The sequence below is a fragment of the Chiloscyllium plagiosum genome, unplaced genomic scaffold, assembly GCF_037043375.1.
Source record: "Chiloscyllium plagiosum isolate Xiang-an unplaced genomic scaffold, Cpla_swu_hap1 HiC_scaffold_21, whole genome shotgun sequence".
Classification (NCBI taxonomy): domain Eukaryota; kingdom Metazoa; phylum Chordata; class Chondrichthyes; order Orectolobiformes; family Hemiscylliidae; genus Chiloscyllium; species Chiloscyllium plagiosum.
Window position 1 is genome coordinate 61,268,996 of NW_028270159.1, and position 144,179 is coordinate 61,413,174.

Genomic DNA, 144,179 nt, shown 5'->3' on the forward strand with positions numbered 1-144,179 from the left:
ACCAAGGATGTGCTCATGCTGAAGACACACATCCTCTTACATCTCCAGTTGAACAGTTGCCTCTGAGATGTGTCTTCAGTTCACTCTCCAAAGCTCAACCAGCTGAGCATTGATGTTCCGTCAGGGCCAATTACAATTGTTCAGCTGTTTATTTTCTGCTCCCATAAAACCTTATACATAGGAGCAGAAATTAGGCCATTCAGCCCATTGAGTGTTCCACTATTCAATTATGGCTGATACTCCCGCTATCTCTCATAACCCTTGATCTTCTTGATACTCAAGAACCTATCTATCTCCATCTTAACTAAACTCAATGATTCTGCCTGCACAACCTTCTATGGCTATGGATTACATAGGTTCCCCACTTCCGGCTGAAGAAGTTTCTCCTTATTTCTGTTCGCCTTGGGTCCTAGTCTCACCCACCAATGGAAACATCTTCCCAACATTTACTCTGCCCAGGCCATTCAGTATTCTGTATGTTTCAGTCAGATTCCCCTCATCCTTCTAAACTCCCATCTCAGCGTCCTCAAATGTTCCTCATATGTTAAGCTTTTCAATGCTGGGACCATTCTTGTGAACCTCCTCTGAACATGCTACAAAGGCAGTATATCCTTCATAAGATATGGGGCCTACAACTGCACACAATACTCTAAATATGGTCTGACCATAGCCTTATAGAGCCTCAGATGTACATCCCTGCCTTTATATTCAAATCCTCTCCAAATAAATACCATAATTTCATTTGCTTTCCTAACTACTGACTCAACCTGTAAGTTACCTTGAAAAAATCCTGGACTAGAACTCCCAAGTCCCTTTGCACTGCAGACTTATGAATTTTCTCACCATTTAGAAAATAGTCCGTGCCTCTATTCTTCCTACCAAAGTTAAAAATCACACAACAGTGATTGGTTATAATCCAACAGGTTTATTTGGAAGTACTAGCTTTCAGAGTACTGCTCCTTCATCAGATAGCTGTAGAGCAGGATCATAAGACACAGAATGTATAGCAAAAAATCACAGTGTCCATACAACTGATATAATAATGTTGAAAAAACCTTGATTGCTGCTAAGTCTTTCACCTATAGAATGGGTCTCAAGTTTCATTTCATTAATATGTAAATCCCAGAACTTCTTTCAAATCACATTCTTGAGATAACTTAAGGTTTTATACAAAAAAGGTGACATCTCAGCTCAGATAATGCATGAAAGGTGTGCAGTTAGAGTCAGTATCCCAATCTTGAGTCAGACGAGACAGAGAGATTGTGTGTGAGAGAGAATGTGTGTTTGCGTGCTTGTGCCTCTTGGTGTGTGTGTGTGTGTGTTTAGGTCGCCTGTAGTGTGACATGAACCCAAGATCCCAGTTGAGGCCATCCTCATGGATACCAGACTTGGCTATCAACCTCTGCTTGGCCACTCTGAGTTGTTGCATAATCCCAAAGTTCACCTTGGAGGATGGTCACCCAAAGATCCGAAGCTGAATATCCCTGACCACTGAAGTGATGTGAGCATAAGAGGTACAGTTAGTAAGTTTGCAGGTGACACCAAAATTGGAGGTGTAGTGGATAGCGAAGAGGATTACCTCAGATTACAACAGGATCTGGACCAGATGGGCCAATGGACTGAGAAGTGGCAGATGGAGTTTCAGATAAATGTGAGGTGCTGCATTTTGGGAAATCAAATCTTAGCAGGACTTATACACTTAATGGTAAGGTTCTAGGGAGTGTTGCTGAACAAAGAGACCTTAGAGTGCAGGTTCATAGCTCTTTGAAAGTGGAGTCGCAGGTAGATAGGATAGTGAAGAAGGCGTTTGGTATGCTTTCCTTTGTTGGTCAGAGTATTGAGTACAGGAGTTGGGAGGTCATGTTGCGGCTGTGCAGGCCACTGTTGGAATATTGCATGCAATTGTGGTTTCCTTCCTATCGGAAAGATGTTGTGAAACTTGAAAGGGTTCAGAAAAGATTTACAAGGATGTTGCCAGGGTTGGAGGATCTGAACTATAGAGAGAGACTGAACAGGCTGGGGCTGTTTTCCCTGGAGCGTCGGAGGCTGAAAGGTGACCTTATAGAAGTTTACAAAATTATGAGGGGCATGGATAGGATAAATAGGCAAAGTCTTTTCCCTGGGGTCAGGGAGTCCAGAACTAGAGGGCACAGGTTTAGGGTAAGAGGGAAAAGATATAAAAGAGACCTAAGGGGCAACGTTTTCATGCAAAGGGTGGTAACTGTATGGAATGAGCTGCCAGAGGATGTGGTGGAAGCTGGTACAATTGCAACATTTAAGAGGCATTTGGATGGGTATATGAATAGGAAGGGTTTGGAGGGATATGGGCCGGGTGCTGGCAGGTGGGACTAGATTGGGTTGGGAGATCTGTTCGGCATGGACGGGTTGGACCGAAGGGTCAGTTTCCATGCCGTACGTCTCTATGACTCTAACATCAAACCCTTTCTCTGTAACCTCTTTCACTTCCAACACACCTCCCTATCATTGCAACAACATAGAGTCACCACATACTCCCTATCTTTGTAAACTCCTCTAGTCATTACAACCTTCCCTGTCTCTATAACCACCTCCAGTCTCAACAATCCTCTGTCAGTAATCCTCTACCATTTCTGCTCTATTCTTCTAACCACTTTCAGCACTTCATACTCTCCCTATATCTGCTACATCCTCCAGTCCCCACAGCACCCTATATTTCAAACCCTCTTTAATTCCTACAACCTGCCCTATCCCTGTTGCTTTCTCCTGCTGCACACCACTCCCCTCTTCTGTGACCACCATCAGCCTGACAACACTCCTTGCTCTATAATCCCCTCCAGTCTTTACAACCGTATCTATCACTGTAACCGGTGCTATCTCTGAAACACTCCCCATCTCTGACAGCATCCAGCCCCAACAACACTCATTTTTTTCCTAATTTCCAAACCTATCTTTGCATTCTGCATTACCTCCACCAGCTCTGACATAACTTGCTATTTCCAAGTTGATCGAGTCCCTACAGCCCATTCTACCCTATCATCTCCTCCATCCACTAAAATCCATCCTATCTCTGCAGCCTCCTCCAGCACGGTCAAATTTCCCCATTTGTGTAAACAACTTAAGTGTCTAACATCCTCTCTATCTCCATCAATTTCTTCAGCCATTGCAGCGCTCATTATCAGTGTAACCTCCTATCCCTGGTTCCTCTTCTGCCCTCATAACCCTCCGTATATCCATAAATTGTTTCAGATGCTGGAAACCTCCGTGTGTGTGCAATTTCCTCCAGTAATGACTGTCTTCTGTGTGAATGTAACAATGTCCAGTCCTGGCAATCTCCCTAATACTCCTCTCTTACAACCCACTCTATACCTCTAGTCCCATCCCCATAACACCCACTCATGTTGGGAAGTACTTGTTTCCTTCCTTCTTTACCGCTCTGTGTCTGAAAACACCTCCAGCATTTACAACCATCTGAATCTCTGTAGAAATTGGAGAAAATTACAATCTCCACCCCTAACTATAACCCCGTCAAGCCCTTACAACCCTCTTTATCTCTGTTACGTTCTCCAGATTCTACACCTCTCCTTATCTCTGTAATTTTGCTCAGACCCTTCCACACTCACTGCCTCACTCGCTGCCTCCTCACAAACCTACAATCTTTCCTGTTCCTGTAACCTCCTCCACAACATTCCTCCTATTTCTGTATCTTCTGTCAACCCCTATAGCATTATGTATTTCTGAATCTTCCTCCAGCTCCTGAAATCCTCATTATTTTAATAACTACAAAGAGTAATTTTCAGGATGACAGGCATACTAGTGAGTTAAAGGTTCTGTCCTTAGGCCCCAGCTATTCACAATCCACTTCAATGCTTTAAATGTATGGACCAAATCTAATGTTTCCATGTTGTTGATGACACAAAACTAGATGGGAACATGGTTTCTGTGAAGGATTCAGTGGACTACAGGGGGCTCGGACAGTCTCGGTGAGGTTCTTATTTTATTAACTCAGAGGCTGTGGACATCACTGGGTTGACCTTTATATAAGTGAACTGATAGCCTCGGGGGTATTATTGCCAGACTACTAATCCAGAAACTATTATTCTAAGAACTTGGGTTTGAATCCCGCCATGTCAGATGGTGGAGTTTGAATTTAATATAAAGAAATTGAATTAAGAATCTACTGATAAATAGAAAGTCACCGTTGATTATCAGAAAACTGGCTCACTAAGAAGGAAGGAAATCTGCTATCCTCACCTGGTCTCACCCACATATGACTCCAGATCCACAGCAACATGATTGAATCTCAATTACCCTCTGAAATGGCACAGTAAACCATTCAGTTGTATCAATCACTACGAAGTCTCACCTGGACTGTAGCGGTTCAAGAAAGCAGCTCAGTACCACCTGCTTAAGGACAACGAGGAAAGGGCAATAAATTCTGATCCAGCCAGTGATTCCCAATAATAATAATAATAATAAATAACTTATTTTCCAACTCAAATTGATTGGAGAAGGTGGTATTGAGCTGCCTTCCTGACCCACTGCAATCCTTTGTGGTAGGATGGAGCCACAATGCTGATAGGATGGAGCATGGCTGGGAGGGGACCGTGGAAATGCTACTAGTGCCATACACCTACTGCACTTTTCCTTCCAGGCTGTAGTGTCTGTGGGTTTGTAAAGTGCTGCTGAAAGAGCCTTGTTGAATCACTGCAACTTGTAGATGGTATGCACTACTGTAGTGAAGTGACTGAAAGTTGAAGTTGATGAATGAGGTACCAGCAATGGGGCTGCTTTGTGCTGGATGGTGTCAAGCTTGTTGGAGCTGCATTCATCCAGGCAAATAGAGATTACTTCATCACATTCCTGACCTGTGCAGTGTAAATGGTGGACATGCATTCTCTACTGTGCTGATTTATTTAATCTCCAGTGGACTGTGAGGTCAGTTCTGCATTTGGGAAGATTGATTTTGATCCTATGAATGATGAATAATTATTTGCATATGTGCAGCTGTGTTCTTGTTCCTCTGGATTGTGAGTGTCTAGTTCTATTTGTGCGTGTGTGGTGAGGTGGCTTTTATTTTGTTGGTTGCAGGCAGCTGTTTAAGTGAAAAAAGCTGTTTTTCTTTAATCTTGTGGACTTCAAATGGCCAGTATCTGTGTGGGGAGATGCTTTGTCACTTGTGCTATGAATGTTAGACTTGTTCCCTGTTTGGACCAAGTCTAACATTTTTGTGTTGTGGTTTGTGAACTCCAAATGGGCAGTTTTATGTGCGAGGCTGTTTTTAATCTTGTAAACCATGCATGGAAAGTAGTGTGTAGGTGTCAGTTTGAACTTTGGATGGTTAGATGGATCAGTTGAGCTGGTTCTCAACCTGTGGCCTGAGAATGGTCAATATTGTGTGGAGAGCTTTTGTGCGGAGAGCACAATCCTGTGGACTATAAAGAGGCAGTTTTGTCTGTGGAGCTGATTAATGCTGCAGTTTTGTGCATGGAGCTTTTTTTTTATTCTGTGGGATGTATCATTTCTGCCTGAGGAGCTGGGCTTTACCTTGTGTTTAGTTAGATGCATATAGCTATTTTAATACTGTGGATTTCTCACAGTTATTTCTCTGTGGTGAGCTGCATTTTATCCTTGGATTGTGAATGCTTAGTTCTCTATGTGTGTGTCTTTGATTTCTGAAGAACCTAACACTCTACACAGATGCTGCCTGCTTACTTTCTCCAGCAAGTTATTTTTGTTTCAGATGCATCGCTTTTGTGTTTTATTTCAGAGCTTGAATTTAATTTATTAACTACAAATATGTAATTCTTTGTGGAGTCTTGGTTCATAACCTGTGAATTAGAAATGATCAATGATCTGTGGGAAGCTTTTATTTATCTTGTGGACTTCACATTGTCTGTTGTGTGTAAGGTGGTGATTTCAATCAAATGGATTGTGAACAATCAATTTTGTGTGGAGAGTAAGGTTTTATCTTGTGGAGTTTTGAATAGTAACTTCACACACAGCTGACACAAATGTGGATTTGATCTTTATCCTACATGTTTGTGTGTGTGGCTTTGTGTGCTGTGTGAATGTTCAGTTGTGTGTATACATGTTGGCATCACTTCCTCAAGCACCAGAACCCTCCCTTGTCACTGTATCTTCCACCAGTTCCTACAGCATTGTTAATGTCTGTAACTGCCTATAAGCCCAAACATCCTTCTGATCCTACACTTCCTCCCAATATCGAACCCCTTTATCCCCTACTGCCCTGTTGATGTCTGGCACACCTCAAACACCATTGATATTTTCGATCTCTATAAACTGTTTGGGTCCTACAGCACCCTTTGCACTTGTAATTCTTTCCATGTCCCTTAACTCTCCATATCTCTTGAAACAACTCCAGCGCATATTACCCTCCCTAACTTTGTGAACTCATCTTGCCACAGTAATTTATACTGGCTTTATAACGGCATTCAGGCCCTTATCACACTTCATATGTCAGCCATCACTTCCAACACATTCAATCTTCCTTATCACCTCATTTAAGTCTAAGTATGTTTCAACTTCCTACAACATTCTCTTGCTTGGAGAACCCTTGCTCTCCCTTTAACACCTTCAACATTTTGGTAGCCCTTTGTCAGTTTCTAAAACACTCTGATTTCAGAATTATTAGTTTTTATTGACTGTCTTCAAAGCCTGTTTTAATCTCATGTGATCCTTAAAGAACTGAGCCATTGGTGCTTCTTGCTGAAGTTTTTTGTTTCAGTGGAATTTCTTATTGTTAATTTAAAGCCATACATTTCAACCCAATTATCCTTGGTCAATTCACATCTTATACCCATGTGTCAATTTCAGATTGTTGGTTGTATTTGGAGCGGTCATTATAAAACTTCATAATCCATTTGAATTCCATCTGGTCTCACTCTCCCAGAGGATCTTACTATGACATTACTCATTCTGAGCTTAGTTACATATTGCTCAATCTGAAATAGATACATCCTTAGTCAGTTGCACAAGGTGTTGTTCTAGGAAACACTGACAAAAAGAACATGCCATAAACTACTCTATGAGATCACTATTTCCAGTGTAACTATCCCAGACTATATGAAGATTACTACACCGGCAGTAACAACACCCGGAAGGACACAGAGAGACCGATAGCAGTGGTCTATCCTTAGCCCCTTGGGTATGCACACAAACCACCATCCTGGTATCCTCTGCACGTTTGTAGGGAACCAACAGAGCAAGCAAGGGCATATGCACTAATGCTCAATGCTGCAGTCGAGGATAACCAGCCTTGACCGATCTCTCTCTTCAACTCTAGTTTTGACTGACTCCCTACAGTGGACCAACCAAACATCCTCTTTGACTTCAATGCCAGAGTCTGGAAGAGTGCAGGGAATGATGTAATCGTGAAAGGGGGTATAGGGATCCAAAACTTCAATGGCATCCTTCGCCTGACCAAATGCATGAACACAACCTCATCACTCCCACACTGTTCCAGCAAAGGGGCAAATACAAGACTTCAAATACAATCTTCTGCACCCTGGTGGTATCACTCAGTATCTCTCCAAGTAGTATCCTTCACTTGTGGGTATAATTGCTGCCTATGTCTGTATCTCTTGTTCTTGCAGCTTCCTGTTTCTCTATTCTGAGTCAACAGAAATCTCCAGTCCAGAGGTACGAGGCAGCACAGGCCAGGGATGGAGACTAGAATTTTCTGAATCTCTGTGGGATTCAGTACCATTCAAGATAAGTAATCCTCACTACAGAAGTTTAATTTCTGAGTCTGTCTATTTCCGTTTTCTGTTGATATGCAGGATGTTACTGACTGAGTAGAATTCCTAACCGCTATCGTATCCATCACCTCATTAAAGACAGTTGGTCAGCCAGACAGATGGAGAATGAGATTTGGAGCCTTCAATAAATCCTGCAGTGAGGTAAGATCACTCACAGTAAACAGCACAGGGAGGAGTTAGTAAATTTCTATATTCAGATCCTCAAGACATGACATAAATACAGTGCTGGACAAGGAACAGAACAGAAAGATCCCAAGCTTCATTACCACCATCTCGTAAGGATCCTCTGTGGTACTAGTCCTCACTGAGACAGCATAGGAGATCCCAGTCACCAATGCTGGTACATGCTGTCTTGAAGTTCTCTGTAATTTCCTCCAGTCCCAATAATTCCTCCTCTGTATGTAACCTCCTCTAGTCCATCGAACACTCCCTATCTCTGTCAGCTTCTTCAATCCTGAAAACCATCTTTATCAGTGTAACCTTTTCCAGTAGATTTCTTTTATTCATTTGGGGACTTGGGCATGGCTGGCTGGCCAGCATTGATAGCCCATCCCTATTTGCCCTTGAGAGGTAATGGTGAGCTGCTTTCTTGAATCGTTACTACCTTCCCTGTCTATGTAAACCCCTACAGACCTGCCTGTCCCTGTAAACTCTCCTCCTTGTCAATACAATGCAACCCTCCTTGTCTGTGTATTTGCGTTTGTTCCTATCTGTTCCTATCTGGACGGCACGGTGGCCCAGTGGTTAGCACTGCTGCCTCACAGCGCCAGAGACCCGGGTTCAATTCCCGCCTCAGGCGACTGACTGTGTGGAGTTTGCACGTTCTCCCCGTGTCTGCGTGGGTTTCCTCCAGGTGCTCCGGTTTCCTCCCACAGTCCAAAGATGTGCAGGTCAGGTGAATTGGCCATGCTAAATTGCCCGTAGTGTTAGGTAAGGGGTAAATGTAGGGGTATGGGTGGGTTGCACTTCGGCGGGTCGGTGTGGACTTGTTGGGCCGAAGGGCCTGTTTCCACACTGTAATCTAATCTAATTTGTGAGCGGCACGGTGGCACAGTGGTTAGCACTGCTGCCTCACAGCGCCAGAGACCCGGGTTCAATTCTCGCCTCAGGCGACTGACTGTGTGGAGTTTGCACGTTCTCCCCGTGTCTGCGTGGGTTTCCTCCGGGTGCTCCGGTTTCCTCCCACAGTCCAAAGATGTGCAGGGTCAGGTGAATTGGCCATACTAAATTGCCCGTAGTGTTAGGGGGGAAATAATGTAGGGGTATGGGTGGGTTTCGCTTCGGCGGGTCGGTGTGGACTTGTTGGGCCGAAGGGCCTGTTTCCACACTGTAATCTAATCTAATCTCATCTAATAATCTATCTGTGTAATCTTCTCCAGTCCCAATTGCCTTCCTTATCTATGAAAAACTCTTCATTCCCTTGAACCATCCCAATCTGTGTAAGTCCTTCCAGACCTGAAAAGTCTCCCTGTCTATGTCAAGCTCATTCTCTCCCACTATCTATGTAACCTTCCCCTATCACTACAAAACAAACTCTCAAACTTAGTAACCTCCTCCAGCTATTAGAATTGCCCTTGTCTCTCAACACCATCCAGAGTTATCCTCCTTATCATGTAATTTAGTCGCTACAATCCTAATGATGACAATAAACTCGTCCTGTCTCTAAAACACACTCAATAGCTGTAAACTCTGCCTGTTCCCCCTCCCCTCCCAATGCATACCATCTTCAGTCACGACAAAATTAGATTAGATTAGATTAGATTAGATTAGATTACATTACAGTGTGGAAACAGGCCCTTCGGCCCAACAAATCCACACTGACCCGCCGAAGCGAAACCCACCCATACATTTACCCCTTACCTAACACTACGGGCAATTTAGTCTGGCCAATTCACCTGACCCTGCACATCTTTGGACTGTGGGAGGAAACTGGAGCACCCGGAGGAAACCCACACGGCTTTAAGCTTGCCCAGACACAACAATATTTGTTTTCATAAGATACATGAGCTATCATCCTCCCTACGACTGTAACCACATCCCATTCCTATATACCTCCATTTCGTCAGAAAGTGGTCCCATTCTTAAAGCCCTCCCTCTCTGTGTAAAACCTCCACCAGTCACTACAATATCAGAGTATTGGGCGAAAGTAGGAATAGGGCACTCAGTTGTGATCATATTGGATGGTGGGGCAAGCTCGTGTGGCTAAATAGCAAATAGCCACCCCTCTTTCCTGTGTTTCTGTGTAAACTTCCTGGCAACATAATCTTTCAGTCCCCATAACCTTCTATATCTGTGTAGCCTACTCAAGCTCCTAACAGTGCTCCCTATCACTGTAACCACCTCCTTCAAGGAAACACACTCAATGCACAAGAAAATAAAGCCTTAGAAAGACTTAAAAATACAAAACAGCATTATCCTATCTGCAGACAAAGGATGCATGACTGTCATTCTAAATAAATCAGACTATCTTAAAAAGGCAAATGCTCTGCTTGCTGATAACAACACTTACGAGCAGGTAGCGATAGACCCAGCCTCACAACCAGAAAACAGTCTCATCCTTGCCAATAGACTTCAAAAATCAGGAGAATTAACCAGGACAGACTTCCAAAAAGGGAGGACTGCAGATGCTGGAGATTAAAGTCGAGCAGGAGAATGGGCGGCACGGTGGCACAGTGGTTAGCACTGCTGCCTCACAGCGCCAGAGACCTGGGTTCAATTCCCGCCTCAGGCGACTGACTGTGTGGAGTTTGCACATTCTCCCCGTGTCTGCGTGGGTTTCCTCCGGGTGCTCCGGTTTCCTCCCACAGTCCAAAGATGTGCAGGTTAGGTGAATTGGCCATGCTAAATTGCCCGTAGTGTTAGGTGCAGGGGTATATGTAGGGGAATGGGTCTGGGTGGGTGCACTTTGGTGGGTCGGTGTGGACTTGTTGGGCCGAAGGGCCTGTTTCCACACTGTAAGTAATTTAATCTAATCTAAAAAAGAATCAATGTTTCAGGCAAAGTAATTCCAAAATATGAAACCAGATGGATCCAAAACACCACGCTTCTATGGATCATCAAAAATACACAAACCTGGGGCCCCCCTCAGACTATTAGTCTCTCCACATGGTACACCAACACACAGATTAGTTAAGGAACTCCACCAAAAACTAAAACACCCAATTGAAGATTCATGCCACTCTATTCACTCCACCCAAAGAGTCCTGAACACAAAGGACACCAAGATAGAAGAGGACAAAATAATGGTCTCCTTTGATGTGACAGCAACTTTTCACATTAATTAACATTGATCTGGCCAAAGAAACATGGGTGTCACTATGAGGAAAACCAAGACCACAAACACCAGACAGCACCAATCTCATCAGCAAATACAACATCCTCAAGCTAGTGGACCTGTGCCTCACCACCCACTTCATATTCAATAACAAAACCTATAAACAAATCAATGAAAAACCCATGGATCACCAATATTTAGGGCTCATAGTGGAAGCAGTAGTGCAGAGACTAGAGAACACGCAGCCCTCCCATCTATCCAACCCAAACCTTGGGTCAGCTATGTGGATGGCACCTTTCTCATCATAAAACAGAACCGATTAGAGGAAACATACAACACTATCAACAATATCTGACAGGCATCAAATTCACAAAAGAGTAGGAAGACAATGGACTCCCAATTCCTAGACGTGATAGTTCAACATACAGTTCGTGGAGAACTTCAAACCAGTGTCTACAGGAAAAACAACAAACACAGACTAAATACTTGTCTTCAGACGCAATCATCCCAATACCCACAAATGGAGTTACATGAAGACATTATTTAAATGAGCTACATCACACTGCAACACCCAAGAACTACAAACAGCAGAAGAAAAATACCTATACAACATTTTCAAGAAAAACTTGTGTCCCATAAACACAATCCGCCGATTCCTCAGAAACAACCCAAAAGAAGCAGTTACAATGCAACCAAAAACTATAGCCACATTACCTTACATCAAAGACATGTCAGAAATAACTTCTAGACTACTCAGACCCCTTGGCATCATGGTAGCCCACAAACCTACCAACACACTTAATCAGCGACTAACAAACTTAAAGGATCCATGCAAGCAAAACTAATGTCATTTATGAAAAATCAGAACTGTAAAAAACATTACATCGGACAAACAAGCAGGAAAGTTACCACCAGGATACACCAACTAGCCACTAAAAGACCCACTATCACCAGTTTCCATACATGCAGACAAAGAAGGACACCACTTTGACTGGGACAACACTCACATCCTAGGACAAGCAAAACAAAGACACACATGAGAATTTCTATAGGCCTGGCATTCTAACTGGAACTCGATTTAGACCCCACTACCTTCCATTGAAAAGAAACAACTGGAAATGACATCACCCACCTGAAGAAACCAAGACCTATAATTAGAGAGGTGGGACATACCACCGACGCTTCACTGAAAGCTCACTAAATATGTGACTTAGTCATGGTGACGAAACATCTGACACCAAAGCTTCCAGCTCATTGAGCTAACTTACATCCATATCATCAACCTAAGCTACAAATCTTCTCAAAAATTGCTAACACTTCATGCATGTCAAACCTCCTCCAATACCTCCAACCCTCCTGAAGTTTGGAGCATCCTTTAGTGGTGAAACTCTCCCTATCTCTGTAACATAATATCCTATTGTGTCTAAAGCCCTCCCTATCTTTGTTTGCTCCTCCGATTGCTCCATCCTTACTCTGATACTCAAATTCTCTCACTATGAAAGCCAGCATGCCATTAGCTTTCCTCACTGCCTGCTGCACCTCATGACAATCTTCAGCAACCATTTCACCATGACACCCAAGTCTTGTTTCACTTCATCTTTATCGAAATTGCAACCATTCAAATCATAATCTCACTTCCTGTTTTTGTGACCAATGTGGATAATCTCACATTTATCCATGCTATGTTGCATTTCTCAAGTATTTGCCCACTCAGCCAGTCTGTCCAAGTCACTCTGCAGCCTCTTAGCGTCATTCTCACACCACACACTGCCACCCAGCTCTCCTTGGCTAACCTGGTCCTTACTTGCTCAAAGAATTCTAACAGGTTTGTCAGACATAGCCTCTTCTTGATGAAACCATGCTGACATTGCCCTATTTTACCATACATTTCCAATTATTCATAAATTTCATCCTTTAAAATGGCTTCCAGGATCTTACCCACAACTGAGGTTAGGCTAATTGGTCTTTAATTTTTATACTGTTGCCTTATTCCATTTTGAAACAGGGGTGTCACGTTAACGATTTTCCAGTCATCTGGGACCCCCCCTGATTCGAGCAATTCCTGAACGATCACCACTATCTCTTTAGCTATCTCCCTTACAATTCTGGAGTGTAATCCTTCTGGTTCCAGGTGCTTTACCCACCCTCAGGCAATCCAGTTTTTTTAGCACCTCCCCCTCGGTAATGGCCGCCATACTTCAGCTCTGCCCCCTCACTTTCTCTTGAATTTTTGTGATATTACTCGTGTCTTCCACTGTGAAGACTGACACAAAGTAATTACTCAGTTCCTCAGCCATTTCCTCATTCCCCACTCCTATCTCTCCAGCATTATTCCCAGTGGCCCAATGTCCACTTTTGCCTTTCTTTTGCCCTTTATATATCTAAAGAAACTCTTGGTCATCTTTTATATTATTGGCTAGCTTACGCTCACATGTAATCATCGCCCTCTCTATTTCTTTTTTTGTTGCCTTCTGTTGGTCTTTGTAAGCTTCCCAATCCTCTGGTTTCCCACTGCCCTTCTCCATATTATGTGTTCTCTTTTGTTTTTATGCTATCCCTGACATCCCTTATCAGCCAAGGTTGCCTCATCCTCCTTGTACCATGCTTCATTTCCTTGGGATGAATCTCTGCTGTGTCTCCTGAATTGCTCCCGGAAACTCCTGCCATTGCTGTTCCACTGTCTTTCCGTCTAGGCTCCTCTTCCATTAAATTTTACCCAGCTCCTCCCTTATGCCTCTGTAGTTGTCTTTATTCAGGTGTAATATATTCTATCTTCTCCCTCTCAAATTGCAGAGTAAATTCAATCATGTTATGATCTCTGCCTCCTAAGGGTTTCTTATGTTTGGAGAAACCGTGCACTTGCAGCAACTGATGGGAGAGGAAGTAAATCCAGGGAGGGAAGCATACTCTGGAAATGTTGGTTTCAGGTGTCTCTGTAACTTATTGTCATTACTTGGTCTCTCAACTTCACACGTTTATTTAGGCAGCAGTGGGTACTGCAGATGCTGGAGATTAGAGTCAAGATTATAGTGGTGCTGGAAAAGCACAGCAGGTCAGGCAGCATCCAAGGAGCAGGAAAATCGATGTTTCGGGCATAAGCCCTCCATCAGGAGCCACGAGGGTGGAGAGATAAATGAGAGGGGTTTGGGGCTGGGGAGAAGGTAGCTGAGTGCAATAGGTGGATGGGGGTGGGGGCAAAGGTTATAGGTCAGAGAGGAGGAGGAAACGGATAGGTCGGAAGGATGATGGGCAGCACGGTGGCCCAGTGGTTAGCATTACTGCCTCACAGTGCCAGAGACCCGGGTTCAATTCCCGCCTCAGGCAACTGTCTGCGTGGAGTTTGCACATTCTCCCTGTGTCTGCGTGGGCTTCCTCCGGGTGCTCCGGTTTCTTTCCACAGTCCAAAAACGTGCAGGTTAGGTGAATTGGCTATGCTAAATTGCCAATAGTTTTAGGTGAAGGGGTAAATGTAGGGGAATGGGTTGGGGTCGGTTGCTCTTTGGAGGGTTGGTGTGGACTTGTTGGGCCGAAGGGCCTGTTTCCACACTGCAAGTAATCTAAAAAAAGGTGGACAGGTCATGAGGATGATGCTGAGTTGGAAAGTTGGAACTGGGGTAAGGTGGGGGAGGTGGGGAAATGAGGAAACTGATCAAGTCCACATTGATGCCATGGGGTTGAAGGGTCCCTTGATGGAAGATGAGGTGTTCTTCCTCCAGGTGTCGGGTGGTGAGGGAGTGGTGGTGGAGGCGGCTCAGGACCTTCCTGTCTTCAGCAGAGTGAGAGGGGTAGTTGAAATGTTCGGCCATGGGGCGGTGGGTTTATTTGTGTAGAGGGGACCGTATTGGGAGCAACAGATACAATAAATGACGTGTGGAAGTACAGGTGACGCTCTGATGGATGTGGAAGGCTCCTTTGGGGCCTTGGATGGAGGTGAGGGAGGAGGTGTGGGTGCAGGATTTGTAATTCCAGCGGGGGGGAGGGGAGGGGAGGGTGGAGTGGTGGCGTGGACTCGACTAGGTAGTCATGGTGGAAATGGACTTTGCAGGAAATGGATAAGGGTGGGGAGGGAAATATATCCCTGGTGGTGGGGTCCATTTGGAGGTGGCGGAAATGTTGGCAGATAATGCAATTTATGCGGAGGTTGGTTAGCTGGAAGGTCAGGACCGGGGGAAGTTTCAGTCCTTGTTGCGGTTGGAGGGATGGGGTTCGAGGGCGGAGGTGTGGGACTTGGATGAGATGCGTTGGAGGGAAATTTCAACCACATGGGAGGGGCAGTTGCAGTCTTTAAAGGAGGCAGCCATCTGGTGTGTTCTGTGGTGGAACTGGTCCTACTGGGAGCAGATGTGGCGGAGGCAAGACGAATTGGGAAAACAGGATAGTATTTTTGCAGGAGGTGGTGTAATCCAGATAGCTGTGGCAGTCTGTGAGTTTGTAAAAAAATGTCAGTGTTGAGTCGGTCTGTTCTACGTAGCCGACAAAGAGACATGCATAGCTGGGGCCCAAGCAGGCACCCATGGCTACCCCTTTCGTCTGAAGGAAGTGGGAGGATTTGAAGGAGAAATTGTTGAGGGTGAGGACCAGTTCAGCCAAACAAATAAGATAGTGCAAGGGTACTGGTGAGGATGTAGGAAGAGGAAGAAACACAGGACTTTGAGGCGTTGGTGATTGCGGATGGAGATGTAAAAGGACTGGATGTCCATGGTAAAGATGAGGCATTGGGGGCCAGGGAAATGGAGGTCTTGGAGGAGGTGGAGGCATGGGTGATGTCCCGAACATATGTGGGGAGTTCCTAGACCAGGGGGATAGGACAGTATCGAGGAAGGTGGAGATGAATTTGGTGGGGCAGGAGCAGGCTGAGACGATGGGTTGACCAGGTAGTCAGGCTTGTGGATCTTAGGTAGTTGGTAGAATTGGGCAGTGCAGGGTTCCCAAACAATGAGGTTGGAAGCTGTGGGTGGGAGATCCCCTGAGGAGATGAAATTGTGTGTGGTCTGGGAGATGATGGTTTGGTGATGGTGGGAGGTCATGGTTGAGGGAGCAGTAGGAGGTGTCTTCCAGTTGGTGCCTGGCTTCAGCTGTGTAGAGGTCAGTGTGCCAAACTACCACTGCACCCCCACCTTTGATTTGATGGTGAGGTTGGGATTGGAGCAGAAGGAGTGGAGGGCTGCATATTGTGAGTGAGAGGTTGGAGTGGGGTGGACAGGTTGAGGCGGTCAATGTCTTGGTGGCAGTTGGAAGTAAAGAGATCAAAGTTGGATAATAGACCAGCATGGGTGTCCAGGTCAATGGGATGTGTTGGAGGTGGGCCAAGGGGTCCTCAGAAGGTGGGCGGGAGTCCTGATGAAAAAAGTAAGTTCTGAGGCAGTGTGCGCAGAAATGTTCAACATCACGATGCATATTGAATTCTTTGATGCGTGGATGGAGCGGGATGAAGGTAAGGCCTTTGCTGAAGACTGATCACTCATCCTTAGTGAGGGGGAGATCTAGGGTGGATAGTGAAAACTTGGCTGGGCTGGGAGCTAGGACCGGAGCTGGGAGTGGGGGCAGAGTCTGTAACAGGAGTGGGCGTGGTGGTAGGGAGAATGGGGTGGAGTTATTTGCGGAAGTGGTGCACTCCTCAGGGTTCTCGGGGGGCAGGGATGGTGACAGTAGGATCCGTGGGGAGCGTGTCAGCAGTGTGCAGGTGAGTGGCGCCAGTGCGGGCAGAAGTAGTAGCGATGACGACAGCTGTGGGGGTGGAAGTCGCAGAACGCATGACGTCACTAATGATGCAGGGGGCGGAAGTGACGAAACACATGGAGTGGGTCAAGTCACAGGGCGGAAGTGGCTGTGGCAAAGGTGGGCGGGGGGGGGTGGACGTGTGTTCTCAGATAATCCTAGCATTGATCACAGCAGTGGCGGATCTGGTGGCAGTCACGGCGGCTGTTGGTTCTGGCACGGCCTCATGGCCATGTGGCCGAGCAGTTACGGAGGCCAGGGGAAGCTTCTGGACTGTTCGAGGAACGCTGACTATTGAGGTTGTACTTACAGTTTTTGATGTTGAAAATCGTCTAGAAATATTGTTTGTTGAGAATATAAATTCTTCTGATGATATAATACAGCAGTTCAAACCTTCCAGCTCAGCACCGTCCCCATGACCTGTCCCACCTTCCTTCCCACTTATCTGCTCCACCCTCCTCTCCGACCTATCACCTTTACCCACACCTCCATCCACCCATTGCACTCTCAGCAAACTTCTCCCCAGCCCCACCCTGAGAGGCTCCCAGCCTCATTCCTGATGAAGGGCTTTTGCCCGAAACATTGATTTTCCTGCTCCTCGGATGCTGCCTGACCTGCTGTGCTTTTCCAGCACCACTCTAATCTTGACTCTAATCTCCAGCATCTGCAGTACCCACTTCTGTTGACTTTAACCCTAATGTGAATCATCTTCCAAGGATGCCTACCTTGAAGAAGTTCTCCTCCTCTACAACGATCTCAGTGAGTCTCTCTCTCACTGCAAGCCCCAGGTCATCTCCTCTGCCCTGAAGCTCTTCAACCACGTCCTGAAACAGCAACATCTCTTTCCGCAGTGCCTGCCTCCAGAATCAACTTATCCCACATGGAAACAGAACCACATTCAGACCAACACAGTTTGGATCTGAACACAATAACCAGTAAAGACTACAAATTCAAAACCTCCAGCAATGATTCTCCTCCCAGATTCTCCGCTCCACACTTGCAACCATGCACTACCACCTAACCTCTTGACAGTCAACTATGCCTCAACTGATTTCCACACTCTCTCAGAACTGCAAAGGACCACGAATGTATTATATCCTCAGAAGAATTCATACTTTGAACAAACAACATTTTTACACAATTTCCAACATGAAAAACTGTTAGTACAAACTTTTACATTCCCACCTCAATAGTCAGCGCTCCTCAAACATTCTAGAAGCTTCCCCGGCCTCCGGAACTGCTCAGCCACCATCAGCCACGAGGCCGTGCCAGACACCATCACCACGGCGATCGATTACATCATTTCCGCCCTCGACGACCGACAGTTTGCAGCCACAGCTGCTCATGCTGCCTCCATGACTGCCAGACAATCAACTGCCATTGCGACCGCCACTAGATCCACCAACACTAGGACCAACCGAAAACACACTTCCACTCCCCCCCCACCCACAACCACTTCTGCTCTGACATCACTGATGCCATGCGTTCTGCAACTTCCACCCCCTTCACAGCTACTTCCGTAGCTACTTCCGCCTCCTACTACTTGATACAAACCATGCATTTCATCACTTCCACCCTCTTACATCATCAGTGACATCACACATTCCACAACTTCCACCCCCGCAGCGCCACTGTCGCTACCACTTCCGCCCCACTGCTACTGCCCCACCGAATTCACTTCCACTTAACTCGATACTGTCCTCTCCCCCCAGTCCAGGAACTCTCCATAGATGTTCGAGATACCACCCCTGCCCTCCACCTCTTCCAACACTTCAGTTTCCCCGGCCCCCAACGTGTCATCTTCACCATGGACATCCAATCCCTCTACACCTTTATTTGCCTTCACCAGGACCTCCAAGCCTGCCATTTCTTCCTCTTCCAATGTCCCCACCAGTACCCATTTGCAGATGATACGAAGATAGGTGGAGTTGTGGACAGTGAGGAGGGCTGTTGTCGGCTGCAGAGGGACTTAGATATGATGCAGAGCTGGGCTGAGGAGTGGCAGATGGAGTTCAACCCTGCCAAGTGTGAGGTTGTCCATTTTGGAAGAACAAATAAGAATGCGGAATACAGGGTTAATGGTAGGGTTCTAAGTCAGGTGGAGGAACAGAGGGATCTTGGAGTCTATGTACATAGATCTTTGAAGGTTGCCACTCAGGTGGATAGAGTTTGTAAGAAGGCCTATGGAGTATTATCGTTCATTAGCAGAGGGATTGAATTCAAGAGTCGTGAAGTGATGTTGCAGCTGTACAGGACTTTGGTTAGGCCACAGTTGGAGTACTGTGTGCAGTTCTGGTCGCCTCACTTTAGGAAAGATGTGGAAGCTTTGGAGTGGGTGCAGAGAAGATTTACCAGGATGTTGCCTGGAATGGAGAGGAAGTCGTACGAGGATAGGTTGAGAGTTCTCGGCCTTTTCTCGTTGGAACGGCGAAGGATGAGGGGTGACTTGATAGAGGTTTATAAGATGATCAGAGGAATAGATAGAGTAGACAGTCAGAAACTTTTTCCCCGGGTACAACAGAGTGTTACAAGGGGACATAAATTTAAGGTGAAGGGTGGAAGGTATAGGGGAGATGTCAGGGGTGGGTTCTTTACCCAGAGAGTGGTGGGGGCATGGAATGCGCTGCCCGTGGGAGTGGTAGAGTCGGAATCATTGGCGACCTTTAAGCGGCATTTGGATAGGTACATGGATGGGTACTTAATCTAGGTTAGAAGTTCGGCACAACATCGTGGGCCGAAGGGCCTGTTCTGTGCTGTATTGTTCTATGTTCTATGTTCTATCCTTCCACTGACACTAATTCGTTTGGCTGAACTGGTCCTTACCCTCAACACTTTCTCCTTCGAGTCCTCCCACTTCCTCCAGACAAAAAGGGTAGCCATGGGCACCCGTCTGGGCCCCAGCTATGCCTGTCTCTTCATCGGCTACATAGAACAGTCCATCTTCCGGAGTTATGCTGGCCCCACTCCCCACCTTTTCCTCTGTCACATTGATAACTCCATAGGCGCCACCTCATGCACCCACGAGAAGGTTGAACAATTCACCTACTTCACCAACACATTCCACCCAACCTTAAATTCACCTGGACCCCGTCACCTCCGTCCAAGGCCCCAAAGGAGCCTTCCCCATCCATCAAAGTTTCACCTGCACTTCCACACATCATTTATTCTATCCATTGCTCCCGATGAGGTCTCCTCAATATTGGGGAGACCGGATGCCTTCTCGCTTCAGAGAACATCTCCAGGACGCCCACACCAATCAACCCACCATCATGTGGCTGAACATTTCAACTCCCCTCTCGCTCTGCCGAGGACATGCAGGTCCTGGCCTCCTCCACCGCCACTCCCTCACCACCCAACACCTGGTGGAAGAACGCCTCATCTTCTGCCTCGGGACCCTTCAACCCCAGGGCATCAATGTGGACTTCACCAGTTTCCTTATTTCCCCTCCCCCCAACTTACCTCAGTTCCAACTTTCCAGCTCAGCACCGTCCTCATGACCTGTCCCACCTGTCAATCATCCTTCCCACCTATCCGCTCCACCCTCCTCTCCGACCTATAACCTTTACCCCCACCTCAAACCACCTAGTGCAATCTCAGCCACCTTCTCCCCAGCCCTACCCCGACCCCTTTCTCATTTATCTCTCCACCCCCAAAGCTCCCAGCCTCATTCCTGATGAAGAGCTTTTGCCCGAAACTTCGATTTTTCCTGCACCTCGGATGCTGTCTGACCTGTTGTGCTTTTCCAACACCACTCTAATCTTGACTTCACATGTTTATTTGCCTGGCTAAAAGGGTGGCCTCTTTCCTCATGTTCATGATCATAGGATTTCTATCAGAGGTGAAGGGACAGTAAATTATTTAGCAATTAAAAGTGAGCTTCCAATTTTTTCTTCATAATTTGCAGCACCAGGCATTAGAAGCTAGTTGAGGTCTAACTGTGGCACGAGCAACATCTGACAAAATTGTCTCGCAGCCAAAATCCCCACTGACAATCCAGGACAGTGTCAAGGAATATGCTGGTGGGAAAATGAAAGAGGCTTCCCTCCCTGGCTGATCTACCAACCGCAAACCTTTTGGTTAACAGCCGAATGCAATGACCAGTTATTCTGTCCAAATCTCTCACTTCTCACTGATCCAGATTGAATTCCATTTACCAATGATCAGCCTGTCTGACCAGCATGACTATATCCTCCTGTAAGCTAAGACTATCCTACTATTTACCACCCATTACTTTTGTATCATAAAGAACAAATAAAATTTACAGCCCAGGAAAAGGTCCTCCAAGCCTGAGCTGATCCAAGTCTACTGTCTAAACCTGTCGGTCAATTCCTAAGCATTCCTCTACTCACGCACCTGTCCAGACACACCTTAAATGAATCTACCATGCCTGTCCCGACCACCTCTGCTGGCAACGTGTTCCAGACGCCCACCACCTTTCTGCGTGATGTACTTGCCGCGTGTATTCCCCTTAAACTTTCCACCTCTCACCTTGAAAGCGTGACCTCTTGTCTACACAAAGTCCAACAGCACAAGTAGCTACATTTCCAGCACTACAAGATATATCCCACACTAGATATGCTTTCCCCCCAACTGCTCACATGATTACCTGATCTCTAAGGCACTCAGAATGAATGCAACATAGTTTTAACGAAAAGCTGATTTGTATTATTTTTGATCCCAAATAATTCACTGAACCTGTGGTATTTACAAACATCAGAAATTGGTCCAGAAAATGCAGTTTGGATGTAGACAACATCATCAAAATCTAATACAAACAGATACTAGGGAACTCATTGCTGCTTAAGCAATCCTGATAATCCACAAACCCACTTTACAAACAGTATGAAGGTGGACAGTCTTTACCCAGTGTAAATGTGTTGATGTACAGCGACATTGTGATCATTTTCAAACCTTATCACACAAATGTATTGATATTTTACTGACAGTTTCAGCATCTTTAATACAGCTGGGTTTATTAATATCAATGCAAACTGCCCAATGACCAAGATTCATTTCTTGTTGTGAGTAAAGGCAAAACCATTCACCTGCCATTCTTTGTGAATTTGCTGGATATTTGCAAACAGCAAATCCTTTTACACAAACAGAGCAGGTGAACAGGATCCATCCAGTGTCACTTCACTGGTGTGTTAACAGTTCGGATGACAGCATGAATCCCTTCCCACACTGGATGAAACAACACTCTCCCCAGAGTGAACAAGCTGGTAGTTCAGCAGGTGAGTTGACTGAGTGAACATTTCTTCCCAGTGTGAACTTGTCGGTGTCTCCACAGGTTGGATGATTGGTTAAATCCCTTCCCACAATCAGAGCAGGTGAACGGTCTCTCTCCTGTGTGAACTCGCTGGTGACTGAGCAGGTTGGATGATTGGTTAAACACCTTCCCACAATCAGAGCAGGTGAATGGTCTCTCTCCAGTGTGAACTCGCTGGTGTATCAGCAGGTGGGATGACCGAATGAATCCCTTCCCACATTTGGAGCAGGTGAATGGTTTCTTCCCCGTGTGAACTTGCTGGTGACTCCGCAAATTGGATGATTGGGTAAACCTCTTCCCGCATTCAGAACAGGTGAATGGTTTCTCTCCAGTGTGAACTCGCTGGTGTATCCGCAGGCTGGATGAATGGTTAAATCGCTTTCCACAGTCGGAGCAGGTGAATGGTCTCTCTGTGGTGTGAATTTGCTGGTGTGTCTGCAAGTTGGAAGACTGAGTGAATCCCTTCCCACAGTCAGGGCAGGTGAATGGTCTCTCCCGAGTATGAGCTCGCTGATGTATCAGCAGGTCAGATGACTGAGTGAATCCCTTTCCACACTGGGAGCAAGTGAATGGTTTCTCCCCAGTGTGAACTCGCTGGTGTTTCCGCAGGCTAGATGACTGAGTGAATCCTTTCCCACAATCAGAGCAGGTGAATGGTCTCTCCCCAGTATGAACTCGCTGATGTATCTGCAGGTGGGATGACTGTGTGTATCCTTTCCCACACAGGGAGCAAGTGAATGGTCTCTCCCCAGTGTGAACTCGCTGATGTATCAGCAGGTGGGATGACTGAGGGAATCCCATTCCACAATCAGAGCAAGTAAACGGCTTCTCCCCAGTGTGACTGCGTTGGTGCATTTCCAGACGGGATTGGTAAAGAAATCCCTTCCCACAATCACCACATTTCCATAGTCTCTCCCCAGTGTGATTGCGCTGATGTTTGGACATTTTAGACGAATCTTCTCAGATGCTTCAACATACACTTATTATGTGTTCCTCCCCAGTGTGAACAGTGATTTTTCCTTCAATGTTCAAGATCCAGAGATAATCAGACTATGATAAACAGGATTATTGTCAGGTCTGGATGTCGTTTTGTTTGAAATCTTTCATTGCAGATCAACCTTTCAAACAGAAAATAAATGTATCAGGAGAAACCAGAAAAACACACAAGCTTTGAAACCTGACAGAAATTAATCTGGTCACTTGTGGAGATGACACTTAGGGAAACTGCTGGATTATCATTAATATTTAACTGGTTCATAAATGTCCTTCAGGGAAGGGAACCAGTAAGTATTTGCACCAAACTATAGAAAGAGATAGAGGTGGGAGTGACAGGAACAAAGGAGAAGCATTTTATAGATCTACAAGTCAATCCTTTTCCTATTTTCTCCCATACCCTTCAATCCCTCCGAAGGGCGAAGAACAAATGCATAGTTTTAGGGAGATGGGGTGCTGAAGGTGGTATTTGGCATGCTTGCCTTTATTGGTCAATGTAATGACCAATAAAGGCACCTGGGGTCAATTCCACCCTGAGTGGATTTTACACATTCTCCCCATGTCTGCATGGTTTCCTCCCACAGTACAAAGATATGAAGGTTAAATGGATTAGCCATGGAAAATGCAGGGTTAAAGGAATAGGGCTCTTCAAATGGTTGGTGTCAACTTGTGGGCCAAATAGCCTGCTTCCACACTACGAATTCTGTGATTGAGTATAGGAGTTGGGAGGTCACTGACATTGGTGAGGCCAATCTTAGAATACTGCGTTCAATTCTTGTCTCCCTGATTTCAGAAAGATGTTATCAGGTTAGGACTTATCCACTTAATGGTCAGTTCCTATTGTTACTGAAGAGACCTTGTAGGTTCATGGTTCCTTGAAAGTGGAATTGCAGGTAGACAGGATAATGAAGGAGGTGTTTGGTACATTAGCGGTTATTGGTCAGTGCATTGAGTATAGGAGTTGGGAGGTCATGTTGCATCTGTACAGGACATTGGACAAACCATTTTTCGAATTTGTTCAATTCAGGTTTCCCTGCTATAGGAAAGATGTTGTGAAACTTGAAAGAGTTCAGAAAAATTTACAAAGATGATGTCAGAGTTGAAGAGTGTGATGGCGGTCAGGCAGCATCCAAGGAGCAGGAGAATTGACATTTCGGGCATAAGTCCTTCATCAGGGATTCTCCTCGAAGCATTGAATCTTCCTCTCCTCGGATGTTGCCTGAATGGCTGTGTTTTTCCAGCGACACACTCTACAACACTGAGCTCCGGTATCTGCAGTCCTCACTTTTTCCCGACGTTAGGGATGGAGCGTTTGAACCATAGGTAGAGGCCGAACGGACTGGGGCTATTTTCCCTGGAGTCTCGGAAGCAGAGAAATTATCTTATAGAAGTTTACAAAAGCATGAGGAATCTGGATGAGGTGAATAGTCAAGGTCTATTTCCCAGAGTAGGACAATCCAAAACTATTGGGCATAGGTGTACCATAAGAGGGGAAGGAGTTAAAAGGGACCAAAGTGGCACTTTTTTTTTAAGCAAAGGGTAGTGCATGTAAGGAATGAGCTGGTCAGCATGGATGAGGATCTATTTCCATGCTGTACATCTCTACGAATCTATGTTGTTAAACTTGGAAAGGTTTCAGAAAAGATCTACAAGGTTATTTGCTAGGAGGCTGAATAGGCTAGCGCTTTTTCCCTGCAGTGTTGGAGGCTGAGGGTTATCTTATAGAGGAGCATGGATAGGATTAATAGCTAAGGTCTTTTTTCCCTCAGGTGGGAGACTAGTAGGCATTGGTTAAATGTCAGAGGGAAAAAGGTTAAGTGACCTGAGGGACAAACGTTTCACTCTGAGGTTGGAACAATCTGCCAGAGATGGTGGTAGATGAAGGTACAATTATACTGAAAAGGCATCTGGAGGGGTATATGAATAGGAAGTGTTCAGGAATATGGGCCAAACGCTCACAAATGGAAGTGGATTAGTTTAGGATATCGGGATGAGTTGGCCTGAAGGATCTGTTTCCATATAATTCTGACTGTAAATGCTTTAGCAAAATGGTGGAAATCTGAAAGTAAAAACAAAAAGTGCTGGAGTGACTCAGCAGGTCTGGCAGCATCTGAAATGGTGACAGATGCAGGGACTTTGCAACCTTGAAGACATGTTTAGATAATCATACAAGGCAGTACCATATAGGTTACACGCTGAGTGCTAAAAAAACGGGACTAAATAGGTGCTTGATGACCAGCTTGGATAGAATGGGAACACTGTTCAACAATTTTATATCAGAGACTCTGATCCCATTTTGTTTCTCTTTTCGGGAGCAGGCAGGAGCAATAAGCAGTGAAGAATGCAAATGATATGTTGGCCTTCATAGTGAGAGGTTTCAGGTAGAGGAGCAGGGATACCTTTTGGTCAGGGCCTTTGTGTGCACCTTTTGTTCTCCTTTCCCAAGGAAGGATATTTTGGTTACTGAGAGACTGTAAACAAGGTTCACCAGACTGATTCTTGGGATGCCCCAAGGGATCCTTTCATATCCGCCAAATGCAAAACTTGCGCTCACACCTCCCCCCTTACTTCCCTCCAAGGCCCCAAGGGATCCTTCCATATCCGCCCCAGCATCTGCAGTCCTCACTTTTTCCTCCCTTGATTCTTGGGATGTCAAGACTCAATCCTCATTTAATCCTCCTTTTTTTTTGTCTTCCTGAGCTACTGACTGCATCACTAATATTCTACCTCCAATTTCCTGATCTGAATCCAACCCATCTAAGCCTACATTTTAGTTCCTAGCCCCTGTCATACTAGTTTGAAATGCAACTGACAAAAGCCCCCACGAGGAAATTTGTTCCAGCTCTGCCCAGAGGCAACCGGTCAGGCTTGTAAAGGTACCACGTAATCCAGAAAAAAATTACAAGAATGTTGCTCGGGTTGGAGCATTTGAATTATATGTAGAGGCTGAATAGGCTGGGTCTATTTTCTGTGGAGTTTCAGAATCTGAAGAAATGGCAAGACATCATATAGAAACTGTCCCATTGAGCAGACAGTGTGGGTTCATGAAAGGCAGGTCATATTTAACTAATTCACGGGAATTCTATGAGAATATTACGAGCACAGTGGACAAGGGGGATGTGGTGTATCTAGATTTCCAAAAGGCTGCTGCATAAGATAAAGATGCATGGCTTTAACGAGGAGGGGGGCAATATATCAGCATAGAGAAAGGATTGGTGAATTAACTGGAACCAAAGAGTGGGGATAAATGAATGCTTTTCTGATTGGCAATCAGTTTGTCGTGGTGTGCCTCAAGGATCAGTATTGAGACCACAATTATTTCCAATCTACAAAGATGATTTGGAATTTGCAGATGACACTGAGATGTGTGGCAGAGCAAAGTGTGCAGAGGGATATAGATGATTTAAGTGAGTGGGCAAAGGTCTGGCAGGTGGAGTACAATGTTGATAAATGCGAAGTCATCCATTTTGGTAGAAATAACAGTAAAAAGAACTCCTATTTGAATGGAAAAACAATTGCAGCATGCTGCTGCACAGTGGGACACGAGTGTCCTTGTGCATGAATTACACAAGTCTGGTCTGCAGATAATTAAGGCAAAATGAATTTGGTTCTTCATTGCGAAAGGGGTTGAGTTTAAAAGGTTTTGTTGCAGCTGGAAAGGGTGCTGGTGAGGCCACACCTGGAATACTGTGTGCAGTTTTGGTCTTCTTACTTGAGAAAGGATGCACCGGCACTGGGGGTGCAGAGGAGGTTCACTAGGTTGATTCCGGAGTTAAGGGGGTTGGCTTATGAGAAGAGACTGAGTAGGCTGGGATTATATTCACTGCAGTTTAGAAGAATGAGGGTGGAATGTTATAGAAACATATAAAATTACGAAGGGAATAGATATTTCCACTAGTGGGTGAAACTACATAGAGGCCATAGGCTCAAAATTAGGGGGAGCAGATTTAGGACTGAATTGAGGAGGAACTTCTTCACCCAGAGAGTTGTGAATTTGTGGAATTCTCTGCCCAATGAAGTATTGAATCATAAAGAATTGTAGAATCCCGACAGAGTGGAAACAGGCCCTTCTACACAGCACCAACCCTCTGAACACCGTGGTGGGCGGCACGGTGGCACAGTGGTTAGCACTGCTGCCTCACAGCACCAGAGACCCGGGTTCAATTCCCGCCTGAGGCGACTAACTGTGTGGAGTTTGCACGTTCTCCCCGTGTCTGCATGGGTTTCCTCCGGGTGCTCCGGTTTCCTCCCACAGTCCAAAGATGTGCAGGTCAGGTGAACTGGCCATGCTAAATTGCCCGTAGTGTTAGGTAAGGGTATGGGTGGGTTGTGCTTCGGCAGGGCGGTGTGGACTTGTTGGGCCAAAGGGCCTGTTTCCACACTAAGTAATCTAATCTAATGAACAGTATCCCACCCAGACCCCTTTTACTCTACATTTATCCCTGACTAATGCACCTAATCTCCACATCCCTGAATACAATGGGCAATTTAGCATGGCCAAGTCACCTAATCTGCACATCTTTGGATTGTGGGAGGAAACCCATGCAGACAATCTGATTTCTCTTCACAGATGCTGCCAGACCTGCTGAGCTTTTGCAGCAACTTCTGTTTTTGTTTCTGATTTATTGCATCCACAGTTCTTTAGATTTTAATTTACCGGGCATTTCTAACTCAAGCCCAGCAGCCTATTTATATTTATATAACTGTGTATTTATAAAACCTCCCAGCCCTCTAACTCAAGTTTTCCCTCGATCTCTGTTTTCTCTCCCAATCCCTTCACACTCAGAATCCCCATTCAGAGCAACACTGCACCTACACAGTTCATGGTCATGTGTCATGCTGCTGGTCATGCCCCTCATTCACTCCCATTGACGAGAGGACAATCCAACTCTCCTCCTATTGATCTGAAGCTGCCATCAATAGAAGGGAGTGGCGGGATCCTCTTTCTCTGCCCTGGGATGAGCTTCATCATTCACAATGAACAGGGCAATATCACAGGGCTGGTGTCCATTCAACCCACTGTACTCTCTCCCTCTGGAGATGTGGATCTGTCCCAACTCCCCCGTCATTTGCCCATAGCCCTCTAAATCTTTTGAGAATAATTGCTGAATCTGCATCCAGCTACCGGTAGTTCAGATTGTTCTAGATGCTCAGAACTTACTGAGTAAAATTATCTTCACATTTTCACCCTGCATTTTTTGCCAATTATCTGAAAGTGGTTACTAAAAATTGTGACAATTTTAATAATCTCTCTCTGCAGATTAAATATCCTGGAAACAAATCTGCACCTGGATTTAATCACTGTTTAAACCTTCTGAGCTCCAAGGACAATTATAGCTTCTGCTACCTCTCCATAAAAGAGAAACCCATCCCAATTTTAATTTATTAGTGTCATAGAGACGTTTGGCTCATAGCCCTCTAAATTCTTGCTATTTGGGGCAGCACAGTGGTTAGCACTGCTGCCTCACAGCACGAGGGTCCCAAGTTTGATTCCAGCCTCGGATGACTGTCTGTGTGGAGTTTACACATTCTTCCAATGTCTGCGTGGGTTTCCTCTGGGTACTCCAGTTTCCTTCCAGTCAAAAGATGTGCAGGTCAGGTGAACGGCCAAGCTAAAAGGCCTATAGTGTTAGGTCAATTAGTCAGAGGGAAATGGGTCTGGGAGGGTTACTCTTCGGAAGGTTGATGTGTACTGGTTGGGCCGAAGGGCCTGTTTCCACATTGTGGGGAATCTAATCTAATCATATATCCAACCAGATGCCTTTTTAAATGTAATTGTACCAGCCTCCACCACTTCCTCTGGCAGCTCATTCCACATACGTACCATGCTCAGCTTGAAAATATGCCCCTTACATCCCTTTTAAATCTTATCCCTCTCACCTTAAGTCTACACGCTCTAGTTTTTAACTCACCTAACCTGGGAAAAGGATTCTGACTGTTCACCATATCCATAGTTAAAAATCACACAACACCAGGTTATAGTCCAACAGGTTTAACTGGAAGCACTAGCTTTCAGAGCGTCGCTCCTTCATCAGGTGGTAGTGACACTCTGAAAGCTAGTGTGCTTCCAATTAAACCTGTTGGACTATAACCTGGTGTTGTGTGATTTTTACCTTTGTACACCCCAGTCCAACATCAGCATCTCCAAATTATCACCCTATCCATGTTAATGATTTTATAATCTTCCATAAGGTCACCTCTCAGTTTCTAATACGTGACGACCTGCGCCTACGTGAATACCTGCAGCTAGTCTCTAAAGCTACATAAATAGCTCACCACTAGAATGCAGAAGTAGACAATTAAATCATTATGATCCAGGGAAAATAGCCTCAGCCTATTCAGCCTCTTCCTATAGCTCAAACACTCCAACCTTGGCTACATCTTTGCAAATCTTTTCTGAACCCTTTCAAGTTTCACAACATCCTTCCCGCAGCAGGGCGACAAGAACTGAAAGAATTCCAGAAGTGGCTTAACCAATGTCCTGTACATCCACAACATAATGTCGCAATTTCTATACTCAGTGCACTGACCAATAAAGGCAAGCGTACCAAACACTTTCTTCACTATCTTGCCTACCCGTGACTCCACTTTCAAGGACACTGAACCTACACCCCAAGGTCTCTTTGTTTACCAACACTCTCCAGGACCTTACCATTAAGTGTATAAATCCTGCCCTGATTTGCCTTTCCAAATGCATCCCCTCACATTTCTCTAAACTAAATTGCAACGACCCATTTGATCAAGGTCCCATTGTACTCTGAGGTAATCTTCTTCGCTGTCCACTACACCTCCAATTTTGGTGTCATCTGTAAATTTACTAACTGAACCTTCTATGTTCGCATCCAAATCTTTTATATGAATGACAAAGCAGTGGACCCAGCACTGATCCTTGCAGCACACTACTGATCACAGACTTCCCGTCTGAAAAGCAACCCTTCACCACTACCCTCTGTCTCGACCTTCAAGCCAATTTTGTATCCAAATGGCTAGTACTCTCTGTATTTCATTTGATCTAATCTTGCTAACCACTCTGTTTTGAACCTTGTCGAATGTCTTTCTGAAGTCCAGAGAGACTATGTCCACTGCTCAGCTTTTATCAGTCTTATCACTTTTTCAAAAAATTTAAATCAATTTAGTGAGATATGATTTCCATGCACAAAGCCATGTTGACTATCCCTAATCATTTCCAAATAAATATAAATCCTGTTCCTCCAAATCCCTTCCAACTTGCCTGCCAATAACTTCAGGCTCACCATGAGGATATGGGCATCTGGGAGATAGGACAAAATGGCTGAAGGGGCTGCACAAAATGGCTCCTGCATTGCGAAATGAGATTGCACTAAAACCAGACAGAAACAAGAAACTGCAGACTGATGTAATTCCAACAAAATACAGAAGGTTAATTATAAATTGCAGCTAGAGACAAAATGGTGCTCTGCGCCTACGTGACTACCTGCAGCTAGTCTCTAAAGCTACATAAATAGCTCACCACTAGAATGCAGAAGTAGACAATTAAATCATTATGATCTAAATTATTTACCAGTTACTATCATTGGATCAAGCAACTATCATGTATTGATTGGTTGTTACCATGCAATCATGCTCCATGTCTGACTATGAACAATGTATATTTACCCTATGCAAACTCTGTAAAGTCGCTGTATTCTTTTGATGATTTAGAAGTACTCGTACTTGTGGGCTAATGAAAGTCTACCGACCTGAGCCATATCATAGAATAAACTATTGCTTGTGTGATTGACAAAGAATCGTTTACAGGTGTGTTTATTGACCGAGGGACCCGCCCCTCCCCCTCCACAAGATTTCAGATCTTCAACCGGTCTATTGTTCCCTGGCCTTTCCTTACCACCTTTCCTAAATGGCACACATATTCTGGCACTTGACCTGTGGTAATCGATAATACAAATATCTCAGTAAGGGGCCCAGCAAACACTTCCCTAGCTTTGCACAAAGTTCTAGGATACACCTGATCAGGTCGCAGGTCCCACTTTTATGCGACTTAAGACATCCAGTACCACCTCCTATAATATGGACACTATTCAAATTATTACTATTTATTTCTCCAAATTCTCTTGCTTTCATATCCTTCTCCAGTAAAAATTATACAGTACAGCATCTCTCCCACCTGCTGTGGTTCCGTAGATGGCTTTGTTGATCTTTCAGGGGCCCTATTCTCTGCCTAGTTACTCTTTTATCCTTGATGTATTTGTAGAATCTCTTTGGATTCTCCATAAACCTACTTCATGTCTCCATTTTTGCCCTCCTGATTTCCCTCGAGTACACTTCTACATACCCTGGCTCCACCTTCAAGGACAGTCTCTCCCTAGACTCAGAGATCAACAGACAGATCAGACGAGCAGCCTCAACATCTGTCAGGCTGACAGAGAGTCTGGGAGAACAGAAGGCTGACGACTCACACAGAGGTTGCAGTCTACAGGACCTGAGTCCTCAGCACACTGCTTTATGGCAGCGAGACCTGGAGACTCTACCCCAGACAAGTGCAGCGTCTCAATGCCTTCCACCTTCGCAGCCTGAGATGCATCTTGGACATCAAGTAGACTGACCGAGTTATCAACAATTTGTCTGGGATCGCGCCCAGATACCCAGCTTCTTCACCCTGCTCCAACAACGCCATCTCAGCTGGCTGGTCTACATGTTAGATGGGAGGATTCACAAAGACTTGCTGCACGGAAAACTGGCCCCTGGCAAGAGAACACCATCTTGTTTCAAACATGTCTGCAAGAGAGGCATGAAGTCAATATGAACGTTAAGAGGTGGAAGGACATTATAAGCGAACGCACTCGCTGAAGGCTGGAATTACGCAGAGGTCTAAAAAGGGGAGAAGAGAGGCTGAAACTTATTGTTGAAGAAAAATGCACCCACTGAGAAAATAGCAGCAAGGCAACACCGTAGGACAGGCTGCAACCGAGACTGCCACTCCCACGTGGGCCTCTACAGCCACAACAGACACTGCTCTATCAACCAAGACTGAAGCAAGAGTTCCCAGGAACAGATCTATGGTTTCACAAGACTAACGGATACCCCCAACTTCTACTGCACTTATATTCCTCTTGAAATTTACTCGAACCCAGCCGTCTATACTGACATATGCCTTCTTCATTTTCTTGACCAGAGTCTCGACTTCTCCAGTCATCAAGTATTCCCTTCAGCTAACAGCCTTGTCCTTAACAGAAACATACTGTCTCTGTACACTCATCTCATTTTTGAAGGCCTGGCATACCCTGGCTCCACCTTCAAGGACAGTCTCTCCCTAGACTCAGAGATCAACAGGCAATGGCAGGTGAGGACCTAGAAACAATCACTATCACTATAGAGGTAGTATTGGCAAGCTAACAGGTTAAAGGTAGACAGGTCTCCTGGCCCTGACAGAATGCATCCCAGGGGATCAAAAGGGATGGCAGGGGAAATAGCTAATATAGTAACTCACTAAAATTTGCTGGCCTCTGGAATAGTTCCTGCAGATTGATTAGATTAGATTAGATTAGATTACTTTACAGTGTGGAAACAGGCCCTTCGGCCCAACAAGTCCACACCGACCCGCCGAAGCGCAAACCACCCATACCCCTACATTTACCCCTTACCTAACACTACGGACAATTTAGCACGGCCAATTCACCTGACCCTGCACATCTTTGGACTGTGGGAGGAAACCGGAGCACCCGGAGGAAACCCACGCAGACACGGGGAGAACGTGCAAACTCCACACAGTCAGTCGCCCGAGGCGGGAAATGAACCCGGGTCTCTGGCGCTGTGAGGCAACAGTGCTAACCACTGTGCCACCGTGCCACCCACCGTGGAAAACAAAAAATATGATGCCACTATTTTTAAAAAAGGTGGGACAGAAGGCAACTAACTATAGATCTGTTAGCTTAACTTCTACCGTGGGGTCCATGCTTAATTGGATCAAGAAAGAAATAGCAGGATATATAGGTAGAAATTGTCCCATCGGAAGGATGCAGCATGGAATCATGAAAGGCAGGTCACGTTTAACTAATTTACTGAAATTTTTGAAGATACGGGTGGCATGGTGGCTCAGCGGTTACCACAGCTGCCTCACAGTGCCAGCCTTGATTCCAGCCTTGGGCAACCGTCCCTGGGGAGTTTGCATTTTCTCCTTGTGACTGCATGGGTTTCCTCCCACAGTCTAAAGGCATGCAGGTTAGATGAATTGGCCATGCTAAATTGCCTATAGTGTTCAGGGATTATATAGGTTAGGTGCACTAATTAGGGGAAATGTAGAGTAATAGGGTAGGGGAATGGGTCTGGGTGGGATACTCTGAGGGTTGGTGTGGACTTGTTGGGCCTAATGGCCTGTTTCATAACTGCACGGATTCTAAACTATTACAAGCATGTTGGACAACGGGAAAAGGAGGACGTGATATATCCGGATTTCCAGAAGGCATTTGACAAACTGCCACACAAAAGGCTTCTGCATAACATAAAGGTGCATGTTATAGATAAGGGATTGGTTAACTAACAGACAGTAAAGAGTGAGGATAAGTGGATGTTTAGATTAGTGTTGGACCGTAATTGTTTACAATTTACACAAATGATTTGAAGTTGGGAACCAAGTGCAGTGTGTCACAGTTTGCAGATGACACTAAGAGAAATGGTAGAGCAAAGTGTGCAGAGGACACAATGTCTACAGAGGGATGTAGATTGGTTAAGTGAGTGGCAAGGATTTGGCAGATGGACTACAATGTTGGTAAATGTAAGGTCATTCATTTTGGTCAGGATAACAGCAAAATAATCTATTATGTAAATGATAAAAAATTGCAGCACACTGCTGTGCAGAGACTTGGGTTTCCTTGTGCATGAATCACAAAAATTGGTTTGCAGGTGCAGCAGGTAATTAAGGCAGCAAGTGGAATATTGTCCTTCATTGTTAGATGGATGGCGTTTAAAAATAGGGAGGTTACGCTGCAGCTGTATGGGGTGCTGGTGTACTGTGTACAGTTTTGGTCTCCTCACTTGAGAAAGAATGTACTGGCACTGGAGTGAGTGCAGAGGAGGTTCAATAAGTTGAGTCTGGAATTGAGGGGGTTGGCTTATGAGAAGAGATTGAGTAGACCGGGACTGTATTCATTAGAATTTAGAAGAATGAGGGGGCTCTTGTCAAAAAATGTAAAATTATGAAGGGATTGATAAATTAGAAGCAGGGTGGTGGGTTCCACAGCCAGGTGAAAGTAGAACTAAGTGACACAGCCTTAAAATAAGGGGGAGCAGATTATGACTGAGTTGAGGAGGAATGACTTCAACCAAAGGGTTGTGACTCTGTGGAACGCCCTGCAGAGTGAAGCAGTTGAGGCTACCTTCTTGAATGTTTTTAAAGATTTTAAAAAGATAGATTTTTGAATAGTAAAGGAAGTAAGGGTTATGGTGAGTAGGCAGGAAAATGGAGCTGAGTCCATGATAATATCAGCCATGATCTTATGAAATGGTGGATCAGTCTTGAGGGGCCAGATAACCTACTCCTGCTCCTACTACTTCTGTTTTTTACGTTCTCACTTTCCAGCCATCCCTTTACCTGGGAGTAGCCTCCCCCAGTCAAATTTTGGAAGATCTTGCATTGTACCATCAAAATTGGCCTTTGTCCATTTCAGAACTTTAGCTTTTGGATCTGGTCAATCCTTTCCAATAAATATTTTAAAACTAATGGAATTTTCATAGAATTGCTACAGTGTGGAAACAGGCCATTTGGCCTCTTCAACCCTCCGAAGAGACTCCTACCCTATCCTTGTAACCATGTATTTCCTATTGAGGATCTAAAATTTGAATTTAGACTGCTGTCAGAAGAAACAAATATATGTAGATTTTTATTAACCACAAAATGGCTTTTCAATTTAAAATAACATAACAAAATGGCTTTAGATTTTTCTTTTGACACTGTGAACTTGAACTGATGTTTTGCTGAGTTGGTTGTATTTAGAGATAAAATAATTGAGTTTTCATAATATGAATCATAAGACAGTGATTTGGTATTCAAACTAACCTTGAACTAGCAAGCATGGGATCATTTTGTGCATAAAGCAATCTGTTTCTCAGGAAATACCATTGGATTAGCTTGCTGTCAATCATGTCACCTTATTACATTTGATTGGTCTTTTCTTGTAATTAAGGCTGTGTGTCTCTTAAAAAAATGTAAGTAATGTGTAATTTTCAAATGTAATTGCGCCATTTCTCCACGGCACACAGAAGCTTTTAACCTCTGTTGCTGGACAAATCTGCACCAGGTTGCCTTAATTTATTAAACATGTAACCTTGCTTTAAACAGCCATACTCCTAGTGATTCTTTTGGCCGATCTTGAGAGCAAGGGGTCCCGCCTGGGATTCTGGATCTTCACTATGACGAATCTACCCAGCCTGTACATCCCTACAGGCAATTTAGCATGGCTAATCTACCTAAGCATCTTTGGAAGACGCGAGGAAATCAAAGCAAACCCATGCAGAGAGAATGTACAAACTCCACACAGTCCCCCTCCAGCCTCACAATCCTCCCTATCTCTGTAATGCCCCTCCCTTACTGTTTAATGCCTCCTGAATAGTACAAGCAAATTGCCCCGCCAGTATATTAGTCCCCTTCTAATTCAGGTGCAATTAGGGCAGCACGGTGGCTCAGTGGTTAGCACTGCTGCCTGACAGCACCAGGGGCCCAGGATCAATTCCAGCCTCGGGCAACTGTGTGGAGATTGCACATTCTCCCCATGTCTGCATGGGTTTCCTCTGAGTGCTCCAGTTTCCTCCCACAATCCAAAGATGTGCAGGTCAGGTGAATTGGCCATGATAAAATTGCCCATAGTGTTTGGTGCATTAGTCAGGAGTAAATATAGGGCAGGGGAATGGGTCTGGGTGCTTTACTCTTCGGAGGGTCCGTGTGGACTTATTGGTGGAAGTGCCTGTTTCCACACTGTAGGGAATCTAATCTAATCAATCCATCCTCCTTATGCAGGTCAATTCTATCCTGGAAGAGATTCCAATGATCCAAAAATGTGAATACTTTTCCTCTACACCAGCATTAATCTTCTCTATCCTACTATTCCTGTTCTTTCTAGCATGTGAACTGGGAGTACTCCAGATATTACCAACCTCAAGGACCTACATTTTAACCCCCAGCCTAATTTCCTATTTTTTCTCATCGGGACCTGGTCCTTTTCTCTTCCTATGTCATTGATACCAATGTACAACAACCTCCTACAGGTCATTCTCCCCTTTGAGAATAATCTGCACCCTCTCCAAGACAACTTTGACTTTGGCACCAGGGAGGCAAACACACCATTCTGATGTCTCGCTGTCAGCTGTAGAAACGGCAGTCTGTGCCTCTGACTAGAGACCCCTATCACCACTGATCGATCGGAACCCAATGTAGCCCTCATTATAGTAGAGCCAGTCTCAGTACCAGAAACCTGGCTTTCAGTGCTACATTCCCTGAGAATTTATCAGCCCCTACATTGTCCAAAACAGCATAGTTATTTGAGATGGGGATAGCTACAGGAGACTCCTGCACTACCTGCATACCTCTACTACCTTTCCTACAAGTAACCCATCTACCTGACTATATCCGAGGTTTCTCTATCTTCCAGAAACTGCCATCTATCACATCTCCTGGTTCCTGTAAATTCCTCATTGCCTTTAACTACCAATCCAACTGATCCACATGATCCAATCGGATTTGCAACCACACTTCCTGCAGACATCATCAGGATCATTGAAATTCTCCCTAATCTCTGACATCTGACAGGAAGAATTTATGAATGGCCATTTTTGGACCTTAAACAAACTACAGACCCAGAAAAAGGCACAGTCTTACTGCTTTAAAAAACTACCTTAGAATAAACTGAGTACCTATGTTTTATATTTTTAAAAAAATATTCAACACACCATCAGACCTATGTTGACTATTTACTAAAATAAAACAGAGTAAGATCTATCCCCGTGTCAGCGTGGGTTTCCTCTGGGTGCTCCGGTTTCCTCCCAGTGTCTAAAAATGTGCAGGTTAGGTGAATTGGCCATGCTAAGTTGCCCGTAGTGTTAGTGAAGTGGTAAATGTAGGGGAATGGGTCTGGGTGGGTTGCGCTTCGGCGGGTCGGTCTGGACTTGTTGGGCTGAAGGGCCCGTTTCCACACTGTAAGTAATCTAATCTAATCTAATCTAATCTTTTAAGAGTCATAAAATCACTCAGCTGAACCCCAGCTGTGAATAGTTTTGATAATGATCTCCAAGGTCAGCTGTGAAATGTCACTGTTTGCTCGTTTGTTTTTCTTTTGTCCCAACTCAATTTCCAGAGAGGCTTGTAACTTCACAGCCAATCTGCTGGGAGGGTTCACAGCTTGGCTTCATTCATTTGCTGCCAAGACCAGTATATATTGGCGATCTTTTTTGACTTGGAGAAAGCGGTGATGAACTGCCTTCCTGAAATGCTACAGTCCATGTCCCATAAGTACACAACAGTGCTGCTTGGATAATAATCTCCTTTAGTGTCACAACGCTATCTCTGTAATCCCGCTCAGACCTCATAACCATCCCTATTACCCCCCCCCGCCTCACAACCGTCCTCATCTCTGTAAACCCCCTCTATCCTCACAATCCTTCCTATCTTATAATCTCCTCCAGCTTCACAACCCTCCCTATCTCTGTAATCACCTCCAGCCCCAAAAATTACATTTCTGTGGTTTAAAATTTTTATTTTGATTCATTTTTGGTTCTTTAACATCAAACATGTAAAAGAAAACCGACAAAAACGGTGCAATGATTTGCTTTCAAAGTTCTGTCAACAGACCTTTTGAAGAGGACTAAATATGGACAGATCAGTTTTTTTCCCCTCAAATTATGCACTTAGGAGAGATTATTTTTTAAAAACACTAATGGGGGGGGGGGGGGGGGGGGGGGAGAGAGAATGACTTACCAGGGGGAAGCAGTGGGGGACCTGCTGCTCAGAAGGAAAGGGGGAAGAGGTGCAGAGCAGTAGTCATTGGGGACTCAATAGTTAGGGGGACAGATAGGAGGTTCTGTGGGGACAAGAGAGACTCACGGTTGGTGTGCTGCCTCCCGGGTGCCAGGGTCCGTGATGTATCTGATTGTGTTTTTGGGATCCTTCGGGGGGAGGGAGAGCAGCCCCAAGTCATGGTCCACATTGGCACCAATGACATAGGTCAGAAGAGAGATGGGAACTTGAGGCAGAAATTCAGGGAGCTAGGATGAAAGCTTAGAGCTACGACAAACAGAGTTGTTTTCTCTGGTTTGCTGCCTGTGCCGCGTGGAATAGGGAGAGAAAGGAGTTGAACACGTGGCTACGGGGATGGTGCAACAGGGAGGTCTTCAGGTTTTTGGATAATTGGAGCTCTTTCTGAGGTAGGTGGGACCTCTACAAGCAAGATGGTCTTCATCAAACCCATTCCTCTGGGTGGGAAATTGGCCAAAGCTATTAAGGTGGATTTAAACTAATAAAGCAGGGGGATGGGAACCAAAATTGTAGGCCAGGTACAGAAGAGGATGAGAGTAGGGAGTTCCAAAATCAAGTATCTGACACTGGCAAGCGAGAACCTGTTTGAAGTGTGTGAACTTCAACGCGAGGAGCATCTGAAGTAAAGTGGGTGAACTGGCAGCGTGGGTTGGTACTTGGGACTTCGATGCTGTGGCCATTACAGAGACATGGATAGAGCAGGGACAGGAATGGCTGTTGCAGGTTCCGGGATTCAGATGTTTCAGTAAGAACGGAGAAGATGATAAAAGAGGGGGAGATGTGGCATTGTTGATCTGGGACAATATTACAGTTGTAGAAAGGATGTCTGGGGACTCGTTAACTGAGGTAGTATGGCTGAGGTTAGAAACAGGAAAGAAGTCACCATGCTGGGAGCTTTCTATAGGCCTCCGAATAGTCCCAGAGATGTAGAGGAAAGGATATCAAAGATGATTCTCGATAGGAGTGAGAGAGGCAGGGTAGTTGCCATGGGGGACTTCAACTTTCCAAATATTGACTGGGATAACTACAGTACGAGTACTATAGGTGGGTCAGTTTTTGTCCAGTGTGTGTAGGAGGGCTTCCTGACACAGTATGTAGGCAGGCCTACAAGGGGCGAAGCCACTTTAGATTTAGTACTGGGTAACGAGCCTGGCCAGGTGTTAGATTTGGAAGTAGGTGAGCACTTTGGAGACAGTGATCACAATTCTGTCAGGTTTACTTTAGTGATGGAAAGGGGAGGAGTTACAGCTGGGGGAAGGGAATTTACGATGCAATTAGGAAAGATTTAGGAAGCGTAGAATGGGGAAGGAAAATGCAGGGGATGAGCACATTAAAAATGTGGAGCTTATTCGAGGAAAAGCTCCTGTGTGTCCTAGATAAGTATGTACCTGTCAGGCAGGGAGGAAGATATAGAACGCATGAGCCATGGTTTACTAAGGATGTGGAATCCCTGGTCAAGAAGGAGGGGGAGGCTTATGTAAGGACAAAATGTGAAAATTCAGTTACGTTGCTTAAGGGTTGCAAGGAAGTCAGGAAAGACCTAAAAAGAGAGCTCAGAAGAGCCAGAGGGGACATAAGAAGTTGTTGGCGGATAGGATCAGGGTAAACCTTAAGGCTTTCTATAGGTATGTCAGGAATAAAAGAATGACGAGAGCTAAATTAGGGCCAATCAAGGATAATAGTGGGAAGTTGTGTGTGGAGTCAGAGGAGATATGGGAAGCACGAAATAAATATTTTTTGACAGTGCTCACTATAGAAAATGAAAATGTTGGCAGTGAAGATGCAGAGATACATGCATCTAGACTAGAAGAGATTGAGGCTCACAAGGAAGAGGTATTAGAAATACTGCAGAGTGTGAAAATAGACAAGTCCCCTGGGCCGGATGGGATTTATCCTAGGATCCTCTGGGAAGCAAGGGAAGAGATTGCCGAGCCTTTGGCATTGATCTTCAAATCATCATTGTCTACAGGAATACTGCCTGAGGACTGGAGGATAGCAAATGTGGTTCCCTTGTTCAAAAAGGGTAGTAGAGACAACCCTGGTAATTACAGACCAGTGAGTCTGTAATTACCAGCTGTTGGTAAAGTTTTGGAAAAGGTTATAAGAGATAGGATTTATAACAATCTAGAAAAGAATAATCTGATCAGGGACAGTCAGCACGGTTTTGTGAAGGGTAAGTCGTGCCTAACGAATTTTATTGACTTTTTTGACAAAGCGACCAAACAGGTAGATGAGAATAAGCCGGTTGATGTGGTGTATATGGATTTCAGCAAGGCGTTCGATAAGGTTCCCCACAGTAGGCTATTATACAAAATGTGGAGGAATGGGATTGTGGGAGACATAGCAGTTTGGATCAGTAATTGGCTTGCTGAAAGAAAACAGAGGGTTGTAGTTGATGGAACATGTTCATCTTGGTGTCCAGTTACTAGCGGCGTACTGCAAGGGTCAGTGTTGGGTCCACTGCTGTTCGTCATTTTTATAAATGACCTGGATGAGGGCTTAGAAGGGTGGGTTAGTACATTTGTGGACGACACTAAGGTCGGTGGAGTTGTGGATAGTGACGAAGGATGTAGTAGGTTACAGAGAGACATAGATAGGATGCAGAGCTGGGCTAAGAGGTGGCAAATGGAGTTTAATGTGGACAAGTGTGAGGTGATACACTTTGGCTGGAGTAATCGGAATGCAAAGTACTGGGCTAATGGTAGGATTCTTGGGAGTGCAGATGAGCAGAGAGATCTCGGTGTCCACGTACATCGATCCCTGAAAGTTGCCACCCAGATTGACAGGGTTGTTAAGAAGGCATACAGTGTTTTGGCCTTTATTAATAGAGGGATTGAGTTCCGGAACCAGGAGGTTATACTGCAGCTGTACAAAGCTCTGGTATGGCCACACTTGGAGTACTGTGTACAGTTCTGGTCACCGCATTATAAGAAGGATGTGGAAGCTTTGGAAAGGATGCAGAGGAGATTTATTAGGATGTTGCCTGGTATGGAAGGAGTGTCTTACGAGGAAAGGCTGAGGGCCTTGAGGCTGTTCTCGTTAGAGAGAAGAAGGTTGAGAGGTGACTTAATAGAGACATACAAGATAATCAGAGGGTTAGGATAGGGTGGACAGGGAGAGCCTTTTTCTAAGTATGGGGATGGCAAACACGAGGGGACACAACTTTAAAGTGAGGACAGATAGGTATAAGACAGATGTCAGAGGTAGTTTCTTTACTCAGAGAGTAGTAAGGGTATGGAATGCTTTGCCTGCAACGGTAGTAGATTCGCCAAGTTTAAGTGCATTTAAGTCGTCATTGGACAGGCAAATGGACGTACATGGAATAGTGTAGGTGGGATGGGCTTCAGATTAGTATGACAGGGCGGTGCAACATCGAGGGCCGAAGGGCCTGTACTGCGCTGTAATGTTCTATGTTCTAATAGGGAGGTGATAGCCTAATGGTACTCTTGCTAGACTAGTAATCTGCAGACCCGGGTAATGTTCTGGGAACCTGAGTGTGAGTCCTCCCATGAAAGATTATGGTGTTTGAATTCAATAAAGTCTGGAATTAAAAGTCTACCAATCACCATGAAACCACTGTTGATTGTCATGAAAAGCCCATCTGGTTTACTAACATTCCACGGGAAGGAAATTGCCACCCTTGACTAGTCTGTCCCACTAGTCTGACTCCAAATTCACAGCAGTGTGGTTGACTCTCTGGGCAATAAATGCTGCCCTGCCCAGTGATGCCTACATCCTCTGAATGATTAATAAAATTAAAATCGCAAAGGAGAGTTATTTTTAAACCAAGTTGTGTTCATGGAATTTTTGAAATAAGAAAGGAATGATCACCTTCATGGGATTGTACTAACAGACTCTACAATAATCAGAGGGAAATTGACGAATAAATCTGAAGAGAGATTTCAGATATATTTCAGAATAAGGTTGAGGTAGTAAACAAGAAGATTGACGAGACAGAGCAGTAGACATAGAACAGTGCAGAACAGGCTCTTAGGCCCTCAATGTTGCATCGACCTGTGAACTATTCTCAGTTCGTCCCCCTACACTATCCCATCATCATCCATGTGCTTACCTAAGGAATGTTCAAATCTCCCTAATGTGGCTGAGTTAACTACATTGGCAGGCAGGGCATTCCACGCCCTTACATGCCTCTGACATCTGTCTTAATTTATCACCCCTCAATTTGTAGCTATGCCCCCTCATACAAGCTGACATCATCACCCTAAGAAAAAGACTTCCACTGTCTACCTTATCTAATCCTCTGATCATCTTGTATGTCTCTATCAAATCCCCCCTTAGCCTTCCTCTTTCCAATGAGAACAGACCAAAGTCTCTCAGCCCTTCCTCATAAGACCTTTCCTCCTGACCAGGTAACATCGTGGTAAATCTCCTCTGCACTTTTTCCAATGCTTCCACATCCTTCTTGTAATGGGGAAACAAGAACTGTACACAATTATTCCAAGTGCAGTCACACTAGCATTTTGTACAGTTGCAGCGTGACATTATGCCTCCGGAACTCAATCCCTCCACCAATAAAACCTAATAAACCGTATGCCTTCTTAACAGCACCTGTCCTTGACGAAACCATTTTGACTATCTGTAATCAAACTGTTGCTTGCTCGATGATTATAAATCCTATCTCTTATAATCCTTTCCAAAACTTTTCCTACATCAGGTGGAAGGCTCACTGGTATATAATTACTTTGGTCATCTCTACTGCCCTTCTTGAACAAGGGCACAACATTTGCAATCCTCCAGTCCTCTGGTACTAAACCTGTAGACAATGACGATTCAAATATCAAAGCCAAAAGCTCCAACACCTCCTTCCTAGCTTCCCAGAGAATTCCTCGGATAAATTCCATCCGACCCAGGGGGCTTGTCTACTTTCACTCCTTCTAGTATTGATAACACCTCTTTCTTACTAACTTCAAACCTTTCTAGTCTAATATCTTGTATCTCGTTCTTCTCCTCTACAATATTCTCCTTTTCTGAGTGAAAACCGATGAGAAATATTCATTTAGCACCGCTCCGCTCTCCACAGGGTCCACACAAAACTTCCCACTTCTGTCTTTGACTGGCCCTATTCCCACCCTAGTCATTCTTTTATTCCTCACACCTATAGAAAGCTTTAGGGTTCTCCTTTATTCTATTTGCTAAAGACTGCTCGTGTCCTCTCCTCGCTCTTAACTCTCTCAAAATCCTTCCTAGCTAATTTGTCACTCTCCATCACCTCATCTGAACCATTTCGTCTCATCGTCACATGAGACTCCTTCTTCTGCTTAACAAGAGATGCAATTTCTGTAGTAAACCACGGTTCCCTTACCTTATCACTTCCTCCCTGCCTGACAGGGACATACCTATCAAGGACATGCAATATCTGTTCCTTTCACCAGCTCCACATTTCGATTGTTCCCATCGCCTGCATTTTGATCCCCCACTCTATACATCCTAAGTCTTGCCTATTCACATTATAATTGCCCTTGCCCCATCAATAACTATTGCCCTGTAGCATGTACCTATCCCCTTCTATCGCTAAACTAAATGTAACTGGTCACTCTCTCCAAAGTGCTCACCTACTATTAAATCAAACACTTGGTTCATTACCAAGCACCAGATCCAGTGTGGCCTCCCCTCGTCAGCCTTTCGACATACTGTGTCAGGAAACCTTCCTGAACACATTGGACAAAAACTGATCCATCCAAGGTATTGGAGTTACAGCATTTTCAGTTTATGTTGGGGAAGTTAAAGTCCCCCATATGACTACCCTGATCCTTTGCTGATCCACTCCTCCACACCCTTGGAACTCTGCGGAGGCCTATAACAAACTCCAAGCTGTGTGACCTCTCCTCTCCTGTTTCTAAGCTCAGCCCATTCTACCTCAGTAAACGGGTCCTTGTCAAAAGTTCTTTCAGCCACTGTTATACTGTCCTTGACTAACACCTCTCCCTCTTTTCCCGCCTTCCCGGTTCTTAATGAAAGATCTAAACCCTGGAACCTGCAACATCCATTCCTGACCCTGCTCTATCCATGTCTTCAAAAGGGCAACAACATCAAAGTCCCAGGTACCTATCCATGCTGCATGCTTACCTACCTTATTATTTTGGATACTTCTGACATTGAAGTAGACACACTTCAAACTAGCTTGCTATCTGCCAGCACATTCCTGAGACCATGAAATCCTGTCCATGCCCTCTCTACTCTCATCCTCCTGTGCACAGGAACTACACCTCAGGTTCCACCCCCTGCTGAGCTAGTTTAAACCCACCCAAATAGCACCAGCAAAGTTCCCACCCAGGATATTAGTACCCCTCTGGTTCAAGTGAAGACCGTCCTGTTTGTACAAGTTCCATTTCCCCAGAATGAGCCCCAATTATCCATGTACCTGAAACTCTCCCTCCTGCACTATACTTACAGCTACATGTTCAGCTGATATCCCTCTCTATTCCTTGCCTCGCTATCACGTGGCATGGGTAACAAACCAGAGATAACAACTCTGCTTTGTTTTAGCTCTCAGCTTCCACCCTAGCTCCCTGAAATCCTGCCTTACATCCCTATCCCTCTTTCTACCTAGGCTGTTGGTACTTACTTGGCTCACGACTTGAGGCTGGTCACCCTCTCCCTTCAGGGTGCCAAAGACATGATTCGAGACATCATAGACCCTGGCACCCGAGGCAACACACCAACCGCGAGTCTTGTTCGTTCCCAACAAACCTTCTATCTGACCCTCTAACTATTGTGTCCCCAATGACTAACACTCTCCTCCTTTTCCTCCTTCCCTTCTGCGCAACAAGGACACTCCATTCCAGAGACCTGCACCCCATTGCATACCCTGGGGTAAGTCGCCCCCCCAACAGTATGCAAAACGGTATACTTGTTTTCCTGGGGAACAACCACTGTTTTCTCCCCCTTCTAAATTGACTTTGTTTACTTGGACTTCAGTAAAGTTAGTAGAATTAGTAGTTAGTAAAGTTAGATCACATAGGATTCAGGGTGAGTTGCCAATTGGATACAAAATTAGCTTAACAGTAGGAGACAGGGAGGTTGCAAGGTTATTTTTTGGACTGGTGGCCTGTTACAGTAGTGTTCCACAAGGATTGGAGCTGGGTCCACCTTTGCTTGTCATTTATATAAATGATTGAGATGAGAATATAGATGACCTGGTTAAGTTTGTGGGTGACACAAAAACTGGTGTTAAAGTGAACAGTAAAAAGGGTTATCTAAGATTGCAAAGAGATCTTGATAATTTGGGTCAATGGGCTGAAGAGTGGCAGATGGAGTTTAACTTGGTTAAATGTTACATTTTGGTAAAACAAACAAGGGAAGGATTTATACAATCAAAAGTAAAGCCTTGGGGAGTGTTGTAGAACTGAGACACTTAGGGGTGCAGGTCTTTGAAGTTTGCGTCACATACATATCCGGAGCTAAAATGATGTTTAGCATGCATGCTTTGGGGATAGGAGTTGGGATGTCATTGTGAGGTTGTACAGGGCATTGATGGGGCCTCTTCTGAAGCACTGTGTCCAGTTCTCATCGCCCTGTTATAGAAAGGATATTATTAAGCTGGAGAGGTTTCAGAAGGATGTTACCACAATGAGTGTGCTTGAGTTGTAAGGAGAGGCCTGATAGGCTGGGAGACGTGATTTACAGAGTTTTATAAAATTTGAGGGTGGGGGATCTCAATACTTGGGTGAATTGTTTTCAAGGTGAGAGGGGAAAGATAAAAAAAAATCATTCAGAGAATTTTTTTATACAGAGTGGTTCATGTGTGGAATGAACTTTGAGGAATTGCTGGGTATGGGTACAGTTCAATGTTAAAAAGACATTTGGACAAGGAAGTAAACAGAAAATGTTTGGATGGATATGGTCCAAGACCAGGCATGTGGGACATGTTTAGTTTGGGATTATAGTCAGCATGGACTGATTGGACTGAGGGTCTGTTTCCGTGATGTATGATTCTATGACTCTAACTCTTGTTATCTCTATAAATTCTCCCAGCCAGTCCAATGCTCTCTGGCATCATCATCTCAAACAGCCTCATAGCTCTCTACATCTCTATAAATCTGCTGCAGCCTCACAGACCTCCTGAACTTGGCAGCTTGGAGTATGAAGGCTGTGGATGGGAGATTCCCAGAGGTGGTGCGGTTGTGGACGGTCCGGGAGATGATGGTTTGGTGATGGGAGGTGGGATTGGGGTCGAGGGGCCAGTAAGAGGAGGTGTCTGCAAATTGGTGCCTAGCTTCAGCGGTGCAGAGGTAGGTGTGCCAAACTACGACAGTTCCTTCTTCCCCACCCTTGTCTGTGGGTTTGCGGCTCCCACAGCTACCTGGACTACACTTCCTCCCACCCTGCCTCCTGTAAAAATGCCATCTCTTATTCCCAATTCCTCCGCCGCATCTGTTCCCAGGATGACCAATTCCACCACAAAAAATCCCAGTGGCCTCTTTCTTCAAAGACTGCAATTTCTCTTCTCATATGGTTGACGATGCTCTCCAGTGCATCTCCTCCACTTCCCATACCTTTGCCCTTGAACCCCACCGCTCTCAACACAAAAAGGACAGAACCCCAAGTCCTCACCTTCCACCCCACCAACCTCCATATACATCACATCATCCTTCGCCACTTACAACCAGACCCCACCACTATGTTCCCTTCCCATCCCAGTCAGCATTCTGGAGAGACCATTCCCTCCGCGACTCCCTTGTCAGATCCACAGCCCCGACCAGCCCTCACCCCACTCCTGGCACCTTCCCCCGTCTCCACAGGAAGTGCAAAACCTGCAACCACCACCCCTCTCTCCCCCCCCCCCCCCCCCATTCCAAGCCCCCAAAGGATCCTTCCGCATCTGACAGAAATTTACCTGTACCTCCACCAACGTCATCTACTGTATCCATTGCACCCAATGTGGTCTCCTCTATATTGGGGAGACAGGACACGAACTTGCGGATCGTTTCGGAGAACATCTCTGGGACACCCGCACCGACCAACCCCATCATTGAACACTTTAACTCCCCCTCCCACTCTGCCAAGGACATGCAGGTCCTAGGCCTTCTCCATCATCAAACCCCAACCATCGAACGTCTAGAGGAAGGAACGCCTCATCTTCAGCCTTGGGATCCTGCAACTACGTGAGATTAATGTAGATTTCACCAGTTTCCTCACTTCCCCTGCCCTTTCATTACCCCAGTCCCAAAACTCCAACTCTGCACTATCCTCTTGACCTGTCCATCGCCCTTCCCATCTATGAACTTCACCCTCCTCTCTGACCTATAACCTTCTCCCCCACCTTCATCTAACTATCGCATTCCTAGCTACCCCCCAGTCCCACTCCCCTCCCATTTATCTCTCAGCCACCCGGCCCACAAGCCTTGTTCCCAATGAAGGACTTATGCCCGAAGTGTCAATTCTCCTACTCCTCAGATACTGCCCGACCTACAGTGCTTTTCCAACACCACACTCTCAACTCTCATCTCCACAATCCTCGCTATCTTAGTAGTCTCCTCCAGCCTCATAAACCTCCTTATCTTTGACCTTCAGGGAAAGAGACTGCCATCCTTACCTGGTCTGGCCTACACGTGACTACAGATCCAGAGCAATGTGGCTGACTCTTAACTGCCTTCTGGGTAATTAAGTATGGGCAACAAATACTGCCTAGCCAGCGACATCCTCATCCCATGACTGAATACAAAAAAACCTCCTCCAGCCTCACAAATCTCTGCAATAAGTGCATTCCTCTAATTTCATCCTCATTTCTCCGCTTGATGTTGGCACTTTTCGATTTCTAGGTCCTGAGCTCTGGAATTTCCTCCGAAGTTGGTCCACCTCTCGACCTCACGTTGACCAAAACTGACCAGAGTCATCTATTCTAACATCACCTTCTCTGACATGTTTTCAAATGTGGCTTGTCACATTCCTGTATTCAGTGTCTCAAAGATCAACAATATAGAAAAAGACTTTGTGCCTATCGGGACTGTGCCAAAACGAACTATTCTAATCCCATTTACCAGCACTTAGCCCAAGACTTGTCTACCTTGGCATTGCAAGTGTGCATCCAAATAAGTGTTAAATGTTGTCAAGGTTTCTGCGCCTATCACCCTTACAGACAATGATGGTCAGTATAACTGTCACTGCATGACGACATCACACGTGGGCACAGAACATCTGGGTCTGTGCAAATCAGAGATCACCCACACATTACAAAGGATAGCATTCCTGAGAGGGGCAGAGGAGATTAACCAGAATGGTTCAAAGAAAATGTCCATAATACAGAGGTGGTGGTGCTGGATGTCTTGAAACGCATAGAAGTGAATAAATCCCTAGGCCCTAATCAGGTGTACCCTAGAACTCTATGGAGGCTAGGGAAGTGATTGCTGGGCCCCTTGCTGAGATATTTAGACCATTGATAAGTCACAGGTGAGGTGCCAGAAGACTGGAAGTTGGTTAACATGGTACCACTATTTAAGAAAGATGATAACAAAAAGCCAGGGAACTATAGACTGCTGAGCCTGATATCAGTGGTGGGCAACTTGTTGGAGACAATCCTGAGGCTCAGGATTTACATGTATTTGGAAAGGAAAGGATTGATTAGCGATAGTCAACATGTGCATGGGATATCCTACCTCACTAAGTTGATTGAATGTTTTGAAGAAATAACGAAAAGGATTGATGAGGGAAGAGCAGTGGACATGATCTATATGGACTTTAGTAAGGCACTCAACAAGGTTCCTCATGGTGGAATGGTTAGCAAGGTTAGATCACGTGGAATACAGGGAGAACTAGCCATTTTGGATACAGAACTGGCTCAAAGCCAGAGGCTGGTGCTGGAGGGTTGTTTTTCAGACTGGAGTCCTGTGACCAGTGGTGTGCCTCAAGGATCGGTGCTGGGTCCACTGCCTTTTGTCATTCATATAAATGATTTGGATGTGAATATAGGAGGTAAGTTTGCAGATTACACCAAAATTGGAAGGGTAGTGCACAGCAAAGAAGGTTACCTCAGAGTAAAACAGGATCTTGATCAGATAGGCCAATGGGCCGAGGAGAGGCAGGTGGAGTTTAATTTAGACAGATGTGAGGTGCTGCACTTTGGAAAGGCAAATCAGGATAGGAGTTACACGCTTAATAGTAAGGTCCTGGCAAGTGTTGCTGAACAAAGAGACCATGGAATGCAGGTTCATAGTTTCTTGAAAGTAGAATTGCAGGAAGATAGGACAGTGAAGCGGCATTTGGTATGTATTCCTTTAATGGTTACAGCATTGAGTACAAGAGTTAGGAGGTCATTTTGCAGCTGTACAGGGTACAGGTTACATCACTTTTGGAATAGTGTGTGCAATTCTGGTCTCCCTCCTATAGGAAGGATGTTGTGAAACTTGCAAGAGTTCTGAAAAGACTTATAAGAATGTTGCCAGGGTTGGAGGATTTGACCTATAGGGAGAGGCTGAGTAGGCTGGAGTTGGTTTTCCTGGAACGTCAGAGGCTGAGGGGGTGACGTTATACAGGTTTAAAAAATCATGAGGGACACGCATAAGGTAAACAAAGTATTTTTTCAGGAATGGGGGAGACCTGAACTAGACAGCACAGGTTTAGGATGAGAGGGGAGAGGGAAAAGGGACCTCAGGGACAACATTTTTACGCAAACTGTGGTGAATGTATGGAATGAGCTGCCAGAGGAAGTGGTGGAGGCTGATAACATTTAAAAGGCATCTGGATAGGTATGTGAATTGGAAGAGTTTAGAGCGATATTGGCCAAGTGCTGACAAATGGAACTAGATTAATTCAGGATATCTGGTTGGCATAGACGAGTTGGACCTAAGGATCTATTTTCGTGCTGTACATTACTATGACTCTATGTTGATAGATTTTAGTTCATGGTTAGGGTTTGGTTTTACATTATTCATTCTTGTGACATGGGTGGTTCTGATACACATCGAGAATATCCATCTACAAAAGATGGATTCTCCTTCTCAACCACTCCCCTTGGTGAGGTAACCTCAGGTTAAAATCAACTAGGTAAAAACAAGGACTGCAGATGCTGGAAACCAGAGTCTAGATGAAGGGCTTTTGTCCAAAACGCCGAATTTCCTGCTCCTCGGACGCTGCCTGACTTGCTGTGCTTTTCCAGCACCACTCTAATCTAGCCTCCGGTTAAGCAAACATCAGTCATCTTTTTCTAAAGAGAGAGCAGCCCTTTGGTCTGGTAGGACAATGGTGACTTTACCTTTTAAACAGTGATGCTATTGTGCCTCAGTAGAGGAGAGGGGAAAAGTTGAAACTGGCTATGGTACAATGCTTTGTCATTCAGGAGATTCATTTTTGTTTATGTTATTGGGGGCTGCACTGATGCAGGAAAGTGGAGAATGTTCCAAAACAACCCTGATGTGCACTCATAGACAGCAAACAGACATTGAGGAATCAGATGTTTGGAGAAACAAATTGTTCTCCTTGTAGCAAAGGAAATTGAGGTCAGCTGTGATAAAGGTGTTTACAAAAGATATACATTACTATGATAATACTAATACTCATCAGCTGAACTGGAAAGGATTACAGGACACATATTGTAGATTTTGATATTTGCTGCCGTGAGGTCAGGTTGCAGCTGTACAAAGCTCTGGTGTGGCTGCACCTGGAGTATTGCATACAGTTCTGATCACCACATTATAGGAAGGATTCGAAGCTTCAGAAAGGGTTCAGAGGAGATTTACTAGGATGTTCTCTTGTATGGAGGGAAGGTCTTACGAGGAAAGGTTGAGGGACTTGAGACTGTTTGCGTTACAGAGGAGAAGGTTGACAGGTGACTTAATTGAGACATATAAGATAATCAGAGGGTTAGATAGGGTGGACAGTGAGAGACATTTTCCTCGGATGGAGATAGCTAGCATAAGGCGACATAGCTTTAAATTGAGGGGTGATAGATATAGGACAGATGTCAGAGGTAGTTTTTTTACTCAGAGTAGTAGGGGTGTGGAATAACCTGCCCGCAACTTTAAGGGCATTTAAACAGTCATTAGATAAACATATGGATGAAAATTGAATTGTGTAGGATAGACGGGCTTGGATTGGTTCCACAGGTTCGCACAACAGAGGGCCGAAGGGCTTGGACTGCGCTGTAATGTTCTATGTTCAACCTACTGAAAGAATAAGCTGATTTAAGAGAGAAACTCTATGCAGCAAGTGGAAATGAGCTGAAACACAATACTCACAACACAATGTGAATACCCAGGATCTGATGAATTGAGCAGTTCTGCCAGAGTTTGGCATTACAATTATTGAGATTCCCATCTGCAAGTCCGTTTATAATATCCTGAAACACAAGTTGATAAAATCCATCACAGTCAGTCCAGGATAGAAATTCACATCCTCCCCTCCTCTGACACCTCCCTCCCCTTCCTGGACCTCTCCATCTCCACAAGTGACGACTGACTTGACACTGACATTTTTTACAAACCCACCGACTCCCACAGCTACCTGGATTACACCCCTTCCCACCCTATCTCTTGCAAAAATGCCATCCCGTATTCCCAATTCCTCCGCCTCCGCTGTATCTGCTCCCAGGAGGAGCAGTTCCACCACAGAACACACCAGATGGCCTCCTTCTTTAGAGACCGCAATTTCCCTTCCCACATGGTTAAAGATGCCCTCCAACGCATCTCGTCCACATCCCGCACCTCCGCCCTCAGACTCCACCCCTCCAACCGTAACAAGGACAGAACGCCCCTGGTGCTCACCTTCCACCCTACAAACCTCCACATAAACCAAATCATCCGCCGACATTTCCGCCACCTCCAAAAAGACCCCACCACCAGGGATATATTTCCCTCCCCACCCCTTTCCGCCTTCCTCAAAGACCATTCCCTCCGTGACTACCTGGTCAGATCCACACCCCCCACCAACCCAACCTCCACTCCCGGCACCTTCCCCTGCAACCGCAGGCGGTGCAAGACTTGCGCCCACACCTCCCCCCTCACCTCCCTCCAAGGCCCCAAAGGAAACTTCCATATCCGCCACAGATTCACCTGCACCTCCACACACATTATCTATTGCATCCTCTGCACCCGATGTGGCCTCCTCTATATTGGGGAGACAGGCCGGCTGCTTGCGGAGCGTTTCAGAGAACACCTCTGGGACACCCGGACCAACCAACCCAACCACCCTGTGGCTCAAATTTCAATTCCCCCTCCCACTCCACCAAGGATATGCAGGTCTTTGGACTCCTCCATCGTCAGACCACAACAAAACGACGGTTGGAGGAAGAACGCCTCATCTTCTGCCTAGGAACCCTCCAACCACAAGGGATGAACTCGGATTTCACCAGTTTCCTCATTTCCCCTTCCCCCACCTTGTCTCAGTCAAATCCATCGAATTCAGCACCGCCTTCCTAACCTGCAATCTTCTTCCTGACCTCTCCGCCCCCACCCCAGTCTGACCTATCACCCTCACCTTGACCTCTTTCCACCTATCACATTTCCGACGCCCCTCCCCCAAGTCCCTCCTCCCTACCTTTTATCTTAGCCTGCTGGACAAACTTTCCTCATTCCTGAAGAAGGGCTTATGCCCGAAACGTCGATTCTCCTGTCCCTGGATGCTGCCTGACCTGCTGCGCTTTTCCAGCAACACATTTTCAGCTCTGATCTCCAGCATCTACAGACCTCACTTTCTCCTCACAGAATCAGCATTCTCAACCCTGCAATGTCTTTCTTACTAACATCTGGGGGCTAGTGCCTAATTTTGGAGAACTGTCTTGCAGATTAGTCAAGCAACAGCCTGACATAATCACTCATAGAATCATACCTTGCAGACAATATTGGACACCACCATCACCATCCTTAGATAAGTCCTGTCCCACTGGCAGGACAGACCAGGCAGAGGTGGCGACACAGTGGTATACAGACAAAAAGGATTTGCCCTGGGAGTACTCAGCAATGACTTTGGATGCCAGGAAGTCTCATGGCTTCTGCTGATTACCACATGCCATCCTCTCTTGGCTGATGAATCAGTACTCCTCCATGTTGAACAATACTTGGAATAAACACTGAGGATGTAAGTGGTGCCATATGTCCACTTGGCATAGGATTTCAATGTCCACCATCAACAGTAGATCAGCAGCAGGATTACTGATTGAGCTGGTTCTAAAGGACTGAGTCTGTAGCAGGTGATGAGGGAACCAACAAGAACGAAAAACATACTTGATCTCATTGTTATGAATTTGCCAGCTGCAAATGCATCTGTCTATGACAGTATTAATAAGAGTCCTTTTGGAGACAAAGCCTTGCCTTAAAATTGAGACTACCCTCCATTGTGTTGAGTTGCACTATTGCTGTGCTAAATGAGACAGAATTCGAACAGAAATAGAAACTCAAAACTGGGTATCAATGAGGCAATGTGGGCCATCAAAAACAGCAAAATTGTACTCCAGCACAATCTAAAATCTCATGGCCTGACATATCCTACACTCAACCATTACTATTAAGCTAGGGTTAATCCCCTGATCAACCCTGGTTCAATGGATAATAAAGCAGGGCATGCCAGGTGCAGCACCAGGCATATCTAAAAGAGGTACCAACCTGATGAAGTTACCAAACAGGACTTCCTGCATGCCATACAGCATAAGCAGCAAGAGATGGAGCAAAGCGATCCCACAACCACTGGGTCAGATCTAAGCTCTGCAGTTCTGCCACAGTCAAATGGTGACAATTCAAAAAACTGGCTGGAGGAAGCACATCAAAAATCTCCAACCTTACTGATGGGAGGGGCCCAACACATCCATGCAAAAGACAAGTATTTGTGAGAGATTAGATTAGATTAGATTACAGTGTGGAAACAGGCCCTTCGGCCCAACAAGTCCACACCGACCCGCCGAAGCGAAACCCACCCATACCCCTACATTTACCCCTTACCTAACACTACGGGCAATTTAGTATGGCCAATTCACCTGACCCTGCACATCTTTGGACTGTGGGAGGAAACCGGAGCACCCGGAGGAAACCCACGCAGACACGGGGAGAACGTGCAAACTCCAGCAACTGTCAGCCAGAAGTGCCAAATGAATGATCCATGTCGGCCTTCTCCAGTGGTATCCAACATCACCGATGCCAGCCTTCAGCCAACTCAATTCACTGCAAATAATATCAAGGAATTGACAAATTGTGCAAAGGCTATGAGCACTGCCAACATTCTGACAGTAGTATTGATGAGTTGCGCTCTCTGACTTGCTAACCACCAAGCCAAGTAGAACAGCAGCACTGCATCTACTGACAATGTACAATGTCAGCCAGATATGTTCATCACAAAAACACAGGGTAAATTCAACACAGCCAATTTCCCTTCCATCAGTCTACTCTTGTTAATCAGTAAAGTGATGAAAAGTGTAATCAAGCAATATCTGCTCAGCGACATCCAGTTTGGGTTCTGCCAGGGGCACTCAGTTCCTGATCGTGTTACAGACCTGATTCACAAATTGACAAACAGCTGAATTCCAGAGGTGACAGGTCAGTCCAGCACCAAAACCACCTATTTCCACTTCAGTGACATCACACGACTTCCACCTTAGTCTCATCTCATTCACTGAAATTCTCATCCATTCCTGTGTTACTTCTAGAATTAATTATCCACACTCCGAGCCAACCTTCCACATTCAACCTCCCTGTAATCTCAAGAAAATGTAAATCCCTGCTGCCTAAGTGCTAATTTTACCAAAATTCGTTCATCTATCTAAAGGCTCCTGTTGAAACGCAACATTTTAAAATTCTCACCCTTGATTTAAATTCTTGGCTGTGATCATCCCTACTTCCCTCGTGCCACACAACCTTTGAAATCTCATTTTGTTTCAAACTCCAATAATGCATTTATTCACTGTTTTACCTATGTGGCTGTTTCTACAGTTGCCAAAACAACATGGTCTCAAATTCCCATCCTAAACCTCACAGGTCTGCTTTCCTCTTTGAAGACATTCTTGTAAACCTGCTAGCTTGGCAATGCTTGACCTAATCTGTGGCCTGATGTCAAAGGTTCTCAATAATATTTTTGTGAAATTACAAACAAAATAAAAACATAAACTCTTGCTGATTTTGACATATATCATCAATTCTTCCTGACTGTTGGGTGAATGACATGTAACTCTTTACCCAAACATATTGTGGGAGCACCTTCATCACACAAGCTGCAACTGTACAAGAAAGTTAAAAATCACCTTCTCCACAGGCAACAAAGCTTTGGCAATGATCACTGGTATCTGTGGAAGGAGATTCTGGATTAGTGGTGCTGGAAGAGCACAGCAGTTCAGGCTTTTGCCCGAAACGTCGATTTTACTGCTTCTCGGATGCTGCCTGAACTGCTGTGGTCTTCCAGCATCACTAATCCAGAATCTGGTTTCCAGCATCTGCAGTCATTGTTTTTTACCTGTGGAAGGAGAAATATAGTTGACGTTTCAGGGAGTGCAAAATGAATTACAGGGAATGAAAATGGTGCAGAATTTGGAAGGTATGGAAGGTAAATCACTCTTGCTGGAAAAATAATTATTGCCTGTGAAAGACGTTTGAGAACGTCTTTCCCAAAGTACATGGTCAGGGCTTGGGCAATAGTAGAAAACTTATTTACAAAATGTCTGTGAAAGTAACAGTAAGAAACTAATCAGAGCTAAAACATACCCATTGTGAGAGACTGAGGAAGTTAGATATTGACAGAGTTGATCAGGGAGCACAAAGGTGAATCAGAGCAGTGCTGGCTGTTATGATGCCACAGTCTGGAAAAAAAGAAACAGACATTTCTCTTGGTTTGAATTTGCTCTCTGTAAATCCTGCTCTCCCGCTGAAACTTGCCCCCTACAAAGTTGGCGGTCGTGCATGTATGCGGCGGAACACTGGCCCCAGTAAATATGGAGACTGTCACTCGGGCCGATCACCATCTGAGGCGTTTGTTGTCAGCAAGAACCTGGATGTTTCAAAGTTGTGTTTACAGATGTGCACCAACTTTTTGTAAAACCTCTCAGCTCATTGTTACATCACTTACCTCCCACTTTCCGCTCTTTATTTACCAAGCTAAGTACCTCCTCCTCACTCCCAGACCTAAATCACAGCGAGCCTAGTCAGGTCCACGCCCCCCTACAACCCACCCTCCCATCCTGGCACATTCCCCTGCCACCGCAGGAACTGTAAAACCTGTGCCCACACCTCCTCCCGCACCTCTATCCAAGGCCCTAAAGGAGCCTTCCATATCCATCAAAATTTTACCTGCACATCCACTAATATCATTTATTGTATCCGTTGCTCCCGATGCGGTCTCCTCTACATCGGGGAGACTGAGCGCCTCCTAGCAGAGCGCTTTAGGGAACATCTCCGAGACACCCGCACCAATCAACCAAACCGCCCCGTGGCCCAACATTTCAACTCCCCCTCCCACTCTGCCGAGGATATGAAGGTGCTGGGCCTCCTCCACCACCATTCCCTCACCACCAGACGCCTGGAGTAAGAACGCCTCATCTTCCGCCTTGGAACACTTCAACCCCAGGACATCAATGTGGACTTCAACAGCTTCCTCATTTCCCCTTCCCCCACCTCATCCTAGTTTCAAACCTCCAGCTCAACACTGTCCCCTTGTCTTGTCCGACCTGCCCAGCTCCTTTTCCACCTATCCACTCCACCCTCTCCTCCCTGACCTATCACCTTCATCACCTCCCCCACTGACCTATTGTACTCTATGCTACTCTCTCCCCACCCCCATCCTCCTCTAGCTTATCTCTCCACGCTTCAGGCTCTCTGCCTTTATTCCTGATGAAGGGCTTTTGCCCGAAACATCGATTTTGCTGAAGCTCCTTGGATGCTGCCTGAACTGCTGTGCTCTTCCAGCACCATTGATCCAGAATCTGGTTTCCAGCATCTGCAGTCATTGTTTTTACCTTGTTGATTTTAACCCTACTGCGAATCCTCTTGCAAGGATGCCTGCTTTGAAGAAGTTTTCCTCCTCTCTCTGCAAGAATCTCAGGGAGTCCCTCTCCCACTGCAACTCCCAGGTCATTTCCTCTGCCCTGAAGCTCTTCAACCATGTCGTGAAACGAACGCGCTACCACAGCCACATCTGCTTCCTCAGTGCCTGCCTCAGTAACCAACTCATCCCAAACGGACTCCGGACCACCTTTAAACCGGCAGCGTTCGGACCCGAACAGGACAAACAGTACAGACTACAGATTCAAAAACACCAGCAACAGTTCTCCTTCAAGATCCTCCGCTCCACACTTGCAGCAATGCGCCGGCACCTAACCTCTCTACAGTCTGCCCTGCCTCAGCTGAGGGCCACCCTCTCTCAGAATTGCAAAGGACCCCCTCTGTACTACATCCTCAGGAGAATCCATACTCTCAACAAACAGTATTTCAAGTCCATCTCAAACATCAAAAACTATAAGAACAACAAACTTTTATCCACCCACCTCCATAACCAGCGCTCCTCAAACATTCCAGAAGATTCCCCTGGCCTCGGAAACGCCATGAGCCATGCGGCTGATGCAGCTACTACCCCCATGCTGATTGATGATGTCACTTCCGTCCCCATCATGGCCACTCCCACAGCCACTTCCGGCCCTCACATCATCGCCGATGCCACATGCTCAGTGACTTCCGCCACCCCTACTGCCGTGTCTGCCACCACTTCCGCCCCCACCAGGGCCACTCATCTGCATTCTGCTATCCCCACCCCCCAGAACCCCGAGGGGAGCACTACCCCTGCTCATGCCTCCACCCGCATTCCCCCCACCATCACACCCACTGCAGGTACTGGCTCCGACCCCACTCCCAGCTCCACACCCACACCAGCTCCCAACCCTGCCGAGATTTCACCATCCCCCCGGACCTCCCACTCACTGAGGACGAACGATCAGTCCTCAGCAAAGGACTCACATTCACCCCTCTCCGTCCACGCATCAATGAATTTAATACACGCCGTGACATCGAACACTTCTTCCGTCACCTCTGCCTCCGAGCTTGCTTTCACAATCAGGACCCCTGCCCACCTTCCGAGGACCCCTTCGCCAACCTCCAACACACTGCATCCACCTGGACACCCCGCGCTGACCTATTACCTGCCCTCGACCTCTTCATTTCCAACTGCCGCCGGGACATTAACCGCCTCAAACTGTCAACACCCCTCCCCCACTCCAACCTCTCACCCTCACAACGCGCAGCCCTCCAATCCCTCTGCTCTAATCCCAACCTCACCATCAAGCCAGCGGATAAAGGGGGCGCAGTGGTAGTCTGGCGCACTGACCTCTACACCGCTGAAGCCAAATGCCAACTCGAGGACACCTCTTCCTACTGCCCACTCGACCATGACCCCACCCCCCATCACCAAACCATCATCTCCCAGACCATACAGAACCTCATCACCTCAGGAGATCTCCCACCCACAGCTTCCAACCTCATAGTCCGGGAACTCCGCACTGCCCAGTTCTACCTCCTTCCCAAGATCCACAAGCCTGACCACCCTGGCCAACCCATGGTCTCAGCATGCTCCTGCCCCACTGAACTTATCTCTACCTACCTCGACACTGTCCTATCCCCCCTAGACCAGGAACTCCCCACATACGTTCGAGACACCACCCACGCCCTCCACCTCCTCCAAGACTTCCGTTTCCCCGGCCCCCAACGCCTCATCTTCACCATGGATAGCCAATCCCTCTACACCTCCATCCGCCATGACCAGGGCCACCAAGCCCTCCGTTTTTGCCTCTCCAGACGTCCCCAACAGTACCCTTCCACCGACACTCTCATTCATTTGGCCGAACTGGTCCTCACCCTTAACAATTTCTCCTTTGAATCCTCCCACTTCCTCCAGACCAAAGGGGTAGCCATGGGGACACGTATGGGCCCCAGCTATGCCTGTCTCTTTGTTGGCTACGTAGAGCAGTTGATCTTCCGTAATTACACCGGCACCACTCCCCACCTCTTCCTCCACTACATTGATGACTGCATTGGCGCCACCTCGTGCTCCCGCGAGGAGGTTGAGCAATTCATCAACTTCACCAACACATTCCACCCTGACCTTAAATTTACCTGGACCATCTCTGACACCTCCCTCCCCTTCCTGGACCTCTCCATCTCCATTAGTGACGACTGACTTGACACTGACATTTTTTACAAACCCACCGACTCCCACATCTACCTGGATTACACCTCTTCCCACCCTATCTCTTGCAAAAATACCATCTCGTATTCCCAATTCCTCCGCCTCCGCCGTATCTGCTCCCAGGAGGAGCAGATCCACCACAGAACACATCAGATGGCCTCCTTCTTTAGAGACCGCAATTTCCCTTCCCACGTGGTTAAAGATGCCCTCCAACACATCTCGTCCACATCCCGCACCTCCGCCCTCAGACCCCACCCCTCCAACCGTAACAAGGACAGAACGCCCCTGGTGCTCACCTTCCACCCTAAAAACCAAATCATCCGCCGACATTTCCACCACCTCCAAAAAGACCCCACCACCAGGGATATATTTCCCTCCCCACCCCTTTCCGCCTTCCGCAAAGACCGTTCCCTCCGTGACTACCTGGTCAAGTCCACGTCCCCCTATGACCCACCCTCCCATCCTGGCACTTTCCCCTGCCACCGCAGGAACTGTAAAACCTGTGCCCACACCTCCTCCCGCACCTCTATCCAAGGCCCTAAAGGAGCCTTCCATATCCATCAAAATTTTACCTGCACATCCACTAATATCATTTATTGTATCCGTTGCTCCCGATGCGGTCTTCTCTACATTGGGGAGACTGAGCGCCTCCTAGCAGAGCGCTTTAGGGAACATCTCCGAGACACCCGCACCAATCAACCAAACCGCCCCGTGGCCCAACATTTCAACTCCCCCTCCCACTCTCCCGTGGATATGTAGGTGCTGGGCCTCCTCCACCGCCGCTCCCTCACCACCAGACGCCTGGAGGAAGAACGCCTCATCTTCCGCCTCGGAACACTTCAACCCCAGGGTATCAATGTGGACTTCAACAGCTTCCTCATTTCCCCTTCCCCCACCTCATCCTAGTTTCAAACCTCCAGCTCAACACTGTCCCCTTGTCTTGTCCGGACTTGTCCGACCTGCCCAGCTCCTTTTCCACCTATCCACTCCACCTTCATCTCCTCCCCCACTGACCTATTGTACTCTATGCTACTCTCTCCCCACCCCCACCCTTCTCTAGCTTATCTCTCCACGCTTCAGGCTCTCTGCCTTTATTCCTGATGAAGGGCTTTTGCCCGAAACATCGATTTTGCTGAAACTCCTCGGATGCTGTGGAGTGCTGTGCTCTTCCAGCACCATTGATCCAGAATCTAGTTTCCAGCATCTGCAGTCATTGTTTTTACCTAAGTCACAGCCAGGCCGATCACATGACTTACTCTAGTCCTGCCCCCCTTCACTCCGAGTGTTGGAGCAACAGCCACGTTCTCCAGCCCCGCCCCCTGTCCTCCTATTGGCCCCGCGCTGACATCAATCACCTGGATCCTAACGCGAACTTGGTGCATGCGCAGTTTTTCCAGATTATGCTGCGGTAATCAGCTCCAGGAGTGAGGGTTCAACCTGGGTCAAGTGACGCTTCATCAGTTCCGAGGAATCCTCACCTGTATTTTGGTCTCTGATCTACAGCATTTGTAGTTCCTTTAGGTTTGAAAGTGATATATTTTATGAAGGTATAGGTGTGTACTGAACCTTTATGAGAGACTGGAAGTTGGCATGGACTTAGGGAGGCACAGTGTGTGCTGAAAGAATTTAAAATGTAACATTTGACTGTGAAACACCAACAATGCCAATGAGTTGCCGTGATACAAAAACAAATTCAAATTCGGCCAGTTTAAATTATTGTCCAGATAACAAAATCCAATCAAATTTGAATTTAGTATTTTGACAACATCAAACCAATGAAATGATCTGATGTTTTGGGGTATAAAACTGGACATTTTGAACAGTTAGGGGAGAACAGCAACAAGCAACAACAAACAAACTGCTAGCCAAATAAATTAGATTCCCTACAGTATGGAAACAGGCCCTTCAGCCTAACAAGTCCACACCAACCCTCCAAACAGTAACCCAACCAGACCCATTTCCCTTTGACTAATGCACCAAACACTATGAGCAATTTAGCATGGCCAATTCACCTGACCTGTACATCTTTGGATTGTGGCAGAAAACTAGAGCACCCGGAGGAAACCCATGCAGACACACAGAGATTGTGCAAACTCCATACAGTCACCCAAGGTGGGAATTGAACCTGGGTCCCTGGCGCTGTGTGGCAGCAGTGCTAACCACTGAGCCACCGTACTGCCCAAAAAGGGCTCTCTGAAAGGTATCTGTCGATAAGAAATTGTTGCAGCAGAACATCAAAGTCAACCTAGAGGAATCTACAGAGAAAGCTTGATATCTGAAGACTATAACTGTGTTTGAAATTGAGTTTGTTGTAAATTTAAGAGGGAATTTATCAGACCAGTATTATAGAGTGGGAGGTAAAAGATAGGTTTAAGAGAAATAAGTTGTAAATATTTGTTGTTTTAATATTCTCTGTTGGACTTAAAGAATAAAATTGTTAATTTTTACTTTAAATAGTGACCTCTGGTATAGTTCTTTGCCTCTTGAAATTTAACAGATTATGGCACAAGATGAGGTTCAGTGTGTCAGGCTTAAATTAGCAGTGTTGTAACTTATAGCTCATGTTGGAACTAGGGTCTCAATGTGAACAACGGAATGGCGAATTGTCTGTGATGGATTGGCAAAATACACAAAATGATTTGAAAGTACACAGATATTAGCGAGTATTTGAAGAATTATTGCATGGTTTACAACAAGTATGCATTTGTTGAAGACAGGAATACGCATTAGGGAAAATAAATTTGCTATGGCTGGCAAAAGCACCGAGAGATTACATCAGACCAAAGGAAGTAGTTTATGAGGTTACAAGGAAATGCAATAAACCAGATGATTTGGAAGTAATTTATAATCAAACAAAAGGATGACCCAAAATTAGATGAAAGGGGAAAAGAGATGTATAGATGCTCACAGGAAACAAAGATGGACCATAAAAGTTGCTTAGGTATATGAAATGTGAAATGCAAAAAAATTGCAAAAGCCTACTGGATTGATGCCCCAAGCAACTTCAATATTCAGTCCATCATCGCTGACACAGTTATAGAAGTATAAGCCATCTCCAAGATGCACTGCAGTAACTCACCAGGGCTCCTCCAATAGAACCTTTTGCTGACTTTGAACACTAAGAAGGACACAGACAGTAAATCCATGGGAACAACACTTCGTGTAACTGCTCTCTCAATGCATATTGCATTAATACTTGGAAAATCACCTTTCACCATCACAGGGTCAAAAATGTGACTGTAGGTGCACCAACACGTATGGACTGCAAACATCCAAGAAGTCAGATCCCCACATTTCCTGGGTAGTTATGTCTCAGCAATAAATGCGAGCAGAACCAGGAACACCAACATCCTGTGAATGAATTTTTAAAATGACAGGAGCGAAACTTCACTGAGATTGTGCATTTATAAAGCATATTGCTAGGAAAATGTATTCAAAGCTGTTTATGTTAAGGCCTTTCAAAAATGTCATAAATACAGGGGCTCTTTTTCTCTTTAGTGCAATAAACAGGTTGTTTTAGTGAAAGAACATTGGCAGCCTCATATGTCCAGTAACTAATCATTACCCTAACTAAATTGCAAAAATGAAATGTATGATCCATCAACAATAAGTATACTGTTTTGGATACTGTTGGGGGGGGGATGACTTACAAGGGGAAAGCAGTGGGGCACAGGGCTCTGGCACAGAATCTGTCCCTGCTGCTCAGAAGGGAAGGGGGAAGAGGAGCAGAGCAGTAGTCATTGGGGACTCCATAGTTAAGGGGACAGATAGGAGGTTCTGTGGGGACAAGAGAGACTCACGATTGGTGTGTTGCTCCCAGGTGCCAGGGTTCGTGATGTCTCTGATTGTGTTTTTGGGATCCTTAAGGGGGAGGGGGAGCAGCCCCAAGTCGTGGTCCACATAGGCACCAACGACATAGGTAGGAAGAGAGATGGGGATTTAAGGCAGAAATTCAGGGAGCTAGGAAGGAAGCTTAGAGCTAGGATGAACAGTTGTCTCTGGTTTATTGCCCGTGCCACATGCTAGTGAGGCAAGGAATAGGGAGAGAGAGGAGTTGAACACGTAGCTACAGGGATGGTGCAGGAGGGAGGGTTTTGGATTCATCGATAATTGGGGCTCTTTCTGAGGTAGGTGGGACCTTTACAAGCACGATGGTCTTCATCTGAACCAGAGGGGTACCAATATCCTGGGGGCGGAAATTTGCGAAGGCTATTGGGGTGGGTTTAAACTAATCCAGCAGGGGGTGGGAACCAAAATTATAGTTCGAATATAGAAAAGGTTGAGAGCAGGGAGGTCCAAAATCAAGTTTCAGGGACGCAAGCTGGCACCGGCAAGCAAGAAGTTGGTTTGAAGTGTGTCTACTTCAACGCCAGGAGCATCCGGAATAAGGTGGGTGAATTTGCAGCATGGGTTGCTACCTGGGACTTCGATGTTGTGGCCATTTCGGAGACATGGATAGAGCTGGGAAAGGAATGGTTGTTGCAGGTTCCAGGATTTAGATGTTTTAGTAAGAACAGAGAAAATGGTAAAAGAGGGGGAGGTGTGGCATTGTTGGTCAAGGACAGTATTACAGTTGCAGAAAGGATGTTTGGGGACTCATCAACTGAGGTAGTATGGGCTGAGGTTAGAAACAGGAAAGGAGAGGTCACCCTGTTGGGAGTTTTCTATAGGCCTCTGAATAGTTCCAGAGATGTAGAGGAAAGGATAGCAAAGATGATTCTCGATAGGAGTGAGAGAGACAGGGTAGTTGTCATGGGGGACTTCAACTTTCCAAATATTGACTGGGAACACTATAGTACGAGTACTATAGATGGGTCAGTTTGTCCAGTGTGTGCAGGAGGGCTTCCTGCCACAGTACGTAGACAGGCCAACAAGGGGCGAAGCCACATTAGATTTGGTACTGGGTAATGAGCCCGGTCAGGTGTTAGACTTGGAAATAGGTGAGCACTTTGGTGATAGCAATCACAATTCTGTTATGTTTACTTTAGTGATAGAAAGGGATAGGTGTATACCACTGGGCAAGAGTTACAGCTGGGGGAAAGGCAATTACGGTGCGATTAGGCAAGATTTAGGAAGCATAGGAAACTGCAGGGGATGGGCACGTAGTAGGGTTGTTGTAATGGGTGACTTTAACTTTCCCAATATTGATTGGAACATCCTTCGAGCAGATAGTTTGGAAGGATCTGTTTTTGTAAGATGTGTTCAGGAGTGTTTCCTAACTCAGTACGTTGACAGGCCGATGAGGGGAGAGGCCATTCTAGACTTGGTGCTCGGAAACGAGCCAGGGCAGGTATCAGATCTTGTGGTGGGAGAGCATTTTGGTGATAGTGACCACAACTGCCTCACATTCTACATAGCTATGGTGAAGGAGAGGATTAGGCAAAATGGGAGGATATTTAATTGGGGAAAAATAAACTATGATGTGATTAGACATGAGTTAGGAAGCATGGATTGGGAGCAATTGTTCCATGGTAAAGGCACTATAGACATGTGGAGACTGTTTAAAGAACAGTTGTTGCAAGTGATGAATAAATATGTCCCTCTGAGACAGGCAAGTGGTAAGATGAAGGAACCTTGGATAACGAGAGCGGTGGAGCTTCTTGTCAAAAGGAAAAAGGTAGCTTACATAAGGTGGATGAAGCTAGGGTCAAGCTCAGCTCTAGAGGATTACAGGCAGGTGAGGAAGGAGCTCAAAAATGGTCTGATGAGAGCAGGAGGGGGCACGAGAAAGGCTTGGCAGAACGGAGAACACAAAGGCACTTTACACTTATGTGAGGAATAAGAGAATAGTCAAAGAAAGAGTAGGGCCGATCAAGGATAGCATAGGGAATTTGTGTGTGGAGTCTGAGGAGGTAGGGGAAACCCTAAATGAGTTTTTTGCTTCTGTCTTTACGAAAGAAACAAACTTTGTAGTGAATGAAACCTTTGAAGAGCAGGTGTGCATGCTGGAATGGATAGAGATAGAGGAAGCTGATGTGCTGAAAATTTTGTCAAACATTAAGATTGACAAGTCGACAGGCCCGGACCAGATTTGTCCTTGGCTGCTTTGGGAAACGAGAAATGCAATTGCTTTGCCACTTGTGAAGATCTTTGCATCCTCACTCTCCACTGGAGTCGTACCTGAGGACTGGAGAGAGGCAAATGTAATTCCTCTCTTCAAGAAAGGAAACAGGGAAATCCCCGGCAATTACAGACCAGTAAGCCTCACGTCTGTCATCTGCAAGGTGTTAGAAAGGATTCTGAGGGATAGGATTTATGACCATCTGGAAGAGCATGGCTTGATTAAATGCAGTCAACACGGCTTTGTGAGGGGCAGGTCATGCCTCACAAACCTTATTGAGTTCTTTGAGGATGTGATTCGAAGAGTTGATGAGGGTCGAGCTGTGGATGTGGCATATATGGACTTCACAGCAAGGCATTTGATAAGGTTCCCCATGGTAGGCTCATTCAGGTGGTCAGGAGGAATGGGATACAGGGGAACTTAGCTGTCTGGATAGAGAATTGACTGGCCAACAGAAGACAGCGAGTGGTAGTAGAAGGAAAATATTCTGCCTGGAAGTCAGTGGTGAATGGTATTCCACAGGGCTCTGTCCTTGGGCCTCTACTGTTTATAATTTTTGGATGAGGGGATTGAAGGATGGGTCAGCAGGTTTGCAGATGACACAAAGGTTGGAGGTGTCTTTGACAGTATAGAGGGCTGTTGTAGGCTGCGGCGGGACATTGACAGGATCCAGAGATGGGCTGAGAGGTGGCAGATGGAATTCAACCTGGATAAATGCGAAGTGATGCATTTTGGAAGGTCAAACTTGGAAGTTGAGTACAGGATTAAGGATAGGATTCTTGGCAGTGTGGAGGAACAGAGGGATCTTGGTGTGCAGGTACATAGATCCCTTAAAATGGCCACCCAAGTGGACAGGGTTGTTAAGAAAGCACATGGTGTTTTGGCTTTCATTAACAGGGGGATTGAGTTTAAGAGTCGTGAGATCTTGTTGCAGCTCTATAAAACTTTGGTTAGACCGCACTTGGAATATTGCGTCCAGTTCTGGTCGCCCTATTATAGGAAAGATGTGGATGCTTTGGAGAGGGTTCAGAGGAGGTTTACCAGGATGCTGCCTGGACTGGAGGGCTTATCTTATGGAGAGAGGTTGACTGAGCTTAGACTTTCTTCATTGGAGAAGAGGAGGAGGAGAGGGGACCTAATTGAGGTATACAAGATAATGAGAGGCATAGATACAGTTAATAGCCGGAGACTATTTCCCAGAGCAGAAATGACTAACACGAGGGGTCATAGTTTTAAACTGGTTGGAGGAAAATATAGAGGGGATGTCAGAGGCGGGTTCTTTACACAGAGAGTTGAGAGAGTTTGGAATGCGCTGCTAGCAGCAGTTGTGGAAGCAAGGTCATTGGGGACATTTAAGAGACTATTGGACATGGTCACAGAAATTTGAGGGTACATATATGAGGATCAGTGGTCGGCACAACATCGTGGGCTGAAGGGCCTGTTCTGTGCTGTACTGTTCTATGTTCTAAATGTGGACTTTATTCAAGGAAAAGTTCCTGTGTGTCCTAGATAAGTATGTACCTCATACTTAAGGGAGGTAGCTGTAGAGCGCAGGAGCCGTGGTTTACAAAGGAAGTGGAATCTCTGGTCAAGACGAAGAAGAAGACTTCCGTTAGGATGAAATGTGAAGGCTCAGTTAGGGCGCTTGAGGGTTACAAGGTAGCCAGGAAAAACCTAAAGAGAGAGCTCAGAAGAGCCCTCAGAGGAGACATGAGAAGTTATTGGCGGATAGGATCAGGGTAAACCCTAAGGCTTTCTATAGGTATTTAACGAGTAAAAGAATGACAAGAGTAAGATTAGGGCCAATCAAGGGTAGAAAGTGAGATCTGCAGATGCTGGAGATCAGAGCTGAAAATGTGTTGCTGGAACAGCGCAGCAGGTCAGGCAGCATCCAGGGAACAGGAGAATCGACGTTTTGGGCATAAGCCCTTCCTGAGGAATCATTCCTGAGGAAGGGCTTATGCCCGAAACGTCGATTCTCCTGTTCCCTGGATGCTGCCTGACCTGCTGCGCTGTTCCAGCAACACATTTTCAGCACCAATCAAGGGTAGTAGTGGAAAGTTGTGTATGGAGTCAGAGGAGATAGGGGAAGCACTAAATGAATTCACTCTAGAAAATGACAATGTTGTCGAGGAGAACACTGAGATGCAGGCTAGACTAGGTGTGATTGAGGTTCACAAGGAAGAGGTATTAGAAATCCTACAGAGTGTGAAAATAGATAAGTCCCCTGGGCAGAGTGGGATTTATCCTAGGATCCTCTGGGAAGCCAGGGTGGAGATTGCCGAGCCTTTGGCATTGATCTTTAAATCGTCATTGTCTACAGGAATAGTGCCAGAAGACTGGAGGATAGCAAATGTGGTTCCCCCCTTCAAGAAGGGGAGTAGAGACAACCCAGGTAATTATAGACCAGTGAGCCTTACTTCAGTTGTTGGTAAAGTGTTGGAAAAGGTTATAAGAAATGTGGGTGGCACAGAGGTTAGCACTGCTGCCTCACAGCGCCAGAGACCCGGGTTCAATTCCCGCCTCAGGTAACTGACTGTGTGGAGTTTGCACATTCTCCCAGTGTCTGCGTGGGATTCCTCCGGGTGCTCTGGTTTCCTCCCACAGTCCAAAGATGTGCAGGCCAGGTGAATTGGCCATGCTAAATTGCCCGTAGTGTTAGGTGAAGTGGTATGGATGGGTTGTGCTTCGATCGGTCGGTGTGGACTTGTTGAGCCGAAGGGCCTGTTTCCACACTGTAAGTAATCTAATCAAAAGATAGGATTAATCATCTAGAAAAGAATAATTTGATTAGGGATAGTCAGCACAGTTTTGTGAAGGATAGGTCGTGCCTCACAAACCTTATTGAGTTCTTTTAGAGGGTGACCAAACAAGTAGTTGAGAGTAAACAGGTTGATGTGGTGTATATGGATTTCAGCAAGGCGTTTGATAAGGTTCCCCACAGTCGGCCATTGTACAAAATGCGGAAGAATGGGATTGTGGGAGATATAGCAGTTTGTATCAGTAATTGGCTTGCTGAAAGAAGAGAGGGTGGTGGTTGATAGGAAATGTTCATCCTGGAGTCCTGTTACCATGGTGTACTGCAAGGGTCAGTGTTGGGTCCACTACTGTTCATCATTTTTATAAACGACCTGGATATGGGCGTAGAAGGGTGGGTTAGTAAATTTGCAGACGACACTAAGGTCGGTTACAGAGAGACATAGATAAACTGCCGGGCTGGGCTGAGATGTGGCAAATGGAGTTTAATACGGATAAATGTGAGGTGATTCATTTTGGTCAGATTAATCGGAATGCAAAGTATTAGGCTAATGGTAAGATTCTTGGTAGTGTAGATAAGCAGAGAGCTCTTGGTGTCCAGGTACACAGATCCTTGAAAATTGCCACCCAGGTTGACAGGGTTGTTAAGAAGACATACAGTGTTTTAGCTTTTACTGATAGAGGTATCGAGTTCCGGAACCATGAGGTTATGCTACAGCTGTACAAAACTCTGGTGCGGCCACACTTGGAGTATTGTGTACAGTTCTGGTCACTGCATTATAAGAAGAATGTGGAAGCTTTGGAAAGGGTGCAGAGGAGATTTACTAGGATGTTGCCTGGTACGGAGGGAAGGTCTTACGAGGAAAGGCTGAGGGACTTGAGGTTGTTTTTGTTAGAGAGAAGAAGGTTGAGAGGTGATTTAATAGGTGATATAAGATAATCAGAGGGTTAGATAGGGTGGACAGGGAGAGCCTTTTTCCATGTATGGTGATGGCGAGCACGAGGGGGCATAGCTTTAAATTGATGTCGGCGCAACATCAAGCGCAAAAGGGCCTGTACTGCACTGTAATGTTCTATGTTTCACTCAGATTTAAGTGGTGCAGTATTACCCACAACTAGGACCACATCATTTTGAGAACCACCAGTGATCTCATTGAAACTTCAAAGATTCATATAGTCTGGATTTTGATAGGATTTCTCCATTTGCTGTTGGGTCTAGAACCAGGGGACACATCACCTCAGAATAAGGGGCAGGCCATTCTAAGACCGAGGTGAGGATGAGTTTTTCACTCAGATGGAATTTTGTTTGGAATTCATGACCCAGAGGTTCATAGAGCTCATTCATTGAGGATGTTCAGTCAGAAAGCAATAGATTCCTGAAGGTGAATGACACTGGAAAGTGGGAATACTGCAGGAAAATGATCAGTCATGATTTGATTGAATGGTGGAGCAGGCTCAGAGGCTGAATGGTCTATTCCTGTTCCAAGTTGAAGGGCTTTCCCCATCTCTTCCATCCTCAAGTCCAACAACAAGTGAGGAGCTGATGAACTTTCTCCCTCCTATATTGTCCCTCCTATTTTTCATCACTGGGCAATATCAATCAAAAACAGTCTCAAAGATGAAGCATTAATAGGGAGAGCAGCACATGAAAACCTGTGCGTTGCAGCCACTCGCCTCATCAATGTCAGAGATTGTGGATCCAATCTTCAAGTATTTAATAACGCTAGGGCCCATAACACTGGAGTGAAAGGAAGTCATTCTTGATTCCCAGTGACTACTCAAGAGAAGGCATTCAGAACAAATTATTCGGGATGCTGTGAATATACTATCTTCCATATACTTCCTCATTATCGAAATTTGGAATGCTAATCTATTAACTGTGCTGTTTTTTTTCCAAAAGTCTCCTTTGGTGAAGGTGGTGATTTTCGGGATCAGCTTCACAGTTAAGTAACATAAGAACACAAGGATTCAGAGGAGGCGGCGGCGGCAATTCGGCCCTCTGAGCCTGCTCCAACATTTAATACGACGATGACTGAGCTCATCCCACCTTCATTTTACTGCCCACTTCTATCACCCTGCAACATATTACAAATGAAAAGTACTGTATCTCTTCATTGAATTTGCTCAGTGACCAGGCATCCACCACATTTCATAGAGAATCATAAAATCCCAACATAAAAACCAAAAGAATGCTGTGGATGCTGTAAATCAGAAACAAAAACAGAAGGTGCTGGAAAAGCTCAGCATCTGTGGAGAAATCAGAGTTAACATTTCGGTCAGACATTCCTCAACACCATTCCTCCAGTTTGGGTAGTGAATCCCACAGATTCCCAGCAGTTTGAGGCAATTATATTTTTCTCCATGTCTGGTTTAAATCTGCAATCCTTTATTCATCTCCCCCATGTTGGGGAGATTTCACTGCGGTGTTTAATGTAGGGCTAGGGAGGGTGACATTTCCAGCCCTGAAATGGTTAACAACAGCCAAGCGAGCTGCTGCAGGCGACTGCATGACTACCTGGCTGGAGCTTGTAAGGGATATGCATAATGTTAATTAAATCTTGGAGCCTGTAAATACCAGCCAGTATCAATTGCCCCATCGAAACTCGGGATTAATAAAGAAACTGATCGGAATCTGTAACTGTTAGACAAGTGTGAATTGCTCTATCGGAACCTGTAACTGTTAAGTGTGAATGGCTCTATTTAAGTCTAAAGTTGATAAGTGTAATTGACAATTTAGTTAAACTAAAATTATTGAAAATGGCTAGCCTGTCAGACGCATAGTAATTCCTTGAAACAATGGACTATTGAATACGGGATCGGAACCGCTCCCGGGGATGGCTGTGCCATTGTCAAGCACAGCAGGAGCTGGACAGGCACTTCGATGCGGCCAATAGGAGGACGGATCCCCAGCGCGCGCAGATGAATGGACCAATGGGGAAGGCGAACTGACCGGGGACTCCAGGCAGCGCGAAGTATAATTGTGTCAAGTTTGAACGGGAAGGCAGAACGCCTTCTCCAACGAATGCATGCCTGTTGATTCGTTGTATCAGTTAAGATTCTGTGAATAAACTGCTGTCTGCGTCTAATCGTAGTTGCCAGTGTGAGTCTCTCCTTCCAAAAGAACACGCAAAGACGGGACCGTCCGAGTCCGTCTTAACACCCCTCACAAATGGCTGAATCCATTTTGTAATGTCAGAAGTCTGGCTACCTAACCAGGTGACTCAAACTCCAGTGAAGGCCCACGTAGCCTCCACCCCACACTTTTCGTCCACTTCCTGGAGACACGGCGCCTATGGGGACTCCCAACTCCCACGATCCCTGACGCAGGGACTACACATGTGCAGGAAACTGCGCACGTACAGAATGAGGGCGGGTTTCGGAACATGTGCATGTAAGAGACAAAAAAAAACTGCAGATGCCGGAATCCAAAGTAGACAGATTGGAGGCTGAAAGACCACAGCAAACCAGGCAGCATCAGGAGGTGGAGAAGTCAATGTTTCGGGTATAACCCTTCTTAAGGACTTGAGGTGGGGGTTAGGGGGCGGTGGTGTAATAGTAAGGACTGCAGATATTGGAAGTCAGAGTAGATCAGAGTAGAGTAGAGTAGTCAGAGTAGGGGTTGTAGGCCCCATAAAACTACAGCAGTCCTGTCTCTGGGAAGTCAGGGCTCAAAATGTCAACTTGTCTGCTCCTCCAATGTTGTGTGACCTGCTGTGGGAGAGTGTGTATGGGATAGAGAGTTACGGTTTTGGGAGAGGGAGGGAGGGAGAGAGCGAGAGAGAGAGCGAGAGAGAGAGCGAGAGAGAGAGCGAGAGAGAGAGCGAGAGAGAGAGCGAGAGAGAGAGAGAGCGAGAGAGAGAGAGAGCGAGAGAGAGAGAGAGCGAGAGAGAGAGAGCGAGAGAGAGAGAGCGAGAGAGAGAGAGCGAGAGAGAGAGCGAAGCTATTCCAGAGAAACTAGAATTGTCTGTTCTGAATATCTAACCTGTACTTATTCCTTTCATAATTCTCTTTACAGGAATCTATAAGGTGAAGATTTGCAGACAGCAATCTCAAAATCATGTGTTTACAATGACTATGTTAACCAGAACTTGTAAACCATACATGGGGAAATATTAATTTGTTCTGTCTGCATTAAAGGTTTTAAACATCAATTAGACTGAAAAAGCACTGAGACACACCCTCCCACCATCAAGTAAGTCTTCCTGTAAGGATTGTGGGAAAAAAAATTAGCCTATGACACTGCATGAAAAAGTGTTGCACCATTCACAGCAGGGGGTACAATACTTGTGGTCCGTGTGGATGAGGCTTCGACTGATTGTTAAACTATCAGAGGCACAACCACACATGCTGAAACTGTGGAAATGAGGATTGTGGGAAGGGATTCCATTCCCTGTCAACCCTGGAATTTCATTGATGTGGTCACACCAGGGAAAGGCCGTTCACCTGCTCTGAATGTGGAAAGGAAGTCTCTGATTTGCCTGCCCTGCAGAAATGCTGTCACTCCCTGCTGAGTGTAGGAAGAAATTCAGTGAATATTTCACCCTATTGAGACACCAGCGAGTTCACACAGGGGAGAACCCATCCAACCAGCTCAGAGTGTGTGAAGGTATTCACTCAATTATCCAGCCTGTGTGCCCACCAGCAGGTACAGACTGGGGAGAAGCCATTTCGCTGCTCTGATTGTGGAAAGGAATTCACTCAGTCAACACATCGGCAAAAACATGAGCAAATTCACACTGGAGAGAGACCATTCAAATGCTCCAAGAATGGGAAATGATTCAGAGACTTACCTGGCCTACAGAAACACCAGCAAATGCATCTGTTCAGGGTACGGGAAAGAAGTTCACTCAGTCATTACATCTGTAGAAACATGAGTGAGTTCATAAGTGAATACAGGAGTTGGATCTGCTGTTCGTCAGCAACAACGTATATGCTGTTAGGACGGCAGCTTCCAAATTCTCATTTGTAAATGTGGAGAAATGTACCCCTCTTTGCTGCACCACTCTTTTAGAGTCTCTTGTTTACTTATTTGCTTTTCTATTTTCAATGCCAATTTACACATGGTTCATATAATAATCCAGACATTAATCCCTTGAGGTTATGCTCTGCAACTTTGTTCCTAATTCCTGATACTGCCCAAACAGAATCTCTCACTTAATTTTGCTGATGTTATTAGTCCCCAACTGGACGACATTGAATTATAGAACCCCTAATAGTCAGTGGAAAATTGAGAAACAAAATTTGTAAGGAGACTTCAATTACCTATAAGAAAAATAGGGTGGTTATGTTAGGGGATCTTAACTTTACAAACAGACTGGCACTGTCATAGTGTTAAGGGAATTTAAGTGTGTACAAGAAAATGTTCTCATTCAGTATGCGGATGCACCTATTAGAGAAGGTGCAAAACGTGGAGAAAGTGAGGACTGCAGATGCAGAATACAGAGTTGAGAGTATGGTCCTGATGAAGGGCTTATGCCCAAAACGTCAGTTTTCCTGCTCCTCGGATGCTATCTGATCCGCTATGCTTTTCCAGCACTTACACTCTTGAAGGTGCAAAACTTGACCTCTTGGAAAATAAGGCAGGGCAAATGGTGTCAGTGGGGGAGCACTTTGGGGCCAGCGACCATAATTCTATTAGTTTTAAAGTAGTCATGGCAAAGGATAGAGCAGATTTAAAAGTTGAAGTTTTAAATTGGAGGAAAGCTAATTTTGATGGTATTAGGCAAGAACTTTCAAAAGCTGGTTGGGGGCAGATGTTTGCAAGTAAAGGAAACTGGAAAATGGGAAGCCTTCAAAAACAAGATTCCAGAGACAGTCTCTTCCTGTTAGGGTGAAAGGAAAGGCTGGTAGATGTCGAGGACTAAAGAAACTGAGGTTTTGGTTAAGAAGAAGGAAGCATAAGTCAGGTTTAGAGAGATCACAGGATTCCTTCAAATAAAGGCAATACTTAAGAGGAAAATCAGGAGGGCAAAAAGTGGACATAAGAAATAGCTTTGGCGGATAGGGTTAAGGAGAATCCAAAGGGATTTTATTAATACCTTAAGGACAAAAGGGTAACTAAGGAGAGAATAGGATCCCTCAAAGATCAGCAAGGCAGCCTACATGTCGAGCCACAGGAGATACTAAACAAATATTTTGCATCAGTGTTTACTGTGGAGAAGGAAATGGAAGATCAAGAATGTAGGGAAATAGATGGTGACATCTTGAAAAAATGTCCATGTTACAGAGGAGGTGCTAGCTGTCTTGAAATCCATAAAAGTGGATAAATCTCCAAGACTTGATCAGGTGTACCCTAGAACTCTGGGAAACTAGGGAAGAGATTGCTGAACCCCTTGCATTTATAATATCAAATCACAGGTGAGGTGCTGGAAGACTGAAGAAGGGCTTATGCCCGAAACGTCGATTCTCCTGTTCCCTGGATGCTGCCTGACCTGCTGCGCTTTTCCAGCAACACATTTTCAGCTCTGATCTCCAGCATCTGCAGACCTCACTTTCTCCTCGAAGACTGAAGGTTGGCTAAAGTGGTTTCACTATTTAGGAAATGTGGTAAGGAAAAGCCAGTGAACTATCATCAGTGGGTGGCACATTGTTGGTGAGAATCTTGAGGGACACAATTCACATATATTTACAAAGGCAAGGACTGATGAAGGATATTCAGAATGGCTTTGTGCGTGGAAAATCATGTTTCACAAATTTGATTGAGTTTTTTGAAGTAACAAAGAGGATTGATGAGGGCAGGGCAGTAAATGTGTTCTGTATGGACGTCAGTAAGGCATTCGACAAGTTCCTCATTGGAGAGTGGTTACAGCGTAGAACAATATACAGCCCTCAACATTGCATTGACCTGTGAAACCAATCTGAAGCCCATCTTCCATTATCATCCATATGTTTATCCAATGACCATTTAATTGCCAATAAAGTTGGCTAGTCTACTACTGTTGCAGGCAGGCTGATAATTATTTAATATTTAGCTACAGTGAATTGTGAGAATAGGGAGAATCATAGAACACTACAGCGTGGTGCAGGCCCTTCAGCCTTTGATGTTGTGCCAACCTGTGAAATTAATCTGTTGCCCATCTAACTTATACCATTTCATTATTATCCATGTGTGTGGAAAAAGTGAGGACTGCAGATGCTGGAGATCAGAGCTGAAAAATGTGTTGCTGGAAAAGCGCACATATTTGTGTCCAATGCCTATTTAAATGCCAGTAACATCGCCAAGTTTAATACTGTTGCAGGCAGGCTGTTCCATGCCCCTACCACTCTGAGTAAAGAACCTATCTCTGGCATCTGTCCTATGTCTTTAACCCTCAGGTTAAAGCTTTGTCCCCTCATGCTAACCATCACCATCAGAGAAAAAAGGCTCTCATTGTCCACCCTATCTAATCCTCTGATCGTCTTGTATATCACTATTAAGTCACCTCTTAATCTTCTCTCTAATGAAAACATCCCTAAGTCCCTCAGCCTTTCTTCATAATATCTTCCCTCCATACCAGGCACATCCTGGTAAACCTCCTCTGCACCCTTTCAACGTTTCCATGTCTTTCCTTTAATGTGTCGACTAGAACTGTATGCAAAACCCCAAGTGCAGCTGCACCAAAGTTTTGTACAGCTGCAACATGACCTCATGGCTCTGAAAGGTTAGCAAGGTTAGATCTCAAAGAACTAGCCATTTGGATGTAGAACTGGCTCAAAGATAGAAGACAGAAGGTGGTGGTGGAGGGTTGCTTTTCAGACTGGAGGCCTATGACCAGTGGTATGCCACAAGGATCGGTGCTGGATCCACTGTTTTTCATCACTTATATAGAAGGTATAGTTAGTAAGTTTGCAGACAACACCAAAATTGGAGGTGTAGTGGACAGCAAAGAGGGTTACCTCAGAGTACTACAGGATCTTGATCAGATGGGCCAATGGGCTGACGAGTTTAACTTAGAAAATGTGAGGTGCTGCAGTTTGGAAAAGCAGATCAGAGCAGCACTTAAATACTTCATAGTCAGGAGTATTGCTGAACAAATAGACCCTGGAATGCAGGTTTGTAGTTCCTTGAAAGTAGTCACAGGTAGATAATCCCCTACTTTCAAGGAACTACAAAGTGAAGAAGGTGTTTCGCATGCTTTCCTTTATTGTCAGACCATGTAGTGTAAGAGTTGGAAGGTCATGCCACAGCTGTACAGGACATTGGTTAGGCCTCTTTTGGAATATTGTGTGCAATTCTGGTCTCCTTCCTATTGGAAGGATGTTGTGAAACTTGAAAGGGTTCAGAAAAGATTTACAAGGATGTTGCCAGAATTGGAGGATTTGAGCGATAGGGAGAAGCTGAGTCGAGGCTGTTTTTCCTGGAGTGTCAGAGACTGAGGGGTGATGTTATTAGATTTATAAGATCATGAGGGGCAATAGATAGGATAAATAGACAAAGTATTTTCCCTAGGGTGCAGGAGTCCAGAACTAGAGGGCATAGGTTTAGGGTCAGAGGGGAAAGATAATAAAAGGGACCAAAGGGGCAACATTTTCTTGCAGAGGGTGGTGCATATATGGAATGAGCTGCCAAACGAACTGGCAGAGACTGATACAATTAATGGATTTAAATGGCATCTGAATGGGTATATGAGTAGGAAGGGTCGAGACGGATACGGGCCAACCACTGTCAAATGGGACTTTATTAGGTAAAGCTATCTGGTCGGCATGGACGAGATAGATCAAAGGGTCTATTTCCGTGTTGTACATCTCTGAGAGTCTATGACAACAGCTGAATCCACTCGGCCCCAATCGAACATCTTTTTGAGCTGGTTTAGAAGTTTCAAAGCAAACAAGTCTCAGCAACCCGAGAACAGAGTAGTGTTCTCGGGTTTACTACCGGTGCCACGAGATAGCGAGGCGAGGAAGTGGGTGCAGCTTAACACGTCGCTGCGCAGCTGGTGTAGGAGAGAGGGCTTCAGATATGTAGATAATTGGGATGCCTTCTGGGGAAGGTGGGACCTGTTCATGAAGGACGGGTTGCACCTGAACTGGAAGGGGACCAATGTCCTGGGTGGAAGGTTTGCTCGAGTAGTTCAAGAGGGTTTAAACTAGTATGGTAGGGGGGTGGGAACCTGAGTTGTATACCAGAGGTGAGAGTTGATGGAGATGAGGCAATAGTAAGAGGTAGTGCAGCCAGTGGGAAGGAATTCCTGGGAAAGAACGAAATGATCGGTTAAAGTGTGTTTGTATTAATGCAAGGAGTATCAGGAATAAAATTGAGGAGCTGAGAGCATGGATCAGTACCTGGTGCTATGATGTTGTGGCCATAACAGAGATGTGGGTTTCTCAGGGGCAGGCATGGTTGCTGGATGTTCCAGAGTTGAGAACATTTAAAAAGAATAGGGGGGGAAAAAAAAAGAGAAGGGGGTGCAATACTGCTAATCAGAGAGGTTATCACAGCTACAGTGGTTACCTTTGTCGAGGAGAGTCTGTCTAATGAGTCAGTATGGGTGGAAATTAGGAACAGTAAGGGAGCAGTCACCTCATTAGGGGTTTACTTCAGGCCCCCCAATAGAGGCAGGGGAGATTGAAGAAAGCATAGGTTGGCAGATTTTGGAAAAGTGTGAATGTAGTAGGGTTGTTGTAATGGGTGACTTTAACTTTCCCAATATTATTGGAACCTCCTTCGAGCAGATGGTTTGGAAGGAGCTGTTTTTGTAAGGTGCGTTCAGGAGGGTTTCCTAACTCAATACGTTGATAGGCCAACGAGGGGAGAGGCCATTTTGGATTTGGTGCTCAGCAATGAGCCGGGGCAGGTGTCTGATCTTGCGGTGGGAGAGCATTTTGGTGACAGTGACCACAACTGCCTCACATTCTACATAGCTATGGAGAAGGAGAGAAGCAGGCATGATGGGAGGATATTTAATTGGGGAAAAGGAAATTATGAGTTGGGAAGCATGGACTGGGAGCAACTGTTCCATGGAAAGGGCACTACAGACATGTGGAGACTGTTTAAGGAACAGTTGCTGCGTGTGATGCATAAATGCGTTCTTCTGGGACAGGCAAGAAGGGGTAAGATAAAAGGAACCTTGGACGACGAGAGCGGAGGAGCTTCTCGTCAAAAGAAAGAAGGCAGCTTACGTAAAGTGGAGGAAGCAAGGGTCTTGCTCAGCTCTAGAGGATTACAGGCAGGTGAGGAAGGAGCTCAAAAATGGTCTGAAGAGAGCCAGGCAGGGGCACGAAAAAGGCTTGGCAGGAAGGATTAGGGAGAATCCAAAGGCATTTTACACGTATGTGAGGAATAAGAGAATGATCAAAGAAAGAGTAGGGCTGATCAGGGATAGCATAGGGAACATGTGCATAGAGTTTGAGGAGGTAGGAGAAGCCCTAAATGAGTTTTTTGCTTCTGTCTTTACTAAAGAAAAGGACCTTGTAGTGAATGAAACCATTGAAGAACCGGTAAGCATGCTGGAATGGATAGAGATTGAGGAAGCTGATGTGCTGAAAATTTTGATAAACATTAAGATTGACAAGTCGCCAGGGCAAGACCAGATTTGTCCTCGGCTGCTTTGGGAAGTGAGAAATGTGATTGCTTCGCCGCTTGCGAAGATCTTTGCATCCTTGCTCTCAACCGGAGTCGTACCTGAGGACTAGAGGAAGGCAAATGTAATTCCTCTCTTCAAGAAAGGAAATAGGAAAATCAGCGGCAATTACAGACTAGTCAGTCTCATGTCTGTCATCTGCAAGGTGTTAGAAAGGATTCTGAGGGATAGGATTTATGACCATCTGGAAGAGTACGGCTTGATTAATTGCAGTCCGCAGGGCTTTGTGAGGGGCAGGCCATGCCTCACAAATCTTATCGAGTTCTTTGAGGATGTTACTAGACAAGTTGATAAGGGTCAAGCGATGGATGTGGTGTATATGGACTTCAGCAAGGCATTTGATAAGGTTTCCCATGGTAGGCTCGTTCAGAAGGTCAAGAGGAATGGGATACAGGGAAATCTAGCTGTTTGGATACAGAATTGGCTGGTCGACAGAAGACAGCAAGTGGTAATGGAAGGAAAGTATTCTGCCTGGAAGTCAGTGGTGAGTGGTGTTCCACAGGGCTCTGTTCTTGGGCTTCTACTCTTTGTAATTTTTATTAATGACTTGGATGAGGAGATTGAAGGAATTTTGCAGATGACACAAAGGTTGGAGGTGTCGTTGACAGTATAGAGGGCTGTTGTAGGCTGCAGCATGACATTGACAGGGTGCAGAGATGGGCTGAGAGGTGGCAGTTGGAATTCAACCTGGATAAATGCGAAGTGATGCATTTTGGAAGGTCAAACTTGGAAGTTGAGTACAGGATTCTTGGCAGTGTGGAGGAACAGCGTGCAGGTACATAGCTCCCTTAAAATGGCCACCCAAGTGGACAGGGTTGTTAAGAAAGCATATGATGTTTTGGCTTTCATTAACAAGGGGATTGAGTTTAAGAGCCATGAGATCTTGTTGCAGCTCCATAAACTTTGGTTTGACCGTATTTGGAATACTGTGTCTAGTTCTGGTCGCCCTATTATAGGAAAGATGTGGATGCTTTGGAGAGGGTTCAGAGGAGGTTTACCAGGATGCTGCCTGGAATGGAGGGCTTATCTTATGAAGAGAGGTTGACTGAGCTCGGACTTTTTTCATTGGAAAAAAGAAGGAAGAGAGGGGACCTAATTGAGGTGTACAAGATAATGAGAGGCATAGATAGAGTTGATAGCCAAAGACTTTTTCCCAGCGCAGAAGTTGTTAACACAAGGGGTCATAGTTTTAAATTGTTTGGCGGAAGGTATAGAGGGGATGTCAGAGGCAGGTTCTTTACGCAAAGAGTTGAGAGAGCATGGAATGCGCTGCCAGCAGCAGTTGTGGAAGCGAGATCATTGGGGATTTTTAAGAGACTGCTGGACATGGATATGCTCACATAAATTTGAGGGTTTGTACATTAGGTTTACCTTACATGAGGATCAATAGTCGGCGCAACATCGTGGGTTGAAGGGCCTGTTCTGTGCTGTACTGTTCTATGTTCTATGTAACATATTCTTCCCTTCCTTCCCTGACTCTGACCAAATTTGAACGACTTAACCTGCAGTTTATGAGACTCCCTCCTTAAACACAACATCCAGGTAACTCTTCTCCCTCTGTGAAATGGTGTGTTATTTGAAGTTTAGACTCAGCCCATCAACTGAACTGGAGTTCTGCAAGCAATCAGCACTTGCAACAGATGTGGCACGATTAACCACAATGGGGTCCATCAGCTCTCACATGCAGGGACAACATACTGCCTGACATTGCATTTCCAAATTATTTAATTAGCTTTAACATTACATTTTTACATTTCCTCCTGGCCTTTAGTTTTTAATCTATGACATATCTCTCCAATTTATGTAAATCTGAAAGCAATTTAGAACAGGTATTCAAATTAGAGATTACTAAACAACCAGTGAATATGCGGCTTTTCCTGTTGTTAGGACACAAAGGTCAAACCCATGTTAATTAAAACCAAACACCAAGAAAAGCTCGCCTCGGCTCATAATCTGTTAAAACGTGGGTGACAGAGAACTCCTAAATTCCACTGTTTAAAGAAAGTAATGATTTATTTTCCTAACTCTAAAAGTGAACATTAAACAAAGAAACTGTTCACAAATCTAAGCCTCCCTTCTCTTTACTACATACTACCTGACCCCAACTATACAAAACAACTTGCTGTTCCAATAACACACTTAAAACATTACATTAATCTCAAGACCACATAGTCTCTGTCTTCTTCAGTGTTTTCACTCTTTTGATTGCTGACGTCCCTGGATCATCTACTTTCTTTTTTGCTGCAAGTATATTTCACATAAAAAGGTATCTTTGATAGAGTTTTTTTCTGATTTCTTTGAGTGTAAGATATTATAAGGGCAGTTACTGTCCCTCTAATTTTCAAAGTGCTGGGTTTATACCATTCATGACATATTAATTATAATTTGGTTGGTTTCTAGGTGTCAAAACAATAAAATGAAAATTCGATTGGCTTCGGATATCCTGGGGCTTAATTAAAACTAATTGGTTAAATTCAAGTTGTTGTCAAATCAACAATTAAAACTCAGGTATCCATTTAACAGCCAATTGTTACATTTGCAACAGTCCAACCTCTAGCTAGCTGTTCTTTAAGATAGAAAGTGTTTTTCTGAATTTAAAGTGACCATACATGTTTTCGACTTTTGTAACACTGTGATGGCACTTTTTTTAAACACGGTTGCTGATCCCTGCGTCTTCCCCTATACAGGTCCTTTCTCTGGGCTACCTGGGTAAGTGTGTTGGCCTTGAGTTTCCGTGTCAATTTTTATCACCTACTAATTTCTGTTCTGTCTTGCTGGCTCCTCTTACCCCTTATGCCCCAAATTACTGAAGACTTGGATATGAAGGAATAGAATTACTCACCAATGAGAGAAGAGAAGGGAATGATCATCTTCACCGTCATTCACCAAACTGACATCCAAATGCTGCAAAGCAGCTCTTTAACAGAAGACAGAGTGAATAGGAAGAGTATGTCTTTCACCCAGAGAGTGCAGGGCTCTGGAACTCACTGCTTGTATGTGCTGCAGGGGCAGAAATCCTCCTCACATTTAAGAAGTACTCCCCTGTGCACTTGTGATGCCAAGTCATACAAACTTTTGTATCCAGTGCTGCAAACTGGAATTAGGAGTTCCCCTTCCCGATAACCCTTCAAACCTTAGTAATTAAAAAAAACTCCTTAACCTTACTAAAATCTCCCAGCATCCATCATACTTAGTGATGTTTTCTGTCAGCTCCTTTTATACGGTGTTACAAATTTCACATAGGAAACTCAAACCAAACACCATACCAAGATTTGACAATTGCGTGACTTTTCCAGACCTGAATATCATTGATCTTTGAATATGGTAGGAGATATGTTTGCTCTATCTTTGAGGCGACAATTCAAAGATCAGCATGACTGCAAATACTGAAGCACACAGACATCTGACTGAGTGTTCCACTCCATTGGAGAGTTACACAACCTGAAAATAACATCGTTTCCTCTCAATATGAATGGTGCAAAGTGCTCTGTGCGTATGAACGAGGCTTCAACTGATCATCCCGACTGGAGAGACATAAGGGCCAACAGTGTGGTGCTGGAAAAGCACAGGCGGTCAGGCACCATCTGAGGAGCAAGAGAATCGACGTTTTGCGCATAAGCCCTTCATCAGGAACAGAAGGGCACCAGAACCATGGAGAGATGGTGGAAATGTGAAGATTATGGGAAAGCATTTAATCATTCATCCTGGTTGGAAAAGCACCACCACATTCATATGGAGACCAGCACCAGACAGAAACCGTGGAAATGTGGACACTGCAGTAAAGCATTTGAAGTCCTTCCCTGCTGGAAAATCATTGGTGCAGTTACACTCAGGAGAAGCCATTCCTTTACTTCGTGAGTGGGAAGGAATTTAAGTCCGCCAGTCTAATGTCATATGAACAGATTCACACTGAAGAGAAGCCTTTAGCTGCACTGACTGTAGGTAGTGGGTCAGGAGGCCATATAACATTAATATATGCCAGCAAATTCACACTGTGGAGACGACATTCACCTGTTCAGCTGGTGGGAAAGAACTCACTTAGTCATCCTATCTGTTGTCACAGCAGTATATTCATATCATAAAGAAGCTGTTAAGTTACAGTTTATGTGAAAGAAGTTTCAGGCAGTCATCTGTTCTCAGTACACACTGCAGAGAGACCATTCACCTGCTCCATGTATGGGAAGAATTTCACACATACTTCCAGCCTCCAGATACACTAGCGGATTCACACAGAGGAGAGGCCATACACCTGCACTTCATGTGGAAAGAGTTTCAGACAATCATCTTCCCTCATTGTACACCAGTGCACTCTCACTGGGGATAGACCATTCACTGCTGTGTTCGTGGGAAGAGATTCACTCAGTGATCAAACTTTTGGACACACCAGCAGACTCATAAATAACTGCAATGGTTGGATTTTGCAGTTATTGCTGTTAAGCAGAGCCAGATTGCTTGCCTGATGACTATTTGTTCTGAAGTTCTGGGTACAGTTTAGTTTTCTGGAGATGTTGCTGATTTATGAAGCCGGAATGTCCCTTTAAAGAGCACCATCTGTGATATTCTAAGTGATTCAACCATTTTTGAGAAAACTATGTTGACAATACAAATTGAGCTTTTATTTCAATGCTAAATTGTTCTCGGATTTAAAATACAGAATTCAGTGTTTGAAAGATTTCACTAATTACTATCTCCAATCAAAGACTAATCTCCCGGGTGTCATCAGGCAGAGGGGACTGCACTGACTAGGTATGTTCTCAGGATGCAAGATGGTCACTACCTCAACAGTAGGTACCAACACCAAAAACAGCAACAATTCATACCAACAGCTAAAACACTGCACATGTGGCTCTTCTGGCAGCCCCTGCCTCTCCTTGATTGTTATTTACCAGAGAGATGGAAAAGGGAAATATGATATTGATGAGATGAGGAATGAGATCAGTACATTCAAAATCCACAAAGGTCTTGTGATAAATAAACTCAAAGTCAAAATGGAAAAATGTTTAGTCTGAATGGATTACATCCTTGTATTTTCAATTAATGCAGCGAAGAGGTATTGGAGATATTGCTGTACACATTCAATAATTCATTAAAAGCTGTAGTGGTCAAAAACTTAAGTATCATTAATGCAATTCCTATAGACAAGGTGACGACAAAACAGTCCCAGAAAAAGGTAAGCCATTAAGTTTACTATCGAAGAGAAGGAAAGCAGAGTGTCTTGGTGAGGTAGAGCAACAAAAGAAACTTGAAGCTAAAATCTGACTGATGTGCCTCAGGTTCCCAAGACCATAAAAGTAAAAAATCCCAGCTCCACTTTCCTATTTGCACTCCATAGACTTTTATCACACATTTTTAACAGAAGCATACTCATTTCTTTCTTGAATCTGTTGATTGATTCTGCCTCCACTGCACTCTTGAACAGCAAGTTCCACAGATTCACAACCCTCAGGGAGAAGCGGTTTCTCCTCATCTCAAGTTTAAACTTACTTCCTCTGAATCTATAATTTTTGTTTTAAGATTAGATTCCCTATAGTGTGGAAACAGGTCCTTCAGCCCAATAAGTCCACACCAACCCTCTGAAGTAACCCACCCAGACCCATTTCCCTCTGACTAATGCACCTAACACTATGGGCAATTTAGCATGGCCAATTCACCTGACCCGCACATCTTTGGATTGTGGGAGGAAACCAGAGCACCTGGAGGAAACCCATACAGACACGGGGAGAATGTGTAAACTCCACACAGACAGTCGTCCAAGGCTGGAATTGAACCTGGGTCCCTGGCACTGTGCTAAACACTGAACCACCATGCTGCCCTTGTGACTATCATTTCTAGATTGCCCCAGAAGAGGAAACATCTGTTCAAAGTCTTCCTTATCAATCCCATTTAACATTTTGTAGACCTAAGTCAAATCCCCCTCATTTTTCTGAACTTTAGTTATTCAACCGCTTCTTGTACGACAGCCCTTTCTCATGTCTGGAATCAATCTGGTGAACCTCCTCAGAACTGCCTTTACTGTGACCACATTCTTCCTTTATCTGGAGGGATACTGTCTCCTGTTATATATTGGGATCTGGGAGGGATGTTGTCTACTCTTCCATATTGGGGCCAGGGTGGATGTTGTCTATTTTATATGAGGGTCAGGGTGGATGTTGTCACTAATTTTATATGAGGATTATCGTGGATATTCTCTACTCTTTTATACTTGAGGTCAAAGTGGACATTGTCGAATATTTTATATTGGCGTCTGGACGGATATCGACAGCTGTTTTCTTTTGAGTGTCAGGTAGATATGGTTTCCTGTTTGTGTAACAGTCTGGGTGGCTATTGTCTACTGTTTACATTAGAGTCTGGAAGGGATATTGGTTACTAGTGGTAAATACATGGAAGAAGGGCTAATGCCCGAAACGTCGATTCTCCTGTTCCCTAGATGCTGCCTGACCTGCTGCGCCTTTCCAGCAACACATTTCCATCTCTGATCTCCAGCATCTGCAGACCTCACTTTCTCCGTAAATACATGGAACACCACCATCTAAAAGTGTCCCTGCAACTCACTCACCGTTGTGACTTCAATGTGTATCAGAGCTGTAGAGTCAAAATTGTGCAACTCCCTCCTTAACAGCTTTAGGGAACATCTCCGAGACACCCGCACCAATCAACCAAACCGCCCCGTGGCTCAACATTTCAACTCCCCCTCCCACTCTGCCGAGGATATGGAGGTGCTGGGCCTCCTCCACCGCCGCTCCCTCACCACCAGACGTATGGAAGAAGAACGCCTCATCTTCCGCCTCGGAACACTTCAACCCCAGGGCATCAATGTGGACTTCAACAGCTTCCTCATTTCCCCTTCCCCCACCTCATCCTAGTTTCTAACCTCCAGCAACACTGTCCCTGTTGACTTGTCCGGACTTGTCCGACCTGCCCAGCTCCTTTTCCACCTATCCACTCCACCCTCTCCTCCCTGACCTATCACCTTCATCTCCTCCCCCACTGATCTATTGTACTCTATGCTACTCTATCCCCACCCCCACCCTCCTCTAGCTTATCTCTCCACGCTTCAGGCTCTCTGCCTTTATTCCTGATGAAGGGCTTTTGCCCGAAATATCGATTTCGACGCTCCTCGGATGCTGCCTGAATTGCTAAATCAAAATAGAGTTGGAGGCTGAAATAAAGCACTGTATCCCCCACTGTGCCCAGTACTCTCTGAAGGCAGTTAAAGCATAGTTAGACACCTCATGTCCTTCTCCAAGGACCCAGCTGTGAAGTCTTTCCCCTCAACTAATTTCACTCAAAACAGATGATCCCTGCTCATAGTCTCTATAACAGCAGTGTGACATATTGCCCAAAGAGATATCCTATGGTTCAGAAAATTGTGATACAAATTCAGTCAATCCAACACAATAACTGAGGTTAACATCACCAAGGCTCCAACAATGTCATCATGAGTAAAATCCAGTCCTGAATCTGATGAACAATAACTGATGAATCAGAGTCCTGCAGTGATGTATGAACTCTTCCCCAAATGGAGCAGGTGGATGACCACTTTGTGCGCACTTGCTGGTCTGTCAGTCATGTTGAAGACTCAGCACACCCCGTTTCACAAAGTGAGGTAAACAGCTTCTACCCGGTGTGAATCTGCTGGTGTCTCAGCAGGTGAAATGAATCACTGAATCTCTCTTCACACATGGAGCATTTGAATAGCCTCTCCCCTGTGTGGGTTTGCTGGTGTATCAGCAGCTACTGGATTTGAGTGAATCCCTCCCCACACTCGGAGCAAGTGAACGGCCTTTTCCCAGAGTGAGCTCCCTGGTGTTTCAGCAGGTCAGAGGACTGAGTGCATCCTTTCCCACATTCTGAGCAGGTGAATGGCCTCTCCCCAGTGTGAATGCGCTGATATCTCTGCAGGTGGGAGATTTGAATGAATCCTTTCTCACACACAGAGCAGGTGAAGGGTCTAAATCCACTGTGAACTCTCTGGTGCCTCAGCAGGTTGTAAGATTGAGTAAATCCCTTCTCATACGCGGGGCAGGTGAATGGCCTCTCCCAACGCGACTGTGCCGGTGAGATTCCAGCTGGGAAGAATAACTGAATTCCTTCCCACAGTCCTTACATTTACATGGCCTTCTCTTGGACCGGTCATATTTGTATTTTCCCAGATCACATGACCGCTTGAATCCTTGACCACATGCACATGGAAATGGTTTCTTTGGACTGGGAATGCTGCTTTCCCCTTCTGTATTACTGATCATGATCAGTACCTGCTGAATTGGGAGACTCTTCAATTGATTTGATGTCAAATCTGTGAACCCTTTCCCTGTAAAACAAGTTTATTTCCATCATTACTGCAGTAAAATTGCAGGAAAAATTTAAACTAATTTCTTAACTTCCTGCATTGTTACTTGTTGCTCAAGATTGAATTTCCCTGCTCTCCAGGTTGATTTCAGTCTCTCTCACACAATGTCTCTGTCCCTTTAAATGAGAACAGCACAGAGTCATAGAGTCATAGAGATGTACAGCATGGAAACAGACCCTTCGGTCCAGCCTGTCCATGCAGGCTAAAACTGTACTTGGTGTGAAGCAGGCAACCTGGAAGAGAAAATGCATAAGAGGCTGGATCAATGAGGGGAAGTGAATTTACCAAGCAGTGCGGGAACAAAGATGAAACTGCAGGAAAGAGTCCGACTGGGACTAAGCTTCTTAGCAATCTCTTAACTTCCAGCTCCAACTCATCCCACACCTCCAACTCTCCATTCAATTCTCCTGAACATTGTAACCTTGGCTAATACAAAGATCTCAGCAATGTCCCCTTCTCTCATCATGTTTCTGAAATTAAATTTGCAACATTTCAAACAACTATGTGCACCTTATCAGCAGAACTGGCATTTCTTCTATTATTAACCCTTGGGGAGTTTATTACCAGCTCCTAACACAATTATGATCATTTGACTACTTCTTTGGATAAAGTTAAAATAAAAAAAAACAGGTTATAGTCCAACAGATTTACTTGGAGGCACTGGCTTTCGGAGCACTGCTCCTTCATTAAAAAGTGCCTCCAAATAAACCTGTTGGACTATAACTTGGTGTTTTTTTTTATTTTAACTTTGTCCAAAGAAGTAGTCAAATGATCATAATTGTGTGATCTGTAACTTTGTCCACCTCAGTCCAACACCGGCTCCTCCAATCATGACTACTTCTTTGAGACCAGTTTTAAGTAATTTCTAACAACTATCAATAGATTGCATCTAAACAGGACACCCTCAACATTAGGTGCTATGATATTCAACTGCCTGTAAATTGTATTTTTTTTTCTTAAAGCCCCTCATGTGTCTAGCAATCTGGCAATACAATTAAAGATATTTCACATAGTAATCATAGAACAGAAACCCTACAGAATGGAAGCATGCCATTTAGCCGAACAGGTCCACACCGATCCTCTGAAGAGCACCCCACTCTATCTCTCGACGTTATGGACAATCCAAATTGCCAATCCACCTAACCTGCACATCTTTGGACAGTGGGAGCAAACTGGAGCATCCGGAGAAAACCTACGCAGACATAGGGAGAACATGCAAACTCCACACAGACAGACACCTAGAGGTTGGAATTATACCCGGGTCCCTGTTGTTGTGAGGCAAGAGTACTAACCACTGAGCCACCACACATCTATTGTTACAGTCTCATTGGCCAATTCCAGTACGTTAACGAGAAAGTAACATTCACCAGTGAATTGAAATCTAACAGCAGCATTGCCCTGTCAGGAGAGATTGAGGAAAGTGGAGCTGCCTTCTCTGAAATATCTAGAAATGAATAACATTCTTAAAGAGCTTTGTAGAGTGGATGTGCCCCCCTGGCTGTTGTGTCTGGATTGAAATAAGTACTGATGGTGTCTATCTCCAGCACCCCCTTCAGCTGCATAAATGTCCAGATTTCTGCACCAGTTTAATTATTGTCTCGAGCATTCCTTTTTCATTGGTGGTCATCCTCACCCTGTTAGGAGTCTTTTACAGGCCTCCTAATAGTCCTAGAATCGTAGAAGAAAGGATTGCGAGGATGATTCAAGAGGAGTGGAAGTAATAGGGTGGTTGTTATGGGGGACTTTAACTTTCCTGATATTGATTGGGAAAGCTATAGCTCAAGTTCGTTAGATGGGTCAGTGTTTGTCCAATGTGTACAGGAGGGTTTCCTGACACAATATGTAGGTAGGCCAACAAGAAGTGAGGCCATACTGGATTTGGTTCTGTGTAACGAACCAGGCCAGGTGTTAGAATTAGAGGTAGGTGAGCACTTTGGGGACAGTGACCACAATTCGGTGACTTTTATTCTAGTGATGGAGAGGGATAAGTGGGCAAGAGTTATAGCTGGGGGCAGGGAAATTATGATGCGGTGAGGCATGACTTAGGATGTGTGGCTTGGAAAAGTAAGCTTCAAGGCAAGGGCGTAATTGATATGTGGAGCTTGTTCAAGGAGCAACTATTGAGTGTCCTTGATAAGTATGTACCCGTCAGGCAGGGAGGAAAGGGTCGTGTGAGGGAGCAGTGGTTTAATAAGGAATTGGAATCCCTTGTTAAATGGAAGAGGGCGGCCTATGTAAAGATGAGGCGTGAAGGTTCAATTGGGGCGATTGAGAGTTATAAGGTAGCCAGGAAGGATCTGAAGAGAGAGCTAAGAGCAGCAAGGAGGGGACATGAAAGGTCCGTAGTTGGTAGGATTAGGGAAAACCCTAAGGCTTTCTATAGGTATGTCAGGAATAAAAGAATGACTAGGGTAGGAATAGGTCCAGTCAAGGATAGTAGTGGGAAGTTGCGTGTGGAGGTTGAAGAGATTGGGAAGACACTGAATGAATACGTTTCGTCAGTATTCAATCAGGAACAGGACATTGTTGTCGATGTGAATACTGAGTCACAATTAAGTAGAATGGATGGCTTTGAGGTATGTAGAGAAGAAGTGTTTGAAATTCTGGAAAGGGTGAAAATAGATAAGTCCCCTGGGCCTGATGGCATTTATCCTAGGAATCTCTGGGAAGCAAGGGAGGAGATTGCAGAGCCATTGGCCTTGATTTTTATGTCCTTGTTGTCTACAGGGGTAGTGCCAGAAGATTGGAGGCTAGCAAATGTGGTTCCCTTGTTCAAGAAGGGGAGTAGGGATAACCCTAGTAACTATAGGCCGGTGAGTCTCACTTCTGTTGTGGGCAAAGTCTTAGAGAGAATTGTAAGGGATAGGATTTATGAACATCTGGATAGGAATAATGTGATCAAGGATAGTCAGCATGGTTTTGTGAAGGGCAGGCCGTGCCTCACAAACCTTATTGAATTCTTTGAGAAGGTGACTAAGGAGGTGGACGAGGGGAAAGCGGTGGATGTGGTGTATATGGATTTTCGTAAGGCGTTTGATAAGGTTCCCCATGGTAGACTACTGCAAAAAATACGGAGGTATGGCATTGATGGTGAGTTGGAGGTTTGGATTAGGAGTTGGTGGCTGGAAGAAGACAGAGGGTAGTAGTTGATGGCAAAGGTTCATCTTGGAGTGCCGTCACTAGCGGTGTTCCGCAAGGATCTGGTTTGGGACCATTGCTGTTTGTCATTTTTATAAATGACCTGGAAGAGGGGTTAGAAGGTTGGGTGAGCAAGTTTGCGGATGATACGAAAGTCGGAGGAGTTGTTGACAGTGAGGAAGGATGTGGCAGGTTACAGTGGGATATAGATAAGCTGCAGAGCTGGGCAGAAAGGTGGCAAATGGAGTTCAATGTAGCTAAGTGAGAGGTGATTCACTTTGGTAAGAGTAACAAAAAGATGGGGTACTGGGCTAATGGTCGGATACTTGGTAGTGTGGATGAGCAGAGGGATCTTGGTGTCCATGTACACAGATCTTTGAAAGTTGCCACCCAGGTAAATAGTGCGGTGAAGAAGGCATATGGCGTACTGGCTTTTATTGGTAGAGGAATTGAGTTCCGGAGTCCTGAGGTCATGTTGCAGTTGTATAAGACTCTGGTGCGGCCACATCTGGAGTATTGTGTGCAGTTTTGGTTGCCATACTATAGGAAGGATGTGGAGGCACTGGAACGGGTGCAGAGGAGGTTTACCAGGATGTTGCCTGGTATGGTAGGAAGATCGTATGAGGAAAGGCTGAGGCACTTGGGGTTGTTTTCATTGGAGAAAAGAAGGTTTAGGGGTGACTTGATAGAGGTGTACAAGATGATTAGGGGTTTAGATAGGGTTGACAGTGAGAATAATTTTCCACGTATGGAGTCAGCTATTACAAGGGGGCATAGCTTTAAATTAAGGGGTGGTAGGTATAGGACAGATGTTAGGGGTAGGTTCTTTACTCAGCGAGTCATGAGTTCATGGAATGCCCTGCCAGTAGCAGTGGTGGACTCTCCCTCATTATGGGCATTTAAGCGGGCATTGGATAGGCATATGGAGGATAGTGGGCTAGTGTAGGTTAGGTGGGCTTGGATCGGCGCAACATCGAGGGCCGAAGGGCCTGTACTGCGCTGTATTCTTCTATGTTCTATGTAAGAAGAAATCTCTGTATATGTATCTCATTTTTGTTGTTTTGTCCCTCCTTCAAGCTTTTGTTCACCTGCCCTGATATTTCCTTGTGTAGCTCAGAATTAATGCTCACAAAATTATTACGGTGCAAAAGGAGGCCATTTAGCTCAACAGGACTCTAAAGAATCATCTCAACGAATTATTCTACACTTTCCCCCATCACCCACCCCATTCTTCCTTTTCAAATAACTGTTCAATTTTATTTTCTTCACTGTACTACTCCACTACACTCTTTGGCAGTGCATTCCAGACCTTAACCTTTTGCTGCATAAAAACGGTTTGCCTCATCTCACGTTCTCTTATTTAGGCGAAAATGAGGACTGCAGATGCTGGAGATTAGAGTAAAGACTGTTTTACTGGAAAAGCACAGCAGGTCAGTTAGCATCCGAGGAGCAGAAAAATCGACATGAAGGGTTTTTGTCCGAAACGTCGATTTTCCTGCTCCTCGGATGTTGCCTGACCTGCTGTACTTTTCCAGCACCACACTCTCGACATTTGCTTATTTGCCAAGTACTTTATATCAGTGCCACCTCATTCTTAATTCTTTTGTTAACGTAAACAGTTTCTCGCTACCTATTCTCACGAGTTGGATTGGGGTGTACAAAGTTAAAAAAAATCACGCAACACCACGCTATATTGCAAGTTATAGTTGGACTATAATCTGGTGTTGTATGATTTTTAACTTCATCTGAAGACGGTGACGATGCAGGACCGCGGAGTGAGCCCTAGAACGGGCGGGAGGGCAGAAAGGTTTATTAATAGCTGATAAATACCTTAAACCTCGATTAATAACCTGCAACTGCCTGATTAGTGGCCCCAGGGTTTTGTCCCGAAATCAGCTCCGGGTAGACCATCGCCATGTTGGATCTGCCAGGATTCGGACGCATGCGCATCAACTTGATGACGTTTAGAAGTGAGCGGGGCTTCAGCTTGTCTTTGTTTCCTCACCGGGTCCTAGTGCATCAAATCTTATTTCGGTTTAAACTAATTTGGAGGACACGAATGGACTGCGTGTATAGGTAGGTTCAGTCTGGCTGAACAGTAGGTATCGGAGAATGAGTGACCATTCAACAAGGTCATTTGCTCACCTGATTGTGGTCTTAATTTCACCTCCCTGCCAGTGTCTGCTTCTTCTCTGTATTATCTGTGCCTGGTTGTTGGGCGAGGGGAAGTATGCAGTGACCAGCAGCAGAATCACAGACACTAAGAAACACATTCTGATTTAGTTAGTTTCCCATTTTATTGCTGACTTCGGATTACTTTAAGTTGATTGGATTCTATATATGGTGAACAAAACAGCAAGGAAGAAACCCCTTCAGGTTATAAAGGTTATGACCTCTCTCACTGAATGTAGAAAAAGCCCATGGACTGTTCTCAGCCCCTGCCAGTGCTCTGTCTCTCCACATTGACATCAGTGCCTTGTGGCGGTCCAAGATTGGATGATAGTTCCCATCCCTGATGTACACGAGAGAACCAGTTGGTGACTTAATGACAATGCAGTAGTTTTTATGGTCACTATTCTCTAGTGCCAGCCCCACCAATTGCCAGATTAATTCCCCTTGATTTCACAAGTTACCTTATCTCATACACCTTTTTTGTTTCAGATCAATTCCAGTGTTTTATAAACTGAGGATGTGCAGTCAAGAGACATACCAAACATCACACCAGGATCTGTCAGAGCTGCTTAATTTATTGCAAGCTGAACATAATTGGTTTTAAAACATGGAAGGCGGATACGCTATTCACAGTGAGGATAAACTGTGCACAGATTCTGTGCAGACTAGGCCTCAGGGAATCACATGACTTTTTGGAACGAAAATAGTGTCACATTGACAAGAAACTGGGTATGTGGGAACTGTAGGAAAGGTTTCAATTACCTATCCAAGCTGCAAACATGTTGACACAGTCACACCAGGAAACAAAATGTTCACCTGCTCTGTATGTGGGAAGGCAGTTATGAAGTCCTCCCATCTACTGGCTCACCAGTGCGATCTTTATGGATAGGGGGCGTTTCCCTGCTCTTTGTGTGGCAAGAAATTCATTCGTCATCCCACCTGCTGACGCCACCAGCGAGTCCAAACTGGGGGGAGATTGTTCACAAGCTCTGAGCATGGGAAAGATTTCTCCTTGTCATCTAGCCTGTTGAAACATCAGCGTGTTCACTCTGGGGAGAGATCTTTAAATGTACAGACTATGGGAAATGCTATGAGTTCCAGTGATCTGATATACTTTAAAAGCTCAAGTGGATTGATGTATTATCAACATGTTCCCACTGAAGAGAGACCATTCAGGTGCTCTCACGGTGGGGCTGTGTTAACACATCATCAACCCCCACTGTCCACCAGCGAATACAGGGAGAGGCCATTCCCTGTTCTGAACGTGGGAAGAACTTCACTGTAATTCAGCTTCATGAAACCAGTGAGTTCACACGTAACTGCAGTGAATGGATTTTTGATTTGTTTGTTCACAGGATCACCACAAAATTTTTCATCCGTTGAAACTATCCAGAGGATATTTAAAGAGTCAACGACATTGTTATGCGTCAGTATTCACATTTATGCCAGATCAGGTGAGATGGTAGATTTCCTTCACGAAAGATTATGAATGAACCAAATGAGAATTCACAGGAACTGGCAGGTTACCATTAGGCTAACCTTTTTAACTCCAGAATTTTATTACATTCAAATTCCACCATTTGCAAACTGTTGTTAATTGGGGTTCCTCAACAACTGAATTTTATCAGAACAGCAAACTTTATTTTAAACAGCACATAATGAAGAAGATGATGGCCAAGTAGCATTATCAATCGACTATTAATCCAGAAACGCAGAATAATGGTCTGGGGACCTGGGTTTGAATCCCACCACGGCAGATGGTGGAATTTGAATTAAATAAAAAAACAAATTAAAAATCGACTGATGACCATGAAATTGTCAGGAAAAACCCATCTGGTTCATTGCCCTTTCGGGAAGGAAATCTGCCATCCTTACCTGGTCTGGCCTACATAGGACTCCAGAGCCACAGCAATGTGGTTGACTCTCAATTGCCCTCTCAAATGGCCTAGCAAACCACTCAGATGTATCAATCACTAGAAAGTCAAACAAAGAAGAAATGAAACCAGACAGACCACCATTGACTTTGGAACCAGAAAAGACATCAAAACAGCAAAAACACCAAACAGCCCGATTGACCATACAATGTCCTCCTGACCAACATCTGGAGGCTAGTACTGAAATTGGGAGAGCTGTCTGACAGACTAGTCAAGCAACAGCCTGACATAGTCATTCTTATGGAATCATACCTTATAGACAACACCACTACCATCCCTGGATATGTCCAGTCCCACCAGTAGGTCAGACCCAGCAGAGGTGGCAGTACAGTGGTATACGGTCAGAAGGGACTTGCCTTGGGAGTGCTGGACATAGACTCCACACCCCAGGAAGTCCCATGGCTTCAGGTTAAATATGGGCAAGGAAACCTCTTACTGGTTACCACGTACCGTCCTCCTTCAGCTGATGAATCAGTACTCCTCCATCTGGAACAACACTTGGAGGAAGCACTGAGGGTGGAAAATGTACTCTGGGTGTCCATCACCAAGAATTGCTTGGCAGCAGCATTACTGATCGAGCTGGTCGGTTACTAAAGGATACAACTACTAGACTGGCTCTGTGGCAGGTGGTGAAGGAACCAACAAGAGGACAAAACACACTTGATCTCATCCTTTCTAATCTGCCGGCTGCAGAAGCATCTTTCCATGACAGTATTGCTGCTGGCTGTGAATCCTATCAGATCAAATGGATCGGTTGGAGAGACAGTTAGAAGCATTGAGGAATTTGCAACAGCAACAGTATGTGATGGATGGCAGTTATAGGAAGGGGGGAAGTGGGGGGGGGGGGGGGAGTCTCAGATACAGTCACATAGACGGGTTAACTCCAGGAAAGATAAGAGAGGTAGGCAGCTAGTGCAGGAGTCTTTTGTGGATATACCCATTTCAAACAGGTATGCTGTTTTGGAAAATGTAGGGGGTGATGGATTCTCAGGGGAACATAGCATGAACAGCCAAGTTTCTGGTATTGAGACTGGCTCTAATGCAACGAGGGGTATGTCGGGTTCCAAGAGATCAATTGTGTTAGGGGATTCTCTAGTTCAAGGTACAGACAGACGTTTCTGTGGCCAGCAGCGAAAAAGCAGAATGGTGTGTTGCTTCCCTGGTGCCAGGATCAAGGATGTCTCAGAGAGGGGCCAGCAAGAGGTCATTGTCCACATTGGAACCAATGACATAGGAAGGAAAAAGGTTGAGATTCTGAAGGGAGATTACAGAGAGTTAGGCAGAAATTTAAAAAGGAGGTCCTCAAAATTAGTAATATCTGGATTACTCCCGATGCTACGAATTCTTGAGGGCAGGAATAGGAGAATAGAGCAGATGAATGCCAGATGGCCTCCTTCTTTAGAGACCGCAATTTCCCTTCCCATGTCGTTAAAGATACCCTCCAACGCATCTTGTCCACATCCCGCACCTCCACCCTCAGACCCCATCCCTCCAACCGTAACAAGGACAGAACGCCCCTGGTGCTCACCTTTCATCATACCAACCTTCGCATAAACCAAATCATCTGCCGACATTTCTGCCACCTCCAAACAGACCCCACCACTAGGGATATATTTCCTTCCCCACCCCTTTCCGCCTTCCGCAAAGACCGTTCCCTCTGTGGTCAAGTCCACGCCCCCCTACAACCGACCCTCCTGTCCTGGCACCTTCCCCTGCCACCGCAGGAATTGCAAAACCTGCGCCCACACCTCCTCCCTCATCTCCATCCAAGGCCCTAAAGGAGCCTTGCACATCCATCAAGGTTTTATCTGCACATCCACCAATATCATTTATTGTAACCATTGCTCCCGATGCGGTCTCCTCAACATTGGAGAGACTGGACGCCTCCTAGCAGAGCGCTTTAGGGAACATCTCTGGGACACCCACACCAATCAACCACACCACCCTGTGACCCAACATTTCAACTCCCCCTCCCACTCTGCCAAGGACATGGAGATCCTAGGCCTCCTTCAACGCCGCTCCCTCACCACCCGACGCCTGGAGGAAGAACGCCTCATCTTCTACCTCGGAACACTTCAACCCCAGGGCATCAATGTGGACTTCAACAGTTTCCTCATTTCCCCTTCCCCCACCTCACCCTAGTTCCAAACTTCCAGCTCAGCACTGTCCCCATGACTTGTCCTACCTGCCTATCATCTTTTCCACCTATCCACTCCACCCTCCTCTCTGACTATCACCTTCATCCCCTTCCCCCACTCACCTATTGTACTCTTTGCTACTTTCTCCCCACCCCAACCCTCCTCTCATTTATCTCTCCACCCTTCAGGCACTCTGCCTATATTCCTGATGAAGGGCTTTTGCCCGAAACGTCAATTTTACTGCTCCTTGGATGTTGTCTGAACTGCTGTGCTTTTCCAGCACCACTAGTCCAGATGAATGCATGGTTGAGGAGCTGGTGTATCGGTGAAGGATTCACATTTTTGGATCATTGGAATCTCTTTTGGGGTAGAAGTGACCTGTACAAGAAGGACGGATTGCACCTAAATTGGAAGGGGACTAATATACTGGCAGGGAGATTTGCTAGAGCTGCTTGGGAGGATTTAAACTAATAAGGTGTGGGGTTTGGGACCCAGGGACATAGTGAGGAAAGCGATCAATCTGAGACTGGTACAGTTGAGAACAGAAGTGAGTCAAACAGTCAGGGCAGGCAGGGACAAGGAAGGACTAATAAATTAAACTGCATTTATTTCAATGCAAGGGGCCTAACAGGGAAGGGAAGGCATGGTTAGGAACGTGGGACTGGGATATCATAGCAATTACAGAAACATGGCTCCGGGATGGGCAGGACTAGCAGTTTATTATCCCAGGATACAAATGCTACAGGAAGGATAGAAAGGGAGGCAAGAGAGGAGGTGGAATGGCATTTTTGAGAAGGGATAGCATTACAGCTGTGCTGAGGGAGGATATTCCCGGAAATACATCCAGGGAAGTTATTTGGGTGGAACTGAGAAATAAGAAAGGGATGATCACCTTATTGGGATTGTATTATAGACCCCCTAATAGTCAAAGGGAAATTGAGAAACAAACTTGTAAGGAGATCTCAGATATCTTAAGAAAAATAGGGTGGTTATGGTCAGGGATTTTAACTTTCCAAATATCGACTGGGACTGCCATAGTGTTAAGGGTTTAGATGGAGAGGAATTTGTTAAGTGTGTACAAGACAATTTTCATATTCAGTAGGTGGATGTACCTGCTAGAGAAGATGCAAAACCTGACCTACTATTAGGAAATAAGGCATGGCAGGTGACTGAGATATCAGTGGGGGAGCACTTTGGGGCCAGCGACCATAATTCTATTAGATTTAAAATAATGATCAAAAAGGATAGACCAGATCTAAAAGTTGAAGTTCTAAATTGGAGAAAGGCCAATTTTGACAGCATTAGGCAAGAGCTTTCGAAAGCTGATTGGGGGCAGATGTTCACAGGTAAAGGGATGGCTGGAAAATTGGAAGCCTTCAGAAATGAGATAACAAGAATCCAGAGAAAACATTTTCCTCTTAGGGTGAAAGGAAACGCTGGTAGGAAGAGGGAATGCTGGATGACTAATGAAATTGAGGGTTTAGTTAAGAAAAAGAAGGAAGCATATGTAAGGTATAGACAGGATAGATCAAGTGAATCCTTAGAGTACAAAGCAAGTAGGAGTATACTTAAGAGGGCAATCAGGAGGGCAAAAAAGGGGACATGAGATAGCTTTGGCAAATAGAGTTAAGGAGAATCCAAAGAGTTTTTACAAATATATTAAGGACAAAAGGGTAACTAGGGAGAGAATAGGGCCCCTCAAAGATCAGCAAGGCGGCCTTTGTGTGGAGTCATAGAAAATGGGGGAGATACTAAATGAATATTTTGCATCAGTATTTACTATGGAAAGGGATATGAAAGATATAGACTGTAGGGAAATAGATGGTGACATCTTGTAAAATGTCCATATTACAGAGGAGGAAATGCTGGATGTCTTTATCCACGGGTAAAAGTGGATAAATCCCCAGGACCTGATCAGGTGTACCCTAGAACTCTGTGGGAAGCTGGAGAAACGATTGCTGAGATATTTTATCATCGATAGTTGCAAGTGAGGTGCCAGAAGACCGGAGGTTGGCTCACGTCGTGCCACTGTTTAAGAAGGGTGGTAAGGACTAGCCAGGGAACTATAGACCAGTGAGCCTGACGATAGTGGTGGGCAAGTTTTTGGAGGGAATGCTGAGGGACAGGATATACATGTATTTGGAAAGGCAAGGACTGATTAGGGATAGTCAGCATGGTTTTGTGCGTGGGAAATCATGTCTCACAAACTTGATTGAGTTTTTTGAGGAAATAACAAAGAGGATTGGTGAGGGCAGATGTGATGTATATGGACTTCAGTAAGGCGTTCGACAAGGTTCCCCAGGGGAGACTGATTAGCAAGGTTAGATCTCACAGAATACAGGGAGAACTAGCCATTTGGATACAGAACTGGCTCAAAGGTAGAAGACAGAGGGTGGTGGTGGTGGGTGGGGGGGGTGAGGTGTAAGTTTGCTCGCTGAGCTGTAGGTTTGATATCCAGACGTTTCATTACCTGGCTAGGTAACATCATCCGTGGCGACATCCAAGTGAAGCGAAGCTGTTGTCTCCTGCTTTCTATTTATATCTTTCTCCTGGATGGGGTTCCTGGGGTTTATGGTGATGTCATTTCCTGTTCGTTTCTGAGGGGTTGATAGATGGCATCTAGATCTATATGTTTGTTTATGGCGTTGCATTGTGGTTGGAGTGCCAGGCCTCTAGGAATTCTCTGGCATGTCTTTGCTTAGCCTGTCCCAGTCGAAATGGTGTTGTCCAGTCGAAATGGTGTTTTTTTTTGAGAAGGAAAAGTGGTGGAGGAGGGTTGTTTTTCAGACTGGAGGTCTGTGACCAGTGGAATGCCACAAGGATCGGTGCTGGGTTCTCTACTTTTTGTCATTTACATAAATGATTTGGATGTGAGCATAAGAGGTACAGTTAGTGAATTTGCAGATTACACCAAAATTGGAGGTGTAGTGGATAGCGAAGAGGGTTACCTCAGATTAGAAAAGGATCTTGACCAGATGGGCCAATGGGCTGAGAAGTGCAGATGGAGTTTAATTCAGATAAATGCAAGATGCTGCATTTTGGGAAAGCAAATCTTACAGGACGCAGGTAGATAGGATAGTGAAGGCGGCATTTGTTATGCTTTCCTTTATTGGTCAGAGTACTGAGTATAGGAGCCGGAAGGTCATGTTGCGGCTGTACACGCCATTGGTTAGGCCACTGTTGGAATATTGCATGCAATTTTGGTCTCCTTCCCATCGGAAAGACGTTGTGAAACTTGAAAGGGTTCAGAAAAGATTTACAAGGATGTTGCCAGGGTTGGAGGATTTGAGCTATAGGGAGAGGCTGAACAGGCTGGGGCTATTTTCCCTGTAGCATCGGAGGCTGAGGGGTTACCTTATAATTAGATTACTTACAGTGTGGAAACAGGCCCTTTGGCCCAACAAGTCCATACCGACCCTCCGAAGAGCAACCCACCCAGGCCCATTCCCCTACACCTAAACTATAGGCAATTTAGCATGGCCAATTCACCTAACCTTCCCCTTTTTTGGACTGTGGGAGGAAACTGAAGCACCCGGAGAAAACCCACGCAGACATGGGGAGAATGTGCAAACTCCACACAGAAAGTTGCCTCAGGGGGGAATTGAACTCGGGTCTCTGGCACTGTGAGGCACCAGAGGCACCGATGCTAACCACTGTGCCTTCTTGACCACTCTATCCACCTGTGCGGAGAAAGTGAGGACTGCAGATGCTGGAGATCAGAGCTGAAAATGTGTTGCTGGAAAAGCGCAGCAGGTCAGGCAGCATCCAAGGAACAGGAGAATCGACGTTTCGGGCATAAGCCCGAAGAAGGTTCCTGAAGAAGGGCTTATGTCCGAAACGTCGATTCTCCTGTTCCTTGGATGCTGCCTGACCTATCCACCTGTGCAGCAACCTGTCCAGGTTTACAAAATTATGAGGGGCATGGATAGGGTAAATAAACAAAGTCTTTTCCCTGGGATTGGGGAGTCCAGAACGAGAGGCATAGGTTTAGTGTGAGAGGGGAAAGATATAAAATAGACCTACGGGGCAACTTTTTCCACACAGAGGATGGTACGTGTATGGAATGAGTTGCCAGAGGAAGTGGAGGAGGCTGGCATGATTGCAACATTTAAGAGGCATTTGGACGGGTAAATGAATAGGAAGGGTTTGGAGGGATATGGGCTGGGTGCTGGCAGGGGGGACTAGGTTGGGTTGGGATATCTGGTCGGCCTGGATCGGTTGGACCGCAGGGTCTGTTTCCATGCTGTATATCTCTATGACTTTATGACTCTTTGAGGTAAAAGTGACTACTGCACTGACCTTGTGGGGAAGTGGTCCCACCTTCACATTGAGAATAACCTCCAATGCGTTAAATGGGACAGACTTCGAAGTGATCTAGCAGCTCATGACTGGGCATCCATGAATTTTTGATAAAATCCACTCAATCCCAGGAATCGTAATACTGCTCTTTTTTTCCAATTGGTATGGGAAACTCCCTAGTTATCTTTGTTTTTGCATTCCATGGGGCCATTTATTCATATCTAATAACATAGCCCAGGAAGGTTTGGCAAATTCACTTTTAGCCAGGATTGTCACCAAACCTGCGAAGAGGATTGAACAGACATTTCCAGTGCGAGCAGCAGCGAAGGTAAGACCGTTTGGTTTTAAAAGTACTTACCGGTAGCGGGCAGCGGTGTTTTTTTTTCTCTTTCACTCTCTCTTCACAGAAAGAGCGGGAGCACCAGGGGGAAGTGACGACGACCAGAGGGGCAGCCGGGAAGGAAAGCGGTGAGTATTTATACTCACCCTTCAAAGCCGTCGGTCATTTCCAGTGCGAGCAGCAGCGAAGGTAAGACCGTTTGGTTTTAAAAGTACTTACCGGTAGCGGGCAGCGGTGTTTTTTTTTCTCTTTCACTCTCTCTTCACAGAAAGAGCGGGAGCACCAGGGGGAAGTGACGACGACCAGAGGGGCAGCCAAGACCCGGAAGCAGTTAGTGTAAGCTTACCTGTGTAGGTTTTTTCCCCCTTTAAAAGCGCGAAGGAGAGGCCATCGACGTCCTGCCGATTACACTTGCAGGAAGTGCACCCATCTCCAGCTCCTCCAAGACCGTGTTAGGGAACTGGAGCTGGAGTTGAATGAACTTCGGATCATTCGGGAGGCAGAGGGAGTCATAGATCAGAGTTATAGGGAAGTAGTAACTCCAAAGATGGCAGATAGATGGGTGACAGTGAGGGGGACTGGGAGGAAGCAGCCAGTGCAGGGACCCCCTGCGGCCGTTCCCCTCAAGAACAAGTATACCGTTTTGGATACTTGTGGGGGGGATGACTTACCAGGGGTAAGTAACGGGGCTCAGGTCTCTGGCACGGAGCCTGTCCCCGTTACTCAGAAGGGAAGGGTGAAGAAGAGCAGAGCAGTAGTAATTGGGGACTCGATAGTTCGGGGCACAGATAGGCGGTTTTGTGGGAACGAGAGAGACTCACGTTTGGTATGTTGCCTCCCAGGTGCAAGGGTACGTGATGTCTCTGATCGTGTTTTCCGGGTCCTGGAGGGGGAGGGGGAGCAGCCCGAAGTCCTGGTCCATATTGGCACCAACGACATAGGTAGGAGGAGTGCTGAGGATGTTAGACAGGCTTTCAGGGAGCTAGGTTGGAAGCTCAGAGTTAGAACGAACAGAGTTGTTGTCTCTGGTTTGTTACCTGTGCCACGTGATAGAGATTCGAGGAATAGGGAAAGAGAACACTTAAATGCGTGGCTACAGGGATGGTGCAGGAGGGAGGGATTCCGGTATTTGGATAACTGGGGTTCTTTCTGGGGAAGGTGGGACCTCTATAAACAGGATGGTCTACACCTGAACCTGAGGGGCACCAGTATCCTTGGGGGGAGGTTTGCTAGTGCTCTTGGGGGGGGTTTAAACTAACTCTGCAAGGGCATGGGAACACAGATTGTAGCTTCAGGGTGCAGGGCCTGGAGTGTAGGGAGGTTAGGAACATGGCATCAATTTCAAAGGAGGGTGTCTGTAAACAGGAAAGTGGCTTGAAGTGTGTATACTTCAATGCAAGAAGTATACGAAATAAGGTAGGTGAACTTGCAGCGTGGGTTGGTACCTGGGACTTCGATGTTGTGGCTATTACGGAGACATGGCTAGAACAGGGACAGGATTGGCTGTTGCAGGTTCCAGGATTTAAATGTTTTAGTAGGGTCAGAGGTGGGGGTAAAAGAGGGGGAGGTGTGGCATTGCTTGTCAAAGATAGTATTACAGTGGTGGAAAGGACGATGGATGAGGACTTGCCATCTGAGGTAGTTTGGGCTGAGGTTAGGAATAGGAAAGGTGAGGTCACCCTGTTAGGAGTCTTTTACAGGCCTCCTAATAGTCCTAGAATCATTGAAGAAAGGATAGGGAAGGTGATTCAGGAGATGAGTGACAGTAATAGGGTGGTTGTTATGGGGGACTTTAACTTTCCTGATATTGATTGGGAAAGCTATAGCTCAAGTTCGTTAGATGGGTCAGTGTTTGTTCAATGTGTGCAGGAGAGTTTTCTGACACAATATGTAGACAGGCCAACAAGAGGTGAGGCCATACTGGATTTGGTTCTGGGTAACGAACCAGGCCAGGTGTTAGAATTAGAGGTAGGTGAGCACTTTGGGGATAGTGACCATAATTCGGTGAGTTTTACTCTCGTGATGGAGAGGGATAAGTGTGTACTACAGGGCAAGAGTTATAGCTGGGGTCAGGGAAATTATGATGCGGTGAGGCATGACTTAGGATGTGTGGCTTGGAAAAGTAGACTCCAAGGCAAGAGTGTAAATGATATGTGGAGCTTGTTCAAGGAGCAACTATTGAGTGTCCTTGATAATTATGTACCTGTCAGGCAGGGAGGAAAGGGTCGTGCGAGGGAGCCGTGGTTTAATAAGGAATTGGAATCCCTTGTTAAATGGAAGAGGGCGGCCTATCTCAAGATGAGACGTGAAGGTTCAATTGGGGCGATTGAGAGTTATAGGGTAGCCAGGAAGGACCTGAAGAGAGAGCTAAGAGCAGCAAGGAGGGGACATGAAAGGTCCTTAGTCGGTAGGATTAGGGAAAACCCTAAGGCTTTCTATAGGTATGTTAGGAATAAAAGAATGACTAGGGTAGGAATAGGTCCAGTCAAGGATAGTAGTGGGAAGTTGCGTGTGGAGGCGGAAGAGATTGGGGAGACACTGAATGAATACTTTTCTTCAGTATTTACTCAGGAACAGGGCATTGTCGTCGATGTGAATACTGAGTCACAAATAAGTAGAATGGATGGCTTTGAGGTATGTAGAGAAGAGGTGTTGGAAATCCTGGAAAAGGTGAAAATAGATAAGTCCCCTGGGCCTGATGGCATTTATCCTAGGATTCTCTGGGAAGCAAGGGAGGAGATTGCAGAGCCATTGGCCTTGATTTTTATGTCCTCTTTGTCTACAGGAGTAGTGCCAGAAGACTGGAGGATAGCAAATGTGGTTCCCTTGTTCAAAAAGGGGAGTAGGGATAACCCTAGTAACTATAGGCCGGTGAGTCTCACTTCTGTTGTGGGCAAAGTCTTAGAGAGAATTGTAAGGGATAGGATTTATGCACATCTGGATAGGAATAATGTGATCAAGGATAGTCAGCATGGTTTTGTGAAGGGCAGGTCGTGCCTCACAAACCTTATTGAATTCTTTGAAAAGGTGACGAACGAGGTTGATGAGGGGAAAGCGGTAGATGTGGTATATATGGATTTTAGTAAGGCGTTTGATAAGGTTCTCCATGGTAGGCTACTGCAGAAAATACGGAGATATGGCATTGAGGGTGAGTTGGAGGTTTGGATTAGGAATTGGCTGGATGGAAGAAGACAGAGGGTAGTAGTTGATGGCAAAGTTTCTTCAACACATTTTCAGCTACAGTATTCTAAATGCAACCTAACTAGTGCTTTACAAAGTCTCAGAAGCACATTGATGCTTTTATATTCCAACCCTCTTGAGATAACTGAGAACATTATATTTGCTTTCTTAATCATGGACTCAGCCTGCAAATCAACCTTTAGAGGATCCTGGACTAGTATTCCCAGATTCCTTTGGAATTTGGCTTTATGAATTTTCTCACCATTTGGAAAATAGTCCTGTATTCTTTTTTCCAAAGTGCAAGATCTCACATTTGCTCACGTTGAATTTCATTATCCATTTCCTGGACCACTCTCCTAAACTGCTTAAAACTTCATGCAGCCTCCCCACCTCTTCAGTGCTACCTACCTGTCCACCTAACTTCGTATCATTGGCAACTTTGCCAGAATGCCCCAGTGCCTTCATCCAGACCATTAACATATAAAGGTGAACAGCTGCAGCTAACACTGAACCCTGCGGGACACTACTTGTCACTGGCTGCCATTCCAAAAAAGAGCCTTTTATCCCAACTCTCTGCCTTCTGTCAGACAGCCAATCCTCAATCCATGCCAAAAGCTCACCTCGAACACCATGGGCCCTCATTTTACTCAGCAGCCTCCCGTGAGGCATTTATCAAAGGCCTTTTGGAAGTCTAGGTAGATAACATCCACTGGATTTCCCTGGTCTAACCTACTTGTTACCTCTTCAAAGAATTCCAATAGACACAACCTCCCCTTACCAAATCAATGTTGACTTGTTCTAATCCGACCCCGCACTTCCAAGAATTTAGAAATCTACTGCCATTGTTGCTCTACTGTCTTCCCCACTAGGCTCTGCTTCCAGTCAGTTTTCTTCAGTTCCTCTCTCATGCCCCTATAATTACCTTTATTTAACTGTAACACCATTATATCTGATTTTGCCTTCTCTTTTTCAAACTGCAGACTGAACTCTACCATATTATGGTCGCTGCCTCTTAAGTGTTCCCTTACATTAAGATCTTTTATAAACTCTGGCTCACTACACAGCACTAAGTCCAGAATAATCTGCTCCCTTGTGGGCTCCATCACAAGCTGTTCCAAAAAGCTATCCTGTAAGTATTCCATGAATTTCCTTTTTTTTTGGATCCACCAGCAACATTATTCAGCCAGGCTACCTGCATATTGAAGACTCCACGATCACCGTTACCTTGCCTTTCTGACATGGTCTACTTATTTCCCGGTACATTTTGCGCCCCTGGTCCTGACCACTGTCGAAAGTCTGTACATAACTCCCATTATGGTTTTTTTTTGCCTTTGTGATTCCTCAACTCCACCCACAGATTCCACATCATCTGACCCTATGTCATTCAGTGCCATAGATTTAATTTCATTCTTAACTAACAAGGTAACTCTGTCCCCTCTGTCCACCTCCCCATCTTTTTGATAAGTTGTAAATCCTTGAATGTTTAACTGGCAGTCCTGAAACTCCTGCAACCATGTTTCTGTGATTCTGGATTAGTGGTGCTGGAAGAGCACAGCAGTTCAGGCAGCATCCAAGGAGCTTCGAAATCGACGTTTCAGGCAAAAGCCCTTCATCTGGGTGGGTCAGTAAATTTGCAGATGATATGAAGATTGGTGGAGTTGTGGATAGTGAGGAGGGCTGTTGTCGGCTGCAAAGGGACTTAGATATGATGCAGAGCTGGGCTAAGGAGTGGCAGATGGAGTTCAACCCTGCCAAGTGTGAGGTTGTCCATTTTGGAAAGACAAATAAGAATGCGGAATACAGGGTTAACGGTAGGGTTCTTAGTAAGGTGGAAGAACAGAAGGATCTTGGGGTCTATGTTCATAGATCTTTGAAAGTTGACACTCAGGTGGATAGAGCTTGTAAGAAGGCCTATGGTGTATTAGCGTTCATTAGCAGAGGGATTGAATTCAAGAGTCGTGAAGTGATGTTGCAGCTGTACAGGACTTTGGTTAGGCCACATTTGGAGTACTGTGTGCAGTTCTGGTCGCCTCACTTTAGGAAAGATGTGGAAGCTTTGGAGAGGGTGCAGAGAAGATTTACCAGGATGTTGCCTGGAATGGAGAATAGGTCGTATGAGGATAGGTTGAGAGTGCTAGGCCTTTTCTCGTTGGAATGGCGAAGGATGAGGAGTGACTTGATAGAGGTTTATAAGATGATCAGAGGAATAGATAGACAAGGGGACATAAATTTAAGGTGAAGGGTGGAAGGTATAGGGGAGATGTCAGGGGTAGGTTCGTTACCCAGAGAGTGGTGGGGGCATGGAATTCGCTGCCTGTGGGAGTGGTAGAGTCAGAATTATTGGTGACCTTTAAGCAGCAATTGGATAGGTACATGGATGGGTGCTTAAGCTAGGACAAATGTTCGGCACAACATCGTGGGCCGAAGGGCCTGTTCTGTGCTGTATTGTTCTATGTTCTATCTGGTTTCCAGCGTCTGTAGTCATTGTTTTTAACCATGTTTCTGTGATGCCTACCACATCATAATCATTCATGATGGTTTATGCTGTTAATTCATCTACTTTTTTACAAATACTATGAGCATTCAGGTAGTTCCTTAATGCTAATTCCTTAATGCCAGCTCCCACATCATACAGCTACAGCACATCACCTGCCGAGTCATCTCTACTTATTTAATTAATTTATACAAATTTATGGTCTTATTCAACTAACCAATTAACAGTAAATATTTAATCAATCACAAGATACACAATAAGTATCAATTGAAATGCCTTACCTTAGCAACACTCGAGAGTCCTTCTTTTGGTTAGAGGAGGAGGGCGGGTGGAAGACACTACACGTGTATTGATCGCGATTCAACCGCTGCCCAAACATATACCTGGCAGCCCCTATTCCTCGCTGTGGCCTTCGGACTCTGCTGCTCCTTTAAAAACGGTTCTCGCGCTCTCCCTTCCCAGCAGCCCCCTCTTCTGTCTGCCCTCTCTCCTCACCGCTCTGTAAAAATGGAGCCCCAATTCAAGGTAAGTCCCTTTTCATGTGGGCCCTCTCTTCTTTCCACCCTCTTTCCAGCCTCTCTGTAAAAATGGAGGCCTGACTCCTGAGATCCCTTTTTAAGTGGGAAAATTTACCCTTCTCAGCAGCTCTCGCTTCTCTCCAGCCCCTCACCTCACCGCTCTGTAAAAATGGAGACAATAAACCTTGCTTTTAAAACTGGAATTAACACTAACATCTTATCTGATAGCAAAATTGCAATTTTTTAAATTTCTTGTCTGCTTCCTGTTTCATTGCATGCTGTGATACTTTTAAACGCTGTCTTGCCAACTCCTCTGCTCAATTAATAATTTCCAAAAATTTGACACATAGTCCAAATATGTGGTTCCTGAATTCTGACATCAATTTCTCCTTAATCAATTTTAGTGGTCCTCTCACATCATGCCCCAAAACTAATTCAAATGGACTGAATTTGGTCGACTCATTTGGTGCATCTCTGATTAAAAAAAAGTACAAATGAAATTCTCTTGTCCCATCATTTTGTTGGTCTTGACTATAGGTCCTCAACATGGTCTTTAATGTTTAACACAATCTTTCTAGCACTCCCTGCAACTCTGGATGGAACGCAGATTTGATTTGTTTTATTCCAAAGCTGTCCATAACTTCCATGAAAAATTTCGATGTGAAGTTTGACCCTTGATCTGATTATATTCCTGTCGGTATTCCATATCTCGTGAAAGATTTAAGTAATTTCTCTACAAACCTTTTAGCTGTGAGAAGGGCTCCAGGCCAAAGCATTAATTTTCCTGCTCCTCAGATGCTGCCTGACCTGCTGTGCTTTTCCAGCAACACACACTCAACTCTGATCTCCAGCATTTGCAGATCTCAGTCCCCTATTGTATAATGGGGCAGCCTCTGGAAATCTAGTGGACACATCCATTATTATTAACAAATACTGATCTCCACTTTTTGTTTTAGGTAGAAGTCTTACGCAATCAATTAAGACTCTTGTAAAAGATTCCTCAAATCCAGGAATAAGCATGAAAGGTAGGGTTTTATTTCTGCCTGTGGATTTCCAATTACTTGACATGTATGACATATCTGGCCAAATTCAACAATAATCTTATGCAGTCCACCAGTAAAAAAAATTTTTGTAGTTTAGCTTGGGTTTTTTTTTTCACCCCTAAATGACTCCCTACTGGTAGCTCATTCACCACTCGGAACACCTCTTTTCTACAACCCACTGCCAATACGACTTGATGAACTTCTGCCCATTTCTCATTTGCCTGAATATGGTCTCCATTTCCTCATTAAGTCATCATGTTTAAGATAATATATTCAGATTCTTTTTCTGTGTGTGCCTTTTGATATAATTGCTTTAAATTTTCATTCTTCTGCTGTAGCTCAGTTAATTTATCTCAGTTAATTTGTCATCTATCTCCTCCTGGTTTGTTCAGCCATCTGATCAAACAGGGTCTCTGCTAATTCCACTTCAAATTTCTTATCTGTACTCTTTGATCTCTCCAATTTGAACTGGTAGCTTTGTGACCTTGTTACCACACAGTCCGGAAAAATCCCAGGATATGTATCTTGCAATATTTCAGTTGCCCAAGTTTCCACTGACATTTCAACCACAGTAGGCAGCAAATCTACCGGTGAATCACTGCATCGTTAGCAAGGACAAATTGTATTCCTGGAGCTCAGAGTTTGTCCAGTACTCCTAACACAAGTTCTCCACTTTTCACTGGACACTCTAACTTCATTTTAAATATTCGACTGCTTCTTGTCTCAACATGAATTCCCATTACTAGCACCTTTTCTGACAGTAGTCCTTCAGAAGTACATATCTCCTCATCTTTCAACACATGTGAAGTAAACATATTGAAAGCAGTATGAGACATTGTATAAGGAGGAAATTATGCTTTCAATTAGCGAATAATGAATGCTGGGAAAAACTCATTTTATACTTAAGCTCCAATGGCCTGGATCACTTCCTGTTTAGAGCCACATTCAAAGAGAAATTTAAAAAACAAGTCAACATTATTCCCTCCTCAATAAAACTCACAGAGGGGCATCTTCACAGCCCCATAGCAGAGAGTTTGTGAGGAGAAGTGGGAGCAAAGTCAGTGAAAAAGGAGGTTGAGACAATGCTACAAGGTATTGTCACCTCCCAGCACTCTTGGAGGGGAGGGTGAACGGCGACAGTAACTATCTGCCCAGCCACTGCAGGTAGATCACTGTCAATTGAGTGAGGCAGGCAAGGAGGACCCAACAGGCTCTTTCTGGTGTTGGAGTGGGCTCCAGTTGAGTGTGGTGCCCACCAGCTCCATCAAGGTGCGTACCGTCAGATCCAGAAGTAGCTACGAGTGCATCCAGGCCCTAATGGAGCACACCATGGGGATAGAAGGCTCAGCCCAAACAGGTCCTCCAGGTGGGCTTCTTGCCACTCTCATGGCCTGCTCAGCTTTGGGCCTCTCCAACCTTGGAGGTTAAAATGAGTGCTTGAAGGCATCACCATTCTGAGGCAGCCTCAGGCTCTGATTAACCAGCGGTCATCCCTGCCAGTTGGGGACAGTGGCTGAGACCATGGAGCTGCAGCCTCAAGAACTCAGCTGGGGTCTTTGGGGAGGCAGCCCGTGAGGAAGCCAATTCCTGGAAGACTGTGTAGTGTATATGGTAATGCAACATGGGCTCAACACCTGAAAATATTCAGTCCCAGAAAGAACCTACAATGTGCATCTTTAACAAAAGCCTTGCATTAAATTATTTTGCTATTGGAATGGTTACTTCTGAGAGCATGGGAAAGGTAACAAGTTGATAGGCTATGAAATAAATTGAGTCGTAATCAGTTTGTTCTAAAGCACTGGTGAATAATAACTAAAACCCCTCTATAGGAACCTCTGGAGATAAAGTGAATAGATAGTGACTCCAAGATGTAATCACTGTAAGTGAAGAACTGCTACCTTTATTTGCCACATATAGAAAAAAAAATTACCTATGGCAACATACAGTTCTTCTACTGCCAGTTGCACTTGTCCAAATAAAACTGGGCTTAGTTGTTCTAGAAGCAATGCTGGCCTCAAGACTGGTATTCCCTGCCCTCAATTTCTTAAAGTTATAGGAAGTAAGTTCTCTTTTAGATTTCAGCAATCCTAGGCCTGATGCTCTTCTGCAAAGTCCACACTGGGAGGAGGAGTGGGGTCAGGGGAGCAGCCAATACTATGATGAGAGAAAAAAGAACTGACAATTTATTTGCACACAGCAAGATGCCAGCAATAATCTCTTCTATCAAAATTAGTACAGCGATGAACACTGGCCACAACACCAAGAAGAATTCCCTAGCCCTTCTTCAAAACAGTATCAATTGGCATCTTTTATATCTGACTGAAAGGACAAGTGGGCCTGCAGTTTAGCATTGCATTTGAAATATGGCACCTGACAATGCAGCACTTGTGGTCTGGATTATGTAGGTGTTGGGACTATATATGAAACTGATGTTAGTCAAGAGCAACATGGTTACCACTGTGCCGAAGGAGGCCTGTGGCATCAGATATTAATTTCAGAGGCCTCCAACTGTCTATAAATAATGGCCAAAACACCTTGTAAACCCAAGCATCTTCGTTTTTCTAAACTAGGGATAAGACCATCACCACCATGAAAGGAGACGACCAAAAGTAAAATTACTTCTACCCTATTTCCATATCTCAATACTTGCTGTAGACTTGATCTTTCGTGTTCATGGCATGGCAGCAGTGCTGGCTAGGGCAGTTATGTGATCCCCATTCTTAACTGCCAATTAAAACGACGGTGATGAGCCAACCTCCTGAATAGTCATTATCCACATGATATCAGTACAGCCAAGTTGATGATGAGGAAAGTTTCAGGATTTTGACCCAGCAACAATAAAGGAACAGTGATATAGTTCCAAGTCAGGTTGGTGTAGGATTCAGAGCGGAACTTGTATCTGTGACCGTGATCCGTCCACTTGATAACGATCACGGGTCTCGAAGGTGCTGTCAAAGGGAGGATAGATGAGTACCTGCAATGCATCCTGTGAATTGTACACACTGCTGCTATTGGACCTGAGGGCTGTAGTGCAAAACTGTCTCTTTGATTTTTCATGAATTGCCAGATTTTGTAGTGACAGTTTGGGTCAGGATACACTACCAGAAGGAAACATTGACTGTAAAAGTACAATCAGAACCAGTAAGCATTAAAAGGGATCAGGGTCAGTTAGCTCGACAGCTGGTTTACAATGCAGAATGATGCTAACAGTGTGCGTTCAGCCAAGGACTCCCCCTCGCAACTTCTTCTCTCACCTGAAGCATAGCGACCCTCAGATTAAATCACCACCAGTCGTCCCTCTATAACGAGAGAGCGAGCGCAACTCTCTGGTACAGATTAGAGATTAGATTCCCTACAGTGTGGAAACAGGCCATTCGGCCCAACCAGTCCAATCGGCCCAACAGTCCACACTGACCCTCCGAAGAGTAACCCACCCAGACCCATTTCCCTCTTAGTAATGCACCTAACACTATGGGAAATTTAGCTTGGCCAATTCACCTGACCTACACATCTTTGGACTGAGAGGGGAAACCGGAGCACCCGGAGGAAACCCACACAGAGACTGGGAGAATGTCTGTCTATGTGGAGTTTGCACAGTCACTAGAGGCTGGAAACGAGCCTGGGACCCTGGTGTTGCGAGGCAGCAGTGCTAACCACTGAGCCACTGTGCCACACCAGTAGGACTAGCTCAGTGATTTGAATACCCAAAAGGTACATCTGGATACAACATCACATAGGATTTTCTCATAGCATAGTCACATGGTAAATACCACCCAGCAACACAACTGGAGATTACTTTCTGTTAATCAAAAGATCAAATAATTGCATATTTATCACTGCTTGCCCTTGCTAGAGTGTCAATTTCAGGACTGATCAACAATTACCAAACATCATAACACTACAATGCATCAGCTTCAATGCAATTCTACTATAGCCTTTTGGTATCAAATTGCAATGTGATAACATTCATTACGGTTACAATTTTTAAAAACATCCTGGTTGAATAAAGATTTATTGCTGCATCTAGAACAAGGTACAATTGACTGTAATGTTAAGGACATTTTTCTCATGGTTGTGTTAGGAGTATCAGAAAATATCAATTTTTTTCCAGTCGTTATTCACAACTATGCAATGTCTTTAATAAACTTAAACTACATCAAAATTGATGAAATGGAGCCCAGATAAATATTTATCAGAACACAACTATAGAAACAAACCTTAAAAACAAAGTACGCACTATCCAATAAAATAGAGGAATTGGAATTTCTTTTGTTACTTGAAGGCTTTTCAAAATTCGGTCTGTCATTTTTAATCAAATCTGATGTCAAGTTTCTGATTCCATCAGACAAAATAACGTTAATGCTTGGGAAAATTTCTCCACTACTAATCACATTATCCTTCAGCAGCTTTAGCATCATGGGAAACTCTAGTTAAACCAACAGAGCATACTTCAGAGTAGGAGATGGCAAACACTCATGTACAGAACAGCCTACTTCTGACCCTTAATACGTGGCATAAAGCAACTTCAGTCCATAAATAAACTCAACAACTACATTTTAAAGTAATTAAGGGACCACCTCTCTTCAAAACATGCTACAGTGTTTCTGCACAATTTGCTGGCATGTTCAAGTTTTCACCAGAGAAGTCTCTGATTTTGTTTAAGAGCAGTCAACACTTTTTAAAAATAATTTGCAAACCCCCGATAAGTTCAGGTAATTATTTCCAAACGTTCACAATTGGAATTTGAATGACCACTCAAAAGAGGAATGCATTGTAATGATTATCTTCTGACCAATTCTAAATATTTCCAAGTGTGCAAAAAACATGAAACAACCATTTTCTCGAATCTAACATACTTAATTACTATGTAAGTGTATTCCACTTGCTGCAAAGAGTCATAGAGCTGTGCAGCATGGAAACAGACCCTTCAGACCAACTCGTCCATTCTGACCAGATATCCTAAAATAATCCAGTCTCATTTGCCAGCACTTGACCTTTATCTATTCATTTTCAAGATATCTGGATGGGTATATGTTGTAATTGCACCAGCCTCTAACACTTTCTCTGACAGGTCATTCCATACACGCACCACATTGTGTGAAAATGTTGCCCTTTAGATTAGATTAGATTCCCTACTGTGTGGAAACAGGCCATGTGGCCTAACAAGTCCACTGTGACCCTCCGAAGAATAACCGAAGAATATATTTACCCCCAACTAATGCACCTAACACTGTGGGCAATTTAGCATGGTCAACTCACCTGACTTGCACATCTTTAGATTGTGGGAGGAACCTGAAGCACCCAGAGGAAACCCACACAGACACGGAGGAAATGTGCAAACTCCACACAGACAGTCACCCGAGGCAGGAATCAAACCTGGTGAGGCAGCAGTGCTAACCACTGAGTCACCGTGCTGCCCTTAGATCCTTATTAAATCTTTGCCCACTCACTTTAAACCTGTGCCCTCTAGTTTTGGACTCCACTATCATGAGAAAAAGACCTTGGCTATTCAACCTACCTATATTCCTCATCATTTTATAAACGCCTGCGAGATCACCACTCAGCCTCTGATGCTCCAGGGAAAACAGCCCCAGCCTATTCAGCCTGTCCTTATAGCTCAAGCCCTTCAACCATGGCAACATCCTTGCAAATCTTTTCTGAACCCTTTCAAGTTTCATATTAGACATTGCTAGGCATTGCATGAATTTGTTGGAATTAAAATTGGAATAAGCTAAGGAATAAACATATAATTAAGGAACTTGCAATTCAAAATGTCGAATCTGGTGATATCTTTCAAATATTTCCCTGTTGTCATGAGCACAATCATAACCCTGGGTTGTCTATGGATGTATCAAACTTTAATTTCAGCATGTTTTTTTTCCAAAAGAGAACTGACACAGCCAAAGTAATTCGGTGGCTATCAGGTGAAGAATACCCAACAAAGTATCAAGGAATTTCAAAGGAAGTTGAAATGCACTTTGGAAGTTACCTTAGACTGTGAACACGATGGATGAAAAAGGTAGCAGTCATTACGATAAACATGTTATATATGCTTGGGATGAACAATCATACAAGAAAAGGATTAAAAGCCAGTTCAACCCTGATTTGCATGTGCTGGTCAGGTACATGTGTTTATTAGCCTGTTTTCAAGCACGAGTGGGCAGTGAAGATAACAGCCAAAGAAGCATCCACTAGTCACCCCTACGCAGCAGACAAAAAGTCTCCCTCACTCCGAGTGCTTGAAGCCTACTATCCAGAAATCCAGTCAAAAAAAGCAGAACAAAAGAATTTCAATCAAAGCCAAGATTCTGAAAAATCAACAAAACTATCAACTTCCTATTCGCTGTGCTTCATGGATAACCCATAGAATCTGAGCTATCTGTCATGTGAGATTGTATAAGAGCATGTGAGAATGTATGATCGCATGTCATTATTATTTCTCACACTCAGCAATAAAATCTAGCTCAATTAGCTCATTTTTAAAAAATCATAAATTCACATGATCTGGGACAAAGGTACCCCTCAAAAGGAAGTGACCCTTTGTGAATTAATCCTGAGACCAGCAGAGCGGGTGGGTGAATAAATGGCAGCAAGTGCATCCTACCTCAGCCAGGAGCTGGACCATTTGGAGTAGCCATATGGAACCATAATTACCAGGGGAACATCACCGGGGTCGGGTCTTAATGCTGCAAATTTCTAAGGGATCATCAATATAATTTTACACTGAACATCTTATAAACCAGCATCTGTCTCATGTCAAGGAAAGTAATTGAGGTGACAGTAATTTGTCATTAAAAGTTGAATTTGCCAATTTCATTGCTGGAGTAGTCTTCAGAATTAAGGAACTTTCTAGACCAATAGAACTTAAGTGGAAAAATAATGAGTGGAAATTATTTGCAGTTACAAATCACAAATGAGTGCTCATTTTCAGATTTACAGGAAAAAAAAGACACTGAAAAGTATCTAATTCTGCACATGAAATCTCCTAAAATCAGTTAGGTGCACGTGTGGCATCATGAACATGACTAATTGTCTGGAGTGGATAACCTGTTTGTACCATTGGATTCCAATATTTAATACCGGCACAATCAGCCAAAAACAAACTAAGCCTCATGAAGAAGTGGGAGCTAATTCAACACCAAATACAACTCTGAGACATTGTGCAAACTGACCAGAAATGGACCAGTCCTTCTGGTAATTAATTATAAAAGTGACATTTTGATAAGCTTCACCATCAGGAAGTACGTGTAAACATCAAAAGCCAATTTCCCCTGTGAAAGGTTTTTCGGAATGGGATGGGCAATAACTGCTAGTTTAGCTGTGACACCCATACCTATAAAAATCTAGCTCTAATTAATCTCTGGGGTTAGCAATGTAGATATATTAACAAAAGCATCAACTGATTTCTATTTTAATTAAAGTATGAATCTATTTGGACAAATGAATTTCAAATGAAAGCACTGACATGTCTGTTCCCAATATTAATAGCTCAATATCAAGTCATATCTTAATAATGTTACTTAGACGTTTGATTAAACAACTGTCTGCTAACACATCCAGATATTTGTTAATCTGACTTTAATTAAGAAGTGAAACTAAAATACTTCGGGATTGTTTGGCACTTCTTTCTCCTTCTCACCTCCATTATTAAGCAGTCAGGGTACAAAAAAGTTCGCTTCTCCATTTTAAACATGATTATTTTCTGTCTGATGGAAAAATTCAGTGACTTGCTAGTTGAAAAACGAGAGTCAGAAGACTTGCCTGGGTCATTAAGCAAAATGAAAAAGCCCATTCAATCACATGTCTGTGTGGTTATTACCTCTGTTATTCTCTACTTTTTGCATAGACCAAGCCTTCTTAAAAATTACATTGGCTGCATGTTCCAGTGAAGTCTTGTTTGTCTGGTTTTCATACCATTTAAATAGGACCACAATCTGAGATAGTGGCGACCTCGAGAGTAAAAGAGCAAGTTTTCCTGGAGTTAGTCCATTTGAGATCTAACACATCAATGGAAGTTGACTTGAAGAATGTAACTGTCCCACCAATTCCCAACCTATCTTTTAAAAACCACAGCTGGTGGATTGTTGTTTGTTCGTTTGTTGCAATTTCCTTTACTGGAGGTATGAAGGGGAAAAAAAGGGTCAAAAATCTCCACAATAAGAAATACAACTTGGAGAAATACATACAATTCCACAATTTTGCATAAACACAAGCACTATAGATGGGGGATGTCACAGCCAGAGCAGAGCATGTGGTCTTCTAACCCATATTTAATTGACACTGGTAATATTCCCTTCATAGCTGAAAATGTGTTGCTGGAAAAGCGCAGCAGGTCAGGCAGCATCCAGGGAACAGGAGAATCGACGTTTCGGGCATAAGCCCTTCTTCAGGAATGAGGAAAGTTTGTCCAGCAGGCTAAGACAAAAGGTAGGGAGGAGGGACTTGGGGGAGGGGCGTCGGAAATGTGATAGGTGGAAAGAGGTCAAGGTGAGGGTGATAGGTCAGACTGGGGTGGGGGTGGAGAGGTCAGGAAGAAGATTGCAGGTTAGGAAGGCGGTGCTGAATTCGATGGATTTGACTGAGACAAGGTGGGGGGAGGGGAAATGAGGAAACTGGTGAAATCCGAGTTCATCCCTTGTGGTTGGAGGGTTCCTAGGCGGAAGATGAGGCGCTCTTCCTCCAACCGTCGTGTTGTTGTGGTCTGGCGATGGAGGAGTCCAAAGACCTGCGTATCCTTGGTGGAGTGGGAGGGGGAGGGTGAGTTGAAGTGTTGAGCCAAAGGGTGGTTGGTCCGGGTGTCCCAGAGGTGTTCTCTGAAACGCTCCGCAAGTATGCGGCCTGTCTCCCCAATATAGAGGAGGCCACATCGGGTGCAGAGGATGCAATACATGATGTGTGTGGAGGTGCACGTGAATCTGTGGCGGATATGGAAGTTTCCTTTGGGGCCTTGGAGGGAGGGGAGGGGGGAGGTGTGGGCGCAAGTCTTGCACCTCCTGTGGTTGCAGGGGAAGGTGCTGGGAATGGAGGTTGGGTTGGTGGGGGGTGTGGATTTGACGAAGGAGTCACAGAGGGAGTGGTCTTTACGGAATGCTGATAGGGGAGGGGAGGGAAATATATCCTTGGTGGTGGGGTCCATTTGGAGGTGGCGGAAATGACGGCGGATGATGCGCTGTACATGGAGATTGGTGGGGTGGTAGGTGAGGACCAGTGGGGTTCTGTCCTGGTGGCGGTTGGAGGGGCGGGGCACAAGGGCGGAGGAGCGGGAAGTGGAAGAGATGCGGTGGAGGGCATCGTCGACCACGTCGGGGGGGAAATTGCGGTCCTTGAAGAAGGAGGCCATCTGGGTTGTACGGTTTTGGAACTGGTCCTCCTGGGAGCAGATGCGGCGGAGTCGAAGGAATTTGGAGAATGGGATGGCGTTTTTACAGGGGGCAGGGTGGGAGGAGGTGTAGTCCAGGTCGCTGTGGGAGTCGGTCGGTTTGTAGTAGATGTCCGTGTTGATTCGGTCGCCTGAGATAGAAATAGAAAGGTCGAGGAAGGGGAGGGAGGAATCTGAGACTGGCCAGGTGAATTTGAGGTCAGGGTGGAAGGTGTTGGTGAAGTGGATGAACTGTTCAACCTCCTCGTGGGAGCACGAGGCGGCGCCAATACAGTCATCGATGTAGCGGAGGAAAAGGTGGGGGGTAGGGCCAGTGTAGTTGCGTAAGATGGACTGTTCCACATATCCTACGAAGAGGCAGGCATAGCTGGGGCCCATGCGGGTGCCCATGGCTACTCCTTTCGTTTGGAGCCAAATTTCCCGTAGTGTTAGGTCTGGGTGTGTTGCTCTTCGGAGGGTTGGTGTGGGCTTGTTGGGCCAAAGGGCCTGTTTTCACACTGTAAGTAATCTAATCTAATATAATCTAGTCTATCACCCCTTAATTTAAAGCTTTGTCCCCTTGTGCTAACCGTCGCTCTCACATCCAACCTATCTAACCCTTTGCCTGGAGGCCTGTGACCAGTGGAGTGCTGGGTCCTCTACTTTTTGTGATTTACATAAATGATTTGGATGCGAGCATTAGAGGTACAGTTAGTAAGTTTGCAGATGACACCAAAATTGGAGGTGTAGTGGACAGCGAAGAGGGTTACCTCAGATTACAACAGGATCTGGACCAGATGGGCCAATGGGCTGAGAAGTGGCAGGTGGAGTTTAATTCCGATAAATGTGAAGTGCTACACTTTGGGAAAGCAAATCTTAGCAGGACTTATACACTTAATGGTAAGGTCCTATGGAGTGTTGCTGAACAAGGAGACCCTGAAGTGCAGGTTCATAGATCCTTGCAAGTGGAGTCTCAGGTAGATAGGATAGTGAAGGCGGCGTTTGGTATGCTTTCCTTTATTGGTCAGAGTACTGAGTACAGGAGCCGGGAGGTCATGTTGCGGCTGTACAGGACATTGGTTAGGCCACTGGTCTCCTTCCTATCGGAAAAATGTTGTGAAACTTGAAAGGATTCAGAAAAGATTTACAAGGATATTGCCAGGGTTGGAGGATTTGAGCTATAGGGAGAGGCTGAACAGGCTGGGGCTGTTTTCCCTGAAGCATCGGAGACTGAGGGGGGTACTTATTGAGCTTTACAAAATTATGAGGGGCATGGATGGGATAAATAGACAAAGTCTTTTCCCTGGGGTCGGGGAGTCCAGAACTAGAGGGCATAGGTTTATGGTGAGAGGGAGGAAGAGATAAGAGAAACCTAAGGGGCAACTTTTTCATGCAGAGGGTGGTACGTGTATGGAATGAGCTGCCAGAGGAAGTGGTGGAGGCTGGTACAAATGCATCATTTAAGAGGCATTTGGATGGGTATATGAATAGGAAGGATTTATAGGGATATGGGCCGGGTGCTGGCAGTTGGGACACGATTGGGTTGGGATATCTGGTCGGCATGGACAGGTTGGACTGAAGGGTCTGTTTCCATGCTGTACATCTCTATGACCTTAGTGTCATCCGCAAATTTACTAACCCATTCTTCTATGCCTTCATCCAGGTAATTTATAAAAACAACAAACAGATCCCCAAAACAGATCCTTGTGGTATACCACTAGTAACTGAACCCCTGGACTTCAAAATAGAACGGATTACTCAAGGAAGTGTACAGACAACAACTGGGAAAAGTACAGGCAAACACCGGCCAATCCAAGGAGCACATCCGTGAACTAAATAGTTTGATGAAGATTTGTGGTCCAGTTCTTCAGAATTCCCGACACATGTACTTCTCACATAGGGAACTTTACTGCCTTCTGAATATACACAACGTCAACACATCGGACGTCCCATCGTATCAGGTAATAGGATCCTATGTGAGAACCTCTCTAGCTATGTCAAAGGCATCTTGACAGGGGATCCCCAGCTTCTGTCATGACACTATCGATTTCTTACAGAAACTCAGCACTCACGGACAAAAAGTCGAACCGGGAACATTCCTCATCACAATGAATGTTTCATCACTGTACACCAGCATTCCTCATCATGATGACAGCATCACAGCAACAGCCTCAGTACTCAACAACAACAACCAAGCACCGTCCTACAACTTATCTGATTCATCCTCATCCACATTGTTTTTGTCTTTGACAAGCAGTTCTTCAGGACAGGCAACAACACAAAGTGGCTGAGCAGAGGCTGATAGCCAAGTTCGGTACCCATGAGGATGGTGTCAACCAAGACCCTGGATTCATGTCACACTACAGGTGACCCCACTACATTATACATCAGCACACATACACACTCTTACATACTCACACAGACTCTGTCATATACACTCTCTCATTCACACACATATATCCCCTCACATTCTCACACACACCCTCTCACAGGCCGAGACCCCCCCCCACACACACACACACACACTTTACCAAGTTTGCACACACACAAACACACACTCTTTCACATGCACTCATACTCACTCTCCCTCGCTCTCTCTCTGCACATGCACACGAGTCTATGGGGTGAATTTGCAGAATTATATTTACAGATACATTCTGTTTTTGCTCAAAAGAAAACAACTGGTAGGCAGTCAATCCAAATAATATTTTGTAAATTCCACTTTGGAAATAGAATCTGAGTCAAGATTGGGATACAGACAGACTCTAACCTCACACCTTTAACGCATTGTTTGAGCTGTCACTTTTTGTTTTATAAAACCTTAACTTATCTTGAGAATGTGACTTTAATATATAAATCCCAGAAATACATTTATGAACCGAAACCTGTAACCCATTCAAAAAGATGAAAAACGTAACAACAAATCGAGGTTTGTTAAATATATCATTTTAATTGCATGACACTAATCTTTTACTATAAATTGTGCGCTATGGTCCTACTCCACAACCACCTGAAGGGGTGATGCTTCAAAAGCTAGTGCTTCCAAATAAACCTGTTCGATTATCACCTGGTGTTGTGTGATTTTTAACTTTGCTTCTTCGTGAAGGAGACTAAATCTGCACACAGACTCCAAACATGGCCTCAAAACCCTGCACAGCTGCTGTAAAACGTCTTTGCTCCTGTACTCAAACCTTCTTGCAATCAAGGACACAGTTCCATTTGTGTTTCTAACCACTTGCTGCACCTCCATGCTCGCTTTGAATGACTGGTGTACAAGCACACCCAAGGTCATTTGGACAGTAATAATTGCAAATCTATTGTTTATTAGCATCTCTTGCCATTCTGAATTTTGCTGCCAAAGTGGATAAGTAAACATTAGCAATGCATGGCAGATGCAGTATCACTCAATTTGTCTAAATAATCCTGAAGCCTCGTGTCCTAATCACTCTCAAACACTCTCCTTCATTTTGTGTCAACAAACTTGGCAATATTATATTGGATTCCCATATTCAAATTGTTGATGCATAATCTGTCACTGCAATGCCCTTTCTGTCAAAGACTTCTATCCTGAAGAAAATTCTTTTAGTTCTACTGTTTCCTGTCTGCTAACCAATTCTCAACACACATCATTATGTTCCCGATAATATTGTGGGCTTTCATTTTGTACACTAACCACTTAAGTTGGACTTTACCAAAAGCTTTCAGAAAATCCAAATGAGCCCATCCACCAGTTCTATCAAAGCCTTCAGTAGATTTGTCAAATAGGATTGGACCCATCCTCAATTGACAGACTACAGCTTCAGGAGAAGAACCGTTCACTTTCCTAGTCCCCGCTGTGTTGGGCAGTCAAAGATCACAGACATTGTCCATGACAGCACTTTCCCCAGAGCACCTCAGATGGACAATAAATACTGATCCAGGAAACACTGCCCACAACCCAGTAACAAATAGATTAAAAAAAACAATCTCAGGCCTCTTGCTCAGCCACACCTCAAATTTAATATTCCCATCCTGGTTTTCAAATTTACAGTGAGGTCAGATGCCCTGAACCCAGTCCCACAGTGAGAACACTTGAACAGTCTCTCAACAGTGTGAATACGTTGATGGCAAATCAATTCACCAGAACCTTTGTAACACTTCCCACATTCTGAGTACTTAAAAGGTCTCTCATCTGTGTGAACATGTTGATGGTGCATCAGATCCCTAAAGCATTTCAAGCACTTACCACTGTCTTGGCAGGTAAAAGCTCTTTCCCCAGTGTACACCTGCTTGGGTATTAGCAGACTGGATCAATTAGCAAATCCCTTCTCACACACTAAGTAGGTAAACGGTTCCTCCCCAGTATGGGCTCGCTGGTGTTTCTGCAGTTGAGAAGATCAAATGAATCCCTTATAGAGATTTATAAAATCATGAGTGGCATGGATAGGGTGAATAGTCAAGGTCTTTTCCCCAAGGAGGGGGTATACAAAACTAGAAGGCATTATCTGCCTCCTATATAAATGCTTTCAGTGATCTAAACTCCATGACTCTCTGGGGTAGACAATTCCAAAGATTAATTCCAAAGATTAAATAATCTGACAAAGAGGAATTCCTTTGCATGTCGGTTATAATTTACTGTCCTTTATTCTGTGACTATGTCCCAAGTCCAAGGTTCGCTCACTGGTGCAAACATTTTCTCGTCATATACCCTGTAAAGGCCCCTCAGAGTCTTGTGTGTTTCAATAAAGGCTCTCCTTACTCTTCCAATGAATGACAGTCTAACCAGTTTGGTCATTCTTGATTAGTCAAGTCCTTTATCCCATGAATCAGCATAGTGAAGCTCTTTTAGATTGCATTCAATACCAAAATACTATTTTGTGAATAATGGGACCAGAACTGTAAGTAGTCCACCAGGAGCAACTTCACAAAAACCTTGTGCAGTGGTGACAAGATATTCCTATTTTTAAACCCTAACATTCAAAAATGAAGGTCAAAATTCCAAATTGTTTCTTCATAAGTTGCATCAAAATTGCATTAAAAACTGCCTCTTTACCAACTCATGGGATAACAGAGCAAGTAAGATTTGAGGGAAATTGTCTTGCAGCCAATATCTCCATTAACAATCCAGGACTACGTCATGGAGTACGCTGATGTATGAGGAAACCAACAAGACTTCCATCATTGTCTGGTCTGTGAATTACAAACCTTGCAGTTAACAGTTGACCGTGCTGGTTAATTGTCCTTTCCAAGCTCATGCTTATTTAGATTGAATTCGAAGTGCTACTGATCATCTATATCATCGTGTCATTGAGGGCTTTCATCCTCACTATTTCTCATGGATCCTTTTATACCATCTGGTAGGGTAACTGATCAATGCTCATAGATGACTAAATCGCTCATATAAATCATAAATAGCAAGGTCCCCAAAAGTAACCACTTTGGGACCCCATTGGGCACAGATTTCCACTGGGAAAAATCATCTTTCAACCATCATAGAACAACACAGCGCAGAACAGGCCTTTCGACCCTCAATGTTGCACCGACCTGTGAACTATTCTCAGCTCCCCCCTTACACGGTCCCAAAATCATCCATGTACTTATCTAAGGATTGTTTAAATCTCCCTAATGTGGCTGAGTTGACTACATTAGCAGGTAGGACATTCCACGCGTAAAGAACGTGCCTCTAACATCTGTCTTAAATCTATCACCCCTCAATTTGGAGTTATGCCTCCTCGTACAAGCTGACGTCATCATCCGAGGAAAAAGACTTTCACTGTCTACCCCATCTAATCCTCTGATCATCTTGTACGTCTCTATCAAATCCCCTCTTAACCTTCTTCTTTCCAATGAGAACAGACCCAAATCTTTCAGTCTTTCCACATAAGACCTTTCCTCCAGACCAGAAAATGTGTTGCTGGAAAAGCAAGGAGCAGGAGAATCGACATTTTGGGCATGAGCTCTTCTTCAGGAATCCCTCTCTCACTGCACACCCCAAGTAAATCCAGCATCTGCAGTCCTTACTTTTTCCTCCAGACCAGGCAACATCCTGGTAAGTCTTCTCTGTACTTTTTCCAATGCTTCCACATACTTCCCGAAATATGGGGACCAGAACTGTACACAATATTCCAAGTGTGGCCGCACCAGCATTTTGTATAGTTGCGGCATGATATTGCAGGTCTGGAACTCAATCCCTCTATGACTGAAACCTAACACACTGTATGTCTTCTTAACAGCACTATCCACCTGGGTGGCAACTTTCAGGGATCTATGTACATGGACTCCAACATCCTGCTGCACATCCACACTACCAAGAATCTTTGCATTGACCTAGTATTCTGCCTTCCAGTTATTCTTTCCAAAGTACATCACCTTACATTTAGCTGCATTGAACTCCATTTGCCACCTCTCAGCCCAATTCTGCAGTTTATCCAAATCCCCCTGCAACCTGTAACATTCTTCCACACTGTCCACTACTCCACCGATTTTCATGTCGTCTGCAAATTTACTAATCCATCCACCTATGTCTGCTTCTAAGTCATTTATAAAAATGACAAACAGTGGTCCCAAAACAGATCCTTGCGGAACACCACTAGTAACCGGACTCCAAGCTGAATATTTTCCATCAACCACCACCAAAGCCAGTTTCTAATCCAGACTGCTAAATCACCCTCAATTCCATGCCTCTGTATTTTCTCCAACAGCTTACCATGTGGATCTTTATCAAAGGCTTTGCTAAAGTCCATGTATACCACGTCAACTGCCCTACCCTGATCTACATACTTGGTCACCTTCTCAAAAACTCGATGAGGTTTGTGAGACACGCCCTGCCCTTGACAAAACCATGTTGACTATCTGAAATCAAATTGTTGCTTGCTAGATGATTATAAATCTTATCTCTTATAATCGTTTCCAAAGCCTTTCTTACAACAGAAGTAAGGCTCACTGGTCTATAAAATAGTGAGCAGTCCGTCCCTGGGAGGTTTCGAACCACCAAATTTTCAATTAACAACCTTCCTGCCATTCAGCCGATTGTGGATCTAATTTGCCAAACGTCAATGGATCCCGTGGGCTCTTCGCTCTCAGTCTCCCAAGTGGAACCTCATCAAAAGCCTTACTTAAATCCAAGTAGACTACATTAAAAGCATTTCCCTCATCTACACACCTCAACATCTCTTCAAAGAAATTTGAATCAAGTTGCTCAGATGTGGCCTCCCCTCAACAATCTGCCTTAGAGGTATGATAAAGCACCATAGTATTAACAGAAAGCCAAATTAATTTTTTTTTAAATCCCAAATAAGCATACTGGACTTGGGGTGTTTACAAATATCATCAGAAGCTGACCCCAACAAACATGGATTGGAGATAGATGCCAATAGCATCAAAACCCAATCTTTACAATTACTCGGGAACTCATTGATGTTTAACCAGTCCTGATGAATCAGAAATGCCCCATCCACACATTGGTTAAGAGATTGGGCAGATGAGCAATGTGAAAATGACGTAAAGCAAGTTGGGATCATTTCCAACAGGTGAAGAAACTGTATTGACATTTTAGCCACAATATTAGCACCTTTAATAGAGCATGTCTAATAACATCAGCACAAACATCCCAATGACCTCAGTTCATTCCTTGGTGCAAGACATTCCAAAATCTTTCAAAACTATGGTTCTTTTTGAATTTGTTGGTGTTAACAGGATGGATGACTGAGTGAATCTTTTCCCACACACAGAGTAAGTGAATAGTTTCTACCCAGTGTGAACACGTTGGTGTGTTAATAGTTTGGTTGACCGAATGAATTGCTTCCCACACACAGAGCAAGCGAATGGTCTCTCACCAGTGTGAACTCGCTGATGTTGCAGCAGATGTGTTGACTGAGTGAATCCCTTCCCACACACAGAGCAGGTGAACGGTCTTTCCCCAGTGTGAACCCGATGGTGTACCTGCAGGTGGGAGGACTGAGTGAATCCCTTCCCACACACAGAGCAACTGAATGGTCTCTCCCCTGTATGAACTTGCCTGTGTCTCAGCAGGTTGGATGACTTAGTGAATCCTTTCCCACAATCTGAGCAGGTGAATGGTTTCGTCCCAGCGTGAATTCGCTGGTGTTCCACAAGGTTGGATGAATGAGTGAATGTTTTGCCATGCTCAGAGCAGATGAATAGATTCTCCCTAGTGTGACTGCGTTGATGTCTTAGCAGGCTGGATGACCAAGCAAATTCTTTCGCGCACACAGAGCAGTTGAATGGTTTCTCCCCAGTGTGAACACGCTGGTGTTTCAGCAGGTCAGATGACTGATTGAATCTCTTCCCACACAGGGAGCAGTTGAACGGTTTCTCTCTAGTGTGAACTTGCTGGTGTGCCAGCAGGTAAGGTGAATCAGCAAAGCTTTTTCCACACACAGAACACATGTATAGTTTCTCCCCACTGAAAATCGTGTTGTTTCCTTCCATTTTCAAAATCCAATGATATTCAGGTGATTCTGTAAGATCCTGATGGCACATGTGGTTTGAACTGCCTGAATGCAAACCCTGTCCTTCCAATATCCTGTAAAATGTGTTTAAAACATGAAAAAAGGGTGTGAGAGAAGGCATAAAAACATAAAGGTAAAAACAATGACTGCAGATGCTGGAAACCAGATTCTGGATCAGATTTATTCCTGATGAAGGGCTTTTGCCCGAAACGTCGATTTTGCCTGTCCTCGGATGCTGCCTGAATTGCTGTGCTCTTCCAGCACCACTGATCCAGAATAAAAACATAAAGGCAAGTTACGAAATGGTGCTGATTGAATCTGGGAATTTCTGTGGGGCTAGGACTAGGAGACAGCTATCATGGAAGTGGCTAGATTTTAACAAAAATTCAACCCGTTTACAAATGTCCTTTGGGAAACGGAGATTATCACCTGCTCTAGAGTGACACCGAATTCTGATTTTTACTGGATGATAGGGTTGAGGGTGTTTGAGGTGGCGGGGGTGGCGAGAACAGAGAAACTTATCTGGAAGAGCTACAGAATGAAGGACTTTACACGGTCAATGACTTGAGGAGAACATCCACATCCAGTCCACATGTACGCAAGACTCTGGCCTTTACGGAAGATCAAGAGAAATGGGTAGGCAAGTAGTGAAGGAGAGGGATACAATATCATTTAATATGATCAGGAATTTTAACAGAAACTCCCAATCTCTCAATTTATATCACCCAGAAGGAATACCTTATGCGAACACTTTCACTTCCCAGTTAAACACCACCGTGACTTGTCTGACACTCTGGTACTACACAGGCAAAACCCTCGTCTATTTACATATTATGAAGACTGAAGCCATTATTTTTATTCCCTTTTAGAAACTACATTCTCTCATCACTGACCCCATCCCTCTCAGGCAAATGTTTGAGGTTGAACCAGACTGTTAACAACCATAATGAAATATTTCATTCTAAGATATTTCGTCACCTACCTGATTATCTCTGTTTTAGCTCAGTGTCAACAGGTTCTTTCTGACACTGTATGAAATGATTTGGAACACATTATATTACATTTAAAAAAATGTTGCTGATTTGTACATATACTACTGTCCCTTGGTTATCACTGGGTGAATTATGTGGAACCTCTTACCTATCAGCACTGTAGCAAATCAGAGCACACCTGAGAGAAAAAAAAAGTGTCAAAACCGTGATTGGTCTAGGTAGAGTCATGCGTAAAAGGATCAACAAGAGGGCATAGTTTTAATTTAATTTGAAAATAAACAAATTTGTTGCAAGAAAATATTGTGTCACACAATGAATGACTTGTGCCTGGAATTTACTGCCAGCAAGTTCAGTAAAGGCAGGTTCACATGAGGCATTCACCAAGGAATTGGAGATTATTCAAAGATAAAGAATATGCAGAGATTCAGGGAAAAAGCAGACAAATGGCACGAAGACAATGTTAGTTAGAAAGTTGGTGCAGAATGTGTACTGTAAGACGTCTGTACCAAGCAACATGGATTGTAGCAGTTCAAGAATCTCTAACATCCACTTCTCCACATGTAACTGAGGATTAGACAACATATAGTCATCTTAAGAGTCATAGCAGTATAGCACAGAAACAAAGCCTTCAGTCCACTTGCCCATGTCAACCAGATATCCTAAATTAATTTAGTCCTATTTGCCAGCTTTTGGCCAATATCTCTCTAAACACTTCCTGTTCATGTATTCATCCAGATGACCTTTCAATGTTAAAAATCACATAACGCCAGGTCCAACTTGGAAGCACTGGATTTTGGTGCACTGCTCCTTCTTCAGGTGGTTGTGAAGTAGACACAGAATTTATCGCAAAAGATTACAGTGTCATGCTAGTACAATGATATATGTAAGAATCCTAGATTGTTGTTAAGTTTTTCATCTTTTGCAATGGATTACAAGTTTCAGTTCATTAATATATAAATCCCAGATGCAAATGACACCAACATTTGGGGTATAGTACACAGCGAAGAAGGTTACCTTAGAGTAAAACAGGATCCTGATCAGATGGGCAAATGGGCCAAGGAATGGCGGATGGAGTTGAATCTAAAATGTAAATCCCAGAACTTTAACTTAGTAACCATACCGCCTTTCTTCACATAAATGACTAAAAGCAGTGGACCAGCACTGATCCTTGTGGCACACCACTGGTCACAAGCTTTCAGTCTGAAAAGTAACCCTCCTACCTTCGAGCCAGTTCTGTAACCAAATAGCTAGTTCTCCCTGTATTCCATGTAATCTAACCTTGCTAACCAGTCTGCCTTGTGGAACCTTGTTGAATGCTTTGTTGAAGTCCATACAGACAACACCCACCACTCTACCATCATCAATCCTCTTTGTTACTTCTATAAAAAAAAATTTAGCTAGTTTTTCCATGATTTCCCACATACAAAACCATGTTGAATATTCATAAATCAGTCCTTGCTTTTCCAAATGAATGTAAATCCTGTCCCTCAGAATCCCCTCCAACAATTTGCCCACCACTGACTTCAGGCTCACAGGTCTATAGTCTCCTGGCTTTTCATAACCACTTTCTTAAATAGTGATACCACATTAGCCAACCTCCAGTCACACTTCACACATGGCTATTGAGATACAAATATCTCAGCAAGGGGCCCAGCAATCATTTCCCTAGCTTCCCACAAAGTTCTAGGATATACCTGATCAGTTTTCAGGGGGTTTACCTAACTTTATGCGTTTTAAATCAGTCAGTCAACACTTCCTTCTCTTCAACATGTCGCTATTTATTTGCCCAAGTTTCCTAACTTTCATATCCTTCTCCACATTATACACCAATGCAAAATACTCATTCAGTATCTCCCCCTTTCAAATCCAATTCCACACAGAGAGAGCCATGACAAGCTTTAAGAGGCCCTGTTCTCTCCCTAGTTATTCTTTTTACCTTAATACATTTGTAGAATCTTTGTATTCTCCTCAGTGAAAGAGAATGGGAGTGGGGTTAGGTGATGCGCTTTACAGAGTCAGTCCAGTTGTAATATACTATAGCCACTGAATGATTCAGTATCTCAATGGAAATGGAAACCATAGACCAAACACAAAGCGAGCATCCAATCTGATGCAAGTTCTCTCTTACTTAGTCCACCTGTTTTTGAACTCTGATTTGAGAGTATGGCTTACAACAAAATAATCGCAAAATATTGCAAATGCTGGAAATTTGAAGTAAAGAGAGAAAATGCTGGAGATTGCCTGGAGGACAGGCATGTTCATAGATTCATATAGGTCTCTAGCATGAAAAAAGGTCCTGAGACCCATTGAGTATATACTCGTCAAAAATAAGACAGTATCCATGGAGTCAAAAAGTGTAGCATTGGAAAAGGCGCAACAGGTCGTGCAGCATCCAAGGACCAGGAGAGGCGATGTTTCAGGCATAAGCCCTTCATCAGGAATACGGAGAGGGCACAGGGTTGAGAGATAAATGGAGGGGTGGAGCTGAGGGAAGGTAGGTGGAATGGCAATAAGTGGATGCAGATGGGGAGTAATAAAAGGAGTGAATTATGTAAGGTGTACAGAATGAATCACGGCGAATAAATGTGGTGCAAACTTGCTGATCAATGCAAGCTTAGATGCGGAAGAGGAATTAACAATAGTGCAGGAAAAAACAATTCCTGATTCCCGTGGGACAACAAAATATACTGGCAGCATATTAGTCAGGGGATAGGCAGTATCATATACGACACGGTTGGCAGAAGTAGTGCAATACTTAACAGAGATAAAAGACATTCATTGAGGATAGACGAAGTTAGTCAATAGCAGTTATGTAATCAGGGAGAGCAAAGATTACAGAGAGCTGTGGAGGAAACAACTCCAGTCCCAATGTCATGGAACCTCTCTCAGATAACAGAACACAGGCAAATGGGAAAATATGTATGTTTATGAGAATTCACCTCACGCGCATCAGCGAAACAATCTCAATATTTTCAAATCTGCGGCTCAAGATTTTGAAATCTCCTGAAGTTGCAGTAAGGAATCAGAGAAAAATCTCGCATTTGAGGAAATCTCAGGGGAATGGGTGATGTCATTGTGCATCATACACAGGAACACAGAACATTGGAGTTTGTTAAAAGCAGAGATCACCACACATTGTGAAGGATGGGAGGAGATCTACCAAAATACTTTGAGAGATGAGGAATTTGAGTTGCACTGTTACATTATAGAACGTAAATTGTCTGTTTGGAGTGAAACAGAATGAGCAGGGATGAGATAGAAGAATGGGCGTGTGAGCCAATAAGTGACAGATGGAGTTTAAGTTAGATAAATATGGGTGCTGCATTTTGGAAAGGCAAATCAATGCAGGACTTATGCACTTAATGGTAAAGTCCTGGGGAATGTTGCTCAAGAAAGAGACTTTGGGGTGCAAGTTCATGGTTCCATGAAAGTGGAGTTGCAGGCAAATAGAATACTGATGGTATGCTTGCCTTTATTTGTCAGTGCACTGAACATAGAAGTTGGAGGTCATGTGTCAACTGTACAGGACATTAGTGGGGCCACTTTTGGTATATTGCATGCAATTTTGGTCTCCTGGATAAAGGAAGCTTGTTGCGAAACTTGAAAAGGTTCAGAAAATACTTACAAGGATTGTGCCAGGAGAGTTTGAACTATAGAGACTTCCTGAATAGGCTGAGACTAATTTCCCAGGACTGTCGGAGGCTGAGAGGTAACCTTATAGAGGTTTATAAAATCATGAGTGCATGGATAGGATAAACAGACAAGGTCCCCCCCCCCACCCAGAGTGAGGGAGTCCAAACTGGAGGGCATAGGTTTAAAGTGAGGCAAAGATTTAAAAGCGACCTAAGGGGCAACTTTTTCCACACAGAGGGTGGTGTATCAAATGAGCTACCACAGGAAGTGGAGGAGGCTGGTACAATTACAACACTCAAAAGGCCTCTGCATTGGTATATGAATAGGAAAGATTCAGCGTGATATGGGCCAGATGCTGGCAAATGGGATTAGAGCTACCTGGGATGTCTGATTGGCATGGATGAGTTGGACTGAAGGGTCTGCTTCCATGCTGTATACCTCAATGACCTTACAAGTTATTATTGTCAGCTGGACATAAGAAAAAAAAGATTATGGAACATTGATTGGAGACTTAGCTGTAGAGCCACAGGGAACATTTTGTACAGTACATGATAAAGAACTGAATTAGCAAATTTTGAGAAGATTTGTAGCTCAGGTTGAGGTTCTGAATGTAGGTTTGTTCGCTGAGCTGGAAGGTCTGGATTTCAGTGCTTACTTACAGAGACCGATGATGAGAAGTAACTAATTCTGTCAGAGTTTTGTGTGATATTTGATTTCAGATTTCGATCAGCAAATCCTCATGTAATATCCTGCAAAAGATGTTTACAACATTCATCACTGCCAGTTCAGGATAGCAATTCAGTAAAGAAAAACAAGTTTTCTGGTTTGAATTTGCTACAATTAATGCCCTCTTCTAACTCTGCTAAAACAAAGCCCTGATGAAGGGCTCTCGCCCAAAACGTCGATTTTGCTGCTCATTGGATGCTGCCTGAATTGCTGTGCTCTTCCAGCACCACTGATCCTAAAACAAAGAATATGCATGCTTGCTGCTGACATCACTTTCATTGTAGTCAGGAATCACTTAATTTAATAATAATGTCTACTCAGGAGCCCAAGTTTCTGCCCTGGGTCTTCATTTGACTGATTGGAGACAGTCAAGTCACAATGCAGAGGATCCCATGAACTAGTGCGAAGCAGCAATGAGGGTTTCACTCCTTCTCTGCTGCCACTCTGCCTCATCAATAAGATATTGCGTGTGAAAGGCTAATGCAGCTGGATGAACAAGTTGTCTCCATTCTAAACCACGGGCAGCAAGCTCCACTCACTCAGTCATTCCAAAGAATGCATGCACCCTGCTGTCTAGTGTCCCCGATAAAAATAAAAATCCAACAACACAAAGTTATAGTCCATCAGGTTTATTTGGAAGAACAAGTTTTTGGACCGCTGTTCCTTCGTCAGGTTGCAATGATCCGAAAGCAAGTGCTCCCAAATAAACTTGCTGGACTTTAACCTGGTGTTGTGTGAGTTTTGTTTTAATTCTGTCCACGCCAGCCCAACACCAGCACCTCCACATTATTCCCAATAAAGATAGCGGCGTTAACCCGGGGCCTAACTTAAAGGCGAAAGCTTTCAGCTAAACACGCGTCCTCAGTTCGCGTAAACAAGGCACTATTAACTTATTTTTTGGGAGTCACCGCTTACTCAAGAGTTTCAGACACCTCACTCTTTTCCCGCTGGATGGTCGATCCCTCCGTTCTGTCTCAATTCTCACCGTTTTCGGACTAAAGAAACATCCATCAAACGCCATTATTTGTTCCGCGCATGCTCCGCAAACTGTCCATAACTGCGCCTGCGCGTCGCTCCCGTTTGTGGAGAATGGGGATTTGGTTAAGAGTGGGGCTACACAGTACCCACCCTTCATAACAATAACAACTAAAGCGTGTATTTATATAACACCTTTGCGGAGTAAAAACTTCCTCTGACACTTCATATCAGGGTTAACATTCCCACATTCAACTGGGGAAAGCAGTTTTAATCTTGGACAGTTTACACACAACAGGGGTGGGTGCTCTCCATTTCACCAACAGAACTCATGAAGACCGTTTCATCGTTCATCAATTGCCATGACATCCCTTGTTCCGTATGAGTCAAAATTCCTGCAAAGTAACTGACCATTGTCACCTCAACCAAGTTTTCACTTCAGTTCACTGCCACTACAGACAAATTTCCCATTTCCTAGTGATCTCTCCCATAATCCATGTTGGAAAAAATCACAACAACAGGTTTATGTGCAAGCATCAGCTTTCGAAGCAGCGCTTCGAAAGCTAATGCTTCTGAGTAAACTTGTTGGACTATAACCGGGTGTTGTGTGATTTTTAACTTTGTCCAACCCAGTCCAACACCGGCACCTCCAAAATCATAATCTATGTTTACAGCCCTGTTCAGGGAATAGTCAATTCCTGCATGTGTGTAACCATGAAATGTGACTTTTTTAGTTTATTCATTAAATACACAGAACGGCCGGAATCAGCGAGATTTGACGTTTCAGTCCCGAGATGTAAATGTCACCCGGGGAACAGGTTAAAAGAACAAACACAGAAATGGAATTAAGAAGTGAAAGAGAAAGCATGTGAGAGGTTGTAAACAGAATACAACCAGCTAGCTATTCTAATCCCATTTCAAGCACTTGACTCATAGCCGTGCACACCTTGGTATCGTTAAGTGTACATTTATTTTTTTTTACCTGTTGTGAGGATGTCTGCTTCTACCACGCCTACAGGTAATAAGTCCCAGCTACCCACCATCTGTTTACAAACTAAAATCCACACATCCCTCTCAACCTCCACACCCTTACCACCAATGGCCCCGGTCATTGATCTCTCCACCAATCAGAAATCGCTCCTGTCTCTGTCCCTCATAATTTTCTACATCTTAATCATCACTCCCCCATCACCGTCTCCTTTGTTCCACAGAATCTAACCTCAATCTATGAGGGTGGAGTGGTTCCCTACTGACATAGAGAGATCAGATTTTACTCAGCCAGACATTCTGTGCAGGATGATCTGTCATTATCACCCAATACGAAACCGTCTTCAGACCCAGATTGATCCCAGTCCAACACCCACCATTGACCCCAGAGCCTGCAGCCCGAAACTGGGATTGAAGGAAAGGGGGAGAGAAGGGATGCCATATAATATAACACTCACTGAGATCTACAATCCACTTACATTTGTGGACTATCATTTCGAAACATTTACCAACCCAACTCCAGTTATACACCCATGAAGAAAGGTGGAGCATAGACGCTACTTGCTCTGATAATCCCACACAGCTGTCATTCACAATTCCAGCCCCACCCAGTTCACAGAGCAATCTATCAATTTGCACCTTCCAGACCCTCAACATCTCTATCTCAGACGACTGACTCAACACGGACGTATACTATAAACTGACTGACTCCCACAGCTACCTAGATTACACCTCTTCCCACCCGGCCCCCTGTAATAACGCCATCCCATATTCCCAATTCCTTCACCTACGCCGCATCTGCTCCCAGGAGGACCAATTCCAATACCGAACAACCCAGATGGCCTCCTTCTTCAAAGACTGCAATTTCCCCTCCACCGCATCTCCTCCACTTCCCGCTCCTCCGCCCTTGAACCCCGCCCCTCCAATCGCCACCAGGACAGAACCCCACTAGTCCTCACCTACCACTCCACCAACCTCCAGATACATCGGATCATCCTTCGTCATTTCCGCCACCTTCAAACGGACCCCATAACCAAGGATATATTTCCCTCCCCACCCCTACCAGCGTTCCGGAAAGACCACTCCCTCCGCGACTCCCTTGTCAGATCCACACCCCCCACCAACCCAACCTCCACTCCCGGCACCTTCCCTGCAACCGCAAAAAGTGCAAAACTTGCGCCCACACCTCCCCCCTTACTTCCCTCCAAGGCCCCAAGGGTTCCTTCAATATCCATCAGAAATTCACCTGCACCTCCACACACATCATTTACTGCATCCGCTGCACCCGATGTGGCCTCCTATATATCAGGGAGACAGGCCGCCTACTTGCGGAACGTTTCAGAGAACACCTGGGACACCTGCACCAACCAACCCAACTGCTCTGTGGCTGAACATTTTAATTCCCCCTCCCATTCCGCCAAGGACATGCAGGTCCTTGGCCTCCTCCATCGCCAGACCATGGCAACATGACGCCTGGAGGAAGAGTGACTCATCTTCCGCCTAGGAACCCTCCAATCACAAGGGATGAATACAGATTTCTCCAGCTTCCTCATTTCCCCTTCCCCCACCTTTTCTCAGTCCCAACCCTCAGACTCAGCACCGCCTTCTTGACCTGCAATCTTCTTCCTGACCTCTCTGCCCCCACCCCCTCTCCGGCCTATCACCTTCACCTTAACCTCCTTCCACCTATCGCATTCCCAACACCCCTCCCCCAAGTCCCTCCTCCCTACCTTTTATCTTAACCTGTTTGGCACACCCTCCTCATTCCTGAAGAAAGGCTTATGCCCGAAACGTTGATTCTCCTTCTCCTTTGATGCTGCCTGATCTGCTGCGCTTTTCCAGCAACACATTTTTAAGCTCTGACCCTCAACCCAGCCCGGTTCAGGAGTAGGACAGTCCAAAGTGAGTAATTCAGGATCCCTCACGTGCTGTACCTATTCTCTGAGTCACTGCTGTGTCTTTATCCGTTGCTCCCTTCCCAGTGATACCCATCTTTTGCTGTTGTTCCAGTCTCCCTGCTTAATGAATTGAATTGGATTTATTGTCACATGTACCAAGGCACAGTGAAAAGTTTACAGGCAGATCACATAGTTAATAGCATAGATAGTAAATAATAGGTAAACAGTGGCAAGAACAAAAACTCAGGTAGAGGCGAATGTTAAGAGTTTGTGAGTCCATTCGATATTCTAACAACAGTAGGGTAGAAACTGTTATGACGCTGGTGCGTGTGTATAGGCTTCTGTACCTTCTCCGCGATGGCAGAGGTTGTAGAAAAACATTGCCAGGGTGGGATGGATCTTTAAGAATGCTGGCAGCCTTCCCTTGATAGCGGGCCTGGTAGATGGATTCTATAGATGGGAGATTGGCCTTTGTGATTGTCTGGGCTGAGTTCACCACTCTCTGTACCGTCTCCAATCTTGAATAGTACTTTGTAACCAGTGCATCCACATGAAGAGTCCAAGAAAGCTTGTCGTGGATGACCACTCCCAGGAGCTTGACACTCTCCACTCATTCTACCTCTGTGCTGTTAATGTGTAGGGGGTGCATGAGTAACATCCCACTGAAAGTCAATAATGAGTTCCTTGATTTTGTTGGCATTGAGAGCTAGGTTGTTCTCAGTGAAGCATTTTTCCAGGTCTTCCACCTCCAATCTGTAGTCTGTTTCATCGCCATTTGAGAGTTGGCCAACTATGGTGGTGTTATTAGCGAACTTGTAAATGGCATTAGTCTGGTATTTGGTGATGCAGTCATGGCTATGCAGTAAGTACAGTAGGGGACTGAGTACGCACCCCTGGGGATCCAAGTGTTTAGTGTTAATGACAATGAAATATTGTCCCCAGTCTTCACTGATTGTGCCTGTGGGTCAGGAAACTGAGGATCCAGTTGCACAGAGTGGGCCCTAGACTGAGATCATTAAGTTTAGTAATCAGCCTCAAGGGGATAATAGTATTGAAGGCTGAATTGTAATCAAAGAGTAGGATTCTTATGTAGCTGTTCTTGATGTCAAGATGTTCTAGGGAGGAGTGAAGGGCAAGAGATATGGCATCTGACATGTATCTGTTGGTCTGATAGGCAAATTGGAGTGAGTCAAGAGTAGTGGGGAGGCTGGAGTTGATTAATGCCATGACCAGCCTTTTAAAACACTTCATGCCCACTGAAGTTAGGGCCACTGGGCGGTAGTCATTGAGACATGCTGCATGAGCCTTCTTAGGCACAGGGATGATATTGGCTCTCTTGAAACAGGCAGGGACAGTGGCCTGCTGAAGGGAGAGGTTGAAGATGTCTGAGAAGACCTCTGCCAATTGAACTGCGCATGCTCTGAGTGCACGGCCTGGTACTCCGTCTGGTCCCTGCAGGCCTGCACCGATCCAGATCCTTTATCTAAACCTGCCTCCTGTTTTCTAAGAATCTGTATTTCTCTGTACTCTGCCCATTCATGTACCTGTCTAGGTACATCTTCAATTATGCTATCATGCCCGCCCATACCACCTCCACTGGCAATGCATTCCAGGCAGCCACCACCCTCTGCGTAATGAACTTTCCACACATATCTCCCTTAAACTTTTCCCCTTTCACTTTGAACTCATGACCCCAAGTAATTAAGTCCCCCACTCTGGGAAAAAGCTTTTTGCTATTTACCTGTCTGTACCTCTCATGATTTTGCAGACCTCAATCAGGTTCCCTCTCAACCTCCATCTTTCATTGAAAATAATCCTAATCTATTCATCCTCTCTTCATAGATAGTGCCTTCCATACAAGGCAACATCTCAGTGAACCTCTTCTGCACCTTCTCCAAAGCATCAACATGCTTTTGCTAATGCAGCCAGCCGAACTGAATGCAGTATTCCAAATGTGGCTGAACCAAACTTTTATACAACTGTAACATGACCTGCCAACTCTTGTACTCATACCCTGTCTGATGAAGGAAAGCGTGCCATATGCCTTCTTGACCACTCTATTGACCTGTGTTGCTACCTTCAGGGTACAATTGACATGAACATCCAGATCTCTCTGTACATCAATTTCTCCCAGGACTTTTCCATTTACTGTATAGTTTTCGCTCTTGAATTGGATCTTCCAAAATGCATCACCTCGCATTTGCCCAGATTGAACTCCATCTGCCATTTCTCTGCCCAACTCTCCAATCTATCTATGTTCTGCTGTATTTTCTGACAGTCCCCTTCACTATCTGCTACTCTAGCAATATAAGTGTCATCATCAGATCACCTCTACCATCCTACAGATCATTTATTTATATCACAAACAATCGTGGTCCCAGCACGGATCCCTGTGGAACACACTGATTTCAGTCTCCATTTTGAGAAACTCCCTTCCACTACTATTCTCTGTCTCCTGTTGCCCAGCCAATTCTTTATCCATTTAGCAAGTACACCCTGGACCCCTTGTGACTTTACTTTTTCCATCAGCCTACCACAAGGAACCTTATCAAACAACTTACTGAAGTCCATGTATATGATTTTGACAGCTCTTCCCTCATCAATCAACTTTATCACTTCCTCAAAGAATTCTATTAAGTTGGTAAGACATGACCTTCCCTGCACAAAACCATGTTGCCTATCACTGATAGGCCCATTTTCTTCCAAATGGGAATAGATCCTATCCCTCAGTATCTTCTCCAGCAGCTTCCCTATCACTGACAATAGATTCACTGGTCTATAATTACCTGGAGTATCCCTGCTACCTTTCTTAAACAAGGGCACAACATTAGCAATTCTCCAGTCCTCCGAGACCTCACCTGTGTTCAAGGATGGAGTATCCCTGCTACCTTTCTTAAACAAGGGCACAACATTAGCAATTCTCCAGTCCTACGAGACCTCACCTGTGTTCAAGGATGGTGCAAAGATTTCCCCTCTCGTTTCCCTCAGTAACCTGGGATAGATCCCATCTGGACCTGGGAACTTCTTCACCTTAATGCCTTTTAGAATACCCAACATTTCCCCCCTCCTTATGCCAATCTTATGTAGAGTAATCAATCATCTATCCCTCACCTCAACTGTGTTAAGTTCCTCTTCTCGGTGAATACTGATGCAAAGTATTCATTAAGAATCTCCCATTTGCTCTGACTCCACACATAATTTTCCTCTTTTGTTCTTGAGGGGCCAACTCTTTCTCTTGTTACCCTCTTGCTCCTTACATATGAATAAAAGGCTTTGGAATTTTCCTTAACCTTCTTTGCTAAAGATATTTCATGACCCCTTTTAGCCCTCTTAATTCCTTGTTTCAGATTGGTCCTACATTCCTGATATTCTTCCAAAGCTTCGTCTGTCTTCAGTCACCTAAATCTTATGTATGCTTCCTTTTTCCTCTTTGTTAGTCTCATAAGTTCACCTGTAATCCAAGGTTCCCTAAACTTGCCATTTCAATTCCTCGGTTTCACAGGGACATGTCTCCCCTACACAATAATCAACCTCTCTTTAAAAGCCTCCCAAATATCAAATGTGGATTTACCTTCAACATTTTATGTGACCTTCTGGAGTGTGAAGCAAGTCTTGTAGGTAATAGGGACAAAAGAGGTGAAGGACCTCCCCCCCCCACACCCCCCCCCCCCCCCCCCCAATTCTGCGTGCAGCTACTTGACCAGAGGAGTTGGATGGTCACCACTCATATGTATAACCATCAATTCCCGCCTCAGGCAATTGTCTGTGTGGAGTTTGCACATTCTCCCCATGTCTGCGTGGGATTCCTCCGGGTGCTCTGGTTTCCTCCCACAGTCCAATGATGTGTAAGTTAGGTGAATTGGTCATGCTAAATTGCCCATTGTGTTAGGTGAAGGGGTAAATGTAGGGGAATGGGTCTGGGTGGGTTGCTCTTCAAAGGGTCGGTGTGGACTTGTTGGGCCGAAGGGCCTATTTCCACACTGTACGTAATCTAATCTAATCTAATATAATCTAAAAAAGCGACATCATCAACGTGATGGACTACTTCTGGATTTGGACAGCAAAAAGCAGGTCAAGGTGACCCTGCGGGCAGGCGTCAATGGGAACATGCAGGTTTTGATTAGAGGGAATCGAACATACATGACATACGCGAGCAGACTAGTGTCTGTCAAACCTGTAGAAGATCAAGGCACATAGCAACAGGAATTGTAAGCAAGAGTGGCACCTGACCAAAGACTGTGAAGAAACAAAGAGCTGCAACCTGTACAAGGAACCAAACCACATTTGCCTAAATGGCAAGTGGTAGCAACATGAGCCAGGCATCTTCAATTGACAGTCAGGTACCACCATCAAGCCAGAAAACAAAATGAGGATTCACACAATGAAGGTTGGGAGAAGGGGGGGTGGGGGTGGGGGTGGGGGTGTATGATGGACAGGACAGAGAGGAAATGAAGGAAGCCAATACAACGTCAGAAGAATCCATTCAACCTCCACCCGAGAATCCAGAGTCAATTGTGAAGGAGGTAATGAAGGGGTTGAGGGAGTGAAAAACGTTAAGAAAAGCTGAAAAAGAAAACCATGTCCAACAGCAAAATGGGAAGAGGTAGCTGCATGATGGAAACAGCAACAGCTCCTTTGATGTGGAGGACTTACAGAGGGAGGGCCATTACCGAAAAGAACATGATCAGAGGGGAGAAGGAGAGGAGCACACCTCAACCTGAAAATGGCAGATGTTGCTGTGGTCTCTCTGAGCATTATTGCGACTCTTACTCTTGAGGACTTGTTCACCTAATGGGTGCTTGGTTAAAGCCAAGTGGATTCTCTTTATGTATTGTTAAACAGGTAACAATGTTTTTCAGGAAAGCACAAGAGCTGATTCTGCAGCAGGAATTGAGGATTTTTAAAAATGAATTCATGAACCAATTGACTGGGAGAAATAACACAACATGAATGAAAAACATTGACTTTTAAAGACTCGAGGAGAAAGTGAGGACTGCAGATGCTGGAGATCAGAGCCGAAAATGTGTTGCTGGAAAAGCACAGCAGGTCAGGCAGCATCCAAGGAGCAGGAGAATCGACGTTTCGGGCATAAGCTCTTCTTCAGGAATGAGGAAAGTGTGTCCAGCAGGCTAAGATAAAAGGTAGGGAGGAGGGTCTTGGGGGAGGGGCGTTGGAAATGCGATAGGTGGAAGGAGGTCAAGGTGAGGGTGATAGGCCGGAGTGGGGTGGGGCGGAGAGGTCAGGAAGAAGATTGCAGGTTAGGAAGGCAGTGCTGAGTTCGAGGGATTTGACTGAGACAAGGTGGGGGGAGGGGAAATGACGAAACTGGAGAAATCTGAGTTCATCCCTTGTGGTTGGAGGGTTCCTAGGGGGAAGATGATAATCGACGTTTCGGGCATAAGCCCTTCTTCAGGAATGAGGAAAGAATCGACGTTTCGGGCATAAGCCCTTCTTCAAGAATAAGGAAAGAATCAATGTTTCGGGCATAAACCCTTCTTCAGGAATGAGGAAAGAATCGACGTTTCGGACATAAGCCCTTCTTCAGGAAGCCTCATCTTCCGCCTAGGAACCCTCCAACCACAAGGGATGAACTCAGATTTCTCCAGTTTCCTCATTTCCCCTACCCACATTGTCTCAGTCAAATCCCTCGAACTCAGCACCCTCCTAATCTGCAATTTTCTTCCTGACCTCTCCGCCTCCACCCCACTCCGGCCTATCACCCTCACCTTGACTTCCTTCCACCTATCGCATTTCCAACGCCCCTCCCCCAAGTCCCTCCTCCCTACCTTTTATCTTAGCCTGCTGGACACACTTTCCTCATTCCTGAAGAAGAGCTTATGCCCGAAACGTCGATTCTCCTGCTCCTTGGATGCTGCCTGACCTGCTGCGCTTTTAAAGACTCGGCCTTAGCCATTCAGACCATTTGTTATTAGTCAAGGTGGAATGTTTCAGAGCAGAAGCTGTGGAATTTACCTTGCAACTGATAGCAAGCATTTCTGTCCTTGATGTAAAATCAACATTAAAACCCCCAAACATGGGCATAATTGTTTCTGAAATGCAAATTTATTTGAATTTACACCTTAACCATTTGTAGGAAATTTCCCTTAAGTTTAAATGGATAATCAAAATTTAACAAAAACAAATGATAAATGGTTTAGGTGATTTCTGAGTTTCAAAAATGGTTTATTTTGGGTGAAATTCATGTGAAGATTAAGGGAACGTGCCACCTGTCTGATACTGAGCTAACATTCAAATAAAAAAAATTCCAGTCACAATGTACCAGGATTTGTCTATATAATAAACATCAAGTAAAATAAATAACAATTGACACATTATGTTAATGCTCAGAATCAGATAGGAATGTCTGAAAGGTATTCTGAGCATTGCACAGTAATAGTTCTCCAGAATTCATGAGTGAGCCAGGATGGTCACTATAATGGGATGTGTAAAATCATATGAAAAGAAGTGATTGAGAGTTGGACACAGAATTAAGGGGGAAAAAGGACTAAATGGGAATTGGGATAACTCACCTTGGATGTGCTTTAATTGAATATATCAGCCTATTGCCACATTCCAGTGAAAATAATTTATAGGAGACTAATAAATGGAAAGCTTCACATGGCGATGTTATTATCCTTGACAATGAACTATTAAAGAGAAGGGCATTTGGGAGTCTGGCTACTAATAGAGATACTGGGACCATGCCGGGGAGATAAGCAAACGTCTTCAGGCAGATACTTTTGAATAGGCCTGTCTAAGAACTTCCAGTCGAACTTCACCACCTTCTGGCTAATTTTGTTGTTTTTACTATAATAAGCTGACAAGGTGAAGGAAATCATTTTGAGACTAACATTTAACTGAATGTGTTAATTGGTCTCCAGTCTGAAACAGAGGAATTAATGAGGAGAGAGCTTCATAAATTTGACTCAATGGATCTGCTGAAGATCCATTGAAGAAGGGCTGATTCAGATTCCTGAAGAAGGGCTCATGCCCGAAACGTCGATTCTCCTGCTCCTTGGATGCTGCCTGACCTGCTGCGCTTTTCCAGCAACACATTTTCACCAATGGATCTGCTGCCTTTGTCTTTCTAGCTAGCAGAGGTCATGAGCTTGGAAGGCGCTTCCTAAGGAACCTTGGTCATTTGCTGTTCGACATTCAGTAGATAGTAAATACTGTTGCAACTGGGGAGCCAGAAGGTGAGCTACTCACTGCCAAGTTCCCAGCTTCCTACAAACAATGAATTAGGAAAAGGTACAAGTCAGACAGCCCTTTGAGCTGGTTCTTCCTTCAATAATATCATTGCTCATTACTTGTGCTCCAAATTCATATTTCCATCTACTCCTGATCATTTTTGATCCCATTGCCAAATAAAAAAAAACAACCTCTGCCTTAAAAATATTCACTGATACCGCCACCACTTTCAGTGACAGAGAGTTCCAAAGTTGCCCAAACATCAGAGACTAAAGAAACCTTCTCCTCCCTCTTAGTCCTGAAAACACGACTCGTAATTGTAAAATATGCCCTCTAATTCTGGACTCATCCACAAAAGGAAACAAAAGGCTCATTTTATGCAATGTTGTCCAGGTATCAATTTCTATGAATTTTGTGGAGTGTTTCTCTCTGTGAGCTCAAGTGAGTTATCTCACACAATTCTCAGCTGTACACCTCATTATTAATGCTTCACAGTCCTCTACGGAACTCTGTGTGCTCTCACCAGTGAGGGAAGAGTTCAACACAAACAGGATCATCAGGGATTTCTGCCAATAGCTCCATATTTAAAGCCAAACTTTGCATCAGTTCAACTGCTGCCAGCCAGGATGAGCCCAAGAGAGAAAAAACACAGGAAACTTCATTGTAAATAGAAACTCACATCTGTAAATATATTGCTACTTTACACCATTCAATGTCAATTCAGTTGTCACTGCAATGAAGCTAAAAGAATTAGGCTACTCGTCTGTAACATCTGACTGTGTCACCCGAGTTCTGTCTCGGGAGTGCCTCTGTTTCCTCACTTTGGTGTTAAAGTTTGTCATTATTTATTGTGGGAGTTTACATGTTGGAAACCGTACAAACAGTTGATACCATGAACTTTTATGGAACAATGAAAAAAGCAAAGAAAGAAAAGGAACAGAAATTGCATTCACTTTTTGGAGTGAACAGAGACTGGTGTCTTTTTAATATCTATCCCTGTAATTATACAGCTCCCAGCACTATTACATTCCCATTTCCTTTCCCACTTGAATGAGCCCTCCTACAAAGGTATTGTACCTGAGAGAGAAGCAGCAGGGACAGCTGATTAGATTGTCTCAATCTCAGTGGCGAAGAAGTCTGCATCCTTGCATTTGTTGAAGGTCAGGATATCAAAAAGATTTAACATGCAGTATTGAACACAAAGCTAATTTAGAGGTTTTTCAGCCTGAACATTAGTCCCTAAAATAGGGCTGAAGTTTATTAATAATCAGTAAAAAGAGATCCAAAATGAAAACTGTTTAGTCCTGGATGTGATGTACAGAAAACCAGTTATTTGTGAACCTGATGGTGACTCAGCAAGTAGGATGACAGAGTCAATCAATGTCCACTGTCCGAGTAGGTGAACAGCCTCTCCTCAATGTGAACATGTTGGTGTCTGAGCAGGGTGGCTGACTGAGTGAATCCTTTCTCAAATTCAGAGCAGCTGAAATGGCCTCTCTTCAGTGTGAACTCACTGGTGCATTTGCAGCACAGATGTGCAACAGTGAGAACATAAGAATGGTTTCTCATCAGAGTGAACACGTTGATGGACTATCAGTTCATCAGAACTTTTATGGAATTACCTGCACTTTGGATGTTTAAAAGGTCTCTCCTCGGTGAGAACCCACTGGTGTTTTAACAGGATGGGTGACGAAGCAAATCTTTTCCAACATTTAGGTCAAATGAATGGCTTCTCTCCAGGCTAAACTCATTGGTGTGTCAGCAGCTCAGATGAATTAATGAATCCCTTTTCACAATCAGGGCTAGTGAATTGTCTGTTTGGAGAATGAAGTCACTGGTGTATCTGCAGGCTGAATGATGTGGTAAATCTCTTCC

General features: G+C 44.7%; 2 protein-coding genes across 2 annotated transcripts; both read right to left on the bottom strand.

Annotated features, from left to right (window-relative positions):
* Positions 1-21,701: 21,701 nt before the first annotated feature.
* On the bottom strand, positions 21,702-91,882 carry LOC122564677 (uncharacterized). The gene is made up of 6 exons (XM_043719753.2): positions 91,807-91,882; positions 81,331-81,405; positions 72,720-72,789; positions 55,646-55,740; positions 51,203-51,303; positions 21,702-23,136 (listed from the first exon to the last, which is right to left on the bottom strand). Exon 6 carries the CDS (start codon positions 22,961-22,963, stop codon positions 21,977-21,979), a length of 987 nt encoding a protein of 328 aa, XP_043575688.1. The 5' UTR covers positions 22,964-23,136; positions 51,203-51,303; positions 55,646-55,740; positions 72,720-72,789; positions 81,331-81,405; positions 91,807-91,882; the 3' UTR covers positions 21,702-21,976.
* Positions 91,883-124,987: 33,105 nt separating this feature from the next.
* Positions 124,988-132,295, bottom strand: LOC122564679 (uncharacterized). The gene is made up of 4 exons (XM_087998607.1): positions 132,169-132,295; positions 131,187-131,276; positions 127,043-127,072; positions 124,988-125,976 (listed from the first exon to the last, which is right to left on the bottom strand). The coding sequence occupies exon 4, from the start codon at positions 125,931-125,933 to the stop codon at positions 125,178-125,180; it is 756 nt and encodes a 251-aa protein (XP_087854733.1). The 5' UTR covers positions 125,934-125,976; positions 127,043-127,072; positions 131,187-131,276; positions 132,169-132,295; the 3' UTR covers positions 124,988-125,177.
* Between the last annotated feature and the right edge of the window lie 11,884 nt (positions 132,296-144,179).

What these genes read in the sequence shown, in the direction of transcription:
- LOC122564677 (XM_043719753.2), bottom strand. Translation starts at nt 22,963, where the DNA reads ATGTCCAAACATCAGCGCAATCACACTGGGGAGAGACTATGGAAATGT.
- LOC122564679 (XM_087998607.1), bottom strand. Translation starts at nt 125,933, where the DNA reads ATGTGCCATCAGGATCTTACAGAATCACCTGAATATCATTGGATTTTG.